At 38.9% G+C, this 144,179-nt stretch overlaps 1 non-coding gene across 1 annotated transcript; it reads right to left on the bottom strand.

Annotated features, from left to right (window-relative positions):
* Positions 1-102,715: 102,715 nt before the first annotated feature.
* LOC142425057 (small nucleolar RNA U3) lies at positions 102,716-102,931 on the bottom strand. Its single transcript, XR_012779438.1, has one exon. It is a non-coding gene; the product is annotated as a small nucleolar RNA U3 (small nucleolar RNA).
* Between the last annotated feature and the right edge of the window lie 41,248 nt (positions 102,932-144,179).

Here is a 144,179-nt window from a genome sequence, read left to right as displayed (position 1 = left end):
ATTATGGACAAGATTGCAAAGTTGAGAATTCCAGAGCACTTATTCTGTTTGCCTGAACACAAACCTCAACTCAATGCCAGTGAATTCAGTCTGTGTGGTTTTTGTACTTAGAACAAGAGGAATATTAGGTGGTTTAAAATCAAGAAAAGTGTGTGTCAATATTGCATTCTAAAAGTATATTGCATTCTATTATTATTTTTAAGGTTCCCATTCTTCTCAAAGCTATAAACAGTTTATTATCATCCGAATGCCTTTTCATAGCCAGTGAGGTGCAAGTAAACATCTTTCTGATATTCTCTGCTTTCAGATGTCAAGTTCCGTCTGACATCAGCAATGATACCTTTTATGCGACATCTTTTTCTGAATGTGGCCTGAGCTTCTGGCAGCGCCCTGTCAATGTCCTGCTGCAATCCTGGTTGCATGATCGTCAGCAATGTTACTTGCATGTGATACAATGTTACTTTCTATAATTTCAGGATTCTGTTGGATCACCTTTCTTTGGAATAGGCACAAATATGGCTCTCTCCCAGTGAGCTGGCGAAGTTAACATCTTCCAAATTTCTTGGTATAAAGGAGTGAGTGCTTCTAGTACTTCATTCGGTGGTTTAAACTTTTTAATAGGTATTCCATCACTTTCTGTAGTCTTGTTCTTGACTAATGTTTTCAGAACAACTTGAATTTCTTCCTTCAGGACCATTAGTTCTTACTATATGCTGCCTCATAAAAGGGGCTTGTGGGCTACTCTTATTTAAACAGAGTCAGTGGGAAGACCTCTCGCTTTGATTGTCTATATTTGCCTTTTGCTCCTAGACTTGCCATACTGCTTACTCACTCTGGAAGTTATCAGTGGCCTTCCAACATCAGACTAATTTGACTTAACAGACACAGCTTGACTTTTTGCCTGATTAATTCTTCCTGGTTCCTGGTCCATCAGCAGGGAAACGATACGAGTCAGGAAATGCCAAGAGCATGACTTGCTAACCTGGCTTCCTTCACTTTAGCCTCTATTGGGAAACGAACTTCCTGACCATCGCAATATAAAATTATAACAATATATAATTGATCAAGGATACATGGGAGTGGGAGGATGGAGGGAGGAGGGGGAAAAGAGGACCTTATATGGAGTGCTCAAGTAGAAAATGTTTTGGAAATGAAAATGGCAACATATGTACAAATATTCTTGATACAATTGATGTATGGAATGTTATAAGAGCTGTAAGAGCCCCCAATAAAATGATTTAAAATCATAATAATTTTGTATCAAGATGGTGGCTCACATGGTTATAGATGTCTATTCTGGTTCACGTCTGTGGATCAGATGCCAAAATTGAAGCTTTTCCTCACTCACCTCACTTCTTGGGTTGTCTATCATTATTCGTATTCCATCAGCATGATCAGCTAATTATCTGAGCTACTGGAAAGTAGAACGCGGCATGCACAAAGATTAAAGGAAGATTCATTAGCAGATGACACAACCTTGCTTGCTGAGGGTCAGTGAACAAGAAGTCGAGTCAATGTGATGATGGAGGACTCAGTGACCACAAAGAGTTTAAATAATAGCCACAATCGTGAGCATGGCGCAGGACCATGCAGCGTTTCATTTGATTGCACGAAGGGTCTCTATGGATCAGAACTGACTCAATGGCACCGAACCACAACAATGGTAATGTGATGATGGAGGCAATGGGAGTATGTACAGTACTGTGTATGAACAGCATCTCACTGGCGGGGAAACACCTTGTCTACAATTTGGAAGGGGTGCAGGTAGGAGTAATTTATCTGAGAAAGTGGCAGCTCCTCACTGCCATCGAGTCAATTCCTACTAAGAGTTCAACCTACAGAACAGAGCAACTTGCTTGTGCGGGTTTCTAAGACTGTACAATTTATGGGAGTAGAAAGTCTCATATTTCTCCCATGGAGCGGCTGGTGATTTCAAACTGCTGAACTTGAGGTTACCAATCCACTATGCTACTCAGACTCCAGCGAAATCTACAGGCAAAAATATCCAGATGTTCTTACTAGTGGTTTGAGTGGCTGTTTAAAAAGTGCAGGAAAAGTAAAATTAAAATAGGCTTAGTAACAAACAAGTTATTCAGAATAAGTAAAATTAATAACATATTCAAAGGTTCACAGAAGGAAGATAGCGTAGTATGTACAAACAGAGCTATGCTGCAGGGGAGTCTGGATGAGACGGTGGGCGGGAGGTGTGGTGGAAAGCAGGCACCAAATGACAAAGGGCCTGCAAAGGAGACTCTTAGTCTGTATCCTGGGAGTAGGCCTGTGGAAGCGGTTAGGACCCCAGAGAGGGCTGTGTGATTAGCATATGCTGCAGGAAGCCTAAAGAGTGCATTAAAAAAAGTCCAAGTGAAAAAAGAGGACCTGATGCCAAGGGCTTAAGTGGAGAGCAAATGCCTTGAAAATAATGAGGGCAAAGAATGTACAGATGTGCTTTACACAATTGATGTATGCATCTGTATGGATTGTGATAAGAGTTGTATGAGCCCCTAATAAAATGTTTTTTTTAAAATGTCCAAGTGAAAAAATGTGATAGCATATACTAAAAGGTGATTAATGAGGTTTAGAGTGTCGTCTCACTGATTTTATGTGATGGATTGAGTACAATTTGGGAAGTATGTGAGAGAGTGTTGTCAGCTCTATTTCCTGTGAGTTGAGGGAAGGTTTGCAGAGCACATCACCAGTTCAACCTTCAGCCACTCATGCACATTTTGCTTCAACTCACGCATCACAGTCCCCTCGATGACCCTTCCTTTATCCCGCTGCCTTCCTGTGCTTCCCATTCCCATTCTTCCTTCTTTCCCAACCCGCTGACTTTTGTCTTTGGGTAAATGCTGCCCTTTTGATTTTAAGTGATTGGTTATTCTAACACAGAGGTGATTTCATAAAAAGTGATGCTGAGTCTTGGGGGTCTCACCAGTCTCCATTTGACAAGGAAGTTTCTTCTTTGATGTTGATATCTATCCCATATTGGTCTCCCCTTCTGCTAAAGCGCTTCTGTCCACCGCAGTTGGTAGTGATAGCTGGGTACCCTCTAGGTCTTCTGATCTTAGCTTGTGGAGGCTGATGTGTTTGTCGTCTATTATTGCACGACCCATTATTTCCTTATGCGTTCCATCACTCTTCTTTCCTTTGGACAGAGAGAAACTGAGTGACCCACAGTTGTACCTTAGATGGTTGCTTTTAGAACCTCAGTCACTATCCACTGAAGGGGGATGTCTTTGTGAATTATGTCATACCAACTGACCATGGCATCTCCTGAGACTGGGGCCCTGACTTCCCGGGCCACTGACTCATTCCCTCCTGTTAAGAAATTTCCATAACTATATCCTCTATATATTCCACCACAATCATGGATATGTTTGTAGCAAAGGTAAATACACATATCCCAATATTCTCTGTCAAATATATATGTGTATATAAACATATATATGTGTATATATAAACATATATGTGAGTGTACACCAACTCTTCCTCCAACACCTGTTTAGTCCATGATTCTATACTATTCATCTGTTCACAGATCACCACTATTACAAGATTATAATATAACAATAATTTCTTCAGCTGCCTTTCTCCCTGCCTTGATTTTTCTCCCCACGCTTCCTCTGCTGGTATATTGCCTTCCCCTTTAACTAGGTGGACACTGTCTACACTCTAGCTCAAATTAGTGCACACTGTCTACCCTCTAACCCATGACTTTTCCTCATACCTCTGATAACCATCAAAGAAGATTTCTTTTTGTCTGAAAACTTTTTCTGGACTTTTTATTACAGAAGTCTCACTTAGATTGTATGAAACCAACTTTAGATAAGACACAGATTCTGGAGATCAATGCAGGTCAAATCCAATAGCTGTGGAAAGCAAATGCAAACGAAACAGTGAGGGTGGCGATGCATTTCGGACACATACCCGCAGTTAGAGACAAGGGAGAGAGATTGGGACGCAGATGGAAAATGCCATCAGAGAAAGGGAAGAAAGGGGACCAGGCTGAGGGATCCAGTAGAATACAAGAATACGCGCAGCAGAAGAACATTCAGAAAATTAAAAGGACAGAGTTTGTGGACACGGAAGCTTTCCTGAGCCTGAAATATTAGTGAATCAACATCAAGTCATGAGAATTCCAGGTGTGCAGCTGCAAGACTGCGTTTCTAGAGTGAGGTGAGATTGTAAATCCTGCAGAGCAAGCTGTCCGTGATCCGGAAACCAGGGCATTGGGAGGCCATCCTTCGATCGTTGAATCGTTCACCACCATGGCAGCCATGGGCGAAGAAAGACAACGCAAGCAGAGTTGGACGTCTGGGGAAAAGGGGAATATGAATGTTCATCATTAGAGATTCCCACAAAGTAAAACAGTAGAATGTGGTTGATAGAAAGTGTTTTATGCTTATTTAACTTCTCATGGTAACTTTTTTTCTCAAGATATTAAGTCTTTTTTAAAAATCAACTGAGCAATACACAAAACTGTTTAGAACGGAGTTACAGGCACCCTGGTACGCAGGAGTTCTGAGTGGGCCTGATGGCCACAGGTCTCCAGTTAGAAACCTCCAGCTGGCCCGAGGGAGCAGGGCAGGCTCTTTCCTCCCACAAGCAACCGCCTTCTCGGGCACTCATGTGGGCAGTTCCACCCTGCCTTCTAGGGTCGCTGTGAGTTGGCATCCACTTGATGGCAGTGAGTTTGAGTTTTTTATAAGTGATTTTACTTTATCGATATACTGTTATCCTTCCCCCGTCCCCCACCTCCCTTCTTTGCTTTCTCGTTGCTATTCCTGCTCCAAGGGGAAGAACACAGGATTCCTCTCATCCTGGGCTAGGCTGTCCCAGGCACCTCTGATGTCATACTGTTTAGATTGCATTATTGGCAGTGCAAGTTCTAGTACAGAGTTTAGAGGACAGAGTTTTTATCAGAGGGTGTACTGAGATCAACACCTTTGGCAAGGAGAGAAAGAAACTACCGTATATACTCGAATATAAGCCGACCCGAGTATAAGCTGAGGTACCTAATTATGACCTGGAAAACCAGAAAAACTGATTGACTCGAGTATAAGCCTAGGATGGAAAATGCAGAAGTTATTGGTGAGTTTCAATAATCAAAATAAATGAAAATAAAATTACTAAAAATTGAGACATCAGTGGGATAGTGTATTTAAATATTTATTTTAAATAAAAACATAAATAAAAGGACAACAAGTCATTTAACATTAGTAAACCAGCACAGTAAGTGGAAAATAGGTTCAACAAAAACAATAAGGTATCAACAGTGATACCTTAAGAGTACTATTCCCTGAGCTCAATCAGCAACCAAGCTAAAATGTAAAGAGTTAAAATCCTTCAAACCTGGATTCCTCATCATCATCCGTATCCCAATGCAGAGCTTCAGCTGCTGTGAGGTCATCATAGACGCTGTCCTCACTGAGATCGCCGTCATCACCATCACTGCTGTCATTTTCATACAAAGCACAGTCTTCATTGCCATCCATAGCATTACTAATACACATTTCTGGACGGCACGTCACACCATGTCTTCTGGAATGTCTTCCCATGCATCTCTAACCCACTTTGCTATTAACTCTATGTCAGGCTTCATGAGATTTCCTCCTTTCATTAGTCAGGCTTGACCAGATGACATCCATTCATGCCACATCCTTTGCACACGGTCTTTAAAAGGCTTATTCAAAGATACACGTCATAGGACGGCTCTGCTTGGTTAGATGTGAGTAAACAAACATCCAAAGCCCTGCAGTGTCAGTGGGGCTTTGAATGAACCGCGGAGAAACGGCAGTCACCCGCGAAATAATGGGCGCTCGTCCCGTTACCTCAGGGGGCCCCAGCGAGATGTTACACCTTACTGGGTACCACTGACCTGTGTATAAGCCGAACCTCAGTTTTTCAGCACATTTTTTGTGCTGAAAAACTCGGCTTATACATGAATATATACGGTAGATTTGGTGGGAGGATAGTGAGTGATAGACGCAAGGTGACCTCAGTTGACTCCACAGCCAGCTCTGAGCGAACATGGCCTGACAACATGATCCTGACATGCACCTCCTCACCTTTGTTGAGTTCACTCCATTATTTTGTCTGTGATGATGGAATGATGAGTTAAATTAATCATGATACTATATACAATTATTTTGTGTTAATAAAAATTATAGATACTCCTCTATCTCCTTACAAATGTGTCTGATAAAAACATTTTACTATTGGTAATGTTAGAGACTATTTCTAACACAAGTGACTCAGACTGAACACATTGGAAATGCATTAACACTCAGTATGCTGTGCCAAAGAAACTTTGAAATAAGGATGATATCTTCCAACACAAATTATTCATACAAACAAGATAGGACTGGATACTGATACTGGAAAATAAAGGTGTCCCGGCTTGTGTTTTATCTCCTGGTTTTAAATTACTTAGTACAGCCAAATAGTTTCAGAGTCATTCTTTTAAAATTGTTTTGCTGTAAAGATTTTAACTCTTTGTTTTCATCATCCCTTCCACCACAAGAGTTATTTGTGGGTGTGAGGTAAATAGAAACCCAAAATTAGCTTTCTAACATAAAAGAAAGCCTCAAGTGGGTATTGAACATACCTCCCTAATTTGAGTTTTCCTGTTTCATGCTCAACCTTGAAGTTCACAATTAAAAGAAAATAGGACAGAGACAAAATTATCTTTATTTTTTGATAACAAACACAGAATAACTAATTGAATCTTGGGAGAGACGCAATGGACAAAAAAATAACTTGAAAGTGGCCCGTCTGGAGTTTAGGACACTCAGGGGTAGGGGAGCTGTTGTCCAGTGAAAGGGAATGACATTTCCAGTTGCTCAAAAGGCTTGTACTCATTTCAGTCTGTGAACTTATCTTTCCACACATGCATTCACCTGATATAGTTACAATATCTAGAATGCTGACCTAGCTTACTATTTTCTGAAGCTACACTTTCCAGAAGAGTAGTCACGAGTTTTTAAAATATATTTTCGTGGAGAATTAAGTAAGTAATTTAGACACGCTAGTCTTATTTGAAGTGGTAAATAGGCACACATGGCTGGTGGCTGTGATATTACTCTTCCCATCCTTGTAGGAGTTTTAAGGGGCAGTTGTGCAAAAGTTGAACTCCCTGCTCACAATTAGAAGAAAACAGGGCAGAAATGATGTCTTCGTGGCTAACAAAGACAGGACAACTAAATGAATCTGGAAAGAGTAGCAAAATACAAAATAGAATACACTAGGTTTGCCTTGGATTCAGCATGATAAGGAGTGGAGGGGATGTCATTACAACCAGAGGGAATAACATGTGCAACTGCCCAGGAATAGCACAGCAAGTGTACTGCTTGAAAAGACTAAAGTGTAGAATGATCTTGGGTGAGGTTTCACAAACAGGTCTCGGTTTGTTTTGATTTGTTTTGGTTTGGTTTTTGCTATCTATAAAATGGGCACAACAGTATTGGCCAGTTCATAGGGTTGGTTTTAAATTTTGTATATATGAAGAAATTAGAAGAGTTCCTAACATGAACAAGAATTCACATATATCAACAGTCAGAATTGTGAGCATTATTATTCTGGTGGTCATTCTCATACATTTGGAAAAACAATCAGCTACTTCCCACAGAGGTGGAAGCAGTGACACCGGATTGGAACATGACACTCGGTGATCACTGGGGAAACTATTATATTTAAGATATCGGTTTAAATTCTGTTCCTTTTTGTTGGATCTAAGTGGTAGAAGAAGAAGAGTATGGCTTCTAAAAGTGCTGGCTGGGGGAAAACATCACAAACAATAAAGGTGAAATAAGAATACGCAAAGTCAGAATGTCTCCTGATTTTTACAAATGAGTATATGATTTTATTATTGCTTCTTTCTTTTAAAAAAAACATTGGATGTGGAAAGAAAAAACATATTAGAATTAATTAAGCCAAAATAAAATTGTCCTCATACTGTTTTGGGGGGTTTGGGTGGTTTTTTTTTTTTTTGCTGACTTAAAAGAATCAATGTTAAAAAACTGCCAAGAATATCCAAAGACAGACTGTTCTTGTAAGAATTGTAGTTGACTTTTGCACTTCAAAGTTGGAGGGGGTTTGGCTAAGAATCAAGCATCTTAAAGTTTATTCAGGCTGAACTTTTGAACCATTTCACGTTGTTCCTTTATTTCTATGCATTACAGTGGCCAATTATTTTGCTATAAGGAAAGTATCTGCACTAATTTCTTAACTGATTTCTTACTCATCGTAAGCTCTTAGAGCATTGTGATTATGAACTCATCTAGCACTCGTTTTAAAGTGACTTTTTAAAGTATGTAAGCTATTTTTCTCAGTGATGCATCAATATCACCAATGTAGAAAGCTGAGGTTCCTCCCTCTCTCGAAGAGGGCAAGGGAGTGTGTTAGTTAAAGTCAATGGTACTGTCTTACACAGAGGCTGTACTGTGATGCGGAAATTGTGAAAACCAAGTCAGAACTACATGGGTAGCCTTCTTCTGGTTGTTTTCTTTGTTGCTCCTGCTGCAGTGCTAGAGCTGTAGGCAGAAACTAGAGAAGCAGGGGTGCAGCCATACGACTGGATGGGCAGAAGCTCTTCTGCCCGCCTGAACAGCATGGTCCTCACAGGCCTTACTGCAGCTGAGAGAGCTTGCCCACATCCATGTCCATCGCTTCTTCTCGCTGCATCTCATTAGTTGTCTACTGCTGACAAATCAAGGTTAATGGTAAATATGAAGCAAAAAAAGATCTGCTTTCCTTAAAAAAAAAAAAAAAAAAAGTTGAGCCCATTATTCCTCAGAAGGGCACCCGTGTGGAGACCCCTGCTGGTGCTGAGATGCTTACACACTCGCTGATTTGGCTTTCCTCCTGCAATTGGCATCATTGTGTGTGTTTTGTAAGATGTAGGAGGACTTTGTGGATTGGTGTCGGACATATGGGTTAATGTTGGGCTTGTGGGTTTAGGCAGCACTGGATTGGGATGTTTTCTTGTTATGGACTAAACCTTTATATAAAACTCTTACACATATAAGTTTCTGTGGATTTGTTTCTTTAAAGTATCTAAACTAACACATACTTGCACATTTTTAAGTTGTAATTTAACTTTAGTCATTTTATTTGTGATGGGTTGAAACTCTGGTGTTACATGAAAACCAATTTGAAGGATCTAAAATACAGCTTTGGATTGTTTCACTTAAATCATTGACAGTGATTTTGCATATCACATCATAGCTGTCGCTGTTGTAATTTCCATGTCATTTACCAGATGACCCTGTGTGTACAGATGAGAATTTTTCAAAGGTGTAACCTTGGAGAGACAGACCTGGTGATCCCACCCACTCCTGACTTAGAGTAGAACTGCTCCCTATAGTTTCCAAGGATGTAAACGTTATGGGATCAGACTGCCCCATCTTTCCCCTGTGAATAGCTGGTGGATTTGAACAACCAACCCTTCTCTTAGTAGCCCAGCATAATCCCCAGCAACACCAAGGATCCTCAACATCAATACCCTAAAGATTCAACCTCCTTGCCATTGAGTCTATGCCAGACCATAGCAGCCCTGTATAGATAAATTTTCTTTTAGGTTGGTGAAATACTGTATATACTTGAGTATAAGCTGACCCAAATATCCGCCAAGGCACCTAATTTTACCACAAAAACCGCAGAACAAATGTGCTGAAAAACTTGGCTTATATATGAGTATATATGGTAAACATTTAAAACAATTTGTAATTTAAAACATAATGCAAAAATACGTATGCCCTTTCGTAAGGCAATTTATATAATCTGTGGCAATCTTTCATGAGATATGTATTTTAATTAGTCATGTTTTCATTTATTCTTAATGTATATGTCTGGATTTAAGATAGTATTCAACTGAATAATATTGACAATGTTTTAAATTTATACCAGAAAGAGATGTGAAGTACATATTAAAATACAGACTAATTGGAGTTGTTTTTATGAGTGATTCTGCTATGCAGATAAGCATTGGTTCCACAGAAATACTTGGACAAAACTGTGTCACTGAGTGAAGTTCAAATGAAATTAAGAGCAATTACTCTCAAGCACGCTTGGTAGAAAATGAAAAACCAAACTCACTGCCATCTAATAATTCTGACTCACAGCGGCCCTGTAGGCACAGAGTAGACTGTCCCGGTGGGGCTTGGGGACTGGAGCTCCACAGGAAGAGCTGCCCCATCTTTCTCCCTCAGAGCAGCTGGTCGCCCACCTGGTGCTTAGCAGCCCGACTCTACACACAACGACACCATCAAGGCTCCCTAGTGATTCCTGGATTCCCTGTGTTTCCAGTTCCCACATGTACCAGTGTACATGCTCCGGTCCAGCCGGATATGTAAGGTAAAATTGGGATCATGATAGTGGAGGGGAGGAAGCATTCAAGAACTAAAAGAAAATTGTGTTTCATTGTTGCTACACTGCAACCTGACTGGCTCATCTCCTCCCTGCGGCCCTTCTTCAAGGGAGTGTCCAATTGCACACAGATGAGCCCTGGGTCCCCACTATGAACTCCCCCTCATTCACAAAGCTATGATTTTTTTGGTCTTTGATGTCTGAGATCTGATCCCTATAACGCCTCGTGATCTCACAGGCTGGTGTGCTTTTCCCATGTGGACTTTGTTGTTTCTCAGTTAGATGGCTGCTTGTTTATCTTCAAGTCTTTAGGACCCCAGACTCTATATCTTTTGATAGCTGGGCACCATCAGCTTTCTTCACCGTATTTGCTTATGCACCTGCTTTGTCTTCAGCAAACATGTCGGGATAGGCTGGTGTGCCTCTTCCATGTGGGCTTTGTTGATTCTCAGCTAAATGGCCTCTTGTTTATCTTCAGGCCTTTAAGACCCCAGATGCTATATATTTTGATATCCGGGCACCAGTGGTGAAAGTGGTGATACCAGGAGGGTGGAGGGAAGGTGAGGGAGAAAGGGGGAAGAGAGTATAAGGATCTACATATAACCTCCTCCCTGGAGGACATACAGTGGTGAAGTGGGTGAAGGAGATGTCAGGCAGTGTAAGATATGATAAAATAATAATAATTTATAAATTATCAAGGGTTCATAGGGGAGGGGGAGGGGGGAAGTAGAGAAAAAATGAGGATGATACCAAGGACTCAAGTAGAAAGTAAATGTTGTGAGAATGATGAGGGAAACAAATGTATAAAAATGTTTGACACAATGGATGTATGTGTGGATTGTGATAAGAGTTGTACAAGTCCCAATAAAATGATTTAATTATTAAATATAAAAGAAGAAGAAAAGCCTCACCTGATACCAGGTCTCCTGGATGAATCTCTCCCTTCTCCCACTGCTTGGAGCATGCAGTACGAGTCCCATCACAGCTCAAGTGGGAAAGTACAGCTCCTACCATGAAAGGACGTGTAGGCACCAAATGACATATAACCCTTACTTAAATGACCAAACATCTATAGCATGCGCTAGAGACTTGATCTTGAGGCTGCTGGGGAAAGTTTGTTGATTTAGAGAGGAAAGTACTCGTGACTCAGAACTTTGTACAGTAGAACCCCGGCACGCAATATAATTGGATTTCGACTTGAAACATCAAGAAAATTTTGCATTGGAGCTCGAAGAACACATCGGAATCCGACTCCACACACGTGATTTTTGTAAACAAAAGCAGTCCCTGTTTCCGTCACTCCACGTTCATTGACGTTATTATGCATTGTTTAAACCTTTTGCCGGTGCATTTCAAGTGTTTTGCTATAATATTCTTAGCTTTGTGGCATTTTGTAAAATACATGGGTCCTAAGAAAGAGTTTTTTGAAATGAGTCATCCTGAGAAGGAGCTGGTTAACCGTGTTATCAATATTGGTGATGATAATTTAGTAAACCCTTTTAGAACACAGCTAAGGAAACACCAACAGCAGACCACATTAGACAGATTTGTTTTTAGAGAAAGCCAGCCAGGTCCTAGTGAAAAAGGCAAAAGAGGGGGGAAAAAAACTCCTGAAAAGCAGCTACCGGTTGATTTTATGGACAGGGATTGCCCATCCAGATCCTCATCAGTTTCAAGGTATGGGCCATACGGTAGATGTCAAAAACTTTTCTAATGTTGTGTTCCTTATTTAAATTATATTCTTCAAACCTGAACTTACTTTGAAATTTCTTCATAACGTTTTGTATAAAAAGGCAAGAGTAGGGTAAAAAGTTGGTGGTCGGGAATGGATTAACCTGTTTTCAGTTACTTCTTGTGGGAAAAATTGATTCACATCTCAACGCTCCTTCTAGAAAGGATTAGAATTGTAATTGCTCTTGAAAATTTGGAAACGCCAAGTAAATTAGGTAGAGAAATCAGAACCACTTAAGCAGAATATTGAGGAAAACGGCCTGTTAAAATGAAAATATGATTATGAAACTGGACAATCCACCAGCTGGCAATGGACCAGTGAGTGCAAGGAGCAGTCTTCCATAAGCAAATCGGGTGTAATCCTTGAGGAACTTCATAGAGAAAGTCAGTGACATCTGTTCTCTGCTTCCTTTTAAAAGATATCTTTTTGGAAATGAAATTATTTGTTGAAGAAAATTGGATAGACATTAATAAAGAGGTGGTTATTACTAAATTTAAAATATCAACATATTATTGAAACATCTCAAATTTTAAAATGTGTAGTTGTTGATTCCAAATAGGAAAATTAAGTGTGGGAATGAATATTCAGTTACCATAAATTAAAATTTTTAAGTCATGTCAGCTAAATAAAAATATGTCTAAGGGTATATTTTCAGGAAAACTAAAGAGTTCAAGGATTTACTACTTTGAGTGGGAATCTACTCTAAGCAACTAACAAAGAGCAAACATATTAGTTAAGGGGGTTGGAGCAGAGACCCCAAACCATCTATAGACAATAGGACATCCCTGCACAGAAGGGTAACAAGGAAGGGATGAGTCAACCAGGACTCAGTATAGCACCAATGAAACACACAACATTCCTCTGGTTCTTTGAGGCTTCCTCTGGTCCCACTATTATGACCCCTGTCCTGCCTTTCAGTACTGGCTAGATGGGAGCATGTGCACTAGTACAGATAAAAACTCACAACTCACAGAATCCAGGTCAGATAAACTCCTTAGGAATAGAAATGAGAGCAGCAATTCCAAGAGGGTAGGGGAAAGGTGGGAGGAAGAGAGAAGAAAGGGGGAATCAACCAATAACAATCATCGACGCATGCCACCACCCAAGACAGTGGTCAATGTAAGATATGAAAATAATAATAATTTATAATTTATCAAGCGTTCACAAGGGTGGTAGGGCAGGGAGAGAGGGAAAAAAGGGGAGCTAGTTCAAGGGCTTAAATAGAAAGTAAATGTTTAGAAAATGATGATGGCAACATATGTACAAATTTGCTAGCTACAATTGGTGTATGGAATGTTATAAGAACTGTAAGAGCCCCCCATAAAATGATTTAAAATATATATTAGTTATAGTTAATATAAAATTTAGATTTCATAAATTCCCATATACTTAAATAATATTTACCACATTCATATTATGTCAATATTTTAAATTTATTTTATATGAAGTATTTGATAACTTTTCTCAAAGATCCATTCATAATTTATGGATTATTGCTTAATCTTTGATTATTCTATTTAATTTAATAATAATAATTTTACATTTGTTGAGTGTTTATTGTATGTCAGAAACCTTTTAAAATTTTACTTAGAAACTACTTGTTCCAAGACAGATTATTCTACGGTACTTTCAATATTCTTGCCCAACACATCTTTTCACTTGAATTTCTGTATTTTATCATCATACGAGCCCACTGAGATCTGTATGATTTTTGTTGTTAGGGACAATCCAGTCAGTTCCCCTCCTGATGAGCCCATGGACAGCAGAAGGAAGCACTGCCTTTCCGGTGCCGTCTTCGTAACGCTTGTTATGTTTGAGCTCATTGATGTGTCCCTGTGTCCATCCACCTCAAGGAGGGTCTTCATTCTTTTCACTGACTCTCTACTTCTCCAAGCATGGTGTCCTTCTCCAGGGTCTGGTCTCTCCTGATACCATGTCTAAAGTAAGTGAGGTGAACACAGCTTCACTGCCTAGGAGATTCTAGCTGTATTTGTCCGTTCTTCTGACTATCGTACATTTGATATTCTTCACCAACATGGCCATTCTTTTTCAGTCTTCCTTATTCAGTACCCAACTCTCAAATGTATGTAATGCTTGCCATACATTGCCTGACCTCTTGACTGCTGCTTGCATGCGCATTGATTGTAGATCCAGGTAAGATGAAATCCTTGACAACTTCAGTTTTTGCCTGTTTATCATGATGTTGTCTTTTGGTTCAGTTGTAATGATTTTGGTTTGCTTTACACGGAGTTATAATTCAGACTGAAGGCTTCGGTCATTTATTTTCATTAGCAAGGGCTTTGAGTGTCCCAGGCTTTCAGCAAGCAGGGTTGTCTCCTCTGCATATCACAGGTTGTTAATAAGCCTTTCTCCAATCCAGATGAAACGTTCCTTTTCGTGCAATCCAGCTTCTCTAATTATTTGCTCAGTGTACAGAATGCATAAGCAGAGTGAACAATCATGACACATAGCTTTCCCGTTGACACCATGTACTATTCCCTTTTTCTAGTTGATAGCAAAACGCTGCCTTTAGGGCAGCAAAAAGCTGCCTGTTTGTCTGCAGAGAGGTGTCCCTGGAACACAATTACCGGTAAGTGTTCTGAAATTCTCATGCTTCACAATATTATCCATAGTTTGCTATGATTCACACAGTTCATTGCCTTTACATAGTCAAGAAAACAGAAGTAAGCATCTTTCTGGTATCCTCTGCTTTTAACCACGATCCATCTAACATCAGAAAAGATATCCCACCTTTCATGTTCTCGAGTAAATCTGGATTGAATTTCTGATAACTTGCTTCTGATGTCCTAATACATTCACTTTTACCTATTTTCAAATTTCTACTTACATGTAATACTAATAATCTTGTTAGATAATATTGTTAAATAATTGTCAATATTGTTAGATAACCAGTTGGATGGTTGGAGGAGCTGGAAGGGATCTGTAATTTTGATAATAATTCCAAATTTTTGTCATATGTGAATCAGTGCTTCCAGTGGTGCCACATTGTTGTTTTTATAAAACGCCATAAGTTGGTTCTGACTCATAGCAACATTATGAGCAACAGAGCGAACACTGCCCGCCCGGGCCTTTTTCCATCCCCACAATTTTCTCTCCATTTATGATACGCTGGTGGCTTGTATGAGTTTTTTGTGATGCTGGACGCTGTTTCACTGGGTTTTCAAAAGCCAGCAGTGTCATTCAAAGAGAACCAGTTTCAGAGGAGCTTCCAAACTGAGAACATACTAAAAAGAAGAATTAAAAATGTGCTAAAAAGAAGACTGTCCACTTCAAAGGAATTAACCAATGAAGAAGGAATGCATAGTGTTGCTATAGGCTACTGAAGCATCAGTTGACAGGTCGTCACCTCCTCAAACCTTGTGTTCTGCTGATGCCCTCAGTGCTGCTTGGGCTGCGTCTAAACCCAATGGTCCTCGACCATTAGCCAGCCCTTACCATGGCTGCAGATCCCCTCATTCTTTCTGACACGATGATCGTGTCTATCTCCTGCCTCCGATTGATGCTGCCTCGTTCTTTGCCCCTGGGAATCTTGCAAGTCAAGGACTGCGTTGCTTTTTTCTTCATTTCTTTTCACTTTCGATCTGTTCTAGAGAATGGTCCTTCGTTAGCTTTTGAACCCCAGGTCTTTGGAAATCTCATTTTAAGATTTTGTCTCCTGGAGCCGTCCTTTGAAATTTTTGTTCAACAACTTTACTTCATTGGCTTTAGCTATTGTCTATTCAAAAACAATTTCAGAATCTCTACTGATGTCCACTTTAGTCTTTTCTATCTTTCCTGTCTTTTGGACGAACTTATTCATTCTTCACGTATTATGTGCTTGATGTCATCCAGCAGCTTGTCAAGCTTTCTATCATTAGTGTCCAATGTGTCAACGCTGTTCTTGAGATGTTCCCCAAAGCCACAGAGGATATTGTCAGCGTCATTTGTCTGAATTTATTTAACTTCAACCTGATCTTACGTATCACCAGATGGTGGTCTGTTCCACAGTCAGCCCCTGCCTGACATGTTTTCTGACTGCTGATATTGAGCTTCTCCATTGCCTTTTTGCACAATTGTAGTCCATTGGAACCCAGTGTATTCCCTCCAAGTTCCACGTGTGCAGTCACCGTTTATGTTACTGAAAGTTGTATTTGCAGTGAAGAAGTCCTTAATCTTGTAAAATTCAATTATGCAATCTCCAGTTTCATTTCTATCACCAAGGCCATACTTTTCAACTATTATTCCTCACTTCCTCTTTGTCTCCGAGTTGTTCATTCTAATCACCAGTGCTTATCAATGCATCTTGATTGCATGTTTGATCAATTACGCATGGAGGAAACTGTTAACTTCTTCAATTTCATTATTCCTAGTATAACCCAACATACTTAACACAGTTGGCCTAAGTTCCTTACTTCAGCTTCTCTGGAATTTTTATAACTTACCACACGACTCAGAGGCAAACAGGTTAGATTCAGATATCTCCTGGGAGGGCCAGAGAATCTCCTTTTATGTTCCTGATTGCTAGTGACCAAAAGGCTAATTCCTGCTTTCTCATTAGTGAACTGAGACCTCCTGAGACAGACCTAACACTTAAAAGAACCTTATCATCCTGTCTGCTAACTCATGGTCAACAGTGGTTTCTTGTTATTCCTAAAACCTGAGTTAATATAAAAACTTTGTATGTGACTCTGCAGAGCCTGTGAATTACAAAGTAAAAAGTATATAATCTCTATATATTCTGATTTAAAGCTAGACACCTTCAAGGCAACCTGCACTGTGCCCCCTCCCGCCATGGTGTCATCTTCTAATAGAATTTCTTTTTTTATCTCTAACTTGCAATTAGTGAATTTGGCTTTCCTGCTCCAGGGCACACAACCTTATTAAATGAAACACTGGATTTAGTGGTTGGTCCACAAACTTGAATAAATAGTTTTGTTAACGAGACAGGATTTAAACTGATAACTATTTATTATGTTGAAAGCATAATAGTTCTATCCTCTTTTCTTCTTTCCTCCTATAGTTTTAGAATTCAATATCCCCAAACCAACTCATTACCTTATAGTTGATTCCACCAATCAAAACAGCCAAAAGCATACAAACTCATGGCCACAAGGCAATTCCAACTCATAGCAATCCTATAGGACAGAACAGAACTGTCCCCATGGGTTTCCAACACTAAGACGCCTGACGGGAGTAGAAAATCTGCCATAGAGCAGGTGGAGGTCTCAAACTGCTGATCTGAGGCTTAGTAGCTGAAGGCGGAATCAACTGTACTACTAGTTGTTGTTATGTGCCTTACACTCAGGTTCAACTCACAGCAACTGTATGAGCAGACCCCTCCCAATCCTCCCCAATCTTCACAGTTGTCCTAATGTTTGAGTCTGTTGTAGCAGCCACGTGTCCATCCATCTTGTCAATCGCCTTCGTCTTTTGTGCTGCCCCTGTACTTTACCAAGCATGTTGTCCTTCTCCAGTGACTGGTCTCTCCTGACACCATGTTCAAAGGTCTTGATGGATCTCGCCCCCCTACCCTCTAAGGAGCATTCTGCTGGGCTTCTCCCAAGACACAGTGGCTCGCTTTTGTGGCAGTTTAAGTCTGCAGTCCTTGATCTTCAGCAGCAAGTTTTTCAAGTCTTCCCCACTCTCTGCAAGTAAGGTTGTGTCATCTGCATATTGCAAGTGGTTAATAAGAAGCCTTCCTCCAATCCTGATCATTGCCCCTGTCTGTTTCCGAGACAGTCACTGTTTACAGGATTATAAAACCCCATCTTCCTCCTGAGGATTGCCTAGTGGTTTTGAATTAGCGACTTTGCAGACCACAGGCCAGTTTGTAACCAGTACATCACTAGGTTGCAAAAAATATTGTTAAAGAATATAACACTGGCACGCTTTCCTGATTTTAAACTATTCAGCATTGCCCTGTTCTGTTCACAGAGTTTCTTTCATGTACAGGTTCAGCATGTGTACAGTTTAATGTTCTTGAATTCTGGAAGTCAAATTGATAGGATAGTCTTTGTGATAGTTAAAGTTTGCAGTCAGCCTACCTGGGCCAGGATCTTCAGAGATTTAAAAATTAATACCTAGTTATTCCCCATATTCATCCTTGGTATATTTCCAAGGATGTAGACCATTTCCAATATAAGTGGATGCCTAGGAAAAACATGCTTGCCTTTGTTGGTTTAGACACTACATCTGACTCAGAGCTCAGGTTCTTTGTGCTTGAGCCAGCAGCCTGCCACTGTGCTTGCCAATACTGGGACTTCAGTCCTAATTGCTAACCTTGATTTATTTATCTCTGTAGCCATCATTTGTAGGCTCATTTGGGTTCATCAGACCCTAACGCTATTCAAATCAGTAGAAACCTTCAGTCTGACTTCTGACTCATGAACTTGACCTTTCTCACCTCTACCACTATGTGAGTCATTTCCTTGATATAAATTCTTTCTATACACATACCGTATATACTCGTGTATAATCCAAGTTTTTCAGCATATTTTTATGCAGTTTTGTGTTAAAATTAGGTGTGTCAGCTGATATTCAGGTCAGGTGCTACTTGATTATACATGGTATATCTTCCACTGTCTTTACTGCCCTGTAAAGCACAGCTTAATGACATCTCGCCTCTCGTGTTAGACTGGGTAGACTAGAGAAACAAATTCATAGACACTCATAGATGTATAGGAAAGAGCTTTATATAAAGAGTAATTTTACGTTAAGAAAACATGTCAGCCCGGTCCAGATCAAGTCTATAAGTCCTATCTTAGCCCCTATATCCAGTACCAGTCTGTAAATTCCTCTTCAAATGCATGCAACACGTGCAATGATGCTGAGTGCAGACCAGTGGGTGGAAAGTCTTGTGGATCCAGTGGTGGTGGAAGCGTCTTAGGCATGTGTCTCCACATGGCTCCTCCAGCCCCAAGGATCTCCTGCCATCAGCATAGCTCCACATGGCTTGTCAACAGGAATGTCTCACAGGGAGTGAATGTATCTGGCCTACAGTGAGCTATTTATCTCCATTGCGCCTCTAAATGAGGTCATCAAGTTGCAACCTGATTGATAGGCTAGACTCCACCACTTCACTATTCCTCCCATGGAACTCTGCTGAGTTGAATAATCTATTGTAAGGGCAACACAGAACTCAGACAATACTCAAAATTATAGGGTCTCGTTAGGGAAGTTAACAGGTTAGCACAAGTCAGATCAAAAACAATTAAGGATGTGGTCATTGGTCCACAGCAGCATCTCTGCTCAGGCAGCAGCTGAGTCTCTCTCTCCCTGGGGCTCAGTCTCTCTGTCATGTGGTGCCATGGCTTCTGCCATCCTGAACCAGGAAGCACACCATTTAGTCGCTAACATTCTCAAATGTAGTAAAAGCATATATCATCCTCTTAGACATCTGAGCACTACATATGCCATGAAATTAAACCATTGCAGAAGGAAAGGACTTGGCCTAACCTCCCATAGACAATTTGGGTTACATGCTCATGTATTACTTTTCGTGTTGTGTGCTGGCAAATTATCATAAACATGGAGACCTACAACAATACAGCCTTCTGATCTTACAATTCCCCAAGTCAGAAATCCAAAATCAGCCTTATTATTATAAAGTCAGCAGGGTAGTTCCTTTCTGAGGTTCTAGGGGATCCTTCATTTTCTAATCTTTGCCACCTAAGTTCTCTAACCTTGATCTCCTACATGCATTGGTTCTTGGCCTCTTCCTCCACTGTCATTGCCATAATCATAACTTCTTTCAATCTCTCTCCTCTCCCAATACTTTCATCACCTGCTTTTCTACCCTTCTACAGACAAATCTTTATTTCCCCCCTTCTTATAAGGATACTGTAACCCAAGATCCATCCAGAAAGTTCAGGATAATATTTTTATCTCAAGATCCCGAATTCTATGTGAAAGTCTATTTTCTTGATCAAGTAGCAATTTATAAGTCCTGGAAAGTTTGTTGCTGTTGGGTGCCATCGATGCAGGTCTGACTCATAGTGACTCATAGTGACTCATAGCAAGACACCTCCCAGTGCTGTGCCAGCCTGACAACCACGGCTATGTTTGAGCCCATTACTACTGCCACCATGCTACTCTGTCTGGCTGTGTGCGGGTCCTTTTCTTTTTCACGTACAATCTACTTTATCAAGTATGATGTCCTGCTCCTTAGATTGGTCACTTGATAGCACATTCAAAGTATGTGCAGTCTCGCCATTCTAGATTCTAAGGAATATTCTGATTGTAGCTCTCCCAACACAGAACTGTTCATTCTCTGCTAGAAGATAGCATATTCAATATTTTCATAAACATCATGACTCAAAGGCATAAATTCTTCTTTAGTCTTTATTAATTGTCCAACTTTCAGATGCACATGAAAAAATTGGAAAATACCAAGCCTTGGGTCAGGGTGGGTTTGGGAATTGTGATGTAAATCAATGATGTGGCCATTAGTCAGCTTACCGCCACTGATTACTAGTAAGAGTGCCCAATGGGCACTTTCATTTATCTCTTGTTTCCGTGAACAATATTACACAGCCTCTTTACCTCTTCATAATATAAGATATACACTCTAGACACGGAGAGAGAGAATCCAAGCAAAGAAAAGCTGTTCAATGTTTCTTTCTGCAGAAGAAAGAAGGCTTTGTGAAAGGTTTTAATCCTCTGTGTTCTTCCTAATTCATTGACTTTGAGAGTGTGGTGTGAAGAACAGTAACACAGCAAATAGCATTGACTTTGAGAGTGTGGTGTTAAGAATGGTAACACAGTGAATAACATTGACTTTGAGAATGTGGTGTTAAGAATGGTAACACAGTGAATAACATTGACTTTGAGAGTGTGGTATGAAGAATGGCAACACAGTGAATAACGTTGACTTTGAGAGTGTGGTATGAAGAATGGCAACACAGTGAATAACATTGACTTTGAGAGTGTGGTATGAAGAATAGCAACACAGTGAATAATGTTGACTTTGAGAGTGTGGTGTGAAGAATGGTAACACAGTGAATAACGTTGACTTTGAGAGTGTGTTGTGAAGAGCGGTAACACAGTGAATAACATAGGAAGTCGGTTTCCTTCAGCCATGAAATAAATTTCTGTTATTAGGAGCATCTTCATCAGTTACTTAAAATTAAAATGCTCGTTTTCTCTTTATACTCTGCTTAGTAATTAATTTTCTGATATATTCAAAATTTTATTTAAGTTTCATAATGATATCTCATGTTACCTGGAATTATGTAATATGATGCTAAAGACAAAGACATCTCATATAAAATATATATGACTGGCAATTTATTAGATGGTAACATTAACATACTTGATTCCTTTTAAACTGAAACTTCATTAAATTTATAACCAACGTATTGGTGAAGTGATCTCTAAGGAGTAGTGAGCCTAAATAAATTTTTCTAAAAATTATGTATCCGTTTAATTCATATTTGGCAAGGAGTTTTCTGCTAACAGCTCTATAGATAATTCATTAGTTGCTTTTAACCCTGGTTGTACATGGACACATTCTGAAGCAGTAATTGAAATGGAGGCAAACCAAACCAACAAGAACAGAGATGAAAATATCCCATTACAAAAGAAGATGGATTTTGTATCTTAAATATTCAGACCTATAATAATTACTTAAGATTTCAGAAGAGTTAACTCCTGTTGCATTTTTAAAAATAAGACAAATAAAACAACTTTTTAAAACAAGACAAATATGAAAACAGTATCCGGTTGTGTACTGAATCAGTAGGTGATGTGTACATATCAATTATTTGATGATTTGTTTTTCACCCTCAAATCAACATAAGGAACCATTGGCACAGAGTTGATTCTAACTCAGCACAGCCCTCTCTGTAGTTTCTGAGACTGCGCGTCTTTCCACGAGCAGAAAACCTCCTCTTGCTCCTGTGCAGTGACTGGTGGGTTTCAACTGCCAAATTTGTGCTTAGCAGTCCCATGTCTAACCCACAGCACCACCAGAGCTCCTTCAACATAGGGCAAGGTTTTATCTTTTCTTCATAGATAACATAATAGCTAAAGGAATTAAGAAACAATAGTTTCATCACACAGGAAAATATAAGTCTTAATAAATTTTCATAGCATACATTTCATAAATAGTAGCTTAATATTATTCTATAATCTATTATAAAGACTGATAGATCACATGATCCATTTACCAGATCCATTCCCCCTTCCTTTTATCAGCAAAGCTCCGTTTCCTTTCACAGCCCGCCTTTGGTTAGCTGGAGTCAATCCCAGGACTTGGTGAAAACATCTATACCACTGCCAAGCTTCTGCATGTGGTCCTCTGTGCAATGTCTTTTTAGAAGTCATATATTGATATGTACTGGCAAGATAGAAGGTGACATGCATCTGCAAGTCAGACACTGGGGATGAGAAACCCACTGATAAGGATTTTTTTAAGCAAGATATAAACTTCTAATATTTCTAAATTGAATAAGTTGAAAATGTCTGCTTGAAATTAAAACATATGTACACATAACTAAAATAAGTATGGCTCTTATCTTAAATATTTTAGATGCCTTATAATCATGCATCTCACTTGAATATAAATTCCATTTTCTTTTATTGAAATAGGTTCAGCCAAACAGATATTAATAATTTTATATTAAAAAAAGCTAAAATAATTTGGAACATAAAATGAATTGACAAGAGAACTGCTGAAGAGGAACAAAATAATATGAACTAAAGAGTGTTTTAGAAGCTGCCAGATGTTTGTAATATTTTATGAAAACAATAAACCTCAATAGTATTTCGGACTACTTACACACAGAGCACTGCTATTGCAAGAAAGCCTGGGGTTATTACTTTATAAAACCCACCATTCGGATATCACTCTATCTCTTCCCAAATAAATAACCCCCGATTGCTCCCGGCAGACTAATACTTTTCCAATATATACATAGACATAGTCTATTTTAAGTCAATATAAACTACTGAAATTTTAGTAAGTTTTTAAAGCATGTTACAAGGATTCTAAAACCAAACTCACTACCATCCAGTCCGACACTGTAAATGTCGACAGGAGTAGAAAGTCCAGTCGTTCTGCCGCAGAGCTGCTGGTGGTTTCAAACTGCTGACCATGCGGATCACAGCCCCATTCATATCCTCTGCACCACCAATGCCCTCTGTGAGTTATGAGAAGGCATTAAAAAGCATTTTCAAGAAAAACATATCTTGTGTACCTCGTGCTGTAAATAAATTTCAAAGACCACGGGTAAGACCTGGTGGAGAATATTGAAAGCACTGCATGTTGTAAACACACAAACCCAGAGAAGGCAAGCACAGCGTATCCTCCTACTCTGCAATAATTCTGATTTGTGAAAAACAAAAGCCTGTGCTTTATAACCACCCTATTTCTTGTGTTATAGCTAAGAGGGATACAAACAATGTGGTATTACTTTCAATGGCTGAATTAGAAAAAAGAAGTTCTAATTTCTGCTTCTGCCATTTACCATTTAATACGTTCTACAAAGGACTCCAGGTGACACCATGGCTTAGGCAGGGGGGTGCAAGGCTGGCCTTTCAAACTCAATGGCCACTCTAGATGACTGACAAGCATGGAACTGTCTTCCTGTAAAGATACGCAGTGCCCAAAACTCGTCCAGGGTTGTTTTCAGTTGGAATTGAGTTGGTATCCATGGAATTTTTACATCAAAATTGTTTTTTTGGTTTTGTTTTAAAAAAAGGAGTCTTAGTTATGCTTGGCTGCAAAGGGAAAGTTAGCAATTTTAGCTAGAGCTTCCAACTGGTCGATTCCAATTCAACCCCCAATGAGAAATTGTATTTCCACCCAAATTGACTAAGTCAGCATCTACAGTTAAGTAAGATCTACTGATTATTATAGATCCGAAAGTGATACATAAAATGTGTACATAAAAATCACCTGAAGAACTTGTTAAAATGTATATTTGGATTCAGTGTATGTAACAAAAATGAAAATCCTCAGCAAGGGGTTGAACCAGAATGTACTGCCTCAGAGCTCTGGTTTCAACTCACCAGTCCCTCCATGAGAAAGAAATGGCAGTATGGTTCACTGAAGATTTACAGCTTTGGAAAGAGCATGGGGTCATTTAAATCTGTCTTATGGTGTCTCTCTGAGTCAACACCAACTCAACAGCAATAGTGGCTTTTTGTGCTTATTTGTTTTGTTTTTCTGAAAATAATTTTGTTGGAAAAATAATGTGTACATTCAAAATGAGTAATTTGTTTTTAGAAAAATAATTAAGGAAAAAGAAAAAGAGGCTAATCTAGTATATATTTAAAGAAAGAAGCTAATGTAGTCTTCAAAATGATTTTCTAAAGATTATACAAATACGAATTTAGTCTTTTGAAAGTTGCCATTATCAACTTCACTAGGGATATGCTAATCCCACTGTCAGGCAGATGGAATGCTAATGATTTGGCAACTGGCAGGAAGGATCCTCAACAAATTTCTTGTTACCTCATTGTGATTTTGAAACATGCTCTGGAGAATAAGTGTCATTATACTCCATAACGTTACACTATAACTCACAGATTCTGACAATGTTGTTTAGCTGAAGCAGCGGGTTATTAGCCAAACTGCTGTGCATGTTTTATCTCTTGGATAATTCCAAGAAAGCAAATTGATTAAGCAAATAACCTACATCGTGAGAAAAGATCTTAGCTCTGTATTGGTGATTGCTTTTCATATACAAACCGAAGTATTTTTTTTAAAGTTTAAATTATCTTACATTGCTAGAGTTGCTATGATTTACAATTTACTTGAAGCAGTGAGTTTTTGGTATATGTACATCCAAAAGCAAATCAAACTCACTGCCATTGGGTCAATTCCAATTCATAGGAAAAATCTTATCCAAAGGTTGGCAACAAGACACTTCTTTTAAGTTCACATCTTGGCAAAGTATCAATAAACAGCAAGCTGATTATTTAGTATAAGCAGCTATGTAAATAGAAAAGCAGCTTTAATTAGTTGATATGTGACTGCTGGCTTCATACGGCATGAGCATATCCAGCTGCTCAATAACTATTAAAATCAATTATGAATAGGAGGAATAGTTAACTAAAGAGGACATTATGTGGTGGCTGGTGGTTTGAGGAGTTTTGCTTGGCAAATTCCAAGGTCATTACAATGTGCACATAGGAAGCTAGGAACAAAGTGATGCGGAAGCTTCCATGATGGAGATGGTAGTGATACGCTGGTGCCAGCTCCTTCCAGCTTGTGAGAGGTGATTGTTAATTTTTCATGACTTTCTTTGGTGCTTGTTAAAAGACAAGCATTATTAAAATTAAATCAAATAAATGTGTAGTTAATTATATTAAAAGTTTAATAGCATTCAAAATTCATCACTTGAGTTATTTTACTACATTTTAATAGTATCTAAGTGTTTGCAGTTATTTATGCCTTTTGTATGTGTAAAATGGAAATACTTTGTAAGGATGGCTAGCTCTGAATCTCTAGCCATCTACAATCAGAAGTGATTCATTGATACCTTGAAATTTATTCTAATGGGTGCGTTTATATCACAGAAATAAGCAAATGTTAACTATTATATTAAAAGTTTGAAGGTAGGTGTTACTTTGTCGAAAGCCTTAAGGCCTGTTCTAAATACAGACTTTAAATTCTGTGTTGTGAATTCACTGATACACTTATGTATCACAATAATATAACGATCAGTAATTGTATCAATTAATTAATTTACTATTCCCTAGAGTATTCAGATGAATGCATGTCTACTTAGACGTAAACCCTAGAAATGTTCAGCAAGGTAGATTTTTATCTAATAAATATTTCAAAATCAATGCAATTCTACTAAAAGGGAAAAACTGCTTGCAAGATGGAACACATGAATTTTAACAAATGTTGACAGCATCGATTTTATAATGAAAAAATATTTGTGAAACTGTAGCGGGAAAACTTAAATAATTAAATTGTTAATATAGAAATACCATGTGGAATAATAGAGGTAAAAATTCTTCAATTCTCACTCTTAATCTTATGTTTTTTCAATAAACTTAAATACAATTTAAATTCGATTAATTATTGTTTAAAAATATAAGTGTCCTTGACAATCTGCTTGAATATTCTAGATAGTTTGATTTATATTGGTGCAATTATGAGTCATCATTTCTCCATATACATTCTGGGACAGAGAGAATAATATTTGTGACTTGCTGGTAAGATTGGTTAGAAACCTGCTATGCAAAATTGTACTCACTGCTTATTCTTGACAAATGTAAATGTACTTGGTCAGGGAAGCCTACAAACCTTCTAAAAGATGTTACTACTTCCAAATTTCCTTCATTACTAAAAAAGAATTTTTGAATTCTCTCTTAGTTTGATTTAGCTTGAATTAGTTTGATTTTTCCCTTGAATTTCAAAATTAATTTTCAATTAATAATGTTCATTCCCTTCAAATTGGTTTTTACCTCATTACAGGGTAATCGGTTAGATACTTTATTGGCATAAGCAGTGCTGTTCTCTTAACCTTTCTCTGCAGTCACCAACAAAGGGTTACATATTTCGCATTCTCCATAAGCTTTCATTTTCCACAAGATTCGTTTTCAGAAGTAAATGATGAGGCCTGGTGGTGCAGGGGTTCACACACAACATCAGTTGCTGGAAACACCAGTTGCTCTGTGGGAGAAAAGCGAAAAGATGGACAGTCCTGGAAACTCAAAGAGACACTCTACTTTTTCGTCTAGGAATACTGCGAGTCAGAAATGGCTGGATGGCAGTGTGTGTGTGTGTGTGTGTGTGTGTGCATGTATATATTTTTTAAGTCTATTTTTAAGAATTTTGAAAGACCAGACATTTTAACCATATAAAACTAATACATAATAACCAGTTTTCAAACATTAAAAAAATAGCTTTGACTTTCAGAAAGCCTTTAGGAACAACTTAAAATTATATATAACTATAAATACATGTTTTATATAATCCTGATAATTATGCTTATATTATTAACAAATTGAATTTCCTTTGGATAATTGACAGTGAAATCTATTTTATTCATTCTTCTGTTTTGTTTTTGTTTGTTTTATTTTACTTTGGGGGTGTTGTTTCTCTAACTTCAGACACAACATTAAGAGACTACATTGTTTCAGTACAGTGTTATTTTGAAACCAGAGATTGGAATGCAAAACAAGTCTATTTAGGATGGATTGTCAAAACAACATCTGGTTTTGACAGATTTTGCTTAAGTTGCATTTTTCAGCATCTGAAAATACTTTCCTCTTAGTACATTTTTGGCAAACATGAACTTTGCTGCTGAGATATGTCATTTAAAAAAGTGAAAGAAATCAATTCTATTCTGGCCTTTTGACCTTTATTAATGTTAATTTAACTTAAAAATGCTTAGGCAGAAGGGAAATAACGCTAAACAATATATCCATTGAGTGAGGCTAAAATACTTTGAGTTTCAATACACATAAATATATACAGCCCTGGGGGGGCAATGGTTAAACGCTAAGCTACTAACGGAAAGAGCACTGGTTCAAACCCACTCAGGGGATCAGTGGAACAAAAGACTTAGCAAGATGCTCCTGTAAAAGTTGTTGCTATTGTAGGTGTCATTGGCTGAGGTCCCATCATAAAAGCGCTATGTACAACAGAACACTGTGATACCCCGTCCTCCATCATCTCCTAATCTTTGACATTGAGCCCAATGTTACAACCACTGTGCCAATCCATCTAGTTGAGGGTTGCCTTCTTTTTGTTGAATCTCTATTTTATCAAGCATGATGTCCTTCTCCAGTGACTATAGTTGTACACTATTATACAGGGTTCCTATGAGTCATAAACCCCTCAAACTCCTCAAAGGAACAAAGCAACATATAGACTTGTAGAGACTACATTAATTTACGGAGACAGACTTTTTATCTTGTGGTGTGGCTACTAGGTTTGAAGCACAGACTTTGAGGTTTTCTAAGCTTAATACCTAATGTACATAACCAGGATGGTTTATTATATGTATATATGGTTATTTTATATTATTGCTGTTAGATGCCAAGCGACCCATAGCAACCTTACATATAACAGAAGCAAACACTTCCATGTCTTGTGCCATCCTCACAATTGTGCCTGTGCTGGAGCCCATTATTGCAGCCACAATATCCATCTATCTCATTGAGAGCCTCCTCTTTGCTTCTGTCCCTCTACTCTACCAAGCATGATGTCCTTCACCAGAGACTGGTCTCTCTTGACAGAATCTCCAAACTACAGGAGACAAAGTTGGTCGTCCTTGATTCTAAGGAACACTCTGACTGTACTTCTTCCAAGACAAATTTCTGTGTCCTTTAACAGTCTTTGGTATTTTCAATTCTTTGCCAGCATCACAATTCAAAGGCATCAATTCTTCTTCAGTTTTCCATATTAAATTTCAATGTTCACATGCATATGAGGCGATTGAAAATACCACGGTTTGGGTCAGGTGAACCTTAGTCCTCAAAGTAACACTCTTACTTTTCAACACTCTAAAGAAGGCTGATGCAGCAATTTTACTTAATGTAGCCAGTCTTTGGATATATTAACTGCTGCTTCCATAAGCTTTGTTGTGGATCCAAGCAAGGCAAAATCCTTGACAACTTCAATGTGTTTCCACTTATCATGATATTATATATTGGTTCCTTTAAGGGTATTTTAGTGTTCATTACAATGAGTTACAATTTTTATTGGAGACTGCAGTTCTTCATCTTCATCAACAAGTGCTTCAAGTCCTCTTTAATTTCTGCAAGCAAGGCTGTATCAGCATAATACCAGTTGTTAATAAGCCTTGCTCCAATCCTGATGCTGCATTCTTCTTTATATCATCGAGCTTCTCTGATTATTTGTTCCACACACAGATTGAATAAGTATGGTGAGAAGATAGAATTCTGATCAACACCATTCCTGGTTTTAAACCACATAATATCCCCTTGTTCTGTTTACAAAACTGGTTCTTTGTCTTTGTACAGGTTCCTCATGAGCACAATGAAATGTTCTGGAATTTCCATTCTTTTCCAGAATATCTATAGTTTTTTGTAACTCACATGGTTGAATGCCTTGGCATAATCAATAAAACACACATACAAGTGTTTTCTAGTGTTCTGTGCTAGAACACTTCTTTAGAGTGCTCTGTGCTCTCATCCATGAATCATCTGACATCAGAAAGAATATCCCTTGTTCCAAGTCCTCTTTTGAATCTGGTCTGAATTTTTGGCAGCTTCCTATCAATGTACTGCAATCATTGCTAGATGATCTTCAGAAAAATTCTACTTGCATGTGATATCAGTGATATTGTTCTATAATTGGAGCATTCTGTTGGGTCACCTTTCTTTGGAATGGGTACAAGTATGGATCTCCTTCAGTCAGTTGTGGTAGTAGCTGTATCTCAAATTTCCTGACATAGACAAGGAAGTGCTTCCAGCTTGTCTCACATTTGAATTGATATTTCATCTATTCCTAGAACATTATTTTTTCCCAATACTTATAGTGCAGCTTGAATTTTTTCCTTCAGTAGCATTGGTTCTTGTTCATATGCTGCTTCCTGAAATGGTAGAATGTTGCGTAGTACAATAACTTTGTATATTCTTTCCATCTTCTTTTGATACTTTCTGTAACATTCAATGTTTTACCAATAGAAATTTTCAATTTGATAACTCGAAGCTAATTCAGTTTGAGATATGCTGAGTGAGTTCTTCCATTTTGTTTTTCTAGCCCTAGGTCTTTGTACATTTCATTATAATATTTGTCTTTGTATTATCAACATGCCCTTTGATATTTTCTGTTCAGCTCTTTGATGTCATCATTTCATTTTGCCTTTGTTACTCTATAACTAAAAACAAGTTTCAGAGTCTCTTCCGACAATCTCTTTTATCTTTTCTTCCTTTTCTGTCTTTTTAATGACTTTTCCTTTCTTCATGAAAGTAATGTGCTTGATCCTTCCCATAGCTCATCAGGTCTTCTGTCATTAGTATTCAATACAAGAAATCTATTCTTAAAATCTTAAAATTCAGGTGCGATAGACTTCAGGGCATATTTTGACTCTCATTGATTTGTTTCAGTTTCAAGCAGAACTTACATGTGAGAAATTGGTGGTCTGTTCCAGGGAGCCCATGGCCTGCTTTAGCTGCTGATATTTAGCTTCTCCATCATCTCTTCCCACAGGTGTAGTCAATATGAATTTTTTGTATTTAATTTGGAAAAGTTCCTGTGTATAATTGCTGTTGAAAACAGGTATTTGCTTAATAGCAACAAGTTGTTAGTCTTTCTTTTGCATCTTTTGTCATGCAATATTCAGTTTTGGTTCTATCAATAAGACCATAGTTTCCAACTATGATGCCCTCCTTTTTGTTTCCAACTTTTGCATTCCAATAGCCCACATATCTTTGTATTGATCAATAGATCAATGCATCATTGTTTAATAGATATATTAATTTGATTTATTAGAATGAATCTGATAGTGTGCTTTGGTGTCCTATTCAGTTGACCACATAGCTCACTGACAATAAAGTATGGCTCTTTAGTAAACATTTTATAGTTTTTGAAATCTTTGAAAACACAAATGCATGAAATAAAGCAGCGCTGTTTTGTTTTCTATTTTTCTGCATAAAAAATAAAATCAATAAGGTTAATGTCATGGTACAATGTGCTAACTTTCCTTACACCTGGAATGAGATTATTCATGGACTTATTTTCTTTTTTAAAAAACTACTATGTTTTTAATGAATGTGTACAGTTTCAGACACAAATGTAGCCAATTTATGTTCTCAAGGTACATAAGTTCTTAGATGTGAATCTAGAGTTCACTAATATTAAGGTACTGAAGTTAAGGAGAACAGTTAAACTCATATTAAAAACAAACAAATGAACAACACCCAAAGTCACAGCTACTGAATTGATACTGACTCATAACAGTCTATAATACAGATTGAAACTTCCCCTTTAGAAAATAATGCAAACCAAAGAATATTTTACCTGGCCAAATTATCCATTAAGATAGATGGAGAAGTAAGGGTCTTCTCAGACAAGGACAACCTCAAAGATTACATGAAAAGAAACCCAGCCCTATAGAAGATCCTTGCTAATGAAGAATATCAACACTCACCAAGAGCAAATAAGAGACCATCACATAGAACAACTCCTCCCATAGGGCGATGAGAAAACAGGCCCCAGGATAGCATTGGCTCAATAGTGGAAAGAAGGCAAAAATAAACCACAAACACAACACAAGCAGATAAGATAGGTAGGCAGGAAAATATCCAACACAAAAGGTACAAGATAGCATCAGAATCCACAGATGCGTGTAATAACATTGAATATCAATGGCCAGAACTCAGGCATTAAAAAGCAGAGGCTAACAGACTGGCTCAGAAAACATAAGCCATTGATCTGCTGCCTACAGGAGACACATTTCAAGCTTGCAGACAAAAACAGGTTGAGAATCAAGGCTGGAGAAAAATATACCAAGCAAATAGCAATGCAAAAAAAAAGCAGGGGTAGTGATCTTAATATCTGACAAAACTGATTTCAAGATACAGGCCATAACAAGAGACAAGAGGGGGCAATATATAATGCTCAAGAGAACAGTAGACCAAGAACCAGTGAGCATAATAAATATATATGCACCCAACAAGAGACCCACGAAATTTGTAAATCAAATACTCCAAAAGATGAAAAAAGAAATCACAGGCTCACAATTATAGTTGGTGACTTTCATACACCACTCTCTGTAAAGGACAGCTCACTGGGAAAGAAACTCAACAAAGAGGCTGGCTACAGAACTAAACAGCACAATTGGATGACTTGACTTGATAGATATTTTCAAAGCTTTCCACCCAAATGTAAAAAAATCATTCTTTTAAATACCACATGGCACATATTTGAAAATAGACCACATGCTGGGACACATGTCGAACTTGAGTAAATTCAAGGCACACAGGGATTATACAGACATCTCTCTCTGATCACTATGCCATAAGGCTGCAAATTAACAGAAGGACGGTGAAGAAAACAAGGGCAAACAATTGGAGGATGAACAATTCTCTATTGTAAAAGGAGTTGGTATTGACTCAGATCAGAGATGAAATCAGGAAGTTTCTAGAAACCAATGACAATGAAAATATGACATACCAAACCCTTTAGAATACAGCAAAGGCATTTATCAGAGGAAGGCTGATAGCAATAAATGCACACATGAAAAAAGAAGAGAGACTCATGGATGATATGATGACACAAAGCTTACAGCAATTAGAGCAGAGTCAACAGAACAATCTGACTAATAGCAAGAGGATAGATATAATAAAAATCAGAGCTGAGATACAGGAGAGGAAAAACAAGAAAACTATGGGAAAAAATTAATTCAGCAAAAAGTTGGTTCTTTGAAAGAATTAATAGAATTTATAGACTGCTGGCAAACCTAACCAAAGAAAGGAAGGAACAAATGAAAATTGCAAGGATGAGGGATGAAACAGGGGACGACATTACAATGGAGCCTAATAAAATTAAAAGGATTATACAGTACTATGAAGGTCTATATTCTAACGGATTCAACAACTTGGAAGACATGGACAAATAATTGGAAACACAATTCCTCCCTAGATTATCCCAAGTGTATGTCAAGAACCTCAACAGACCCATAGCAATGGAAGAATTAGAAACGGTTATTAAGTGATTACCAACCAAAATTCCCCTGAGCTAGATGGCTTCACAGGAGAATTCTGCCAAGCATTCAGGGAAGAACTGACACCAATCCAACACAAACTCTTCCAGAACATAGAAAACTCCAAAACTCTTTCTATAAAGCTAGTATAACTCTGATACCTAAAGCAGAAAAAGATCCCACAAGAATTGAGAACTACAGACCAATATCCATAATGAACTTCAATGCAAAATCTTTAACAAAATACTGGCCAATATAATACAAAAGCATATTAAAAAATAATTCACCATGGCCAAGTGGGATTCATACCTGGATTGCAGGGATGGTCCAACATATGAAACACTATTAATATTATTCACCACATTGACATGAAAAATTATAAGAACCACATGATAATATTGATAGATGTGGGAAAAGCATTTGATAATATCCAACACCTACTCCTGTTTAAGACACTGAAGAAGATAGGAATAGAAGGAAAATTCTTCAATATTATACAAGTTGTATATGAAAAACCAACAGCCAACATGGTAGTTAATGGAGAAAAGACAAAAAATTCCACTGAAAAAAGGGACCAGATGAGGAATTCCCTTGTCTCCACTCCTATTTAACATCATATTGGAGGTCCTAGCTAACAACATAAGACAAAGAAAAGATATCAAAAGTATTTCATCCGGGGGAGGAAGAGGCAAAATTTTCATTATTTGCAGATGATATGATTCTATACATACAAAATTCCCTAAACTCCACAAGTGGAGTGTTGGAAGCAATAAAGGAATATGGCAGAGTGGCAGGATACAAGATCAACAAGAAGTTTATCAGTCTGCTATACATAACAGACAAGATCACAAAAGAGACAATTAAAAAGGTAGTACCCTTTACAATATCGAAACACAAATTGAAATATATAGGCACTTACCTGACCAAAAAACAAATATTTGTATGAGGAAAATTATAGAACACTACTACAAGAAACCAAGAGTGACCTCAACAAATGGAAGAACATCCTGTGCTCATGGATTAGAAGACTAAATATAGTAAAGATATCAGTTCTGCTCAAGGCACTATGTAAGTTCGATGCTATCCTAATACGAATACAACCATCCTTTAACAAAGAATTGGAAAAACTGATTAACAACTTCATATGGAAGAGGCAGAAGCCCAGAATTAGCAGAGAACTCCTCAAGAACAAGGACAAAGTAGGAGGGCTTGCTCTATCTGACTTTAGCATGTATTGTACAGCCACAGTAGTCAACAGAGTGTGGTACTGGTATGGTACTGGTATAACTACAGATATTCAGACTAATGGAAAAGAGCTGAGGACCCAGAAATAAAAATATCCGCATACAGACAATTGATCTTTGATAAGGGCCCAAAAAATATCAAATGGGAAGCAGATGCCCTCTTCAATAAATGGTGCAGAAAAATGAAACAAGACCCTTACCTCGCTCCATGCACAAGAATAAACTCAAGGTGGATCAGAAACCTCGAGTTAAAACCCCAAACTATTAGGGTCATCAATGAGGGAATTGGGACTAACCTGAAAACTTCAGCACAGGGAATACATAGGCTATCCGAAATAGGGAAGGATACAAATACAGAGGAGTCACAAATAGACAAGTGGGATATACTGAAGACAAGTCACCTGTGTACATTGAAAGAATTCACCAAGAGAGTATTAAGAGAGCCCACCAACTGGGAAAACATCTTTAGCAATGACACATCAGACAAGGTCTTATTACTAAAATCTAAAATTACTTTGAAAGCTTACAATAAGAGAACAACTAACTGCCCACTGAGGAGGTGAGCAAAGGACCTGAACAGAACTTTCAGAGTCTGAAATCCGAATGACCAATAAACATATGAGAAAATGATCCTGATCATTAGCCATAGAGGAATGCAAATTTAAACAACCATGAGATAACACCAACCTCCCTCAAAAATAGCCCAATTCAAAAAATCAGAAAGCAACAAGTGTTGGAGGGGCTGTGGTGAGATAGAAATTCTTGTCCACTGCTGGTGAACTTGTAAGTATGGACAGCCACTATGGAAATAGATTTGGCGATTTCTAAAACAGATGGAAATTGAGCTGCCATATGACCCAGCAATCCCCCTACTGGGCATATACCCAGAAGAGGCAAGAAAGAAGCCACGGCCAGACAACTGTGCTCCAGTGTTCATTGCGGCACAGTTCACAATTTCAAGGAGATGGAAACAATCCAAATTTCCATCAACAGACAAATGGATAAAAAAACCGTGGTACATACATACAATGGAGTACTATGCATTGCTAAAGAGCAGCGATGAATTCATGAAGCACATCGCTGCATGGGAAGAACTGGAGGAAATTATGCTAAGTGAAGTAAGCCAAGCACAAAAGGACAAGTACAACATGAGTCCGCTGAGATAAGTTTATAAAAAAGAAAGAAATGCAAAAGGGGCACAGGGAAAAAGTTACTGTATACAAACATTCCAGGGGTAGGTCTAGGTAGAATGGCAGGGGCCAGACCAAATCCAGGGGTACATATGGTAGCCAACTAAAAAGGGTGGGGGTGAGAAGGAAAGGAAAGAAAAAAGATAGAAATGTGTAGCAGGGGAATAGGGTACTAACCCACCTAAGAGGAAGGTATTGCTTATATCTCCACAGGGAAAGAGGGACCAGACTTAAATCCAATGTTCCAGGATGCGAATGCAGCGTGCCGGCACGGGGAGAGGAGCCAATGGAGGGGTCTGAGGACTCAGCCCCAATCCCAGCTACTTGGACAATCGACCCTCCCCCCAGAAGAATTTACTTTAGAGGATGGCACTGAAGCTACAGCTCAGGGAGAGGGACATGTCTGATCAGAGCACATGGGAGCAAATGAATGGGGAGGAAGAGAGAGTGGATCACATCCTGTCCCACCAAGCCTGGAGCACAATATCCCCACTCTGAACAGCCAATGCACAGAATGGATCATATGGCTGATCCCACGATGAGACACATGGACCATATGGCTGATCCCACTATGGATCTTGCTGACCCATGGCCCTACTGGGGACAACACTGGAGACTCAGTGTCGGTATTGGCCCTGTCTAACCCCACCACATGGAGGCAAAATACTAAGGGTATGAGGCAGCACAATGGGGGAGGGGGAGGAACAGAGCAGGGAGCTCCCAAGGGAGTGCAAAGGAGCTAGATCATGGCACCCCATCAGATTCGACTGGAGGACACACATAGAGGTTAAAAAACAGACCTAGATCTATTATAGGTTTTTCTTTTGTTTTTTTAAAATTAATTAATTAATTTTGGGGGTGTCATTGCATTTCCTTGTTGTCATAGTTGTGTTCTCTTTGTCGCTTTGTCTTGCTATGACTTATTTTCTTGTGTATATTACTATCTCTGCAGGCCTATCTAGATAAGATAGGCTAGATGAAGAGTCTGTAGGAAAAAACAACAGGATCGATGGTTCCAGAGTTCCAGAGACACATGGGAGAGTGGGAGGTGGTGTTGATCAACCCAGGGACAAGGGAACAAGTGATCCAAAATTAGTGGCAAGGAGGGTGTGAGAGACCTGGTAGGGATTCAGCAAGGGCAATATAACCAAGAGAAAGTACTGAAACCCAAATGAAGGCTGAGTATGGTAGTGGGACAAGAAGCAAGTAAAAGAAATTAGAGGAAAGAACTAGAAGGCAAGGGGCATTTATAGAAGTCTAAATACAGGTATGTACTTTTGTAAATGTATTTATATAGGATGATGGGGAAAGAGATCTATGTGCATATATTTATAGATTTAGTGTTAAGGCAGCAGGTGGACATTGGACCTCTACTCAAGTACTTACCCAATGCAAAAACACTTTGTTCTATGAAATTGGCATTCCATGATGCACACCTTCCTAACATGATAGCTGAAGACAAATGGATACATAAGAAAATGTGGTGAAGAAAGCTAATGGTGCCTAGCTGTCAAAAGATATAGCATCTGGGTCTTAAAGGCTTGAAGATAAACAAGCGGCCATCTAGCTCAGAGGCAACAAAGCCCACATGGAAGAAGCACACTAGCCTGTGTGTCCAGGAGGTGTCAAAGGGATCAGGTATCAGGCATCAAAGAACAAAAACTCATATCATTGTAAATGAGGGGGAGTGCAGAGTGGAGACCCAAAACCCATCTGTAGGTAACAGGACATCCCCTTACAGAAGGGTCACAGAGGGAGATGCACCACTCAGTGTGCAGTGTAGCAACAATGAAGCATACAACTTTCCTCCAATTCTTAAATATTTCCTCCCCTCCAATATCATGATACCAATTCTACTTTACAAATCTGGCTGGACCAGAGAATATACACTGGTATAGATAGGAACCGGAAACACAATGAGTGAATCCAGGACAGATGATACCTCAGGACCAGTGATGAGAGTGGCAATAGCAGAGGGTGGAGGGAAGGTGGGGTAGAGAGGGGGAACTGATTTTAAGGATCTACATATAACCTCCTCTCTGGGAGATGGACAACAGAAAAACGGGCGAAGGGAGACATCGAATAGTGTAAGACATGACAAAATAATAATAATTTTTAAATTATCAAGGGTTCATGAGGGAGGGGAGAGGGGAGTGGGGAAATGAGGACCTGATAACAAGGGCTTAAGTGGAGAGCAAATATTCTGAGCATGATGAGGGCAATTGATGTATGTATGGAATGTGATGAGTTTTATGAGCCCCCAATAAAATGATTAAAAACTTCCCCTTTGGGTTTCAAAGGCAGTAATCTGTGTGTGTGTGTGTGTGTGTGTGTGTGTGTTTGCTTTAAATAATTTTATTGGGGTTTTATATAGCTCTTATCACAATCCATACATACACCATTTTCAAAACTTTGTCTCTCTACTTCAGACCTTGCTAACAGCTCCTCATATATTCCCTCCATCCTCCACCTTCCCTCCCTCATGAGCCCTTGATATTTTATAAATTATTATTATTTTGTCATGTCTTACACTGTCTGATGTCTCCCTTCACCCACTTTTCTGTTGTCCATCCCCCAGGGAGGGGATTATTTGTTGATCATTGTGATTGGTTCCCCTTTTCTCCCCCCTCCCTCCCCTTACTCTCCTGGTATCACTAATGTCATTATTGGTCCTGAGGGATTTATGTGTCCTGGATTCCCTGTGTTTCCAGTTCCTATCTGTACCAGTGTGTATTCTCTGGTCTAGTCAGGTTTGTAAGGTAGAATTGGGGTCATGATAGTAGAGGAGATGAAGCATTAAAATACTAGAGGAAAGCTGTGTGTTTCATCAGTGCTATACTGCACCCTGGCTGGCTCTTATCTTATTCGTGACCCTTCTGTAAGGGGATGTCAAATTGTCTACAGATAGGCTTTGGGTCTCCATGCCAACCCCCACCTCATTCCCACTGATATGATTTTTTTGCTCTGGGTCTTTGATGCCTGCTACCTGATCCCATTGACACCTCATGATCACAGAGGCTGGTGTGCTTCTTCCATGTGCACTTTTCTGCTTCTCAGCTAGAAGGCCGCTTGTTTATCTTCAAGCCTTTAAGACCACAGATGCTATACTTTTGAGCCGGGCACAATCAGCTTTCTTTAGCACATTTGCTTATACACCTATTTTGCCTTCAGTGATCGTGCCGGGAAGGTGAGCATCGTGGAATGCTAGGTTATTAGAATAAAGTGTTCTTGCACTGAGGGAGTACTTGAGTAGGGGCTCAATGTAACACCTGCTGCCTTAATACTTAACCAATAAATATATGTACATAGACCTATTTCCCTATTATATATAAGTACATTTACATATGTACATACCTGTATTTAGATCTCTATCAATGTCCTTTGCCTCCTAGTTCTTTCTTCTATTTCCTTTTACTTTCCTCTTGTCCCACTATCATGCTTGGCCTTCTTTTGGGTTTCAGTGATTCCTGTAGGTTACATTGACTTTGATCAAGCCCTATCAGCCATCCTACGCTCTCCTCACCAAGGCTGTAAATCTCAATTGCAGAAGAAACCTCATCATTTTCTCATGGAGCATTTGTGTAAGGGTTCGTGGGTTTCTGCTGCTGGTCCACTTTGTTACCATGACTCCTTAAACTCATGTGCAGCTCAAAAATTGACTTCATTCTCAGTAATGAAGGTATTTATGGATAGTATTTTCTCAACACATAGAAAAAATCCTTGCATAAATTTGTTCAATTTACATGTGGCTAATTACCGAAGAAGGAACCAGGCTAGCATAGTGGATTGTTAACTGCTATGAGTTATGAATGGAGCATGCCATTAAGTTGTTTTGAATTTCTGAAAGCCATTGATTTAGTATACTATTATTGGGTGCATAAATATCTTCTAAACTGTTTAATTTACTTTATGGTTTAAATAATGAGCTTAAATGGTTATTAGTAAAATTTAGGCCAAATATTATAAGCTTAAAAGAATCACCTCTTAGAACATGTTTAAAATTATGTCAAAGAAGAAATTTGTACTCTATCGAAGGTGAAAGTAAAATAGTTTAATTGAGCAATAATACAACTGGAACTGAGCAGTCAAAGTGAGAAAGAGAGAAAGAGAGAGAGAGAGAGAGAGAGAAAGCCCACTGTCATAGAGTCATTTCTGATTTATAATAAACTGAGCTGCACTAAGCAAAAATATGGACCATTCCACCATTCAAGTATCAAGAGAGACCTAGATAGAGAACAAAGGGAAGGGAAGGGATCAGGGAAGGGATAAATAGAGTCAGCTTTATCTAGAATGCTTTCAAATATACAGATGGCCGCTGGATGGAGAGAAAGAATTACTGCATAGGTGAGTGGCACCAGCCAGTTCGGGAACGTATGATGGTGGATACGAACACATTTTGGAATAAATTATTTACATATTGACTCATTCTTTCCAAGAACAAAAAGTTAACAATTTGACCTTTACTTCCTGAGAATACACTGTAAGCCTTGGCATGCATGTCATTCTTACATGTGACAGGAATGCTGCTAGTTTGAACATTTTCAATTTCTAACTATGGGTAAATTATATTTTGCCTAGATAAATAAATATTTCAAGATTTTTCTCTCAATAGAATGAATTTAAATATATTAAGGTACAAAATATATTCAGCGTTCAAAAAATTGCACATTTATCAGTGATTGTCTCTTCTTAAAATTATATCTCTAAGAAGGACACATGTTGTATGTCACTTGTTTGGGTAACTTACACAGAGTTGATTTAGGGAATGCTTCAGGCATCTCATTATTTCAAATCTTTAAAATCTGGTTTTGAAAGTGTCTATGTATCTATCCACCCATCCATTGCTCCATCCATAATCTATCTATTCATTCCTCTGTGAATGAGTTGGATAACATTTGAAGAGATATCTAATACAAGCAATAAGATATAATTTTAAGGCTTACAGTATACATTTCAATGTACAACGGCTGGCATCCTAATATTCAGTCGTAACGGTCATTGAAAAAAAACTAGCAGAACTTTCACTTTTGACCCTGTGTGCAACCAATGTCATGAAACAAATTTTTTGCAATTTTCAATGGGAAACTAATTTACTCTGTACTTTCACTTAAACCGCAATAAAATGTTAAAATAAAACAACATGAAACTTTTAGTTTTCTTTAACACCTGCAAAAAACATCTCATTTTACACTTAAGCATTCAAGAATTACTAGACATTATCAACTCCATCAGCCACCCAATTACTAAGCAGGTGTGAAGTATAATTGAAAAATATTTCTTCCAAATTATACTTCTGCCATCCTTGCTATTAATTTATATTTTAAGTAATAACTATTTGTACTTTATGACAGCAAGTATTTCACATGTATTTGCTGAGGTTCTAGAAAGATGGAAAAAGTTATCAAGCAATAATTTCCATTGTACCCTTTAGGGTACTGATAGAAATATGACCTGCAACTTGAGTGTGTTTCTAGTACAGATACAGGTGCTGTTTTATTTCTTATCGTCAGTCACTCAGGACAGGCGCCTGTCATATTCTATTAGTTCTTTCCTACACTTGCATCTGACATCATCTTAAGATTCAGTGGAGAATATTCCAAGAACAGGTTTATTTTTGGCAGACATCTGAAAAAAGAGACAAAGGTTTGATCCAGCTTCTGAAAAAAAAATTGATTTCCAGACACCCAACCGCTTATCAAATAAAGAAAATTGTGTGCTAATATAGGATTAGAAACTATCTCCCAGTCACCTTACAAGTTCTAAAATATTACCCTAAAAATTAAATAATAATATACCTTCTGAAAGTGATGTTCCATGAGCATTAATGACATCTACTTAAATGTCAAGTTTCAAATCCTCTTTTGTGTGTGTGTGAAATAGGGCATAAATCTTAGATGTAGGTCTGTGTCTTAGCACAGACCTGTAACTTGAAATATGCCTCCACATATGAAGGGAGCATACCAATGACCATGAGACTGAAGAAAGAAACCAGCGGCTCCAGAGTTTTTGCGTTAATGTATATATAGGGAGACCTAGAGATGAGGTGAGTCTTGGGTGACAGCAAAGCTTGTCTGAGTCTCTACACACCCCAGTAGGAGGCAGGGTGAACAAAGGTGGCTCTATGCCAGAAGTTCAAACCGCTAAGACAGGGGTTCTCAACCTGTGGGTCGCGACCCCTTTGGTGGTCAAATGATCCTTTCACAGGAGTCGCCTAAGACCATCAGAAAACACATATTTCTGATGGTCTTAGGAACCAACACACCGCTCCTCTATCCATCTCCAGGCGTGTCTGCCCACATGCAGATATCCCACATAAGAGTACCTGGTGTGAAGCCTGCTACACCATGCTTCAAGACAAAAGTTCGTTTATTTGTAATTAGAAATAAATATTTTCCAATATATAATGACATATGGTTTTGTGATTAATCACTATGCTTTAATCTGCATATCAGATATTCATATTACGATTCATAACAGTAACAAAATTAAAGTTATGAAGTAGCATTGAAAATAATTTTATGGTTGGGGGTCCCCACAACATGAGGAACTATGTTAAAGGGTCACGGCATTAGGAAGGTTGAGAACCACTGACCTAAAGCATCTATGGCTTGTCCCACTGGTAGCCATCTGGCCCACTAAGCTTATCATGTGTACAAATCTGCCATCCCAGAAATACAGGGTTGCCTTGCAGGTCTTTGTTTTCATCCAGGTACCAAGTCCTCTACTGTCAGGCCCTTTGCGCTTCTCAGGGTAAATGATGTGGCCCGTGACCGGCTACGATATCAGTTCTGTAACTTCCCTAATGACCCCTTTCTTCGGCCACACATTCCTGCAATCCTTGAGGGTCTGTGTCCCTTCTTTGTTCCAAGAAGCATGAAAACTCTGCGAAAGGGCAGGGAGAGGAGTAATGCGGTTCGTTTTTTCTCGGTCTCAGATTGAGTTAAAGAGACATGTTGTTCCCTATGTCCCAGAGCCTTTGTGGCAGAACGCCAGGGGCATTTTACCTTTCTCCTGGGATTTCCTACATAGCGCTTATCGACTGCATGGGCCTCGATTTCTGCATTGACATAGAATCAGCACGCAAAATCTCCTACCTGATGTCATCTGGCTTATGGGTAATTAACAACCACACTCAGGGAGGTGTTGTGCAAAGCCAGGTGCTTCAACAATCACCTTCACATCTAAGTCACTTTCAGTTTGACTTTCCCAAGGATTCCACATTTTTGTATCCCAATCGTTTTGTGTCCAGGGAAGCCCTGGTGATGCAGTGGCTCTGCATTGGGATGTGATCCTCAAGGCCAACAGTAAAAACCACTCGCTGCTACTCATAAGGAAGCTGAAGCTTTCTACTCCCATGAGGAGTTCGTCAACGTCTCTGAAACTCACAGGGGCAGTGCTGTCCTGTCGTATGAGGTCCCTTTTAGATGGGGCACAACACGAGGGCAGTGAGTGAGAGCAAGTGCCTAGCCTGTGCCTTTGGTACTTTCTTGTCACTTCCACCCCGCGACACATTCATATTTGAAAACCGGCAGGCAACCCTCTCTAGCAGTTGTCATGTTCTTTGAGATAGCTATTTAGAACATCAGCTACAGCTATGGAGCTGTACATATCACATGGCATTTGCCAGTTGGAACTCTGCTTGCACTGTTCTAGCATGCCTTTCTCTGGGAAAGCTGGGCTGTGTCCAGCTGAGCCACGCGTGGGGGTAGCCATGCCATGGCAGCCGGCGCTCGAGCAGGCTCTTTTCTACCCTTCTAAAGGGACGCACTTTCCTTCATTGTGCTGTGCTGTTCGATATTTTCAGGACATCCTTGTATCCATATGGCAGTCATATTTATCAATCACGTAGGCTGGATCTCTACATTAAGAGGTCACTGTTCTCTTGCGGATGCTTCAACCATGCTAGTCATATCTGCAGTCTCCTGGTTGACTTCCCAATTGTTTTGGCATGAACCAGTAGCTAGCTCTCTCTCTCTTTCTCTCTCTCTCTCTCTCTCTCTCTCTCTCTCTCTCTCTCTCTCTCTCTCTCTCTCTCTCACACACACACACACACACACACAGCTGCTATCTGCAAGGTCCATAGTTTGAAGCACCCGTCCTTCTATAGGAGAAAGATGAAGTTTTTGCCCCATAAATAGTGCCAGCCTTAGAAACTCACAGGGGGCTGTTCCACCCTGTTCTATCGAGTTGCTATGAATTCACATTGACTCAATGGCAGTGAGTTTCGTTTTTGTTTGTTTGTTTTTACACACATCCTTTTTATATCTATATTCTAAGATCATAACTGAATTTATGTGATAAAATATATTGATGGTACTGGTAAAGGAAATAGATACATACACCAATTTTTACTGTCTAAGTGTTTTCTACAAGCCACACTTGGGGCAATGTTACCTTCAGATAATTTAAATTAGACTCTATCATAAAGATATAGGACTTCATCTGTATTTGAAGTCTATCCTATGTGTTTCCATAACAATCTCTGTTCTTGTCTGATTTATCACTAGAGGGTTGTATTGCCTTGTTCTGTTACATCTCCCTACAATAAAATATGAACCTCAAGATAGCATCAGCCTGTTAACCCAATAGTTTATCTCCAACATCTGGCACAATAGGTGACTTAGAATCACGTCTCAATGAAAGGTTTGGTGAAATTGGAGTGGAGCAGATGTTTAACTTCAGAGTTAAACATGAGTCTTTCTTTCACAGAGTTATAGGGTATCTTTTTTATATGCATCAATTCTTTCCCACTATATCTTTGCCTCATTACCACCAAGAGATATATCAGTTGACTTTGAAATGTCCATGCTGTTTACCTTTTATTATTAGATACAGCTGTTCAAGTGTCCTTGAAGGATTATTTATTTTCAAAACAGATTGATAATACTACATAAAATGTTAATTAGTTATTGTCCGTTTCTTTAAAATACTCATGTAGATGTATAACTTTAATGTATGATGAGAAAAAAGAACTGAATATAAATGGACACTCTCTGTAGTCTATTGATAAATGCACAGATTAGAACCTACACAGGAAGAAAGACATCTCAAGTGCATCTGAAAGAAAACCACATGTGTTGCTATTATCCACACAATTATGAACTATGGTATAGAATGTTGTGATGGAAGCAGAAATTCACCCCAAAACAAGCAATTTTATTAGAAGACAAGCAGAACTTCTATATGTGGCAAAGATCTTTAGAATACATTCATAAATATAAGAGACCGTACTAGACAGGGTTCTCTAGAGAAACAAAACCAGGACACATTATTTTAAATATAGAGAGATAGACAACATAAAAAATAAACAGTTAATTAGTCCACAGAGCAGTACAAATGGATCAGTTCAATTCACTTCCATGAGACAGTTAATACACTGCCAGTCCTTCAACTCAGGAGGCCTGCTGGGTGCAAGACAAGGAAGCAGACAACTGAGTCTTCTGTAGAACAATACAGGCAATCCGGCCACAGGCAGAAAACAGCAGGTCACCAACAGTCAGCCAGATGACAGGGTCCGACAGTCCCCAGCTCAAGTGATGTATATATATACCAGCAATGTGGGGAAGCAGCCCTCAAAGGAACCTCAGACTATAGTGACACGGTCCATGGGTTGGGTATCCCACAGGTAGTGTAGCTTGCAAATTGAGGCAGAGAAACACTGATCTGATCATCAGAGAACAAGAGACAGAAAGGTGAGGCTCACTGAGCTATTTATCTCTTTGCCCTTCAATTAAACTGCAACCTCATTAACCCCACATGTGTTTATTGGCAAGGTTGGCACAAAAATGCCACCTATCACAGAGACTTTTGTGTAATTCCCCCCCACTGGCCTGCTAGGTTGTCATACCGTGGTAACTTACATGTTGCACTGATGCTACAAGTGATGCTTTATGCCAGGCATTTCAAATGCCAGCAGGGTAACTCATGGTGAACCAGTTTCAGCAGGATTTCAGACTAAAACAGATTCATTAGAAGGACATTGATATCTGTTTCTGAAATACAGCCAGTGCACACTGTATGGTTGCCAGTGGAACATTGTCTAATATGATGTTGGAAGATGACTCCCTTGGTTGAAGGCACTGCAAATATTACTAGGGGAAAAATGCCTCCTTATAGTTGAGTGGATGCACACATGTACCACCCTAAATGGAATACAGAGGAATCAAATTAAATACATCGGTGAAAAGAAATAGTAGAGAAGTTCAATATCATAAGTCAAAACTAGGCCAGTGGCTGACTGTAAAAGAGGCCATCAGTTGCCGGTATGGACGTTCAAGTTGGAAATGAAAAAAGCAAGTTCAAGAGAGCCAAATTATTGTGTTGAGTATGAATTTAGAAAGAATAGCAAGAATTTATTTGATGTATTGAACACCAGTGATCAAAGAGCAGATGAGTTGTGATAAGACATCAAGAACATCCTAAGTGAAAAAGAAAAAGATCACTAAAGAGTGTAGCATAGCAATGATCAAAAATACAACTTTCCTCTAGTTCCTAAAGGCTTCCTTCCTGCCCCTGCCCCCGCCCACTGTCATGATCCAAATCCTACCTTGCAAGCCTGACTAGATCAGAGGAGGTACACTGGTACATATGGGAACTGGAAACACAGGGAAGCCAGGGCAGATGATCCCCTCAGGACCAGTGGTGTGAGTGGCGATACTAGGAGGGCATAGGGAGGGTGGGTTGGAAAGGGGGAGCCTATTTCAAGGTATCTGCATGTGACATCCTCCCTGGGGGACATACAACAGTAAAGTTGGGGAAGGGAGATGTGGGACAGAGCAAGATATGACAAAATAATAATTTATAAATTATCAGAGGTTCATGAGGGAGGGGGGAGGGAGGAGGGAGGGGGAAAATGAGGACCTGATGCCAGGGACTTGAGTGGAGAGCAAATGTTTTGAGAATGCTGAGGGCAACGAATGTACAAATGTGCTTTACAAAATTGATGTATGTGTGGATTGTGATGGGAGGTTTATAAGTCACTAATAAAATGATTTTTTTTAAAAGAACAAGCCAAATAGATGTCAAAAGAAACTCTAACACTTACTCTGGTGTGCAGAGTAGCTGAAGTAAATGAAAGTTATGTGAAGTAAAAGAGCTGAACAAGAATCCAAAGGGTGCTCAGGAAGACAGTATTCTAGTGAAAGGTGTAAACATTCCAGTGATAGAAAACCTAAAAACAACAATATTTTTGGCATATCTCAAAGTTTAAGAACTGAAGAGAAATTTCAAGGCTTGATTGTAATCTTTTAGGATTATTTGGACAAAAGATTAAACGGTGCAGGAAGCATCAAAGACAAGTGGAGAGGAATATATGGAGTAACCATACAAAAATAATCAACTGCTTCAATTGTATAATTAGAAAAGGCTGTGTTTCCTAGGGAAAAAATCCAGGCTTCAATGAAGGCACTGATGAAAAACAAAGGCCAGCAGTTGAGGAAACACCAATTCAGATGTTCAACATACGATCACCACGCTGGAAACCCTCCCCGTTTAGTCCCGGTAATTTGGAGGACACCTACTGCACAACCTACTGGAAGAGAGCCATCACTGTATTTATACAAAACATGTGTGCATCCAACAGTATGTGACAATTAGTGAACAAAATTATTAAGATCGCTTGCATGTGAAGTTTGCTTCAGAATGTTCAAAAAGATGACGGCTGTGTGTCAACATTCTACTGGTAAAAATCAAAGTCAGAGTCAGAAGACCACATAGGATGAGAGCTATCCTTCCTAATGGTACATGGATCTTGGTTGAAAATTGAGATTAGCAGAAAGGTAGAGACCTGTTTTATGGAGTATGCAATGCATTGGACTGTGAGCCACAAAAATTAGAAATGAATTTCAAATCATGCTAACTTCAGAATACTTAATTTTTTAAGTGGGACTTGTACATAGAACAAGAAGGAGTTTTCAAACAGAACAAGTGCTCTAAAGACGGTTTAAAATGAGGCCAGGTATGTGTTCAGGCTTCATCCTTCATCATATGTAGTCAAGAATGCTAAGGACCCAAGCCAAGAAGTTAGAGCAGATCAAGAGGATCAAGGCACTAGGATTAAAGAAAGGCCTTTTTTTAACAATCTACAATATTCATATGATATGTCCTTGCTTGATGAAAATGGAGAGAATTTGAAGCACTTACTAGTGAAAAACAAAACTATCAATTTCTTCATATATTATACCTCAACATAAAAAGTCCTCAAAGCTGGCGTAATAAACAATATTATGAAGAATAACTAAAAGACTGAAAGTGTGAAGGATTTCATTTGACTTGGATCTACAATCAATATGCTTGGAAGCAACAATCAAGCAGTCAAATAATATACCACAGAGCATATCTGCTGAAAGTGTTCCAAAACAGTGATGTCCCTGTGTGACCAACTCAAGCTGTGGTACTTTCTACTGTCTTATTGTTGTTGTTACGTACCATCAAATCTGTTCTGTCCCATAGCAACCCTATGCACACCAGAAGGAGATAATAATTGGTACTACACCACCTTCACAATTGTTCCTATGCTTGAGACCATTGTTGAGGCCACTGTGCCAATCCATCTCTTTAAGGCCTTCCCCTTTTTCCCTTCTCCTCTTCTTTACCAAGCATGATATCTTTCTCGAGGGCCTGGTCTCTCCTGACAACATGTCCAAAGAATGTAAGATGAAATCTCAACACCCTTGCCTCTAAAGAGTCTCCTAGTCACACTTCTTGCAGGACAGACTGCTTTGTTCTTTGGGAAGTTCGTGGTACTTTATTCTTCACCAGTACAACAATTGCAACACATGGATTTTTCTCTGGTCTTCCTTATTCAATGTCCAACTTTCACATGGTCAATTGCCTTATATACATGCAAAATGTAGGCAATGAATAAGGATAACCAAGATTTGATGTATTTGAATTATGGTGTTGGTAAGAATAATAAATATACCATAGATGCCAGAAAAATGAACAAGTCTGTGTCAAAAAAAATACACCTAGCTGCTGTGCAAGGTGGCTGATGAGACTCACATACTTTTGACATGGTATCCGAAAGGGAGACTCTCTGGAGAAGGGTGTCATGCTAGGTAAATTAAATGGCCAAGAAAGAAAAGCCAAACCCATAGATAGATGATTCACCCAATGGCTGCAACAATGGTTTCAAATATAGAAAATATTGTGCCGATGACCCAATTTGGGCAGTATTTTGTTCTGTTGTAACAATTTGACTTCATCTGATAACAGTATACTTCTAACATAAGAGATGATTGGAAACAGAAGTCAATATTCCATTGACGGAAAACACTTTGCTTTATTAGCATGAAGATCCTTCTAAATAAATAGGGTTTTCTGGGACAGTACCTGAACGTCATCATGCTATTTCTTCTAGATTTGTAAAATATTTACTGTTTTTTATATAAAACTTGAATGTCAAATAAATCACTTTCAGCTTCTCAAGTGAGTAAATTTTTTGGTGTAAAATTTGATCAAACTGTTAAACAATGTAGTCTATCAGGATGACATATCATGTTGTTGATTGTTTGATAGCCTACCAGATTTCTGGGCTTACTTCAAGAAAAGTTCTGTTGCAGAACTAGAAATTGAAGCAGCTTGAAGAATCTGCAACTCCACACACGATTGATTGTCTATAAGCTGTATATAGCTTTGCAATAACTAATTTTAATTTTTAAATGTGCTATATTGTGTTGCTAGCCTTTCAGTGCTCTCGCTTTTTAACTGCCAGTGAAGCCTTCCATGTTGTGCGATGCTAAGCAGGTCTCAGTGGAACTTCCAGACTAGTACACATAGGATCAAGCAGTACTTCCTTCATTGCAGATGGGTTGTTTGAGTTGGAGATAACGACAACAAGAAACACAAGAAGCATTTAAATAAAAGGAGGCATCACAAGAGAAAATCTGGATTTGGAATTCTCTTTGAAACTCAGAAAACCCCTAACTTGATGTTCGTATTCCAGGTTACAGCTGCTTGAGGCAATCTTAGCAGTTCCCTGAGGTGAGGAATCGGGATTGACTGCAGTCCTGCGAAGAAGCCCTCGGGGTGCCGTGGGGGAAGCCTGCGACTGCTAACCTGAAGCTCGGTGGTGCCAACTCAGCAAGTCCGCTGCAGGAGAAAGATGAGGCTGGCCACGACGGTAGAGTTTGGGTCCTGGAAACGCACTGGGGCAGTTCTACTCTGTCCCACAGGGTATTTATGAGTCAGAATTGACTTGATGGCAATGAATTTGGTGGGGTGTTTGTTTGTTTTTGTATTATCATAAATATTTTCAGTCTCAGAAACCCGATACAGGGTGGCTGTGATCTGGAATTGACTTGGTGAGAGTGAGCACACTTCCCACTGGGCCTTCCTCCTCCTAACAAAGGCTGGCCTCGGATGATGCAAGAAGAGTATTTGTTTGTCTGTTTCAGAAGGACATGCTTACTGGAACCAGTAGTTAGGAGTATTTCATAATTGCTAGATGCCAGGAGTGACGTCATGTGACAACGAAGAAGGAACTGCCTCATGGGGGTTTGAAGGCTGTAATCTCTGAGCTAGATTTTCAGGCCTTTCCATGCCAAACTGCTGGTGGGTTCTCAGTGAAAACCCTTCAGCTAGCTCTCCCTTGCTTAATCTTTGTGCCCCAGACTTCCTTGAAAAGAGATTCAGAGTAGTATTTTTCCAAAAGTAAATCTAACAAAAAAGATAGTTTGTAATTTCTGAGCATAGTGGAAGCATATACGCCTCGTGAATTAATTCACAATTAAATCTCTATAAATGGACTCTCAGATATAAACAAAGTGTGTACCTATGAATGAAAGAGGTGCATTTCTGTAACTTTCAAAATGGGTTATGACTGAGTTCAGTTCCTAGGATATAGATGACTGGTACCATCAGCTACACTCTGTGCAACAGATATATTTCTGGGCTAAATAATGGAAATGGATGTATGCTTGCGATGAAGTAAAAATACTTGGAATGGTTCACCTGTTCGTGTCTTTAAACTCTCATGCAGTGAGTGATTGCATGGAAGAAACCTTACAAATGGGGTGTGTGGAGCACGATTAGTGGGTATTGGTCAGTCTTGCCATCTTGCAGAGTATGTAAGTGAGCCATTAAGAAACGGAGAACCTGTGACCATCAAGAAAGATAAGCCACTAGCAGAGCACGTGCAAGATCCCCATCTGAATTGCCAAAACCCTAGAGCTCATCGTACTGAAAAAATCAAGAGATAGAGCAGAAGTGTTGAGCCAAGACCATGAGGCAGAATAAATGCACCCACCGAAATCAAGAGACAGAATGGCAGACACGCTGCTCCACGGTACGAGGCAGAGGCCCAGGAACCATATGCCCAAGAGCCAAGGACCAGAAAATGACATGTCTGCAAGTATGGCTGAGAAGAGGAATTGTAGATGAAACAACTTCAACTTAACATTGTGTGACACTCTTAGATGTCCTAATACACCATAGTCATGGGCATTGTTTTGAATTCTGTGTGGCCATTGCAGTATGGTATCAAATTCAGCACAGAAGTAGAGAGGCAGTGAAGCACGCATGGGTAGTGTCAGAATAGGGTAAAGGATGGAAGGTGGAATCATGTTTAACTTCTGCCTTGTGGTGATTGGTCTTTTTCCAGTAGGGGTTGGGTTGTCCTTGTATAGCCAGAGGCCAGACATGACTCCACTGCCATTCCCTCAGTATCTGTCAATGCAGCATTCTAAATGGAAACTCCCCGCATACGTATTCACACACACACACACACACACACAGCATTTAAATATTGAAACGTGCTTGTAGTGTGCTTTTTCTGAGCCCTACTAGTGGCTTAGACATTGGGTTACTAACCACAAGATCCGTGGTTCAAACACACCAACAGCTCCTTGGGGTAAAAAATGAGGCTGCCTGCAACCACTGAAAATATATACACCATCTGAAAAACTTTATACAGAGTTAATGTGAATCCACTTGATGGCAGTGTGCTTGGTTTTGTAATGCTTTTTATTTGAGTTACTGAATAATACATAATACTAATACTACTAATAATACAAAAGTTTAATGTTCCCTGAAAGGCTGGAGGTTTAAATTCAATCAGAGACAGAAGAAAGATCTGGTATTTACTTCTGAAAAATCAATGATTGAAAATTATCCAGAACATAGCTCTACTCTGATACTCATGGGGTCAGACTCAGCTCTACAGCAACTAACTTTATTTAAAAATTAATCATTAAAAAAGCAATAATTATCAAGTTACTAAATTATAATTACTAAGATTCTCAGTATGTTATCTTCTCAACTCTAAATTTCACAGCCCTGCTGCTTTCAGCATCAGGAGGGGCTTAGTGCTGGGTGTGTTCCAGTTAGTACTTCCTTGCCCTTCGAGAAGCTTTTTATTAAATTTACTATGTGATTACCTTTATAAATACTAATTATTGTGGCAAGGAATTTATATTTCCCTAAACTATTTGTGCTTAATGAAATAATTACATTATTTGTCATCTGTTAAAGTTTATTGATCTCTACATGCCTGATTAATTTAAAGTCTTTACATTATTTTCCTCTTTTAAATCAGGCCCAATTTAACAAAAATTCCTGTATGAGAAATAAATTTTTCTTTAAGTGAGTTTTTAAAGAATCAAAATATGAATATGGTGTCCAGATCTCAAGAATAGTACACAAACCTAAAGCTGAGATCAAATAAGTTTTAGTGGAAAATATGGTCTAAATTCTTATTCTATTTTTAACAACTGTTCCTTTTTCTCACCCAGAGTGACCAAGTTGTTATCTACTGTTATATACATAACCTAGCTAGAAACTGCTAGGAATAGCTCATCCAATATGAATGATGAAATTTCTAAAATTATCTGAAACTAAGGTCTTGAAAAAAATTTTTAGTCTTATAGTACAGCTTCTATCATTCTATTTACAACTGTAGCCATAGAGAACTAGTTTCTCTTGGAATTTTCCACAATAACCCAACTACATTTAGTTATAAAACATTTCTTAGACATATTTCTGGAAATACTTTTTAGTATCAAAACTCTCCACATACTTGTACTATAGATGTCATAATTGATCTTGAGATTGTAAAATATCCATCAAGTACCATCTCAAAGCCTCAAACAGAAAACAGAATTGTAGTCAACCAAAAATAAAGCACATTTTTAAAATGTGATGGATCAAAACTCAACAAGGAAGAGGGGGTAGTTTGGGGATCGGAGAGCCCTGGCACTTTGGGCAGATACCCTCGGTGTCGTTAGGAGGCTCCAACCTCGAGCAGTTCAATGCAATGTTCTCTATATTCTCTCTATGGAAATCTACGAGAAATTGAAGCTACGCTGGAATGAACATTAACTAACGTGCTTTGTTGCACTTTGTATAGAGATAGTTCACATTGTAGATCAGCTTCATAGAACCACTAGCCACTTCTTTGCGAATTAAAAAAGAACTATCCTTTATCTACTAACATTTAAAAAGAGGAAGAAAACACGTGATCTTCTAAAGTGCGATTAGTCTTGTGATATTCCTTTTACAACGTGTCCTTAGGAAATGAAGGGTGAAAGCTGTCACACTCCATTGACCCAATTGGTAACCATTTGAAATTCATTTCCGAGCTAATTGAATTGGCCCCTAGCACCAAGTAAATTCACAACTGTGAAATCCCTCTCCTAATTTACATCCTTTAAAACTGTACAACTCAAATTAAGTTTTAAAAAGTTAAAACGAAAGTATGAAACAATTGGAAGAACCGGTATGTCACATTGGGATATATTTAAATAATACAAGGGATTGAAACAAAAACAGGAGACTCACTTTCTAGATATAAAACTTCCACAACTCAGAGATCTTGAGAAAGTCTCTGTGCATCTATAATAGGTAAGTTTATTGTGCCAACCTGGCCAATTGAATTGAAGGGCAAAGAGATGAATGGCTGGGTGAGGTCTCTTGCTCTCTGATGATCAGACCAGTGTGCAGTAGTTCTCTGCCTCAACTTGCAAGCTACACTACCTATGGGACACCCAACCTGTGGACCGTGTGATTATAGTTTGAGGCTTTTTCAAGACCTGCTTCCCCACACTGCTGGTGTACACATCACTTGAGCTGAAGATTGTAGGACCCTGTCATGTTGCTGACTGTTGCTGTTTGCTGCCCTGCTGTTTGCTGCCTGTGGCCAGACTGCCTGTATTGTTCTACAGAAGACTCAACTGTCTGCTTCCTTGACTTGCACCCAGCAGCCCTTGTGAGTTGAAGGACTGCCAGTGTCTTAACTGTCTCATGGAAGTGAGTTGAACTGAGCTATTTGTACTCCTCTGTGGGCTAATTAGCTGTTTATTTCTTCGTGTTGTATATATCTATATCTGTAAACTTATATACCTATTGATCTATAAAACCATAAGTGTCCTAGTTTTGTTCTCTAGAGAACACTGTCTAACATGAATTGGTACCAGGAGTAGTTCTAGAGAAACAAGATCATAAATACGGGCAGTTGGACGTGCACAGCAACACTCCATTGTTAAATGGAAGTGGTATATACGAGATCGGGCCAAGCAGGACCTGAAGGTACAAGTAAGCTGCATGAAGAAGTGGCCCAAATGTCCACAGTCTCCACTCCTGTCACAGTGCCTTCCTTCTCCCAGTCTGCACCTATGGCCTCCTGGGGAGTTCCTTATAATAATTTAACTGAAGAACAGAAAAGTTATGCTTGGTTTACAGATGGCTCTGCACGATATGCAGGTGCCACTCGTAAGTGGACAGCAGCAGCACTGCAGCCCCTTTCTGGCATCTCCCTAAAGGACAGTGGTGAAGGAAAAGTCTCTCCCAATGGGCCAAGAAAGTAAAAATAACCGGGCCTTGGATTAGTAAAAGTGGCAGATTTATCCAGTATCTAAATGACAATTTCCACAAGATAATTCCACAGAGGAGTATTCTCTCCAATATTTTTCCAGGGGGGGAAACTGCATGATCAAAATATCTTGGATATTTCTGTCCAAACTTTCTACCTTGCAGCAGTAAAATATGTTAATTATGGTTATGTTTCACTACCCTTCTCTAAATATTTAAAATACATAATTCTAAGAACTAAAGGACTTCCTATGTCCTCCTTCTTGAAAATATATATTACCTTATTATTGGTGACATAATACTTTATGGTTTACATCCTCTCACAGTAGCACATTTCTTTTTTTTAGTCTCATTTGTGGGATTTTTCACTTCTTCCTTAATTGTAAACTTGGACCAATTCTCATCTCCATTTACACTTAGTAATAAGGTGATTTAATGAGTTTTATATTTTAAAGGTATTTATTAAAAAGATGTTAGAGTAAAAAAATAAGGATGGGGTCTGACCTCTGATGTCAACAAGAGGAAGTAAAATACAATTCAGCTCAATATGAGCTCAAGGTTAATTCCTAAGAGGCTAAATAACTTATGCCTACAATTACCAAACGTCTTGCCAATTCTGACACCAGCCTTTTCTCCCACAGCTGTTTTGCACCTTAGCTCATTTTGAGAATTCACTGCCATGGCCACACAGAACGTTAAATCATATTCATGATTCTGGAGTTTATTAGGGAAGTTCATGGGAAAAAGAGGAGGCTTTCTACGCCCATAAAGAGTTGGGTTTGGAAACATACAGGGGCAGTTCTGCCCTGTCCTAAGGGTCCGTGGGAGTTAGAATTGACTTTATGGTGGTGAGTTTGGGTGTTTGTAGGAAAGTTGCCAGGTTACAATTCATTATCAAATACACAGGATAATGTTGTTCCAGTCAGGGCGGCCTCTTTTCAGGTACATCCATAGAGATGCCGCTCTCTGTTCCTTGGAATTTTGTCCTCTGTCCTGCTTGGGCAATGTAGAATCACCCATTTAATGCTGTCAACAAATGTTGGAAGGGCGTGCTACTCCGCAGAAAGTCTTAGCTGCAAGGCACTCTAGCTCCATGGCTCAAAAGATCTGTCAATGGGTTTCAACTCAGAATGACCCCATGCACACAACAAAAACCCTGCCCAGTCTTATGACATCCTCATAAATATTGTTATGCTCATCTATCCATTTGTTGAGGGTCTACTTCTTTTTAATATATCTTCTGTTTGACCTAACATGATATTCTTTTCCAGGGTCTGATCTCTCCTGACAGCATATCCAAAGCATGGGAGATGAAGTTTTGCCACCCTTCCCCAGAAAGAGCATTGACTGTACTTACGCTAACATAGATTTGTTTTGCTTGTTCAGTCCATGGCACTTTCAATGTCCTTCACCAACACTGTAATCCAAATGAATCCTTTATTGTCCAGTGTGGCAGTTACATAGTCTACTGTCAATTTGAGAAAGGAGTGGAGTTTAGCCTGTCAATCAAGTCACAGCTTGATGACCTCATTCGGAGGCATGACAGAGATAAATAGCTCACTGGAGGCCAGATACACTCTCTCCTTGCAAGGCATTACTGTTGACAAACCACATGGAGCTACACTGATAGAGCCAGAGCCCTGGAGCTGGAAGAGCCACGTGGAGACACACGCCAGCGCTGAGATGCTGCCACCGCCACTGCATCCACAATACTTTCCACCCACTGGCCCGTGACCTTCCTGCATTCGGTGTCACTGCATGTGTTGCATGAGTCTGAAGAGGAATTTACAGTTTTGTATCAGAACATATGGGCCAATATTGGACTTTAGACTTGATCTAAACTGGGCTAGGATGCCTTTTTAATATATAATTACTCTTTAAATAAAGCTCTTACTTATACACATATGAGTGTCACCGGATTTGTTTCTCGAGTCAACCGAGACTCATACATCCAGTCTTTCTTGCTCTTTGTGCAGCTCTTATGTACAGGTGAGGTGACGGAAAATACAATGTCTTGGTTCAGGCACACCTTAGACCTCAAAGTGAGATATTCGTTTTTTAAACACTTTTTTTTAAAGGTTCTATGCAGCACTGCCCAGTACAAAGACATCGGGTAATTTCTTGACTGCTGTTTCCATGAATATTGATTATGCATCCAAATAAAATAAGATCCTTGACAATTTCAATCTTTTCCCATTTATAATAACTTTGTCTATTCACTTAGTTGGTTTTCTTTACAATGAGTTGCAACCAGTTCTGGAGTTGCAGTCTGATTTTCATGAGCAAGTGCTTCAAGTCTGCTTGCATTTTATCAAGCAACGTTGTGACATCTGCATATTGCAGATTGCTTATAAGCCTTCCTCGAGTCCTGATGCTGTAATTTCTCCATAAAGCCCAGATTCTTTTGCGTGTAAGTACAGTAAAAGCACACAGCCCTGCTACACGTCTTTTCCAGATTTAAACCATGACGTCGTACTCCCTCCTTCTTCATCTACGCACTGGGTCTGCATGAGATACGCGCTCTAGAACTCCCATTATTCACAATATTATCCATCATTTGCTTTGATTCACAGTCAAATGCCCAACTCCCCAATTAATTGAATGGAGGCACCCTACTCTGCACGTGAAACACTTCCCCAGGCACTTGGCTTGATTGGCTTGTTGGGCCAGAAAGCCACTGCTTTGTCTTGTGGTTGTGTTCTCCATTCTGCTGCCGTTTTTCCCTCCGCCATTCCTCCGCTGTTTCTCTGGTGTCTCAGCTTTCAGACCCTACATTTCAGAGGTTTGATGCACAAGGATGCTGGGGTCCAAAGAACTCATTATATTCTTAGCTCTTGGTTTTTGAAGGAAGAAGTGGTTGGAGGAGTGAAATCCCACACGTTCATTTTTAAAGTGGCTAATTTTATAGCCAGCATGTTGGCAATATTGAAGAATTTCCTAGCTAGATATATAAGATTTTGTAATCACAATTAGATTTTTAAAACTATCTCTTACAATTAAATCATGGAACCTTATAGTTGTTAGGCATTGGGCTGCTAACTACAAAGTCAGCAGTTCGAAACCATCAGCTACTTCATGGGAGAAAGAAGTTTTCTATCTCTGTGGAGATTTATAGTCCTAGAAACATACAGTTCCATTATATATTGTTGCTATAAATTGGAATTGATTCAAGGAAATTGAGTTCGAAAGTTCATTATGTAGTTTTGGCTTTCTCTTGCCCAGACCAAGCAGGAAAAAGCCATTTGGCTGGAGTTTCAAAGCCTACAGGTAGACTAGTCAGAATCTGAAATTCACTGTGTCATATTCATACATGCGCTACATTGGTGGTTGGAGTTTGTTTCATAAATGGATTATTTCTATAATCTCAAAGAATTTCCCCCAAAATGGTTGATTTGATTTTAAAGGAAAAGGTTGTAACTCTGCATTTCAACTGATCAAAGATAGCACCTGTAATTTGGAAGCAACACCAAATCCGTGCTTTCTGATAAACTAAGAGGATGCATCACTTTTGCTGTGTGTATATCCTTGCCAAGAATGTATTACATGAGTCTAAGCAACAATCAGAGAAATCAAATTTGGAGATCTTTCATAAAATAATTGATTTTTATTGTCTTTAAATTGACAAAGAAAGAGATCTAACAAGTACATGTAATGCATGATCATGAATTAGAGCTGACATTGGGGAAAATGTCATAAAGGTCATTTGTGACAATTTTAAAAATTGGAATATGAGCCATGGATTAGACAATAATATCACATCAACATGAAATTTCCTGATCATAATTTTGAGTAAGTAAAAGATTATTATCACTTGTCAGTGATATACAAATGAATCTGTCTTTGATAGAGTATAACCAGAATGCAATAATAAATGTAATAATAAAAATAATGAGGTATTCAAAGAGAAGCAGAGCAGTGGAACAGAACAGCCACACATGCAGACATGTCCATGGGATTTAACATATAATGCAGTTCAGAAAAAGCAGTGAGAAAAGGTGCTGCTGATGCAAGCCTAGATGTTTTCCATTGCCTCTTTTGCAATGTGAAAGTGGGACATGGAATAAAGGGGACGAAAGAAGAATCGGCGATTCGACTTATTGTTCTAACGGGGAATATTGAAAGAACCATGGACTGCCAAAAGAAGAGACAGATCTATTTGGAAAGTACAGCTAAAATGCTTCTTTTAAAGGTTAGGATGACAAGACTTTGTCTCACGTACTTTGGACACATTGTCAGAGGGCCCTTCTGGAGAAGGGCATCACACTTGGTAAAATGGAGAAGAGTCCAGAGAGAGAAGACTATTGACGAGATGATTGACACAGAGGCTGCAATGATGGGCTCCAACGTGACAACCGTTGGGAGGATGGTGCAGGACCAGGTGGTTTCTCATTACGTCCTACACGGGCCCAGTGTGAGTTGGAGCCAACTCGACAGTCCCTAACAACAAAGTATGTGGAGGACATCTGATGGCACGGGGTCAAAGGTTCTAGAAATCTGTCTGACGCCACCACCGGTTCTGCAGGAGAACTGCAACCATCTGCTTTTGGAGAGATCGTGTCCTCGGAACTCCGATGGGCAGCTCTGCTCTGTCCTGCAGTGTAGCTACAAGTCAGAATCAACTCAACAGAACCCAGCAGCAGCAGCAGCAGCAGCAGAACCATGGTCTGTGTCCTTGGAAAACAATAGTCCCTTTGGACCTTTATGTGGCCGATTGGAAAAAATATGCTAATCTCTTTTTTAATAGTTTTATTGGCAACATTTCATATATCATCCCATTTAATCAGTTGATCAGATTGATAGGATTTGTGCAATCATTAACACAGTCAATTCCAGAACATTATCTTTTCATATCCATTGTGATGCTCCCCGGTTCCCTGAGCCTTCTCTGCTGTGTCCCTTTCTGGTTACTGGCTCCAAAAAGCTACCTATCCCGGATTGCTTTTGTTCTTATGCTGGATTTCATAAAGAGAAAATCATAGCAAGCACAAACAAGAAGCTAACCAACAAAACCGCAAAAACCATGACTAGACATGGCATAGAAAACCTGAATCCAAGAGAAAGCAGAAACTGTTAAAAATTGAAACAACTTTAAAACAGGTCCAAAGGGAAATCAAATGTTAAGATGTTATATTTTAACTTAACTACATCTGCCATAATCAACTTTGCAATGATTTCTGCCTAGCAGGAAGGCTATTCATATCACTTGACAGTGGCCAGAGGAGATTAATCAGAGATTTAATTCATATCGGGACCTGTAAATGAATTTTTGGCTTCTACTGTCTTCCATAACCTTCTGAAAATGAGGTGTTTGCAATTTAAGTTCTGACTCTATTCCCTCATTAGGATTTGGTTTTTATTATTTACAATTCTTGGATCTTGCTGGTTGGTGTGTTTCTTTTGTGTGTAATTAGTTGACACCTCACTTAGATGCATACTTATTTTAAGGCAAGCCTTTAAGACCCGAAATGCTGTTGTTTCTGATAAGGTAACTATCTAGCATGGTACTTTGTAATACCTGGTTTTTCTTTCATTTCTTCCTCATCACTATATATCTATATCTATATATCTATATATATATAGAGAGAGAGAGGGAGAGAGATTGCTATATCAGTGTTTCTCTATATAAAAATAGTTCATGCTTCTGAGTGTCGCATCTATGCCTTCCCCACATTTTACATCTCATTTCCACAGACATGGAGAGAAATAAATGAAGCATCCATTTATTCGTGTTTCCATATTGGCCTGAATTACAGTGTTGTGTGTGCATGAAGAATGTTTCTGCTAAAACATAAAGCACATTGACACTTGGTTTCAACAGTGGTGCTAGATTACTCTCAGGAATGACTGTTGTGATTTATCTTCTCTCAGCAGGGCAAGCCAGAACTTTGTATGATTAAGGTGTTTTTGCCTTTGGGGCAAATGGTAACGTAAGTGTTATTTGAAATGCATTTGTTAGTTGATTTATGGCAAGATTCAAATTTATTTTACTCCATGTAGTGAGCCCTATCCCCAACATGGCTTTCCCATTGATTTGTCTGAACAACTTTACTACGTGTTAAGCTTCCAGAGAATGCCTGTATGTGGGATTGTCTTTGGGCTCTTCTTTTCCACTGTTCCCAGTGTTTCTGTTGGAATGAATATATCATTGTGTTTATTGCTGCATGTCATTGTATCCTTTTACAATTACCTCTTAAGCATATAGTTGGAATAAATTTGCAACATTTTCCAAGTGTTATGTTCGGGAAATATGATATAGTGTGAAATTTTAGTGTGTCAAAAACATCAAGTAATCCAGAAACATGTTATTTCTCTTTACATTTTCACATAGTTACTTAATGGTTTTGGAGGGAGCAAGAATGCAGTAGTAGAAGCTTTCTTAAGCTTATCTCTTATGGATGAGATAATTACTATAAAAGTTGATTCTTCAAGTAACCAGAAAACAGATAAATCTTCCAGTTATCTTAATAATGCTTTTTATTCTGTACATCTTAAATATCTTTTTGGTTGTTGTTTCTTTTAGTTTTCTTACTTTTTGTCTTTGTCTTCTGCTTTCTTTTTTAGGTTCCTAGAAAATATGTATATTAACAAAGATCTGTTCGTCTCACTTAAGGTACTGTCATTTTCTAATTACATAATACTTGTGATTCTGATATGTTATAAATAACATGGCTAGTTGCCAAAGATGAAGAATAACTGTGTGTATACATGTATTTGTATGTCTTACAACAAATAAACAAGAAAAGATATCACAAATATTTGCAAACCCCTCAGGGAATCTCTCTATGGCACAGAAATTAAGCTCTATAACCATCTTACATATACCGGGATATGTAAAAAAAAAATTCCTTGTAGGGGTCTGGTTCATACCTTCACTGTATATTCAAAATTACATATGTTTCAGTAAGTCTCTGTGGCCAGCTGCTAGCTGAAGGCAAGGGCTTCAATTTCTTTGGAATGGGTGTAAATATACATCTCTTTGAGTCAGTGAGCCAGCCTAGCTTCCATATTTCTTGGCATACAGTGAGTGCATGTTTTCAGTGCTTCATCAGCTGTTGAAACATTTCAGTTGTCACTCCATCACTTTCTGAGGCCTTCTTTCGCACCAATGCCTTTGTTGTAGCTTGGACTTCTCCCTTCAGTACCATTGGTTCTGGTCAGGTTTTCTCTCAAAAGGGTTGAATGTTGACCACTTCTTTTTGATACCAGGACTCTGCATATCTGTCCATTTGCTTTTGATGTTTCTTGTATCTTTAAATATTTTTACCCAAAGAATCTTTCAGTATTGCAATGTGATTCTTGAAATTTTTTCTTCAGTTCTTTCGGGTTGATATATGCTGAGTTTTGTAGTTCCTTTGGGGGTTTCTAACTTTAAGTCATTGTTACTTTGTGTTCTTGAGCTGCTCTTTGAGATTTTCTGTTTCAACTGTCTTTCATTATCATCTTTCCATTTGATCGAGTTTATCGATGATCAAAAGCAATTTTCTGAGTGTCACTTTGATCTTTTTCAGTCCTGTCTGTGCAATGACCTTTTGCTTTCTGCATGTGTGATGTGCTTGGTGCCCTCCCAGAGCTTGTTAGGCTTCCTGTCATTGGTGTTCATGGAATCAAATCTTTTTCTTTCTTTTTTTTTTTTTTTAGATATTCTTAAAATCCAGGTGGGATATATACGAAGTCATACTTTGGCTCTCTTGAACTTGTTTTCATTTTTTTCAGCTGAACTTAACGTGATCCTGAACTTAACGTGTGAGCAAAGGATGCCCCATTCCTCCATCAGCTGACGACTGATTGGGTTGCTGGTATGGCGCTTCTCCATCATTTCTCACAGAAGATGTAGTAAATTTAATATTTATGTCTTCCTTATGGAGACGTCCACATTTATAGTCACCATTTGTGTTATTCAGAAAAAGTTCTTTGCTACAAAGAAGTTGTTGGTCTTTCAAATTTCCATCATGTGATTTCCATCTTCGTTTATATCGCCGACACACCAACATCTTCAAACCACTGTTCCTTCCTCTTTGTTTCCAACTTTTGTATTGTAATCACCAATCATTACGCACTTTAAACAGAAGAAATGGATAGAATTCTTCCATTTCTTCCACATTATCGATAGTGGTGCATAAATTAGGCTAATATTTTATTGGATTTCCTTGAGATTAGAAAGAAAACATCATATCACAAAGAGCATTTAACTTCCAGATAGTTCTTAAAGTTTCCTTTATGAGGATGGAATAAAGCCAAACCTTTCATCTGTCACTCCGGCATAGTAAACCATAACGGTTTCCTGTTTCCACATGGCCAGTTCCAGTCCATTTCCATTCACCAAACCCTAGAATACAAATATTTATAAATTCCATGCATTTTAAACAAATTCCAACTTTCCTTGACTCATACTTCTTAAATTCCAAATTACAATTATTAATAGATATATCGAGCTGCTTTTATTTTATTTGACTTGCGCCCCATTGGTCAATGAAGGTCCCAAGAGCTTTACACCCTCAGTCTTCACTCTGTGCACGTCGTCGCTGTGGTCCACTCTGCTTTGAAAAGGGAGCTCTTCCTCAGTTGTGCTTTGAGTGCCTTCTCACCTGAGTGTCTCATCTTTTGTCACTATCTCGGACAATGTCCTGGTGCTATTCATTAGATTTTCAGTATCCGACAATGTTTTGATATCCATAAGGTTTTCATTGGCTAATCTCTCAGACGTAGACCATCTATTTCTCCTTCTTCATAGTCTGTTCTTAATCTGGAAGCTCTGATGAAACTCGTGTGACCCTGCTACCAATGTTTGAAATACCAGTGACAGATTCCAGCATCAGAGTAACACACAAGCTATCACGGTACAACACACTGTCAGACAAGTTGAGGTAGTTAGTTTATTCTGCCAACCTGGCCGATAAACACATGTGGGGTTAATTGAAGGGCGGAGGGATAAATGACTCAGTGAGCCTCCTTTAGAGGTCTCAGGTCTCTTGCTTTGTGATGGTCGCACCAGGGTGCAACTTCCTTAGCCAGTTCTCTGCTTCAGCTGGCAAGGCTCACTTCCTGCAAAACATCCCCAAGGAGAAGCCACATGAACCTACTACCCTAATGCAGCCCTGGGTGCTGGAGCAGCCATGTGGAGACCCCTGCCAGCGCTGTGATGCTTACACATTCACTGATTCAGCTTTCCTCCTGCAGTCGGCATCATAGTGTATGATTTGTGAGACAGAGGAGGACTTTATGGATTGGTGGATTAATGTTGGCCTTGTGGGTTTGACCAGCACTCAGTTACGATGTTTTCTTGATGCTCACTTAATCTTTATATAAACTCTCTCTTATACATGAGTTTCTGTGGATTTTTTCGCTAGAGTACCCAGAGTAAAACACATGATGGCTGATACATGCACTCACACACGTGCACACACGCATTATATATATATATGTATGTATATATATGTATATATATATATAGTAATGACTGTGAAGGTGATGCTTTGTTATTTTTTGTATGTAGGGTCTCAATGAGTAGGAAACAAATTGACAGTGCCTTACAAGTGTGTGTGTGTGTGTGTGTGTGTTGCCTTCAAAAGGTCATGGGAAAATGCCATCTTTTGAAGCCCTTTCATATGGAGCTATATATTTAGAAAATATGTGATATATATATATCAGCCACCACTTGTCATTTTGTCATGTGTGTATATATGCATGTATGTGTGTGTGTGGGTATTGAGCTTACTGTTGGAGGCCCTGTTTTAATCCATGTTTTTTAGAGCCTTCTCCTTTTTCACTGACCCTCAAATTTACTAATTTTGTCCTTCCCTGGGGACTAGTGCTTCTGTTGACATGCTCAAAGTACATGAGTAAAAGTCTCCATATCCTCTCTTTTAAGAAACGCTCTGAATTTTTCCTTCTTCTGGTATTCCATGGAATATTTAATATAATTTGCCTACATCATCATTCAAAGCCTTTAATTCTTCTTTTATCTTCCTTAGTCGTTTCTTAGCTTTTGAAGTGCACTGAGCCCATGCACTGCATAGTTTACATTCCTGCCTGCTGCTTCCATGGGCCTTTTGGATTGATGATGGATCCAAGTAATATGAAATCCTAGACAATTTCACTCTTTAATTTGTTTACGGTAATGTTGCTTGTTGGACCAGATGTGAAGTTTTTTTTCCCTTTATTTTGAGGTAGAAACCCAGTGAAGGTAGAATCCATATCTAATCTGTAGTCTTTGTGCTTCACTAGTAAGTGCTCCAAGACCTCTTCACCTTCAACCAACAGGGCTAAGTCATCTGCATGTTACAGGCTGTCAGACAGTCTTCAGTGCTGTTGCCGCACTCCTTTTTTGGGAGCTGTCACTTTTTGGATTATATGTTCAACACACGAGTTGAGAAACTCAAAGAGAATACAATTCTGAGACACACCTGTCTTGATTGAAAATCACAGTGTCCCCTTGTTTTCCTAGAACCACTGCTTCTTGGTCTATCTGCAATTCTTATGAACACAGTGAGTCACAGAGTTAGATGTATTTGCATATCAGTAAAACTCTTTCTGGTATTCTCTGTTTTCAGGCAAGCTCCATCTGAGATCAGGAATGATAACCTTCATTCCACCTCCTTTTCTAAATCCAACTGACATTTCTGGGAGTTCGCTGATAATGTACTCCTTCAACTATGTAAATGATCTTCAGCAGAAGTTTACTTGCATGCCCTGTTAATGACATAGTTCAATCATCTCTACATTCTGTTGGATTACCTTTTATGGATCTCATCCAGGCTGTTTGGCAGATAGCTCTCTTCCACATTTCTTGGCAAGGCCAGTGAGCACGTCCCGCTCTGGGTCTGTTGCTACATTTGTATTGATACGCTGTGCATTTTTGAAGGCTTGCTTTCACGCAGGCTTTCAGCGCAGCTCGGATTCTTCCTTCTGTGCTTGATCACATGACACCTCCTGAAATCTGTTGGACACTGACTAACTTTTTCTATGATACAGTGATGCTGTTTATTTCTTTCACAGTTTGTTGATGCTGCCTCATTGTTCCATATTTTACTCATGCATTATGCAACATTGCAACCCAAGGATGGTCTCTTTTCTTTATGCTTGAGAAATAAAGAGGATTTTGTGTTGATTGTTTTTCATGTTTGGTTTTAAAACTCTAAGTCTTTGCACATTTCATTGTAATATTTTATTCTGTCTTCTGGGACAGCATTTTGGCTTCAGTGTTTCTTCAGTTTGCTTTAGTTATTGTGCATTGAAGAGCAAGTCAAGTCTCTTCTATCATTTATTCTGACTCTGATTTTCTTTCCTGCCTCCTTGGTGACCTCGCTTCTTCACATGGGATGAAGATTTGTTTCTCAACATGTAAGTGTGGTAAGGTGTTCAGAAGTGGTTAGTTAATTGGACTCTGTTGTGTGGGTTACTAAAACTTTCATTTTATTGGTATTAAAATATTCATTCTCTCAATTCTTCAAAATTTTTGTGATAAAGAATTTTTGAAGGAATTTTTTAATATGTTAGCATTTTAGAAAGTTCTCATTTTTGAGGAATAAAGAAGTCAGTCAGAACATTCTTGTGAAGCTTCACTACACTGGGAGCTAGTGATTACTAGAATCTTTACCCTATAGACATCATAATGAGAAATACAAATTTGGGCTTTTCTTTTTATTTTATTTTTCACTGGGGAAAATAAAGCTCCTTTTAAACCTTCTACTTTGGAAAATTAGAGATTTTCTTTAGCACCTCAAATCAAAGATTTCCATGTCTATTTGAACAATAAAGGCGATCTGAGTTTCTGTTTGTTTATTCTAACACATGGTGAACTTGTATGCATGAGAGTAGAGCTACAGTACATGGAATTTTCATTGGCTGATTTATTTTTTAAGTTAATTGTTGGACCTCTCGTCCAAGACCTTTCTAGGTAAACTTAGACCAATCTTTAGGTTAAAAAAATACACACACACACACACACACAAACCAACTCACCGCCATCGTGGATTCCCTCTGGGCGTGATCCACTGGACAGGGTAGAACTGCCCTAGCGTTTCTGAGACGGCCACTCTCGAAGGGAGCGGGACCGCTGTCTTTCTCCCCCGGAGCGGCTGCTCATCACAAACTGCTGACTGTGGGTCACAGCCGGACAGTAACCACGACGCGACCAGGCCTCCACAAATGAGCTCCCAGTTCTTATCATAAGAACGCGTTGTGAAAACTGGATGTCTACTGTTTGAGTTGACCCAGCTTTCAAGCTCACAACCGTTAGCATTGTTTCTTTCCTACTGTCTACCTTCTATAATACAATCTGGTTGCTGCCACTGTAAGTATAAAATTTGAAGAAAAGGATGAATAATTTTGTTACTATTACCATACACTACTGATTCTTTTACCTCTCCCCATTTCATTAGACTTCGTTTATTTTACACGAGTTTTGTTACAGTAAAGTACATTGAGAAATGTGCTATCACTAGTACACTCTGTGCTCTCCCATACCCAAAATTATCTTTATTCACTCACACAATTTTATGTTCATTTGATTGCATGCAAATTCCCAAGTTTAACATAATTTTACCTTCAGAATTTTGAAGTCATGGCTTAATTACCTTTAAATATTCCTTAACTTAACCTAAAGTTTGATATCCACTAGATCCTTTCCTTTATCAATAACCTAGTCTGCTGCCCAAACCACTAACGATTCTATCTCCTTGGGCATTTTTGACATAAACATCATGAGGGCCTATCTTAATTTGAGTAAAATGTTATTCATCTTGTTTAGGTCTTACTTGTTTGTTTCAAATTTTAGACTAAGGTATTTGATTATTTCTTTCATTGCTTTCTGTTCTTTTTAGCGTAACTTCTGTTGTGTGTATAAATCATAAATGTGAGATATATGTGTATATTTTTCCAGAGTTATTACTTGTTGCATTCACCTGTGTCCATTTGTTTTTCAAAACAAACACACGTGTAAATGTATTTTCATGTGCAATAAGAATTTTGATTTTTAAATGCATATTTCTCTAAATGGATTATCTTTTCAAATATCTATACTAGCTATAGTTACAATCTTACATATACAGGTTTTCCTCCGTTAACTATTTCCTCATAATTTAGTTTGATGCATTCATTTGGCGTGTTAGGCTGTGTTTAACAGAGAAACAAAACCAGTGACACTCATATAGGTATTGGAACAAAATTTATGTTGAGGAAAGGGAGACTGTAGCAGGACAAGCCCAGTCCAACACAAGTCCTTGGGTCAGAAGCTAAACAGGAGATCCTTCGTGACTCACAAAACTACACAGTCTATGAACAAGAAAACAGGGTAACAAACCAGGAGGAAGGCTGGTGGAGGCTGCATCAAATGAATCCAAGGTTATCAGAATACGTGGAAGGTCGCTGATAGGTCTAAGGGTTAGCCAGCCATGTGGCAGGCTACCAGCCCAAGTCTTACCTAGCCAGAGACAGGATCCAGCCAGCAGAAAGAAGACAAGGAAGAGAACATAGTTCTCCACAGTGTCATTTATATATGATGTGGTCCACACACCCAGGGACACCATCAGGCTGTGGCTTCAGGAAGGGGTTGCATTGCTTACATTATGTTAAGTATATTACAGGGGAAGCCTTAATGCCAAACTTCTGAGGATCCTGACCCAGCCAAGTTGACACAAAACCAAACAATCTCACCTAGATTGAGCACAAATATCTGTTAATTCCCAGTTGTCTGCTTATCTTCCTTACAGAGGTCCCAGATGTAACAGATCCCATTCCAAGTAAGATTCATATTCCCCTGTTGGTTAAAATCTATTTTAGTGGTAGAGGACTAGCTCGGACATGTACAGAGAAAAGGTGAGGTATGTGGTTGTATGGGATACAAGCTTGTGTTATGGACATTCCACATCTCACAGTCCTCAGACCCACTTTGACTATCTTCTGGGTACGACTCTCCTTTCCACAAAGTTGCAAGTGAGGTTTTATCCTGGATAGTCACATACACCACTATTTCATGTTCTTTCCTTCAATTTCTCCTCTACTCTGTTCGTGAAGGTACGGCCTGCCATGGCCTTTACTCTACTCCTCTTCTAGGTCTAGTGTCCAGGGGAAGTGTCTTATATAGATGCATCTGCTACACTTTTTAGAAAATCGTGTTCAAGGTTTCGTCCAGAAGAAAATTCTGTGGTAACCACTTACCACTTACTCTTGATGGGCAGTGGGACCAGCCCCTGATCTATTATTGTGAAGGTGATATTTGTTTTCATCGGACTATGCCTCACTCTTCACCCAACTTTGCTGACTTTCCACCTCCGTTTCTCACTAGATGAGAAAGGTAGAATAATACAGTGAGAGATGTTCTTGCTTGGCTGGACTTTCTCCTTCGTATTGTTTCGGCTGAAGTTTTGTCTGTGGTTTTTTCTATGAGTTCAATTTTATCGGCTTTGTCATTGTTCTTATGTTTTGTTTGTTTTGCTTTCTCTTAAGTATTCCATAATTTCTGTCTGTTGAATGGTAGAGGAAGAGGGTGTGCGCATCATCCACCAATGTGATTCTCTTGGCTTGAGAGAGGATTTCTTACCCAGCACTTTTGCTTGCCATCGTTAAACTCAACTTCAGAAAATGTCCTCTTCTGTTTTTGAACCACTTCAATCATTAGGAATTACCATGTGAAGAATCATGATTCTAGACTACCAAAAGGCTAGATCACAGCTCCACTGGTAACTCCGACCACTATGTCTCGACCGTTTCATTGTGTAGCACTCCCTTTGATCCTTGATAGGCTTGGACACTTTGAAGGATCTTGCCTTTTCTCTGTAGATCAGAGGAACGCACTTGGTCTTGAAAGAGACTGTAAAGAAAATCTAGCCTGTCTTTATTTTTCTAAAACATTATATTTAAAGCAGGACAATGTGCAATAAAAATTAAGTAGTTTAAAGAAGAATGGAAAATTGAGCACGATTCCCTTCTGAGCGGATATACGTTTGAAACCAGATGGCTTCCCAAGTTCATAATTTCCAGCAATAAATTTACATAAAATTATGTAATGTTGAGACAAAGCCCCACATCTGCCTTCAATGAATAAATAGCTTTCAGATGTCTATTAGTGTAATACAATAATAGGCCCCCACAAGATAACATGTATATATCATACTATGCGTATCCATCCAGTGCCATGAACCCCAAATTTCTTATGTGGTTGTTGCTGTTAGGTGTTTGCTGTTAGAGTCAAATCTGACTCTAAACAAACACATGTTTTCCAGAACAGAGCTGCTCTGTCAGGTATCTTGGTAACGGTGCATCACCAGACCTTTCTTATATAGTACTTCCAGGTGAGTTCAAACCACCAACCTTTGCATTGGCAATTGTGTGCAAACCATTTGTGACATAGAAGCAAGCATATTAAGTTACTCACAAAGTGAATGTAGGAAAGAATGGGCTAGAGAGCACAGAAACCCTGGCTTTCAGCCCACATCCATCTTTCCTGTGCATGTGAGCAGGACAGCACAAAGCACACAGGAGTCAACTATCAAGTAATCTCGTCTGCTCCACATGAGGAGTTGGACCTGCTGGTCTCCATGACCTATTCTCGATTGCTGTCAAGTTCAGAAAGTGGTCAGCCAGATTTCTGTTTTCTTCTTCAAAATGTGGACATGTTTAAAGACAACTTCCTTCTTGCCGATATAACCTGGTTTAAATAATGAGTGTGTGACCCAAAGAGAATTAGCGATTTCCATCCACCTGCTGAATTTTGAGTAAAGTGCTGCACATTAATGCTGTCAGCAGGCTTTCTCAGAGCGCATGCGAGTGAAATGCCCAAACCCGGCTTCTTTAATCTCTTGCTGTTGGGCTTGGAGGTGAGGCATTACAATGAGATGTCATATCTTAGCACTTTGCATCAAAGACAGAAGAAAGAAGAGCACGTTCAAGAGAACTACAAAGCCTGGGACTGAGATAGTAAAGCTCTTGGCAGCAGGGTTGTCTAGTTCATTCTTAGTCTAAAGAAATGTCGGAGCAAAGATACTCTTTGAATAGCAATTTACTCCGCGGGGTCTTCCCTGTCTGATAGTCCTTTGTGCATGCAAGCACTCTCTTAAGGAAACTGCAGACACAAAGTCTATATGCTGCTAGCTCTGAAAATATGAATTTAAAAATGCCTTAAGAAAATATCGAGAATGACATTCTATAGAATAATTAACTAAAGCAGACTTACATGCATTCGTAATCTTAATGGTACTTTTGCCTGTATTTTTTCATTTTACTGACTGAAAGATCACATGATTGTAAGTTAATGAAATATTCATTTATTATTTAGCTTTTAAAAATACATAACTAACCTTGGCAGGTAAGAGTGCCATGCTACTTTACAAAAACCGTTTAAGAGAATTAACTAAACTCTGTTTTTATTTACTACAACTGTTAAACATTTCTTTTTAATCTCTTTTTAGATGAAAAAACAAAGATTGTTTCATCTTATGCTAATCAAAGAATGAAGTGGGGTATGATTGGGTCATGCTACATGATTGTGTAGATGTTGTTGTTGTTGTTAGGTACCACCGGGCAGCCTTTACAATAGAATGAAGCACTGCCTTACACTCTGCTGTTCTCACCATTGTTGTGTTTGAAGGTATTGTCATCTGCATAAATTCAATGTTTCAAATATTGATAGATGTTTTCAGGTGTTTCTCCTCATTTTGAGTCATTTCCATAATCAAATGAAGATTCCAAAGACTTTATTCCATCTACGTCATTATTACTGACCCTACTTTGAGAAGGCAGCTCTTTGTCAATCATATTTTTAGTACCTTCTGACCCGAGGGGCTCATTTTGGGACCCGCCATCTGACACTTTTGTGCTGCTATTCTTAAGGTTTTAGTATATCTGACAGTGTTCCACTGCTACTCAGTGGCTAATCATGCAGAAATAGACAGCCGATTCCTTCTTCATGATCTGTTCTTAGTCTGGAGGTTCCACTGAAACCCGCTCCCCTTCAGGGACCCTGCTGGTATTTGAAATACTGGCCACTTCTGGCATCTTAACAACATGCAAGTCACCACCATATGACAAACCAATGCATAGATATTGGGCACAAAATACAGAAAACTACATTGCTTAGCAAAGTTGCATTGCATGAGATAAGTATTTCAGATGTAGGGTAGGTTTAACCTTGAACATTAAATTGTGTAGATAGTTTTTCAGTTGTATTACAAGTATCCTGGCTATTTATTGTGTTAGGTCCTGTTGAGTGGATTTTTGACTCAGAGAGACCACACATGATAGAGTAAATCTGCCCCACAGGCTTTTCTTAGTCGTGATGTCCATGGAGACACTTCACAAGGACTTTCCCCTGTGCAGTCCCGTGGTTGCTAATCGGCAAGCTTTCAGTCAGCAGCCAAGACCGTGGCTGTTGCACCACCAGGACGTGCATTCTGATAACTCCTCATCAAGTACTGTATTCTGCCAGATACTATTTTTTAATCAAATGACTCAGAACAATTGAGGTCATGTTTTATAATGACTGTTAATACATATTTATTAGGCACCTGCTTCTTAACTAGTTCTATATATAACATGAAAAGCATACTAATTGCCTTATTTTTTAATCTTGTCTATTTTTGTCAAAGAAAAGGGCATTACTTGTTAAGAATAATTTTAAATAAAACCAATGAATCAGTATTGACACTGCGTATTTGAAGTGGTTTGCTTCATGTCTAGTCATCTACATCATAAGAAAAATATAATCAAGTAACGTAAACTAAACAAGTTAATCAAACTAGCTTTGCCTGATATGTGGAAAATGTCAAATGCAACATGGCTCCTATTTTCTTCAGGTATACACATGCATACAAGTAGATGTGCACATACCATGATTGAATAAAACAGTATGGCAACATAGTGTGTGTAAATAAAATCATTTACTATATCAATAGTAAAATTATATCCACTTAAAGAAAGGTAGGATACGAAATAAACACACAGCACATCAGTCGTTTTTAAATATTTGCTTCTACTTCTAAAGTACTCTGGCCTTAGGTCCCGGTGTCATGGCAGCAACAGACTGGCTTGGACCAACGCTGGCTGACTTGAGACAGCCTCTCCTGAGTCCTCCACCTAATACCCAGAGGGAGCACAGAAACAGCAAGAATGTCTTGCATTTAAGGTTGTAACTGATGCACAGAGGCCCAGTCTCAATAGCGCAGACACTGGTTATGCAAGTGCTAATCTCAGGCAGGCTTTGCTCAAGTCACCAATGGTTACAGTCTCCCCAGAGTTCTTATGCCAGGAGGGGTGGAGTCCAGTATCAAAGGGTATACTTGACCTCGCTAACACCTAACAAATGCCAAAGACACAGAGTGTATGCTGTGAATGCAGGTATGTGCCCATGAGCATTCTTAGGATATGAAAAATAGAGAGAATAATAAAACTGAAAACCTTCGTGGGATCTCATAAGGATCTGAAATTTGTAATTTGATGTGACTGCCTTAGCCATCTGATCCATGCAGCAGACTAATAGCCTGCATCATTGTCTTTCCTACCAGACAGTGGTGACTTACAGGGGTAACTAAGTCTGTTTCGTATGCCTACTACCAGTGTTTCATTATGCACAATAAGGGGCATTCCTGGTTTTAAAGAGTAGATTTTGAGTAGTTTAAAGACCTAGGAAGGGAAGGGCTTCAAGAACAGAGTCCAAATGTATGAATCCCTCTAGATTAATACAAGTTGGTTCGGTGAGAGCTAGACTTGAAGAGAACATTCTGTGTCTACTACTCAATAACAAGTCACTCCAAAACTTAGTGAGTTGAACAACAATGATTTTAATAAATGGTTATATGAGTTGTCATTGTGCTCTAGGTTCGGTTAATAGCTCTTCTGCCAGCATGTTCTGGACTCTGTCATGAAGCTTCGGTCCCATGACCGGTGGGGGGGGGGTTAATTCTTTCTAGATCTCCCCTATATGTCTGGTCACTGGGACAAAAGGATAATTCACGCATCTTCCTTCACATTCTCTTAGCTCTAGAAGTGGTTTCTTTAAGAACAAATGAATTCCAAATCAATGAGTGTGCCACCACTTCTCAAATAGCTACCACATTGGACACAATTATGTGCTTTCCATGTGTGTTTGCCAAGTACTCCCTCCTCTCAGGAGCTAATTTCCTAAACACAGTCATGCCATTAAAAATCAATATGTTGCTGTCAAAAAACAATCGTGTGATGTTGCTTACAAAATGCATCCTGGAAGAAGAGGACAGTTGACAAACAAATGCAGAAGTGCATTATTTGCCTAAATATATGGTACTTGCCCTGTGCAAATAGACTACAACTCTTACTAGAAGTGACTATACATTTTATGACAAAATTTTCAATCTATGGAAAAATATTGAATATTTAAAGCTCTTTAGAAATGGAAGTATTCTGTTTAAAACAAAACCACGCATGTGTGCCGTGCTGTTTGAGGGAAGAAGTTAATGCCTTTTGTCTAAATAGCCATAATATGTTGAAGAAATGCTCAACCGAGAAACTCTCCAGTCCAACTTCCATGTCGCTTGCTATCCTTTCAACTGTGACCGTGCCATTCGCCCCAGACATTCTACATTTCAGTAACTACGCTCGTTTAGATGGCACGGGAAACACTCCTGTCTTGCTGGGTGTTCTACTTTAGGAGAGATTCTGTTTGAAAAAGGAATCCCTTTACAGCATCAAACCCTCATTAATGGTATGAAATGTGACTTCTGAGCTTTCCCCCACAGTTTTTCCTCCAAGGCCATCCGTTTGCCTATAAAAGTACCCAACTCAAGTCATTGTGATTCATCATAATGACTGTGTATAATGTAAATTGTTTCAACCAGAAAAAAACAATCACTAAGTAGATGTACACCTGGTAAATTGAAAGACATTAGTTATGTATCTTTCTGCCCTATGTTAATAAAGAAAAATGTTACATTTAGGGCACATACCAAGTTTCACCTTTTTAAAGATATTTGCTTGAAATTTCAAGAAACAATACTACATATCTGCATATTATTTAACAGATCCTATGAACTCTTATTACCATGACCTATTGCCTTCATCTCTATTCACAACATCTGGATGGACCTGTAATGCCACTGGGCAGTCTGCAGTAAGGAGGCAGGACTGTATTTGCAAAAAAATAGCATCAATAAACTATTTTTATTTTAAAATTAATCTGTTACATTCTTTTGTTAAAAACGTTCTGTATACCTGCAATAATTTCACTTTGAGATTTAATTATAATTGACAGAATGAGAATATGTAATAGGCTATTGATGGGAATAAGACCAATGTTTCAATGTTGAGAACATTCCATACGATCTGTGTTTCTTCATGTTTAATGCATGTGGACCCCAGCAGAAAACATCTGTGAATCTCCTGCAATCCCCAAATTCTGGGTTTCTGAGGTTCTGCCATAGCTCTGTATTCACAAATGATAAAGCCATGAGTAATCCCACTATTCATTGAGACAATAAGTACATATCTCTTTTTGCAAGGACTCATACCTCAGGCTCAGGAAGCAATGAGTTAGAGATCTTCAATTTAAATCCCAGCGTCATTTAGAAACAGTTTATGGTGACTTTAAATGGACCTAAGGGCTTGCTCGATTGTGGCAGAAACGGGTCTCCTTTAAGCACTGCTCACTAAGGAAGACTTCTTACTGGGAGACTCCTTACTGATCAGCTCAGACTGAGAACCAAGATGATGATTAAAATGGAAGTGATGTCCTCCTGGTGTAGTTATTAACCTTTATGACCCTGTATGATTACTGCTTACCAAAGTCAAGCATGGTCTTTCTAAGACTTCTTTAGAAAGAATCAATGACAGAGCAAATTTACATAATTTAAATAATAAATAATATACTATTGAACTAAAATATGAATTTAAACATGCAAATATCATTTTTTTATTGTGGTACATCTTTAGGCTCTTGTCCTTGAGGCCATCCTGAGGTTGAGGGAATAGATAGGTCTCCTTCATGGACTTGACCTTCATGGCCTTGACCAGATGACCCAGCTCGGTGACAGGAAGCCCACTCCTTGTCTTTGTCTTTGCCTCCACGAGCTCTGACACCATGTCCACGTCCTCACAGGCTGCTGCCCCAGCCTCCGGGGAAGCCACAGTGAGCTCCTGCCCCCGGCCCGGGGGCCTCCAGCCCTCCCGCTGCTGTGCTGCTCATCCGCCATTTGGTGTTTTCTCTGAACAGAAGCGGTAGCATGACACTCTAATGGTGGAGGGAGATTGGATTTTATTTCATATTGCTCCCTGGCCACAACTCACTTTCTGTGTTTAGTACCCCTGAGGCTTAGTTCTTAGTGGAAAGAAAGAAACTGAAAAATATTATGCTGATGCGTAAAAGGACAAATATTGTATGATTCCACTTAAATGGGGTAATATAGAATAGGCAAATTTTTATGCACAAAAGTCTGTCAGTGGTTGCCAGGATTGGGAGGGAAGGGAAATGGGAGGTGGTGGATAGAAAAATCTGAAATAGTGGTCATGGTTCTACAATATGATAAACAGAATTCTATTTGATTTATTTATTTTTAGCTATTAAAGGGTCAGTTTAACTCATAATGACCCAACGGATAACAGAAGAAAATATTGTCCCATCCTGTCACATCCACACAATTGTTGTTGCATTTTGATGCATAGTTGCAGCCCCTGTTCCACTTCATCCTATTGTGGGCCTTTCTCTTCTGAATATCAGTGAGATATACATAACAAGATGCTAATGTTTTCTTATGCACTCATTTACAGGCATGTACACACACTAACACAAAAAATACAAAGAAAACCAATGTTGCTCCATGAAACGTAATCGCAATCGAGAATAGTGATTCTGGGCCTACAATGAGTGACATATGTAATTTAGAAAGAGAAAAATAGATTAGATATACTGGGGCATGTGACTATCAATCGGCAGTGCCCTTTCTCTTTCAATTATACTACATTGACTTCTTGATTCCCCTAGGTCCCCCACTCTTCATCCTTTACAACACTGCAGATTCAACCCCCTTAATTAATGATGAGTATCAGTGTCCTAGGGGATGTGATTCCACTGTCTCCTATCTCTGGTTTAAATGTGTCCCCTTTACAGTATTCATACTCCAGGGTTACAGATTTTACCATGCAGTCATCAATTTTCCCAATGCTTCTGGAGAAATTTAACTTGATGAACAGCATGGTTGTATCATTAACACATTCTTTCCAAGAGAATTTTTATCCATACTCTATGTGGAAAATAGTAGTGATATAAAAGTATTTTATTGCTGTTGTCATGTGCCATTGAAGATGCATGCAACTCAGCAAAACACCGCCTGATTCTGTGCCATTTTCACACTTGTTCTTGTGTCTAGCCAATCATTGCAGCTTTGTGTCAATTCTTCTCTTAGAGGGCTTACCTCTGTTTCGAAGCCACTGCACTGTGTCAAGAATGATGTTCTTCTCCGGGGACTGGTCTCTCCTGATAAAAAGTACATGAGATCAAGTCTCGTCATCCTTGCCTTGGCCACACTTCTTCCAAGCCTGATCTCTTTGTTCATTTGGCAGTCCATGGAACCTTAGATACTCAAATGCATCTATTTTTCTTTGGTCTGACTTATTCAATATCCAACTTCCACATGCATAGGAGGGAATTGAAAACACCATGGCTTGGGTCAGCACGACTTAAATCCTTAAAGGAACATTCTTGTTTTCAACACTTTAAAGAGGTCTTGTGCCCAAGGTTTACCTAACGCAATACTTCCTTTGCCCTCTTGACAGTTGCTTCCATGAGCATTGATTGTGAATCCAGCAAGATGAAAACTTTGACAGCTTTCATCTTTTCTCCATTTATCAGGATGTTAACAATGGGTCCAGTTGTGAGGATTTGAGTCTTCTTTCCACTGAGGTGTGATCCCTACTGAAGACTGCAATCCTGGTCTTCATCAGCAAGGGCTTCAATCCTCCTCACTTCAGCAAGCAAGTTTGTGCCATATGTAGATTGCAGGTTTTTAAAGCACATCCCTTGAATTCTGACACTGAATACTTCAAATAATTCACTTTCTCTAATTATTTGTTTAGCGTGCAGATTAAATAACTATGGGAAGAGAATACAACCTTGAAGCACATATCCCCTGATATTCAACCCTGCGGGTTTCCCTTGTTAAGTAATGTCACCATAAAAATAATGTGATGAGGTACCTCAGAGTTCAGAGGGAAAAACACCAATTTCAACAACCTAGAGACCTCCTATAAGGGGGAGGTCAGGCATGCCTCCCCCGTCCAACCGTTTGCCTAATTTTCACACCAGCCACACCTCAGACAGCATTCTCTGCTGCGATAATTCTCTGCAATGGCTACACTTAACTCTCAGACAATAGTCAAAATTATGGAGGTATTAGGAAAGTAACAGATTCCACAGGGGCTCTCTTGGTGTAATGGCTGACGGACCATTCAACTATTATGGGTTTCTAAGCACAAGTTCAGCAGTTTGACTTCACCCATGGCTCTTTGTAATGGGGGGACAGTCCCTCTAAAGGCTGTCCTATGGGTAAAAATCGGCTTCATGGCAGTTGGTTTTTATTTTTAACAAACTTCAATATAGAATCAGAAATGACTCGGGATACAATTCTTCCATCAGCCCACACAGACCTCCTCATAAAGCGGTCTCTCTCTGTCCCTCCAGCCTGACCGCTGCTCTGCTTGAGCAAGGTTCACAAAGCGATTTTAGTGCTAATCCAGAGCCCTGGTGGTACTATGTGATACACATTTAACTATTAACCCCAAGGTAAGTGGTTCAAACCCGCCAGGAACGCCACAGGGAAAAGATGAGGGTGTTTACTCCAATAAGCATTGACGGTATTTGAAATCCTATGTCAGAAATGACTTGATGGCAGTGAGTTGGCTGTTTGGGATCTCTGCTAGAAGGTACTCAGCTTTCTGGCTCTGTGTGTCAAAAGTCCCACAGCACCGCCTCCTGCTGGTTTCCTGCCAGCCTTCTGTTTCTGCTGCTACCATTTGTCTACTATATACTTCCCTGGAAAACCAGAGCTATCCCTTCTCCTAACCCTTTCCCCAACAGATTATTCATTCTACAAAGTAAGGGAACAATTATAATGACAAAATTGAATAGATGGAATATGTGCCCAAAGGATGTCACTAGCAATAATGCTTGCTTGGGAAGCAGAGGGAAGTCAGTACAAACAATATTTCTGTATTGGGAATACATTTAGAAACATTTAGCTTCAACCAGCGAGCATGATAGAGAGATGAGAAAATCACAAAAACAGCATGATTGTAGAAGATAGAGTTAGGCAGCACTGGGAGTTTATTATTTTCATTCTGGAATATGTCTGATTTTCCAATGCTTCCTTGCAGATAAATACCCTCACTTGCCAAATGTGTTACACTTCCTTGCGTAGCTTTGTAACCTGACAGGGGAGCATCCGTCGAGAAACCAGCAGGAAGGCTCGCCATATCCTGCTGCCCCACCCAAAGGAAAAGCAACCTCTAAGCATGACATGTCGCCTACACACAGCTGCCAGAAAAGGAATGAATGCTCCTTCTTCAGCTTTCTCTCTTTTTCCCACCTCAACAGGATTCCTGTGAGAATAATCAATAAGCTTAAAGAGAATTAGAGGGAAGACAAAGGAATACAGTAAAATAAATAGAGCTACACTGAACTGTGAAAAAGAAAAACTACTCTTGACGACGATTTCCCCCAACCAATAGGAAAACGAGGTCCATTTTCAGGAGCTTCTCCAAGTTGTAATATCCTTTCTTCTTCAAGATATAAAGTACATTTCCCAATGATAATAAATATAGATTCAGACAATATCAGTGCAATATTGAAGGAGCTGACGGAAATAGATGAGAGCCGGAGATTACATCCACCCTTCAACATGTTGTCACTGGGTTTCCTTCAGGAAGTTACTTAATCCCTTCCTAGGCAACAGTGACACCATTTTATTAAGATAAGTTGATCTTTTGGCTAGCAGCCAAGTACGCTGAAGATTTGCCCAACCCAGAAACTCCAGAGGTTTTCTTAGAAAGACTCTAAACAGCTAGTGTTGGATAGGGTTGTGATGTATTTTCTTTTCAAAGCTATATATTTAATTATTTTTACAAAACAACCTTATCATGTTCAAAGTACTCCTATTACACTTAGTTCATTGTCAAATCTGTGATTCCCTTCTTGGAAACACTTTTCAAACTCATCTGTTAGGATGGCTAACAGCACCTCTCTCATTTTTTTCTTCACCTCTTCAAATAACTGTCTTTCATGTCTCTGCATTTGCAGAAACAAAAAGAAGTCACGCAGCGTGAGGTCAGGTGAGTAAGGTGCCTGGGCAAAGAGAAGCATACTGTTTTCTGCCCCAGACTGGTGCACTGAGATGGCTGTGTGAGCAGCTGCATTGCGGTGACACATCCAGTCCCCTGTCTCCCACAGATCAGGCTTTTTTGGTCACGCACTGCTATGCAATATTTTCAGAACTTCTTTATAGAAAGCTTGGTAAAAGTCTGACCTGGTGGAATGAAGTTCAAATGCACAAATTGACATTTTCATCCTTGTGGGAAGTTGACAGACTTCCAGAATGAGGTTTGTCATAAACTGACATTTCACCTTTTTTGAAATGAGAAAACCAGTTGTTTACTTGAGTTTTTCCCATAATGCTCTCCTTGTAAGTTGTGTTCAACATCACAACAATTTCTGCGGCATTTTTCTTGAGTAGGAAACAAAATTTCACAGCCACACACTCTTAAATTGGCCGTCACGAAAATAAAGCAAAAAGCAAAGTTCTAGTGAAATTGCTTTTACAAAAAAATTCACTGTGACCAGCAAGAACCTTCCTAGGCAACCCACTGGATGCACTAACTCAGAGCAAGTTGCTGGGGTGGGATATGCAGGCATGCCCTTGTAGTGTGGGGGACATTGTGCATACTGCAGTGAGCAGGTAGAATTGCCCATCCATTTCACAGAATCCTGTCCTATGGCACAGGCTAGGTGGTAGTGCTTAACTGTAAAAGGAAAAGCCGATTTAATTATTCTAATGCACAATGAAGTCAGGGTAAAAATCAGAATATCTTGACCCTTAGAGATCTCTGTAGATAATGGCTAAGTTGTGGTGTTCTAATAACAACTGATAGGGTGTTATCTAACTTTCATAACTGAAAGATAACAACAGCAAGTGGTACACAAAAGACTACTGTCAAACCCCATGATGGAAAATCATAGTTTTTTATCCTGGTTCCAGAGATGAGACTTTTTACAGATGTAGTATTCATCAATTGAAAGAAATACAAACCTCCTCAAGGAGGTTTAGGGTATGACATTCCACTATATTTATATAAATAAACATCTCCCTAGTTTTTCTATTTCCTCTTAAATGAGGAAAGAAGAAGATCCCAAACTTTGAGAGCTATAGAATACAGCAGGGTGACATGAAAAATAGAGAAACTACAATTCTTAGAACACTGTTTCAGTGAGGGTTATAGCAGCCAGCTGAAAAAAGTCCAAATCCAAGATCAAGTCTCAATAGGTATCATTGGTTCTCAGACTTGCCTAATTAACACTGACTTGTTATTTTAATTCACACATCATAACAGACAGCAGAACCTTCACATTGATATACTCATCTGTGGAGTAAAACCATTAATATTATAAAAGTCCCCATAACTTCTCCCATAGCTCCTAGAGACCAATATATTCAATATGAAGCAATATTATACCCCAAAGAGAATGACAAATATGAGTACCACTCAAAGTTTTAAAGAATGCAGAAGTCGTGGTGTCAAGTTCCCATTAATTGATTCTTATTACATTCAGCAACATCTAAATGGACAGTGAAGAATGATGATAGATTCCACAATTTAGCAAAGTGGTAGCCTTAGATCAGCTGCCAAGTCATTTGTAATTATCTACCAAAAGGTATCAGTGTAGACCTGACATGTGTTTTGCATCTATAAATATGGAGAACTCTCCATCAATAAAAAGATCAAAAGTAGTACACTCTTTTTCATATGAAGGACAAAAGTATATACTGTACTCAGCTTCCCCAAGATAAGATTCTTTTACTCTCTGGAAAATTACAGTGTACAAAGGGCTTGAAAATCTTCATACTTTGCACAATTTAGCAGCTGTTCTCCACTACATGTGGTTGCATATTGGATATAATAATTTTAAAACATAGACCAGTACCAAAGGTGAATAGGGATTTTTCAGAACAATAATGTAATCAATACATCAAACAAAACATAAGATACATAACAACAAATATATTTGTACCTGATAATAAAGTTCAAAATATGTGCAGAAACAGAATTACAGAGTGAAAAAGACAATATTACGTTAATACTTGGAAATTTTAGGAAGCGTACTAGTATAAAAATCAACAAGGGCCTAGTTACAAAATACAACACTATCAAGCACCTGGACCTAACAGACACTTCTAGAACATTAAGAACGTTTAAAATTTTTCACGTGATCAAAATCATGTACAATACACTTTAAGAGCGATGACAAATTTAAAGGAGATTTAGATAACAATAAAGCAAATACTCTAAAGAGGTCCTTGCAGCAAGTTTACAAAGCAAGATGCGGTTTTATCTCTTGACTGGCGCTTCAGAAAGCCTTGAGTGTGTGTTCAAGCAAGACAAATTCCTTGACATCAGTCTTCCTCCTGTTATCATGGTGGTGCCTGCTGGTCCCCTTGTGAAGAGAAGGGTCTTCTTGGCACTCAGGTCCATCCCTGTTGAAGCATGACGGGTCATCATCAGCCAGGGCTTTCAGTCCTCCTCCCTCCCATTGGCAGAGTTGTGTGAGCCACACAGCTCAGGTTGTTAAGCCTTCCATCAATTCTGATGTCGTGATCTTCTTCATATAATCTAGCTTCTCTGAATATTGGCTCAGCATACAGATTGAATTAGTACGGAGAGAGGATATGACTTTGATGCACACCTTTCCTGATTTTAAACCACGCAGTATTCCATGGTTCTGTTTGTACAACTGCCTCTTGGTCCATGTACAGTTATAATATTGTAAACCCACAAGAGCAGTTCAACTATGATCTACAGGGTCACTATGAGACCAACCATGGATAGTAGAAAATACTAGTAATAGAAATGCATATAATTAAAAAGAAATTGACATGAAAGGAATATCAAGAACTCCTGCAATTGATAATAAAAGCAAAGCTGATGGATTACAATAATATTACAAAAGAATTTACATGCTATATGAACTTTCAATTTGCACATTAAATTAAAAATACATTATTAGGTATTAGAGATATGCATCTAAATTAAAATGTAGCACCACTACACAACCAATTGACTAGGAGGTAAGTTTTTTTGAGAAATATTATATATAATTTCATCCTTTGGCTCTAGTTTATTTTTTAAATCTTTTGTTTTTTTCATTGAAATTTGTCTCCTCACACAAAACTGAGCATTGTATGAAAATATGTTGTCAGAACTACTTGACTGTTATCCCTCCACCACTCCTAGATTAGATATATTAATATTCAGATAAGTAAACAGCTTTTAGAATACCTGGCCCCCCAAAAAGGAATCAATTGTTTATGATTTACATTCATTATCTTCTCTAGAGTCTATAATATTCTGTTACTTTTAATTATTTTTAAAATATTGATTTGTATAACCTAAAAATCAGTTCAATAATTTCTATGCCTACATCTCATTTAGCCCTCACTACATTACTGCTTAAGGAGCCCTGGTGGCATAGTAGGATATGCTAATCACAAGGTCAAGTGTTCCAAACCACCAGCAACTCCTCCATGGAAAAAAGATACGTCTCTCTTCTCCTGCAAAGAGAAGGTCCACAGGGGCAGTTCTACTTGGTCCTACAGGAGTGTATGAGTTGGAAGGGGCTCACTTACAATGAGTCTGGTTTTGACTTTGATAATATGGATTAGCGTCATTTTCTGAATATTCAAAAGCAAGAAAACAGAGGTTTTATTTAAGGTTAGGTATCTAATGAATGGCAAAAGTAGACTGCAAACTAGTCACTTTACTTACATCCCAGAAAACCCACTACCATCAAATCAATTTGACTCATAGTGGTCCTGTAAGACAGGGTATAAATGCCCCTTTAGGTTTGCTGGCTGCAAATCTGTACAGGAGCAAACAGCCTCTTATTTTTCCCATGGAAAAGCTGGAGGGTTTAAACTGCTGACCATGCAGTTAATAGTTCAAATGCATGATCTACTATAATGCCAAGACATTTTTAAGCTGTTGAGAGTAATTATTAGAAATAGATCCAATGTAAATATGTATAGAGGACAGGTTAAATAAATTATGGCACTGCATTAACAAAAATCTATTAAAATAAAAGATTTCTAAGAAACCAAAAAGCAACAAAAATAAATAGAAATAATATCAGAAGTTAATAACAATAATTTCTTTTAGGAAGGGGATTGCTTCAACCTGGAATGTCATGAAAGTGGAACAATATACAGATCTATAGATATAGATAGATAGATAGATAGATAGATAGATGGATAGATAGAACATACGTACTTTGATATACAAGACTTAGCTCAGAACATTTATGTATTCATTTATTTTATGATAATAAATTAATTTTCAAATAACATATCACTTTTATAGTTCAGTAGGGAAAGAAGGAAAGAAAAATCTTATACCCTCAAAGCAGGTATGCTGGCTCCACAATCTTTCCTGTTTTCATTGAAGCACAGTGCATCCAAATGCACTTATAAAGCTATAAACAGTTCATCCAAGGAAAGAAAAATGGTTCTCTTAATGTAGCCTGACACGTCGCCCTCAGTATGACAGCAGCCAGGCTGGTCAGTGGGCCTTCCTGACAACACATTAACAAATGGAAATTGGTTCTTTACCCGTACAGGGACTCATTTCTTTAACTTGGCCTAGTGTCACTTGTGACTGAACCACCCTAATAAAAGAAACATGCTTTCTTCCTAGTTTGTGTTAGTTATTCCAAATAATTGAAATTTGAAGATTGATGATTTGATTTCAGGAAGATGATATGCTTGCCTTCTCTTGTTAATTGCGGTGGTGACGATAAGTAGTCTGTTATCTCCAATATGGAGATTTGAATTGTTAAGCCTATTTGCCTCTCTTTAAACCCCTCTGTTACATTACCAAGAGCAGGCTATAGTGCATCCTGTTCCCAGTTCCAAGTAAATACTCAGTGTTGTGACAGTAAGCGTGTCAGCCATTCAATTTGCTTTGAGGTTGACCTGGTATTGGATTTAGAGAAGGCCAATTCACACACACGGTCTGGAAATATTTCTAGCTGCAAAATAACAAATGAAGTTGAGTAAAACCAGAGAAAGAACACACATTTAACGTGAGCCAATTAGATCATAGGAGTATATCGCAGGTAACTGCATAGTACTGCTGAGTATTTTACAAAATATCTTTATTATAATAATACAAAGTCAAAGTGATACATACAGGTATAATTTAGATCTAGGACATCAGTATTTAAAATAACAGCTTATAAATGGTATTGTGCCTGCTGTGATCAGACCAGGAATTGGGTTTCCTGCTGGTTTGCCACCTAGATTTCCATCCTGTCTCAAGCAACCTGCTTGTAGCTCCTCAGAAGAGGACAGACTTAATGCCCCAGATATGTTTTTGGTTTTTTTTCCCGTAGGACTTCTCTGAATCCTATATGTACTCCTCTACCTAGTGGGACAAGGACTACAAACGAATACAAAAGGCCACATTTTCCCTAACACTTTTTAACACAGTAGATGGAGAAAATGTTTTCCCCCTCCCCACATTGTAGAAAATCGTGGTGCATTATGCCACTGACTTGACTAGAGAGGAATAAATGTGGAGAGGCAGAGAAAGACAGGTTTTGCTTATTACTTCTCTAACCTCTTTAGCCAGGAAACTCAGCTCGTTGTTTGCTGTTGCTATTAAATCTTATTATTGGGGGCCCTCACGGCTCTTACAACATTGTATATACCGATTATATCAAGCAACATATGTTGCCATCATCATTTCCAAAATATTTTCTACTTGAGCCCTTGGTATAAACTCCTCTTTTTTCCCCTCCATCCCCCACCCTCTCACCGGCGCAAATCCTCGATCAATTATATAGTTATTATTATTTCCTATCTTACCCTGTCCATTGTCTCCCTTGGCCAACATGTCTGTTTTCATCTCCATGGGTGAGGGGTGGGGGTAGTGCTCTATATCCACCCCTGTGATGGGTTGTCCCTTTCTCCCCCTTCCTCCTCCCCATCCTCCTCCTCCCCTCATGACATCGCTCTTCCAGTACTCTTCCTGAGGGGTTTATCAGGCCTGAATTCCATGTGTCAAGAGTTCATATCTGTATGAATGTGTGTCTCCAGTCTAGCCAGATTTGTTAGGTAGAACCGGGTCGTGGTAGTGGCGGGGAGAGAGCAGTCGGAACTAGAAGCACGATGTGTGCGTTGGTGGTGCTATCCCGCATCTTTAAGAGAAATGCAAACCTTTGCTTCTACAGTAATCACTGTCAAGTATACTATGTTGGACCACTTTTCTCGGTTTTCTTAACAACCCAAATTCCACTGCCATTAGAGGAGATGGGACAGTCAGGGTGCGAGGTAGTACCGATGAAGAACACAGCTTTCCCCCAGATCCTGGATGCTTCCTTCCCCCAACTACCATGATCCGAATTCTACCTTGCAGGGCTGGATAGGGCAGAGGCTGTACACTGGTACATATGAGGGCTAGAGGTACAGGGAATCCAGGGTGGATGATACCTTCAGGACCAGGGGTGTGAGGGGCGATGCTGGGAGAGTGGAGGGTGAGTGGGTTGGAAAGGGGGAACTGATTACAACGATGCACATGTGACCTCCTCCCTGGGAGAGGGACGGCAGAGAAGGGGGGAGGGGAGACTCCGGATAGGGCAAGATATGACAAAATAACGATGTATAAATTACCAAGGGCACATGAGGGAGGGGGGAGCAGGGAGGGAAGGGGAAAAAAAAGAGGACCTGATGCAAAGGGCATAAGTGGAGAGCAAATGCTTTGAGAATGATTGGGGCAGGGAATGTATGGATGTTCTTTATACAATTGATGTATGTATATGTATGGATTGTGATAAGAGTTGTATGAGTCCCTAATAAAATGTAAAAAAAGAAAAGAAAATGATTAGGGCAAAGAATGTACAGATGTGCTTTATACAATTGATGTATGTATATGTATGGACTGTGATAAGAGTTGTATGAGCCCCTAATAAAACGTTAAAAAAATTCCACTGCCATTTAATTTATTGGCCACCCTGGAGGACGCAGCTTCGTAGGGTCTCAAAGAAAGGGGAATGCCATCTTTGTTTTCCTTCTCCCTCAGAGAAGTTTGTGGGTTTTGTTTAGAAGCCTGAAATATAACCCAAAGTGCTACCAGCAGACAGCAGCCCACGAAGCCCTGCCCTCCTTTCAACCACAGTCCCGTCCAATTCCATGCGTTTCCAGTCACATTTGGCATCCGTTTAATATTAACTGAAACTATTGCTCATTTTAACATGAATTTCATTCCATCAACTGCCTTCACAATTCAGAGAAAGCTAAACTGGTGGCTGGTGCAGGGAGAGGAGAGAGCTACAGGGTTTGCTTTCTTGGGCCCTCTATCCCGTTATTTATCCCCCACGTGTTGGAGGAAAAAAGAGAAAGAAAAATGAGTGTTGATTTTGGTCATAGGCTATAACTGGTTTCCTTTCCTTTCCTTTTAGCCACCAATGGTGCCAACTGATGTCATCTGCAGTCTTGATGAGAGAGCAGCTGCTCACTCTCCACAGACAGTGTTAAAGAATCCCTATTCTTGACTAGCCATTGGGAACTTTGATGGCATTCATTTGGCAACTCAAGTTTGAACTCACATCTCATTCATTGGCTGTAATGGGCTTTCTTTCCCAAATGAAAAGATTTCTATCCAACCAATATTTTTCAATATTCTTTGTCATCATTGTCCCCAGATCTGTAGACTGGAGCATAAGAGAAAGTCCCATATCTTAAATCTTCCTTGCACCTTGTAAGTTACAAGTGGACCTTGTTATTTTGTTTCATGATTTTCTCTAAGCCATCTGTCAGGGCTGAAATAACCCAAATTTCTGGTTAAGAAATTATTTGGTTCAGCAATAACATATAGTCTCTTTCTTTTTTTTTTAAGTTTCTTATCACCACATTTAAATCTTTTTGAGTCATTTTCTTGGTATCCACTTTTCTTAGAATAGAAAAATAGTGAAGAGAGATCTAAATACAGTCATGTACATATGTAAATATATTTATATATGAGGATGGGGGAAATGGATCTATGTGCATATTAATAGGTTTAGTATTAAGGTAGCAGATGGACATTGGGCCTCGACTCAAGTACTCCCTCAATGCAAGAATACTTTGCTCTATTAAACTGGCATTCCATGATGCTCACCTCCTGACACGACTGCTGAAGACAAAGCAGGTGCATTATCAAATGTAGTGAAGAAAGCTAATAGTGTCTGGCTATTAAAAGATATAGCATCTGGGTCTTAAAGGGCAAGTAGCCCTATAGCTGATAAGCAACGAATTCCACATGGAAGAAACACACCAACCTGTGTGATCACAGGTGTCAACGGGGATCAGGTATCAGGCAACAAAGACCCAGAACAAAATATGTCAATGTGAATGGGGTGGGGGTGGGGAGTGTGTAGTGGAGGCCCAAAGCCAATCTGTAGGCAATTGGACATCCCCTTACAGAAGAGTGATGGGAGAAGACAGGCCATTCAGGGTGCAGTATAGCACCAATGAAACATACACCTTCTGGTGTCTGCTTTCTGTGTGGTGTATGGTGCAGTATAGCACCAATGATACTTACACCTTTCTGTTTCTTTAATGCTTCCTCGCCCCCCACTATCATGACCTCAATTCTACTTTACAAATCTGGCCAGACAGAGCATGTACATGGGAACATATAAGAGTTGGAAACACAGGGAATACAGGACAGATAAACTCTTTGGGACCAATATTGAGAGTAGCCATACCAGGAAGGGGAGGGGAAGATGGGGGTAGAAAGGGGGAACCAATCACAATGACCTATCTAGAACCCCCTCCCAGGGGGATGGACAACAGATAAGGGTCCTCACACTTTTTAAACAGGGGGCCAGTTCACTGTCCCTCAGACCCATTGGAGGACCAGACTATAGTTTGAAAAGAAAAAAAGCTATGGACAAATTCCTATGCACACTGCACATATCTTATTTTGAAGTAAAAAACAAAACAGAGCAAAAACACCCGGCAGGCCGGATAAATGTCCTCGGTGGCCGCATGTGGCCCAGGGGCAGTTTGAGGATGTCTGGTCACTGTAAAAGGAGACATCAGACAGTGCAAGACATTGAAAAATAAAAAAAAATTATCCAGGGTTCATGAGGGAGGCATGGTGGGAAGGAGTTGGAAAATGAGGAACTGATACCAAGGGCTCAAGTAAGAAGAAAATGTTTTGAGAATGATGATGGCAACAAATGTACAAATGTGCTTGACACAATGGATGGATGTATGGATTATGATAAGAGTTGTATGAGCCCCCAAGAAAATGATTTTTTTTAAAATAAACTAGTGGCTATATTGTCATTTTTATGAACAATGCCTGCTCCCATTGTCAACTACTTTCTTCATAATCTCATTAAGATAAAGTCACCAAACAAATCCTATACATTTTTCTTGTCTTATAAGGGGTTGTAATAACATAATTAAAATGTTCCTCTTTTGTTTTCAAAATATAACTGGTCCATATTTCTTTTACTTCAAGAAGCTTTGGGAACATGTAAACAAAATGTAACTCTGAGTTTAGAATCCTCTCTCACACATAGCATACTTTCTGAAGTTAAGAATTTGGTGCCAAATTAAAGTCTGACCCTATGTGATTTATGTCCTCCTTCAATGAGCAGGTGTCATGCTGTACTTCCAAAACACATGAAGACCTAATGACTTCATGGCTTTCTTAAAATGCCAAGGGACAAGATATCCTGATTATCAGCAAGATATTTCAAGTACAGAATGAAAGTATTTTTAGATCTCGGTTTATTTCAGGTGTTAAGTTTAGACAAATTTTTCTCTATTCTATAAAAGTTTAAAACACTATCCAAATAACTGCTGTGAAATAAATATTTCTTAAACATAAATCTCATTAGTGGGTTACATACCCTTAATGGATTACTACTCATTTTAGAAGATATCTCCATCACTCACTCATTAAATATATTTAAATAAATTTTAAGATTGGTTAGTTTCAGAAATTATTAATCATACCATTGCAGAAAGCACCATTCATAATGCGCAATAGGCATGGAATAAATGATTGTTGTGGTTCTATTTAAAATTTAAAATTCAGGTATATCAATGGTAATAAGGGTTTAAAGACCATGAATAAATATGAGAAAATAAAATATGCAGTATCAGCTTTATATGGAAATATTTGTGTGATATTAATTCACAAATAATTGCATACTTTAAGTAATATTAACATCAGCCCCAATCTTAAATAACATTGTTAATTTCAGCCCCTTTTAAGTGTTAACTCTATGCCAACAAGTGAGTTCTTTTACACAATTACATGTTTTATTCTTCAACCAAATCTAGAAAGTAGGAACTACTTATCATTTTTAGAGATGATCAGGTAAGGAAACCAGTTCAAGGTTGCAAAGCAAGGGTGCAGGAATACAACTGGAAATTGTTCAGAAATCAATTGTGGGTGATTATTGCAGTCTTCTTAATATGATTGAACAATTAAGCTGTATTATATGTGATTTAATGCTAATAAAACTATTTTTAAAAATTTTAACAAAAATATTTTATTTAAAATAAAAATATTTTATTTAAAAACTGATTTTAGATAAAACTATTTTTAAAACATCCATTTACATTTTTATCAGAAAAATTTTAGAAAATGCTCATATTGAAATAGATACCCATAGTGATAAGACATATTCTTGTCATACCTTATAAGATGTTTAAAATAATTAAATCTTTCAAAGACTCATAATAGAAAGAAAGTTTATATCCTAATTTTTATTCTGCATTACTAGGCATTCCTCATTCTATGTACCATAAATTTAAACAGCTAATTCAGACTCATTTATGTAAATAATAACAAAAACAGTCATGTCAATCATATTCCCAAAACCACACTCTTATTGTGCTCTAAGCATAACTTACTTTGAGTTACGGAGTCTTTCTGTTGTTTAATTCTGAGTGACAGCAAATTAATAATTTCTTTATAAAAATTCAGCAGGGAGTCTTCAAATGAAAACCCAAGAAGCCCAAACTCATGGCCATTGAGTCCACTGCAACTTGTGTCTATCGAGGAGAAGATGGAACCACTGCCCCTGGATTTTGAGGCTGTGAAGTTTGACAGAAACAGAGAGCTTCATCTTTCTCCATGAGCCATGGACGTGCTCAAACTACTAACCTTGTGGTCAGCAGTGCACCATGGAACCCACGATGCCACCAGGACTTCTTTTTGCATATATACATTTGTAGTCATTTGTGCCATGTACAGGGGCCATCTATTCTCCGTATTGTTCCCATTTTAGTATAAGTGCTGCTGAATTGAGCACCTTCAAATAAACGTGGGGTAAAGTCAGAATCTCCTTGGTACATTTCATATGCAATGTTGAGGTGGAGGGTCTTGATTACTGGACTTACAGGAAAATTCTTTTATATACTTGTAATAATTAAAAAGACAAAACTAACTAATCTCATAATATTCAGAGATTCAAATGTTAATCCTGGAGCTTTTTATCTTCCAGAGATGTGCTTATTTTAAGCTTTCATTGATATCCAAATTATATTTTTATATTATCACTTTTATATCAGTTTAATTTGAAAATCCTATGCGACCACTGCAATATGTGTACATTTTCTTAGTAAAGAAATAGACATTTCATAACAAACATTGTAAGCTAATATTATATTATATAGTCATATATTGTGTTTTGCTATGTTATGCTATTTCATGTTGTGTTTTGTTATTCTATAATACATAAATCCACATTTCTGATCAAAGCCTAGAAAAAATATCTTATAAAACACAAATATTCACTTGAAAAAAATTTTTAATTTAATTGAGACAAAATTATGAATTTGACATGACTCTGATTATTATAGTTTAATAGTTTCCTAATTGTTTCTACAAGCTTTAGTAGATCATTTGTTTCTAAATTTGCCTTAAGCCCTATGTTAATTTTATTGCCTTTATAAATTACCTCAGATTTCTGTCAAATTCAGAAGGAAAAGCTTTATGATTGCTTATCTTAATAGCCATGGCTTATCTTTTTCAACAATGATTTAATTGTGTAGACATATAATAAATTAAAAGTATAGTTTTGTCCTTTTTTATTACAGGTCATATATACTGTATGTTCTTGCTACTTCCATAGTTGATTCTTTTTCTTGGCAGCACAGCCATCTCTAAGTCAACATAAGGCTACTGCTACAGCGGAGCATCCAATAGGCAGGAGGATAGACGCCAGGCAGAGGCAAAGTGACATAAATAAAATATCAGAGTGCTCCAAGAATCTTAATAAGATACAGACTTACAAATTGTTCAATTATTTAGTGACAAGAAAATTTGGTAAATCTGCTGTATGGGAGTGGTCAAGTGAGAAGATGCTCTGGTGGGTCAGTGGCCATGCACTCAGCTGCTAATTAAAAGGTCATTCGTTTGAACCCACCAGTTGCACCATGTTAGCAAGATGTGACTGTGTGCTTCCGTAAGATTTGCAGCAGTGGAAATGTACAGGGAAGTTCTACCAGAACTTGTAGGATTGTTATCAGTTGGAATTGACTCAACATGGCTTTTTGATTTATCAAAACAGAAGCTAGATAATAATAACATATGAAAGTAGTTGTACAAAGAGTTAACATTGCAAAGATACATACATACTTCAATAAGTGAAGTAATTTGCCCTTTAATGGAAGAAACAGCTAAGTGTCTACCTGGAGAAAATAGGGGGAAACCCGAAGAAAAAAGGAAATTGAAGCTCCAGGAGAGAGAGGAGATTACTGAGAGTGGAGTTTCTGGTAAAGCAGCGAATGATCGACACACAGAGCTATCATGAAACGTTCTTTTTGACCACTATGTGACTCCATTCCTCTTGTTTGTACCATTCTTGGAATAGTAAAACATAGGCTTTTCTAATTCAAAATGACCAATACCAGCCCATTTCACCTCACGAACACCTGAAACATCCATCTTTGTGCCTTCAATTTCATTTTTAATGATGTCCAGTTTTCCTAGAGTCATACTTTGTATATTCCGCATTCCAATGAATATTGCTGTTTCTTCTCATTTTGAGTCATGCTTCATCAGCAAATGAACATCTCAAAGGCTTTACTCCATCCAGGTCATTGTTGTGCACTCTACTTTGATCAAGCAGCAATTCCCTCGGGTATATTCCAATGACTTCTGACCAGAAGGGATCGCCTTTCGGCACTAGCCCTGACAACACTGTTTCTCAGTCAAGTCTTCAGTAACCAAGGGTTTCAGTGCTTTCCATGGGGCTCCAGTGGCTAATGCCTCTGAAGTGGACAGCCTATTCCTGCTTTGTCATCTGTTCTTAGTCTGGAAGTTCCTCTAAAACCTATTCATTTTGGTGACCCTGCTCGTATATGAAATACCAGCCATCCAGGTTTCAGCATGACAGCAACACAGGATCCACCACAGTATGACACACTGACAGACAAGTGGCAGACTCTCAGCACCCCTATAAACAAGAGACAGAAGAAAGTAAGGGGGGTTCTGAAGTGGAATTTCTGATGACAATAAAAAGTAAAATGGAACTGTAAATATAAGAAACCTTATCTGGACATTTTAATGTTTAGGAGGTGGGATGAAGAAAATCAAAACTTCACAAGCAAAGTAGTTAAGACAGCTCAAATTTGTGTTCTTGTTGCTCTGGCCCTTAGCATTTGTTTGTTGTTGTTGTTTTCTTCCAAGTTTATTATCATGAATTCATTTATTAGACCTATTTTTATAAATAAATACATTTAAAATGCTTTAGAGAAAACAGTCAGTGGCTTTAAGATGCTTACGCCTTTCCAGTACTATCATATTCAGACCTCCATTTGAAGGCTACTCACAAGGCTCAGTTACACTCATAAGCTCAAACCATGAACACGCGCTATTCATATTTTAATTCTTCATATTCTAGTACTTATCATTACTTTTTCAAGAGAAACTGAATTATTATTATATAAAAATGTTATAAAAGATAAACTATGTGCTTATCATTAATATGAGTACAGGAACTAGCTTAAGATGATTAAATATATAGTAAAGATACTTTTCCATATGTTTTTAAGATTTAAGAAAAATTATAGCTTTAGCATTTTTCAATAAATGTAAATTTGTTACAACTAAGCAGAATGACCTTCTTGGCATAGCATTTCAGTGCATGGTACTCTAATTAGGAATACTAGTTAATTAGTATTAATACTCAGATAATACCTACCACTACTGCTGCCAGCGTTTTCACTTCTTGGGTGGCAAGATCAAGCTACTGTTTGCAACAAGGTGAAAAGCATGTTTCATTTAAGCCACCGTTGTATAGATTTACATCAGCCAGATGGCCTTTCAAAATAAGGGAGACTGGAACATAATTAACATGACTTATTGCTCACTTTTCACTTACCCTTCTTCTGAGAGTTAATTTAAGTAATCAGTTCATTAATCAGTGACATCTATTTAATCCTTTACTCAAAACTTTTACTGATAAGTTTTGCATGCCTCTTTATGTTTGTGTGTGTGAATCTCAGAGAGATAAGAAAAGGCTTGGTGGAAATTTTCCTATTTTTGTTGGCACTGTATATACATTTTTTCCTACAAGGTGGTACAGTTGTTAAAGCATTTCATCTGCTAATCTGAAGACTTCTTCAACCACCAGTCACTCCGTTGGAAACACTGGCAGTTGGCTTTCATGAGGATCACAGAAACCCTATGGGCTAGTTCTACTCGGTCTTCAGAGGGTTGCTGTGAGTCTGAATCAATTCAACAGCAATGATGGATATCTCAAACAATGTATATAAGAACATAAAAAGTCCGAAGAATTTTACGAAAGAAAAATTATTATAGTAAATTAAATTTTATTGAAATGCAGAATATTTAAAAATTTCTCTTGTAAACTTCTTGGATTCAAAGTTTGAGATTCATAATCCATCTTCCATTTTTTCAAAAGGTTATATAAGAAATATATAACCTTTGGTTCCACATTCCTGGAACCAAACAATGATTGTATAGTTTTCCTGGAACCAAACAGTACATGAATTATATGTGTAGAAATTATTGGATTTCCATATGTCTCACTGTGGATATTCTCAACAACAAAATAAGCACATAATAAAAATAAATATTTTCTATGAATGAATGCTGTATGAAGTAATTTCTACTATATTTTAGAAGAGAGTAGACATAAAGAAATTTTGCCCAACACATATTCAATGAATGTTATTTAATAATCTATTGACTTTTGGGAAATTTTTCTTAATTATCCTTGTCACTGGAAAGAGTATTATTCTTATATTCTGGTATGCTCCAGATATGCAAATTCCATTGTGTTCATTTATAATCTAAATTTATTTTCCTTGTCCTTCCTTGGTTTCACAGATGAAATCTCAGAATCCTAGAGATGGAATGAAAAGTCCAATCGCAGACTTTTTAACCTCTCCCTTGCTTCTTCTGATCATTCCCTTTCATAGTTTCCACAGACTCCAAAGTTCTTTTCCTTCCTTTTTATTTTGAAGTCCAGTAAGCGTTTTCAAATGTCATAGCCTTGGTACACAAATGCTCCTACCCCAACCTTGTCCAGCTGTTGAACTGTTAAATCTCTTCCAAGGTCCAATTTCAAGTCATTTTTTTTCTGTGAAAACATTCCTGACTTACCAAAGCTAGGCTCATCATTTATTTTTCCAGATGTGTTGCCGTTTCCCACTAGTTTCCTCTCTTGTTGTCTGCCATCCATCTTTCTCATTTGGTGCTGCATCACAGGGCAGTCAGATCTTGTTGTTAGGTGCCGTTGACTTGGTTCTGACCAGAAGCAACTCTCTGTATGACAGAAAAAAGCACTGCCCTGGCTTGCTTCATCTTCACAACCATTCTTATGCTTGAGCCCATTGTTGTAGCTCTTGTATCAATCCATCTCATCCAGTGCCTTCCTCTTCTTCACTGCCCTTCTACCAAGCTTGATATCCTTCTCCAGGGACTGGCCTCTCCTGATAACAAGTCCAAAGTATATAAGATAAAGTCTCACTATCCCTGCTTCTAAGGAACGCTGGTTGTACATCCCTTAAGACAGATTTGCTGATCATTTTTAGCATTTCATGGCACTTTCAATGTTCTTCTCCAATACTGCAATTGAAATGCATTGATATGTCTTCAGGATTCCTTATTCAATATGCAACTTTCACATGCATGTGAGGCGATTGAAAATACCATGCCTTGGGTCAGCACACCTTAGTCCTGAAAACAATCTCCATGCTTTTCAACACATTAAAGAGGTCCTATGAGGGAGATTTTCCCCAGGCAATACATCACTTATCTCTTGCCTGCTGCTTCCATGAACATTGATAATGTCTTAGACATATTTAAGCCTAAATGATGCTTATAGAACATGATCTGGGGGTACAATTTAAACCTACTTTCTAATTCTATACTCTCACACACAAGAAAAAGCAATTAGCATCTCTAGCAATATAAATGTATTAAGTCTCTTAATGTTCAATAAAATGAAGTAACTGCTCAGTATTTGACTCCTTTTACAGCAGATTGCATTGGAATTACTCCCTATCATTGTGCATGGAATGTGGTAGAAGGGCCAGATTGGTAATGAAATTTAATCCTAATCACACTTAATCAACTGAGTGCAGAAACAGCAGTACTAACGTTGAATAGCGTTAGGTGACTCACTAGTGGAAGTTAAGAAAACTGAAACTTTTTGTCTTGAATTATCAAACAGAATTTTGCTGCGTTTGATATGGGTCAGAAAGAATATCCAAGAAATTGATGATCTATAATAGGATTATTTATATTCATGAGTATATTTTGATGGTAGGAGCTCTTGCAAAATATATAGTATTTGTTATTTAAAAACAATACAGCTAAAACAGTAAAATGAAAGCTGCATGATATTATATAGATATAGGTTTCAATTTATTCCTAAGTATACCTAATAAATCCTAAGTGAATTGATATAATTTACCAACAGTCACACAGGCACTGGAAAGCTGGGCTAAAAGCCAATCTTTTGAGATGTAATTAAATATCATATTTTTAGTGCCATGATGCTTCCTTGTAACTTTGTATTCATTTTTATTTATGTTTGTGACTCCAGTTTTTGTGGGATTTTCTATTTTGTTTTAACATAGTCCTGATAGGTGCTGAAATTTAAGGGTTTAGCAAATGCCCTATATAAATCTGACCATTACAGATAATAAAATTCTAATTTTAATATTTAAATAAGAAGAATGTGTAGAATAATGTTATCCATTGAAATTAATATATATGATTTATTTTTAATATTTTAGAAGTTTAGTAATGCACTGCCAGACACAATGTTTTTATACAGTATTTCAATCTACAGATTCCCCCCCCCCAGATATCTATATTCATTTTATGTACACTTGCGGTTTTCAAAGGAAACATTTGGTCACTTTATAACACTGCATTGGTTCAGTTTGCTAATATGAAGCACCATGTGAAATTTAATTTTTGACATTTATTCAGGTCCAAAATTTGAGGGGAAAAAGGTATAAAAGCTCAAAAAACATGAAGCAGTTAAAATGACACCTTTTTCTGAATCCAGTCTGGATTTAGTGTCAACATTTTCCGCATCTCTATGTTAGGTAGTACTATGGAATCATTACAAGAATTTCAAGGAGTCCTTTTCCAGCCCAAACTAAAATCACCATGAAAAATTAATACAGCCCTTCACTGTATTAATAAGACAGCCCTTCACTTCCTAATATACACAGTTTCTCTCAACCAGCCTCTCTACTCTATCAGAAAACCATTATTAGTTAGCTAGATTACTTTCTCAAAAAATATTTTCATTTCTGGAGTTTGAATTACTTTTCTTTTTATGTTGTTATTGGTGTCTGCCCTCAAGTGAAATCCAAATCATAACAGCCCTATAGTGCAGACAGAACTGCCTAATCGAGTTTTCTAGGCAAAAATGTTAAGCACAGGTCATCAGGCCCTTTTTAACCAAAGGAGCAGTTGGTAGGTGTGAACTGCCACCTTCTCAATTAGCAGTCAAGTTCTAACCATCGTACCAGCAAGGCTTCTTGGAATTTGAGTAGATGATTCCTTTCTTCTAATTTTTTTCTCAGTTAATTCTTATTTACAATCAAGAATGACATATTTTACATTATAAAAAAGCAGCAAGTGGAAATATTTAGTTAAAGCAAAATAAGCGAAATAGTTTAATTTCTCCCCAACTGATCTGACTAAAAATTAAAATGTCAAATAAATCAAAGGACCGTATAATTTAGATGAACATATAATTATATAAGTGTTCAGTATTTTGATAAAATTGTTTCTGAAAATGTCCCTATGTTGAGCTCTCTTAGCATACAAATCTGTGTTCCAATAGTTGTTTTATCATCAATTAATAAAGGAAAAGAAGTTGAATATGCAAACATAAAACAAAAACATATAAAACTAAATTTCATGGTCTTCTACTAAGTTGAAGCATTAAAAATGAATAAGAAGAGGTAAAAGTTTAAGTCCATAAAAGTGTAAGTATTCTCTTCCACAAAACAAACTCCCAGTTACATGTCATCATTTTCCCTTGGTGCCAAATCATATAGAGCCTCTCTACATCAGAACATGCAGAGTTATGGCCATCTTTGTTATTGTTGGGATGTTTGAGATTGTTGTTGGAGCTACTGTGCCTGGACATCTTGTTGATAGTCTTCTTTTTCACCATATAATTAACTCATCAATTCAAAATGGTCAATACTAGTCCAATTCAGTTCACTAATGCCTACTAGATTGATCTTTATGTGTTTGTTTTCATTGTTGATGACCTCAAATTTTCTTAAACTCATACTTTTTACATTCTACATTCTGACTATTAATGCATATTTCTGTTGTTTATTCTTCTTTTGAGTCAAGCCTCATCAACAATTGAAAGTCTGCAAAGCTTTGCTCCATCCATGTCATTAAGTTAGACTTTCCTTTGAGATAGCAGCTCCTCCTCAGCCACATTGAGTGCTTTCCAACATGAGAGGCTCAGTGTGCTTTTACTCCTCACGAGGTATTCAGTGGCTAATCTTTCAGATTTGGATCACCTCCTCCTTCTCCTGAGTCTATTCTTAGTTTGAATGTTCTCTTAAAACCTGTTCATGATGGGTTAGCCTTCTGGTATAGGAAATATTGATAGCATAGCTTCTAGAGTTATAATAACACACACACACACACCATTATATGACAAATTGACAGACAAGAGTGGAACATGACATCATTGAACCATATACTTTGGAATGTCAATATACTATATAGTGGGATTAATGACCACCACTGAAGTAAGTTTTGCTCCTAGGTAAAATAATGTCAAAGGAAATATTTGGCAAACCTTGATATAGTGGTTACTTCGATGGAAATCTTCTCAATTGGCATGCTATTCTATTAGAAAGAGTTTTGTTGCAGAAATAAAAATTCTAATCAGTTTAAACAGTGAGAAAATCTATTGTCTCTTTCAATAAGAAAACTATGGAGAGAAGTGGCTCCAGGGATGGTTACCTTAGTGATACCCAGACAGCCTCAGATGCCAGCATGTGCAAAGTCGGTATATTATTTCCCAGAGTTGTAGCTGCATGACACAGAACCCTGGTCAAGGTATATCACAGAGTGATTAATAGTATAAGAAACCCCAAATGAGACTCTATTTTGGCAACCCCACTTTTCAGATATTTAAAGGAATTCTGGGTCATTTCTGAGCTACTAAAAAAGCATTTACAATAATTTACAGAACTGGACACTGAGTTGTGAGGCAGCCTTTGGCTTTGATGCATATCCTTAATTTAAAGATATCATTTTCTTGCAGTGAAGTAGAGATTTGTAAGCATTGTCATTGTGAGTCATGAGTCCACATCCAGATTAGCATGAAGTGAGGAAGGCACCTAAGAAACAATACATTATTTTTTGAATTCCAATATTTTGGCACATATCCCCTTAATCACCAGGAGAATGCCAGGTGCTGGTTACATTACTTAGGAAGACTTTATAGAGATGGTATTAGGGTGACTATCTGAAAAGAAAGAAAAAGATGAAAGAAAGGAAAAGAGAGAGGGAAGAAAGAATAAAAATTAATTCTTCTGAGAAGCAAGAGAGGGGAAATTTATCATAACTTAGCAACCAAAAGAGTTCATAACACCTTCTTCTTGAATTGTAGCTCATGAATAAAATGACAAATAATTTTAACTAAAATTAATATTCTTCTACTTTTCATTTTGGTGATTTAATTTATTCTCTTAAGTAACTAGTGTTTCTACTTTTTCTTTAAAAATCTCGAAAATGGGGCTTCCAGGAAGAGAGCATCTCAGTAACACATACAGAGGGTCTCCCCAGAAATCAGCTCAGGAGAGTTACTAAGAGGGAATTCAACACTGCCAGATCACAGGAGCGTCATCATAAAGATAAGTAGACACCGATATACAAGGTTTTGAGGGGCTGGGGGCTTTTGATTTACCACAGTGGAGGCTGGCTAGGGTTTGACCTTATCCCTGCCACTGTGTCGGCTGTAGCCAGGGTCATTTCAAGCTGGAACAGGGACTTTATCTCAACACAACTGAGATCTCTGCTTCCTCGGGGCAGGGATTAAACCCTTGCAGCCCCACGGGCAGGGATCAGGGCTCAGATATATTTTCACGTTTGTTTCCCTCTCTTCTCTCTATCTCCCACACTCTCAACACGCTTAGATTTTTGTATTTTGTTTTTTCCTTTTTTTCTTCTTTGTCTCTTCCATTTTCTCTCATACACCACTGCAGACCACTCTCCTTAGTCAAGGGCATTTATGCCTGAACTCCATCCTACTGGGAGAGCTACACCCTGTGCAGCATAGCCTGAGGCTGGGGAAAGATTGCCCACCCTCCACCAGGGGATATTCTGCCCAACTTCTTCCTGGGAATTCCTGCCTGTGTAACTGGGGGAGCTCCTATCTGTCCTCTTTGGTCCCATGGGACCGAGAAAACATGCTTCTGCCTGCCTTAGTTCATCACATGGGCTAAGGCAGCTAGGCCAACACTTGCCAACATTCCATGCTGTTGCAGGAACCTCTGCCTAACGTCCACAGTGAGCTATCTTTCCAGAGCAATTCTGCCCGCCATTAGAGGTGTTCTGCAACAAAACAGACAACCTACCATCCTTCTGCGGCACTCCCCTTGCAGTGGGAACCCCCGCATGCCCTCTGTGGCACCCCAAGCTGCTGAGGACCACACCATCACAGCTTCTTGTGAGATCACTCAGTACAGCACCATTCTCATGGGTCCACAATAACCCAAACAGTGTCCCCTGACAGGACCATCCAAATTGCCCTCCAAGTAACAGAATACTGGTTGACTAGGGAAAGAGTGAAGCCACAGGAGGATAAAGTGGTAGGTCATTTCTATAGTGAAATTAGCTGCAGAGAGTTCGAAGAAGAATTCCTATAGTCTTCCAGAGAGAACCAGTGCTCTTAGACTCCATGGAAAATGGCACATGGCTCCTCAAAAACAATGCAATGAAAACAGCAATCAGCCACAACGGCCTCAATAAAAAAACCAGGAGAAACAAAAGTCAATGGCAGAAGATTCCCTGAACCTAATGACAGGCATAGAAAAGGCAGGCATTGATCTGCCACAGAAAGAAATTTTTGGAATGCTGCTTGGAGTCATACAAGATATGAGGGAAATAATAGGAAAAAGGAGGAACTGATAGAGGAGCTAAAGTCCATACACCAAAGGGAAATAAAAGAACTTAGGGTGGAGACAACAAAAACCAGTATCAGATCACAGACCTCGAAAATTGACTGGAGGGAGCCAAGCACTGTAACAGTGACCTAAAGGACAGCTAAGCAGACATTAGCAAACGTGAATAAAAATTAATAAGATCATCAGAGAAGGTGAAGAAAACCTAAGAGCTATATCTGACACTATGAAGTGGAGCTTCTGAAGAGTTGGATTACCAGAGGTAGACATAACAAAGAAGTCATCTGCAACAATAGTGAGAGAATTCTGGCAGGAAAACTTCCACATCTCAATGAATGGAAATCAGGCATCCATTCTGGAGTCTGAAAGAACACCCGCTAGACTGAATCCCAAGGGGAAGTCACCAAAACACATCGTAGTTAACTATCCAACTTTGACGAAAAGGAGAAAATCATGAGAGCAACTAGGGAAAAACAAGCAATCACATATAAAGGTTTCCAAATAAGAATATGCTCAGACCTATCAGCAAACACTATGAAGAAGAGGAGAGAGTTGAATAACATTCCAAAAATTGAAGGAAAATAACACAAATCCAAGAATACTCTATCCAGCCAAATTATCTATCAAGATAGATGGAGAAGTAAGAGTCTTCCCAGACAAGGAAAAACTCAAAGAATACATTAGATGAAACCCATTCCTACAAAAGATCCTTTCTGACTCAGTATGGGCAAACGAACAGCACTCACTAATCATTAATAAGAGACTTCCATATAGAACAACCTCACCCAGAGGGTAACAAAGAGAAAATAGACCCCAAGATAGCATTGGCTTAAGAATGGAAAGAAGTCAAGAATGACATACACACACACACGCACACACACACGCGCACACATTACACACTAATAAGAAAGGGAAGAGGGGAAACAACCACCCAACACAAAAGGTATAAGATGACATCACAGAGTCTGCAGATGGAGATAATAAACCTGAATATCAATGGCCTGAACTCCAGCATTAAAAGACTGATGCTAGGAGACTGGTTTAGAAAACACACCCCATCAAACTGCTGCCTACAGGAGACACATTTCAAGGCTACACACAAAAATAGGTTGAGAATCAAAGGCTGGAGAAAAGTGCACCAAGCAAACAGTAATTTTAAAAAAAGGGGGTTTCAATCCTATTCTCAGATAAAATTGACCTCAAAGTGCAAACCATAAAAAGAGTTAAGGAGGGACACAATATAATGCTCAAGGAAACGGTAGACAAAGAACCACTAAGCATTTTAAACATATATTCCCTGAATGAGAGACTTGCTGAATACATCAACCAAACACTCCAAAAGATGAAAAAATAAATCACAGCCTCAACAATTATAGTGGATGACTTCAATACACCATTCTCTGAGAAAGATAGATCAGAGGGAGAAAAAAACTCAAAAAGAGGGTACAGAGCTAAACACTGCAATTAGACAATTTGACCTGATAGATATGTGCAGAGGTTTTCATCCAAATACAAAAAAAAATCGCATTCTTTTCAAGCCCACGAGGCACATATATGAGGATACACTAGATGAGGGGGCATAAGGTGAATCTACATAAATTTAGGCACATTGATATCACACGGGCCTCTCTTTCTGACCACTGTGCCATTCGGCTGGAATTCAACAAAAGGAAGATGAATAAAATAAGAGCAAACAATTGGAGGATGAATAAATCTCTATTGCAAAAGCAGTGCATATGGGCCCAGATCACAAATGAAATCAGGAAATTTCTAGAAACCAATGAAAATGAGAACATGACATACCAAAACTTATGAGACACAGCAAAACCAGTTATCAAAGGAAGTTTCTTTTTTTTTTTTTTTAATAACCACTCAGACTGCATTCTCTCCCTCTCTCTCCACACAAATGCGGATAAGAACGATCATCAATAGCAATTGGCAGCTGCACTAAAGCAGCACCAGAAGCCAGCTTCACGTTCAGGAGAGAACACTGCACTTCCTCCCCGTGGTTTTCGGTGCTCTACACAATCAGAGAAACTTCTCTAGTAACAACTATAGAAATGATCCCTGAAAGCATAGTCTTCAGAGGAAGTTTCATAGCAATACATGCACATCTGAAAAAGGCAGAGAGACTCATGATTGATGTGCTGCCACAAAATTTACAATTAAAGCAGAGTTAGTAGGATTACCCTACTAATAGCAAAATAAAAGAAATAATGAAAATCAGGGCTGAGATTCAGAGGAGGGAATATAAGAAAACTATGGAAAAAATTAATGCTCCTTAAAGTTGGTTATTTGAAAGGATAAACAGAATCGACAAATCGCTGATAAACCTAACCGAAGAAAGGAGAGAACAAATTTCAGTAGCAAGAATGAGAGTTGAAAGAGGGGACATTAAAACAGACCCTAATGAAATCAAAAGGATGATTACACAGTACTACACAGGATTGTACTCCAATTAATTCAACAACTTGGAAGACATGGACAGATTCTTGGGGGAAAAAATTCCTCTCTAGACTATCCCTAACGGACATCAAGAATCTCAACAGACCCATAGCAATAGAAGAAATGGACAAGGTTATCAAGGGATTACCAAAAAAGAAAAAAATCCCATAGACCAGATGGCTTCACAGGAGAATTCTGCTAAGCATTCAGGGAAGAACTGACACCGATCCAACACAAATTATTCCAGAACATAGAAAAGGAAGGCAAACTCATTCTATGAGGCTAATATAACTCTAATACCAAAACAGGGAAAGCATCCCACAAGAATAGAGAACTACAAACCAATTTCCATAATGAGTGTCAATGCAAAAATCCTTAACAAAATACTGGCCAATAGAATACAAAAGTATATAAAACAAATAATTTGCCATTACCAAGTGGGATTCATAACTGGGATGCCGGGAAGGTTGAACATATGAAAGACCGTTAGTATCATTCACCACATTGACATGAAAAACTATAAGAACCATATGATAATATCAATAGATGCGGAAAAAGCATTAGGAATGGAAGGAAAATTCCTCTAGACAATACAAGTCAAATATGAAAAATCCACGGCCAACGTGGTAGTCAATGGAGAAAAGACTAACACAATCCCACTGAAAAGGGGGACCAGAAAAGGATGCCCCTTGTCCCCACTCTTATTTAATATCATGCTGGAGGTTTTAGCTAACAGAATAAGGCAAAGAAAGACATCAGGGTATTCACCTGGAGAAGGAAGAGGTGAAACTATCGTTATTTGCAGATGCTATGATTTTAGATATGGGAAATCCCAAAAGTTCCACAAGGGAAATACTGAAAGTAACAGAGGAGTATAGCAGAGTGGTAGGATATAAGATCAGCAAACAGAAGTCTATCAGGCTGTTATACAGATTGGATAAGACCACAGAAGAGGAGATCAAAAGTACAAATTGAAATATCTAAGGATATACCTGACTAAAAGAACAAAAGATCTATATGGGAAAAAACACAGAGCACTATTACAAGAAACCAAGAGTGACCTCAACAAATGGAATAATATCCCATGTTCATGATTACAAGACTCAATATAGTAAAGATGTCAGTTCTCCCCAAGACACTATATATGTTTAATGCAATCCAGATACAAGTATCCTCATCTTTCATCAAAGAAATGCAAAAACTGATAATCAACTTCATATGGAGAGGGAAGAAGCCCAAAATTAGCAGAGAACTCTTCAAGAGGAAGCACACAGTGGGATGGCTTGCTCTACCTGACTTTAGCACATATCATACAGTCACAGTGGTCAAAACCACATGGTATTGGTATATTGACAGAAACTCAGACTAATGGAAAAGAACTGAAAACCCAGAAATAAAATCATCAGCATACAGACAACTGATCTTTGAAAAGGGCTCAAAAAATATCCAATGGGAAGCAGATGCCTTCTTTGACAAGTAATCCTGGAAAAAATGGATATCTACCTGCAGAAAAATTAAGCAAGACCCTAACTCACTCCATGCACAAGATTAAACTCAAGGTGGATCAGAAACCTCGAGTTAAAACCCCAAACTATTAGGGCCATCAATGAGGGAATTGGGACTAACCTGAAAACGTCAGCACAGGGAATACATAGGCTATCCGAAATAGGGAAGGATACAAATACAGAGGAGTCACAAATAGACAAGTGGGATATACTGAAGACAAGTCACCTGTGTACATTGAAAGAATTCACCACGAGCGTAAAAATAGAGACCATGGACTGGGAAAACATCTTTAGCAATGCCACATCAGACAAAGACCTTATTACTAAAATCTACCATGCTCTGCTAGCTTCCAAAAAGAAAAAAATCTAATTGCCCACTAAGGAGGTGGGTAAAGGACCTGAGGAGAATTTTCGCAGTACCAAAAATCCGAATGGCCAATAAACATAGAGAAAATGTTCCCTATCATTAGTCATAAGAGAAATGCAAATTAAAACAACTATGAGATACGACCTAACACCCTCAAAATCAGCCCAATTCAAAAAATCAGAAAGCAACAAGTGTTGGAGGGGATGTGGGGAGATAGGAACTCTCATCCACTGCTGGTGGACCTGTAGGTATGTACAGCCACTATGGAAATCAATCTGGAAATATCTAAAACAGATGGAAATTGAGCTACCATATGACCAGCAATCTCCCTACTGGGCATATGCCCAGAAGACTCAAAAAAACAAACCAAGGCCAGACATCTGTGCTCCAACGTTCATTGCGGCACAGTTCACAATTTCAAGGAGTTGGAAACAAGCCAAATTTCCATCAACTGACAAATGGATTAAAAAACTGTGGTACCTACATAGCAATAGAGTACTATGCATCATGAAAAAGAAGTGATGAATGTATGAAGCACATTGCCACACGGGAAGAACTGGAGGAAATTATGCTAAGTGAAGTAAGCCAAACACAAGTACAACATGAGTATGCTGAGGTAAGCTTTAAAAAATGCAAAAGGGGCACAGGGAAAAAGCTACTGTATACAAACATTCCTAGGGTGAAGTCCAGGTAGTATGGCAGGGGCCAGATCAAATCCTAAGAAGGAGGCGGAGTGGGGGGGTGGCAAAAAAGAAATGGGTAACAGGGGAACAGGGCACTAATCCACCCAAGAGGAGGATATTGTTTATATTTCCACAGGGAAAGAGGGACCAGACTTCAACCCGGTGCTCCAAGACGTGAATGCACCATACTGACATGGAGTAGGGAACCAGTGGAGAGGCCTGTGGGGCTGGCCCCAATCCCAACTACATGAACGCCTACTCCTCCCCCATAAGAATTTACTTCAGAGGACAGCACTGAAACTGCAGCTCAGGGAGAGGAACATGTTTGATCAGAGCTCAGGGAGCAAATGACAGGGAAGGAAGAGAGAGTGGAGCCAACCTGGCCCACCAAGCCTTGAGGATGATATCCCCAAAAATAGACTTTGGGGCCAGGGTGTGGCATCCCATCAACTCCACCGGAAAACACTCCTAAAGGCCAACAACAATATTTGGACTATCTACCTGCTTTTCTTTTCTTTTTCTTTTTTGTTTTTGTTTTGGTCATTGGTTTCTTTGTTGTTGTTGTTTTGTTTTCTCTGTCTTGTTTTTGTGCATGTTATTATTTTCACAGGTTTTTCTAAATAAGATAGGCTGGATGAACAATCTGGAGGAGAAAACAACTGGACTGACAGTTCCGGGGCGACATGGAAATGGGAAGGTGGGGGAAAATGTGTTACCAAACCCACCGACAAGGGAACAACAAGTGATCCAAAATTGGTGATGAGGAGGGTATTGGAGGCCTGATAGGGCTTGATCAAGGGTAATGTAACTGAGAGGAATTACTGAAACCCAACTGAAGACTGAACATGATAGTGGGACAAGAGGAAAATACAAGGAAATCGAGGAAAGAACTAGGAGGCAAAGGGCATTTATAGAGTTCTAAACAAGGGCATGCACATGAGTACGAGTATGGGAAAATACGTCTATGTGCATATATTTATAGTTTTATTATTAAGGTAGCAGATGCACATTGGGCCTCCACTCAAGAACTCCCTCACTGCAAGGATAATTTGCTCTATTAAACTGATATTCCATGATGCTCACCTTCCCGACACAATAGCTGAAGACAAAGGAGGTACATAATACAAATGGGTGCATAAGCAGATGTGGCAAAGAAATCTGATGGTGCCCGGCTATCAAAATATACAGCACCTGGTGCCTTAAAGGCTTGAAGGTTAAAAAGTGGCCATCTAGATCTGAAGCAACAAAGCCCACATGGAAGAAGCACACCAGCCTGTGTAATCACAAGGTGTCGAAGGGATAAGGTATCAGGCATCAAAGAATAAAAAATCAAATCATTGTGAATGAGGGGGAGTACAGATTGGGGACCCAAGACCCATCTGTAGGCAACTGGACATCCCCTTACAGAAGGGGCAGGGAGACAAGCCAGTCAGGATGCAGTGTAACAACGATGAAATATAAAACTTTCCTCTAGTTCCTAAATGCTTCCTGCTTCCCCACCCCACATTCTCATGATCCCAATTCTACCTTACAACTCTGGCTAGACCAGAGGATGTGCACTGGTACAGATAGGAGCTGGAAGCACAGGGAATCAAGAACAGATGGGAAAAGAAAAAAAGAACAGATGATCCCTTCAGGACCAGTGCTGAGAGTGGCGATACCAGGAGGGTGGTGTGAAAAGGGAGAACCCACTACAAGGACATACCTATAACCTCCTCCCTGGGGGATGGACAAGAGAAAAGGGGGTGAAAGGAGTTGTCGGACAGTGTAAGATGTGACAAAATAATAAATTATAACTTATAAATTATCAAGGGTTCAAGAGGGAGGGAATGTTACTTTAAAAAGAGAGGTGGGCCTGACCTAAGCAGTTGCATCATATGTATGTGAAAGTTGGACATTGAATAAGGAATCCTGAGGAAGAAGCGATGCACTTCAATTATGGTTCTGGAGAAGAATACGGGAAGTACCAGGAACTGCTAAAAGGACAAACAAATCTGTCCTGGAGGAAGTATGTCCAGAATGCTACTTAAAGGCAAGGATGGGTAGACTTAGTCTCACTTACTTTGCACATGTTGTCAGGAGAGGCCATCTCTGGAGGAAGACAGTGTGCTTGGTAAAACAGAGGGACAGCAAAAAGAGAAATGCCTTAATGAAGTGGGCTGGCACAGTGGCTACGACAATGGGCTCAAGCACGGGAATGGTCATGAGGACGGAGCCGCCACAGCCATTTTGTCCTTTTATGCCGAGAGTTGTTATGGGCCGGAGCCAACTCAATGGCTCCTAACAACAACAAACCAGAGTGAAGTTAATCGGTAGTTGTCATCTTGTGAAAATATAAGAATAGCTATAAACTGACAGAGGTAAAAGAGAACGATTCCAAGGGTTATAGAGTGAAGACTTGGTTAAACTATTTAACGATGACATATATCCTAATGGAGAAATTAAAATTAACTTGCTTCTCTTAATTTCAATTAAAGGTACCTCGTTAGGGATTTGGCACACATTGTAGGCTGTACTAAATAGAAATTCAGGATGAAATAGAAGCAGTCTGAAATTGAACCCTGAGGTATATATAGACCCTAGGAGAACTCCATGTTGGCTTAATTTCCAGTATCTTTCTACAACACCTGGCTTAAACAATTACTATTATTCATTCCTATCATAAACACTAAAAATATTCCTGAAGAAGCAAAATTTAGGAACTAAGATGAACTTTAGAAAAACAACTTACATAAAGCAAACTTCAAAATAAATAACATTTCAAAACCATACTCCCTCTCATTCATTTTAAATCTACAATTGCCTGAAATTCTTATAGACTGCCTTTAGCATATATATTTAGATTTTTTACATTTTTAAACTGAAGATAAACTGAAATAATATATATAATAATATATATTTTTAAATATTTTTATTTATACAATTTATACAATTCTTATCATAATCGATACATACACATTTGTACATTCATTGCCCTCATCATTCACAAAACATTTGCTGTCCACTTAAACCCTTGTTATCAGTTCCTCATTTTTCTCCCTCCCTCCCCACTCTCCCGTCCCTCTCAAACCCTTGATAATTTATAAATTATTATCATATTTTCTTGTCTTACACTGTTCAATGTCTCCCTTCACCCACTTTTCTGTTGTCCATTCCCCAGAGAGGAGGTTATATGTTGATCCTTATAATCAGTTCCGTCTCTCTACTCCACCTTCTCTCCACGCTCCAGTATCGCCACTCTCACCACTGATCCTGAAGGGATCATCTGTCCTGGATTCCCTGTAAATTATTAATGAATTAGAAGAACTATTGATCATATGTCCATGAAAAAATTCTCATGCAATTGAAATTGTTAAGCAATTAATATATCTCTTCTTGCAAAAAGAACAACTTCCATATTGTGATTTAATAATTTATGACTATTTTTAGAAGGTATCTGCAAGAAGAACATTCAAACTGCCAAATCATTCAGATATGTTGGTTCCAGAAGTCTAGGTTGCCAAAACCTTGTAAATTTTATAACAATTTTAGCCTTTGTAGCAATATATCTTTTTAAAAACAGAGCAAAGGCTATATAGCCTTCATAATATTTCATCTCCACAAGACCCGAAACAGTCTGTGGCAAAATTCTATAGACGGTTGTCTTGTTATTATAAACCATTGGATTGATTCTGATTCATCATGACCACATGTAACGGGTAAACAAAACCAAACCAAACATGATGCCTTAAAACGAATTCTAATTTCTGAGTAGAACTATCCCACTAGAATTTTCAAGGCTGCAAATCCTTATAAAAATAGACTGCTATATATTTCTCCTACTGAGCCACTGGGGGGTTCAAACTGCCAACCTTGCACTTAGCAACCAAGCTCCTAATCACTGAGCCACAAGGGCTCCTATGGAAAAGAGTGAAATTAACCAATTATGACTTTCTTGCCTGTAAACTATATGGAAGGAGGTCATCATACAAGTTTTTTAAAATGCATTTGACTATCAAAATCAAAGTATGAGAATAAACAAAAATTAAAGGATTACATGGTACTGTGAAAGTGCTGTTAGTCTATATGATAAAGCTTGTTTTGATTACCATTAACTCATTGGAATATTCTCATGCCAAACCAAATCCACTGCAGAGTTGATTTGGGCTCATAGTGAAGCAATAGAATAGTAGAATTGCTATGGAATTATGAATCTTTATGAAAACAGATGTCCTCATCTTTTTCTAGTGGAGCAGATGGTGAGTTTGAACCACCAGTTTAACCTGCTGGGCCGCCAGACCTACTACAACAGTATTGTTGTTGTTGGGTTCCCTGAATTCACTTTCTCTATGCTTCCAGCTTGTGCATTTCATTCAGGATAATTATTAATTCACACTTGGATTGCTTGTATGATCAACTTCACAATGAAGAATGTAGTAGAATTCTTCGATTTCTTCAACACTAACTTGTTGAGGTTTTGAGAGCAAAAGGGTCAATGAGCATGAAGGTTGTACCTGCTTGAAGCGTATAGTATTTAATCACCTTGTATGCATGCAATAGCTCTACAATGAATAAGGAAGACTCAAGAAGGATTGATGCCTTATCGTCATGGTGTTGGGAACAAATATTGAAAAGACCATGAATGGCCAGAAGAACAAGTTAATCTGTCTTAGAATAGATACAGCTGTAATTCTTCTGAAAGGATACACTGGTGAGACCTTGGCTCACATATTTAGCCCGGTGAACCACTCCACTGAGAAGGACATCATGCTTAGTAAAGTTGGAGGTGGGGGTGGCGAGGAAAATCCTCAATGGGAGGGATCATCACAGTGGCTGCAACAAAGCTCAAACAGGAAAGATTATACAGATCCACATCCATGTTCACAAACACAGTCAAGATATCAAATGATGTATTGCACTGATCAAATCAGCTGCACCAGCCTTCTCCAAAATGTTGAAGAGTAAGAATGCAAGGGGGTATCAAAAAGGAACAAAAAAATGGAAAGAAGATCTGCTGGGTGGAACTTCCATAACTTTCGTTTTTCCCACTGGGTAAGTATCCAACAACTCGCTCTGAGTTAGTGCACCTAGTGGCGTCATCTGGGAAAGTTCTCTCTGGTCACAGTGAATGTTTTCAGGAAAGCCGTTTTGCTCAAACCTCATTGTGTGTGTGTGTGTGTGTGTGTGTGTGTGTGTGTGTGTGTGTGTGTGTGTGTGTGTGTGAGATGGCAAATTTAGGAGAATAGTGTGCGGCTGTGAAATTTCTTTTCCTCCTTGGGAAAAACGTCGCACTGTTGTGATGGTGAACAAAGCTTACCAGGACAGCACTAAAGGAAAAACTCAAGTGTACGAGTGGTTTCCTGGTTTCCTAAAAGGTAAAACTTTGATAAGAAACCTCATTCTGAACATCTGTCAACTTCCTGAATGTATGAAAACGTCAACTCATAGTGCATTTGGAGTTTTTCCTCCAGGTCAGACTGTTAATCAAGCTTTCTGTTTAGAGGTTCTGAAAAGGTAATGTAACAGTGTGCAACAAAAAAGGCCTGATTCGTGGCAGGCAGGGGACTGGTTTCACCACGGTGACAATGCACCTGCGCACACAGCCATCTCAGTGCACCAGTTTTGGGCCCCAAACAGCATGCTTTTCTTGCCCCATGCCCCTTACTCACATGACCTCACTCCATGCAACTTCTTTTTGTTTCCATGAATGCAGAGGGACATGAAAGGACGTAGAAGAGGTAAAGAAACAAATGAGGGAGGAGCTGACAGCAATCCAAACAGATGTTTTTGAAAAATGTTTCCAAGAATGGAATCGCAGATTTGAGGAATGTATTAAGTGTAATGGATAGTAATTTGAAGGTGATAATATTGTTGTTTTTTAATTTAAACACATAGCTTTGGGAAATAAAATTCCAGGTTTTTTGGGAGGCATCCCCTCATATTACTGTGAGAACTATGGCCTCCCTGCCCCAGAGCATGATATTTTCAATCACCTCATATGCATGTTAAAGTTGAACATTGAACAAGGCAGACTGAAGAAGAATCCACAAAATTGAATTCTGGTCCTGGGGAAGCATATTGAAAGTACCGTGGACTGCCAGAGAACAAAGAAACCTTTCCTTGGAAGATGTACCACCAGAATGCTAACTTGACTCTAGGATGGAGAGACTCCCTTGGACAAGCTAGCCAGGGAGTCTCTGGAAAAAAAGCCATCATGCTTGGTAAAATAGATGATCAGTGAAAAAAAGGGAGACCCTTCGGAGAAGGATTGACCTAGTTTGCTCAAACAGCAATGGTGAGGTGCAAGACTGGGCAGTGCTTATGGCCCACAGTGTCACTGAGAGTCGGCGGCATTTAACAGCAGCAGATCGAATAAACGTAGTGACATGATACAACCTTTATGCACACATTTTCAAATTTTAAACCACTCAGTAGCCTTCAGATCCATTCCAAAAACTACCTATATACAGGTCTGGGTCTATCTACAAGTTCCACATGAGCACAATTAAGTGTTGTATAATTTCAGTCTTCATAAATATTTCCCATAGTTTTTTATGATCCATATAGATTAACATTTTTCTAGTATTCCTGGCTTTCAACCAATATATTTCTGTGGTCAGCAATGATATTAATCATTTACATTTTATTCTGAAACTAGCTTGAATTTCTAGCATCTCCCTGTTGGTGTACTGCTACAATTTCTTAAATGATTGATCTTCTTTTACTTGAATATGATATTAATGAGATCATTCAATAACTTATGCATCCTATTGGATTGCCTTTCTTTGGTCTGCTGAAAATTATCAACCTTAGGGTAATCCATTAGTGTTTGAAATATCAATGGCATAACTTTTACTGTAACAGCCATGTCCACCCACCACAGTTTGACAAACTGACAGATAAGTGGTGGAATGAATATCCTCCAGCATGGGCAAAACTCAATACATCTCCTTCATAGCTGAGAAATGATAGTCTATTGGAGAACGTCTGCTCCATTTCCAAAAGTAAGATGAATTTATATTAGAACCAATATTAATTTGTATGATATGTGAGTATTTAGGGCAAGTGAAATAAGTTAAATTTTCAGAGTATTATCTCTTGTGCTTTGTCGGATGCAACCAAAAATTAAAAAGCTAGAAATTACTTTCTCAGATTTTCACTATTTGAAATCAAGTGTTTTAAAATTTTTATTAGGCACGATGAGTAGTTCTTATATTTTTAAATGGTAGGTATTCAATCAATTTATCAGAACCGTATTTGTGTCCTAAGTCTCTTTTTTAAAGATCATTTTATTGGAGACTTTTACAGCTCTTATCCGTACATCAGTTGTATCAAGCATGTGTGTAGATATGTTGCCATCATTATTTTTCAAACATTTACTTTCTATTTGAATCCTTGATATTAGCTACTCTTTTTCCCTCCCTTCCTAGCTTCCATCCTTATCAATCCTTAATAAAGTATAAATTATTATTTTCATATCTTACATCTACCATGTCTCCCTTTCACCCACAGTTTCTTCTGTTTGTCCCCCTGGCGGAGGGGAGATTTTGCATTGATTATTATGCTTAGTTCCTCTTCATCCTCTCCCAGCCCCGCCACCTTCCCCCTATCCTCCTGGTTGTGTCTTAAATCTTGACCCAACAGAAAGGATTTTTACCTGGCAAAATCATCCTTTATCCTCCCACACTTAGAATATTAATTGTTCATACCACAATGTTCCTCTCCTTTTGAGATTTGCATTCAACAAGTGCCCAATCTATCACATTGAAGTTTTAAGGACAAGAGAACCCCTATTCTTCAAAAAGAATCAAAAAATAATCTTAAGTGATTTTTTTTGCTGTGTTTTTAAATCATTTTATTAGGGGCTCATACAGCTCTTATCACAATCCATACATACTTCAATTGTGTAAAGCACATTTGTACATTCATTTCCCTGACCATTCTCAAAATATTTGCTCTCCACTTAAGCCCCTGGCATCAGGTCCTCATTTTCCCCTCCCTCCCCGCTCCCCTCTCCCTCATGAACCCTTGATAATTTATAAATTATATTTTTGTCATATCTTGCCTTGTCCGACATCTCCCTTCACCCACTTTTCTGTTGTCCGTCCCTCAGGGAGGAAGTCACATGTAGATCCTTGTTATCAGTTCCCCCTTTCCAACCCACCCTCCCTCTACGTTCCCAGTATCGCAACTCACACCATTGGTCTGCCCTGGACTCCCTGTGTTTCTGGTTCCTATCTGCATCCTCTGGTCTAGCCAGACTTGCAAGATAGAATTTGGGTCATGGGGGGGTGGGGGGAGGGGAAGCATTTAGAAACTAGAGGAAAGTTGTATTTTTCATCATTGCACCCTGTCTAGCTCGTCTCCTCCCCGAGACTCCTCTGTCAGGGGGTCTCCAGTGACCTACAAATAGACTTTGCGTCTCCACTCCACATTCCCACCCCTCATTAACTATGATAAGATTTTTGTTCTGATGCTGAAGTGATTTTTAAAATTACAAAAATACCCCCCAAAATGGTTTAAGTATCTAGACTTTAGTATTCTGTTTTCTAAAATACATTTTTGGAAGGAGAAAATGGTTTCAACATTCTTTTAATTGCTGCAAGAAGACTCAAAAAGCTCTGTAATAAATGCATGTAACCAACTGACAGATTATTGTCGATCTTACTCATAGCCATCTCCCCAACAGTTTCAATTAGTTTTACTCTATCCAATTTATTTTCCCTCTTAAAATGTGAAGAATGCACACAAAAGTGCATTGCCATATATATATTTTTTCATTTGATAAAACTACTAATAAAATTGTGTGTATTATTTTTCATCTGAGTTAAAAAATAAAATATTGCCATCCATCAAAATCCCCTCTTTCATCATAGCTGATCTCACCCTGTGCAATCTCTAAATTTTCTAGTGCTCCTTTATTCATTTATTTAGCTTTATTTAAATGTGTGCATATCTTAAAATGTATTGTTTTGCTTGTTTTTACTCTGAATTCAAGTCGTATCCTTAAATATATATATTATTCACTGTGACTTGTTTTGTGGTGGTGGTGGTTGTTAAGATGTCTGGGATTCTCGACATGATCACTGAAGACAAAGCAGGTGCATAAGCAAATGTGGTGAAGAAAGCTGATGGTGCCTGGCTATCAAAATATATAGTGGCTGGGATCTTAAAGGCTTGAAGATAAACAGGCAGTCATCTAGCTGAGAAACAACAAAGCCCACATGGAAGAAGCACACTAGCCTATCTCAACATGATTGCTGAAGACAAAGTGACTACATAAGCAAATATGGTGAAGAAAGCTGCTAGTGCCCTGCTATCAAAAGATATAGGGGTCCTATAGGCTTGAAGATAAGCAAGGGGCCATCCAACTGAGAAGCACATGGAAGAAGCACACCAGCCTGTGTGATCACAAGCTGTAGGTGGGATCAGGTATCAGGCATCAAAGGGAAAAAAAACACATATCATTGTGAAGGAGGGGGAGTGCAGAGTGGAAACCCAAAGCCAATCTGTAGGTAACTGAACATCCCCTTACAGAAGGGCTGCGGGGAGGAGACAAGCCAGTCAGGTTTCATTGTAGCAACAATGAAACATAAAACTTGCCTCTAGTTATTTAATGCTTCCTCTCCCACCCCCCACACCCACTATCATGATCCCAATTCTACTTTACAAATCTGGCTAGACTAGAGGATGTACACTGGTTGAGATAAGAATTGGAAGCACGGGGAATCCAGGACTGATGAACCCTTCAGGATCAGTGGTGAGAGTGGCAATACCGGGAGGATGGAGAGAAGGCAGTGTAAAAAAGGAGGAACTGATCACAAGGATCGACATATAACCCCCTCCATGGGGGGACAGACAATAGGAAAAAACTGTGAAGAGAGACATTAGACAGTGTAAGTAAGACATGGCAAAATAATAATTTATAAATTATCAAGGGGGAGGGACATAGGAAGTGGGGCAGGGAGTGGGGAAAATCAGCTGATACCAAGGGCTCAAGTAGAAAGTAAATATTTTGAGAATGATGGTGGAAACAAATGTACAAATGTGCTTGACACAAAGGATGTGATAAGAGTTGTACGAGCCCCCCAAAAAATGATTTTAAAAAAAGATGTCTGGGATTCAACCTGTTGATATACTAAGCAGCAATATATTTTTTATAATTCTACTATATATAATATATATTACATATATAATCTCATTTACGGTATTTATTATGTTGATGAACATTTAAGGTTTTCTATATATTTTTCTCTTAAATGTTCCCATATAGATATTCTTAAACATACTGCTGATGACCGAGAGTCAAAAGGAGGGTGAAGACTGGAGGAATCTGAGATTGTGCAGGTCAGCAGCCAATAGTTATGAATGAAAATAGAAATCAGATATGTACTACTGTGAAATGATTTTCTTGTGTAGTGAGGCCATTTGTTAAATTACTAAAAATAACTAAAGATAATCTTCCCTAAGCATTTTGTTAATAGTTTTTCTCAAAAATTCAGGGTATATTAAAACTATGGGAAAAAAATAATTTGTCTATATGTTAAATTAATTTCATTTAAAAATTAAAAATAGTAACATAGTTTTAATTTATGTAATTATTACTCAGTTTGAAACTTATGGAGTGATAGGTAGTTAAAAGCTCAGGAATAGTCCGCCTGTTGTGACATTTCTAAGGTGCTGTTAAGAAAATGGTAGAGGTTAACAGAACCAAGTAATGTTCATTAGAGATGCATAGTGAGGAGTCACAGAATGTTTCTGGGATGTTACTATAAAATAAAATTGCTTGCTCCAGCTCTTATATCCATAGTATTTGTAACTTCCACCCACTCAGGAGGGGGAGAAGGATGCACCTTAGGATTGGTCAGTGCTATTATTTCCTTATATATAACAGTGAACCATTTCAGGCACAGGAACAGAGGGACTCCATGACCATCAAGAGAGCTGAACCACCAACGAAGTGTGTCTGAGAGCCCTGTCCGAAGTGGCAGAGGCTCAGTGGTACCAGTGACTCTGGCTACAGGCCTATAAGAAAGGGCTGAGAGGTGGTGCTGGAAGCAGGAGACCAAACAGGGATTTTGCAAGAGAAAAGCTGAGCACCTTCGGGCAAGAGTCTGTCTCGAAGAACAGGATACCTTTGGGACATTTGCCAGCCCTCTAGGAGCTTTGTACACTTGTCAGAGCAGGCTAGAGGGCACGGGACCACAGAGTAAGAGGCTGAGAACCAGAGAGAGAGAGAAGTCTGGCAGCAAGACTGAAAAGTGGAGGTAAGGCCAACAGAACTGTATACTTACTATTTGCAAACCTCCAGAATCCTAAGTATCATCGGTAAGGTCTATGTGACCAAAGCACTGGGTTATCAAACACGGCAGAGAAGTAGAATGCCATGGGAGGGACAGGCGGTGTCGGAATAGGTCCAAGAAAGACAGACAGCGAAGGCATGACTGATCCTGCCCTGCGCCATATTTGCAGATAGATAAATGGATAGAGAAAAACTAGTTCTACTTATATTCTCGTCTCTTTTTATAATGCTTTCAGGAACTTGTTTGCACTGTCTTTTTCTCAAGCGAATCCAAGGTTTTAAACATTTGAGGATTGCAAAACGTCGCTAATGATGTATAAAATAGAATTCAGATAGAAAATTCTCCTGACGATCTGAACTTAAATAGGCAGCATAGTTACAATCAGACTCAATTAGCAAGTCAGCAACAAAATTGGTGAAGCATGCAATTTTTGAGTCTCTGTATTTAAGTTATAGAAAATGGACATGAATTTAATTGTTTGTTTTCTTCCATAAGGTAATGTGTCATTAAAATGATATTATACAAGGATAATTACACCTGGCAATTTTAGTTTGCTTATGTAAGCCTGGTCTAAAATCTTTCAAATGTTCACATACAGTTTCCATTCTATTTAAATGCTAAGATTTAAATAAACTTCTTTTCAACCTCAACACAGGTATCTTGTTTCTCATTTCTATCAGCAAAATTCAGCAATGGCTTCTAAAAGTTTCCTTGGAGATGTATTGAGCCATCTGTTCCCTTTTCTCCTTGAACTTGAGGATAAGCAGCCTCTGGCACCAGAGACAGGACCACAGCTGCGATTTTGCTTGTAGGCGGCTAGGCATCCTCTCAAGACTGCAGAATCCTAGGGTCACAACATCTTCCAAGGCCAAGTCCCCTTAAACCAAGGTCAGTAGGTTGTCCTCAGAGGATAAGCAAGAATAATAGTTTAAGATCTGATTATCAAGTTACAAATACACCACCTAACATTGTGACTTCTAAATATTGAAAATGTATTTTACACTTAAAGTCATAAACCTAAAATTGAGGAATGTAGGCACACAATTTAATTTAATAAATGTGGATAATCAAAATATAACAGTTTTGGACAAAAATCTCTCCTACATTTCGTAATGGGTATATCAAAATTCAAAAACTGTCGAGTCAAGGCAACCAAGATTGTAACTGTTTATGGGAGTCAAAAGCCCTGGCTTTCTCCTGCAGAGTTCTGGTGGTTTTGAACTGCCCACCTTGCACATCACAGCCTGATCTGTAACCACTATGCCATCTGGGATTCACCAATGGGTATATAGGAAACATGAATTCAATTTCCTATAGTAATTTCATTCTCTAAATCACAACATCTGCGTCATCTCACAGCCCATTCAATTTTGGTATATTCAGTAAAAACAGTATCTATGGGGTCTTTTTGAGTTTTAAGTAATATAGAACACTTGGTCTTTAAGTTTATATCAAACACCATTTGTCCAAGTTAATATGGCTTTGTAAATCTTGGCCTTTTTGTTGCTCTTGTGCCAACCTTGAGCATAGGTCTTCTCTTTTGTGACTTTTAATTGTTGTGCTGTTCTGCCCACCCCTACTTGTCCACCTGAACCCCCATTTTCCAGCCACATAGTAAAATGTCCTACCGCCTTAGAGATCACAGGAGCAGGGCACTGTCACGGGGGAACAGCTTCACGAAATTGTACCTCTTTCTCTCTAAATTTATTTCTAACTTGTGTGAGCAGAGTACATCTTCTTAAACCTTGGACCTATTCTTTTCCAAGATAGATATAATTGGAATCTCTCTTTTGGAGGTAGTGAAACAGGTTGTTGGCTTGATTTATTTTTTTTTTAATATCAAATTAAAATGACAAAATAACCTCTAGTGACAGATAAGTGTGCCCATCATTTTGTTGCTGTTGTTGTTTTCTTATAACAACTCAAATGCAAGCTAAGCTACCTCATTTGCAAATGCACTCACAATGCAGGTGAAAGATACCTGTGTACTTAAGACTTTTTTATTTCAAAACGTGCCACTTACAAGAGGAATAATTTCATATATTACATCCACTTGAGTGGGCTATTTATGAGTAGGGTTTGAATAATAAATAAATGGTTTATTTTCTTACCTACCAATCGCCCCCTCCCCCCTTTTTTAATAAATCCTTTTATTGGTGGCTCTTATAGCTCTTATAACAATCCATACATTAATTGCATCAAGCACATTTGTACATATGTTGCCATCATCATTTTCAAATATTTTCTTTCTACTTGAACCCTTAATATCAGCTCCTCTTTATTCCTTCCCTTCCCAGCCCTCCTACCCTGGTGGGCCCTTGATAAATTATAAATTATTTTTATGTTCATATCTTACAACATCTGCTGTCTCCCTTCACCCACATTTCTGCTGTTCATCCCCTCGCAGTGGGGGGGGGGTACTATACATCCAATTATTCCTCCTTTTCTCCCCCTTCTTCTCCCACTTTCCCCCTACCCTCATGGTATCACTACTCCCATTATTGTTTCTGAGGGGTTTATCTTTCCTGGATTCCATACATCAAGAGTTCTTATCTGTACCAGTGTACATACTCCGGTCTAGTCAGATTTGTAAGGTAGAACTAGAGGCATGATACTCATGGAGTGGGGGGGAAGCATTAAAGAACTAGAGGGGTGTTGTATGTTTTGTTGATGTTATATTGCACCCTGGCTGTCTCATCCCTTCCTTGTGACACTTCTGTGAGGAGATGTTGAATTGTCTATAGATAGACTTAGGGTCTCCACTCCAACCCCCTTGTTCACAACGACATGATTGTTTGCTTTGGGTCTTCTAATGCTTAATACCTGATCCTGTGGACACCTTGTGATCACACAGGCTGGGTGTATCTTTCATGTGGGCTTTGTTGCTTCCCTGCTAGATGGCCACTTGTTTAACTTCATACCTTTAAGATCCTATATCTTCTAATAGCCAAGCACCAACAACTTTCTTCATTACATTTGCTTATGCACCCCCTCCCTTGTGTGAATTATTTAATCATGAAACTGGTGGCTTTAAGAATCACAAATACTTTTTATGAAACCCAGAAATAAAGTTTATATGTTCTTGTTCTACTTTAATAGCTTGGTGAAAGTGTGACTGCAGTGTGCTTTATATTTCATTAAATAAAACTCAGAGAATCTTACTAAGCATGGTCCACAATACTGTAAGAATATCTCATATAAAGAGGAAGAAGACATGATTGTTATATTACATGTATTTTTTAAAGAAGAAAATTCATGGGGAAAGAATATTCCTTTCTCGTCATTTTGCTCTTGCTCTATTATTTAAAGTCAGGAGCAGAAATGGGAACGGACAACACATTAGCTCTCAAGTCAGCCTTCTAGAAAGTCTGAAAAATCTCTTTAGCAGCTGTTGCCAAGGAAGTCATTCCCCTGTTGTCGAGGATTAGCTACAGTTCTGCAGAATGCATAAAAAGGAGTTGCTGGCACTGGAGATTTGTATGAGAAGTGCCTAGTATGTACCTAGTGGACTGCATTAGAACAAATCAATCCTAGTAATTCGAGTTCACTAAAATTTGTTTGATCTCACACTACCTGATTCCCTAGGCTCTCACTCAGAGCAAATGCTATTTGCTCCCGAATGCTGTTCACATAGAAGTGTTCTGAGTGACCTTGTTCCTCTGAGCCATGAAGCAATAGTTACTTAACTTTAAGGAAACTTAGATAACTCAAAATTATGTCACTTATCTATATATAAGAGCTGCAGGGGAGGAGAGCATTGTTTTAAATGATGTTGGAAATCTAGTCTGCTACTCTACCTACCAAGATTTCAATAAAAAATAATGGCCATTTATTTCAGATTTCCCCCCCAAAAAAAACACAAAACCCAAAAGCCCTGAAAAGGTCATAGAAGTATTACTGAAAAAGAATACAACTGGGAAATTGGTTTCTATATTAATAGGCCTTTATATTAGGCATATATATGATTATGTGTGTATGCTCATATTACTCTTTTGATCTAATGAAACTGTTTGTTAATATGAGCATGTGTGTGTATGGATGAGTGGGTTACATGGTAGGTTGCAAACCATGAGGTCAGCAGTTCAAAACCACCAACTGCTCCCGGGGAGAAAGATGAGGCTATCTTCTTCCAAAAAACTATTATAGTCACAGAAACCCCAAGAGAGAGTTCTACTCTGTCCTACCGACTCAATGACTCGATTTGTCTTCTTTTGGGTGGTTATGTGTGTATGTTGTTGTCAACTCAGTTCTGACTTCCAAATGCCGTCTGTATAAAAACGTCAATACTGCCTGGTCCTCAGCAATCAACACAATCCCTGCCATGTTTCAGCTCTCTAGAGTCGCTGTGCTAAGCTTGCTGAGGGTCTTCTCTCTCAGTGACCTCTATTTTATCAAGCATCGTGACCTTCTCCAGGTATCTCTTTATACCACATCTGCCCAAGGTACATGAGGGGAAGCTTCCACTGTCCTCGCTGCAGAGGGGCATTCTGACCGTACATCATCAAAGGCAACCTTTTTTTATGTCCGCCCTTTTATGTTTTGTCCAGGTCCAATATATTCAATATTATTCACTAAGACCATAACCCAAAGGCATCAATCCTGTGTTAGTAGTTCCTTGTGGAGGAAAGGCCAGCCCCTCACAACTAATCATGGGTTCCATAGGCCCAATCGTGTGGTCAAAATGTATATAAAGATTATAATGAAGTCATAGAGATAAAAGGGAGATTGAAATAATGGAGTCTGACACATTTCATGGTACCATGCTCCCTTGGTGGTCCATGTGGAGATGGGAGACTGGAGGGCAGCAGCGAGGGGGAGGGGAAGGAGGACAAGAGGAACGGAAACAGGGGCGCAGGGACAGGGGAGAGAGAATGGGAAGAGCAGAGAGAGACCAAGGAGAATCTTTATTGCTAGCTAAGGCTTATATATCTTTGGGGGTGTACAAGGCCACTAATTACAGGTAAAGACATACATCACAGGAAGGGGTTGCACTTTAAATTATACAGAAATGAGAGGGGGACAATCTAGGGATATACACGCAATAGGAAGGGGAGGGGTTGGAGTACCCATATGACAAGAAGGGTGGATCCTAATTCAGGATGGCAGCCTAACTTTGGACATCGCTAAGCAAGTTTGACCTGTTCTCTGGCTCTCTATAGAAACCATTATCAGTAGGGTGGAAACCCCACCTACAGGGACCAGACTGATGGCTGCAAGCCTTTAGGGAGAAATAGCCCATTGTCCTTCACAGCAGGGAGTGGGCCCTACCTGTGGTGGGACCAGAGAGTAGTCTGGCAACTGATGGCCTTCAGGGAGGATGTCTCTAAGCATCTGACCTCCCACCATGTGCTGACAAATGGCCTCTGACGTTTGGCATGTCTTTGGGGGAGACAGAGCTGGGGGAAAGTCTCTTTATACTCTCACAGTTCCTAGTTTGTGGTGCAGGTGATTGAAAGGACATGAGAAGTGATTGAAAGGACCATTACCTTGGTCAGTCCTGCCTTAGTCCTCAAAGTGACATCGCTATTTTTCTAACACTTCAAAGGGACTTTTTTTTAGCAGATTTATCCACTGCAAAAACTTGTTTGACTTCTTGACTGCTGTTTCTAGAGATGTGGATTATTTGGCAACTCTAGGGAAACTTTTGTCACAAAGCAATGAGGAGCAACTACCTGTCTCTTCTATCCTGTTCACTCACCAAGGTCTCCGCCTGTGGAAATTGGCATTTGTGGCAGAACATTGAAAATGAAGGGTGCACACCAAGATTTATTCCTTATATGCTGAAAGGGGGTCCTTCTCTCTTGCTTACTCCATCCTAGAAATGTTATATACAATTGGTTGCATATATTTATAATATATATAATGTAACTTACAATTTTTTGTATTAAAATTTTGCTGGGGTTTCGAGCCAGAGGCCACTTCAGATAATTGCTTAAGAGTGAAATGGTTTCTCAATGCAGATTCTTGGCTTTTTCTGGCAAGTTGGCGATGGTAAATTCAGAAATTCTTTGAGAAGCAAGAAGTGATATCCGAAAAATACTTGAATGAGATAAAAATCAGTTTATTTTTATTTTGACTATTTATGAAATAGTCAACATGTAGTAAGTGGGATGCAAGCAACCAGAGAGAAGTTTGGCTGTTCGTGCTGGAGAGATGCTGTGTCCTTGAGATTTCTGGTCCCCTTAATGTATTCTGGTCCTGGCTTGTATGATCCTATTACCTTCTCTAATAGCCCAAACTCATTGCCATTTGTGTTGATTCTGATTCAAAGTGACCCTTTAGACCAGAATAGAACTGTCACTCTGGATTTCTAAGACTTTAAATTTTTACAGGCCTATACAGCCTCTTCTTTCTCCCCCAGAGCCACTGGTGGGTTCAAGTCACGGACCTGGTGGTTAACAGGTAAGTGTGTAACCCACAATTCCCCCAGGGCTTCAAATTTCCTGTTTATGAAGATTGTCTGTGAGTTTTATGTGGCATCAGGTTATCAAATCAGGAGAAAAGTAGAATGGTGTGCCAGGAATTTTGGGTGTCAGGTAGGATAAAGAAGGAGGGAGGAAGGGGAATATTTGACCTCAGTCTCATGTCAATAGGCCAGGTGGAGCTGGGTTATCCTTCACCTCTGTGTAACCAGCAGGGATCAGACATGCCCATGCCCTCCCCCCTCCCCCGCCATTTGTTTATTTACCTGACTAGAAGGAAGGCAACTTGAACCAGCCACCTTCTCTGTAGGAGGAAGATGAGGCAGTCTGCTTTTGTAAAGATTACAGCTTTGGAGACTTTATGGGACAATTCTGTCCTGCTGTATAGTCCAAACCAAGCACACCACTATTGAACTAGAAGGTTACTATATATCACATTCCACTTGGCAGGAATAAGTTTGGTTTGGGGGTTTGCTAAAACAACTCAAAAGAAATTTGACCTAAGATTTCTCCAAGGTCTTCTTGTCATTCTGCCTATTAGAGCTCAGATTTGCAGTTCATTCTATAATGGATTTCATCCATAACTCCCCTGCCTATTTGACTTTCCAGAATTGCTAATAGGTCTAAATATAGAAGATAATCACTTTTTTTCAGGGCCATGCATGTCACTTCCATTTTAACATTACTTAATGTAAGTATTGTCTTACTAGTTTATCCTCCTCACACTCAACTGTGAACTACCATTCCTGTTTGTCCATATATTTTTTCCACATATATTTATATATTTGTCCACATATATGTTAAATAACTTCACTATAATGTTAAGTGGCTTTATGGTTCTGAAGCATCAATTTTTCAAAACTTTAAATAAGTTTTAAAATGACAGGGCAGGAAAAATGAACTGAGACACTACTGTCAGATTATAATTTTTCATTTGATTTTTCAAACCAAGATCTGGAGGAATCCCTAGACACAATATTAATGGACACAGATCATCTCCCACAGCACTCGCAACGTCTATTGCTCTGTCTTCCACAGCACTCTTTACCGTTGGGTTTGATACGTCATTTTAATGGCCACACAGATGATACTCATGATAATGCAGCTTACTGTGGAAGTTAACAGGTTACATTCAGGTGAGAGATGCTCAGGGCACAGTTATTCACGTGGTACAGTTTCTTTTCTGCTGTGCCCACAGGCAGGCCTTTCTCCACCTCTTGGCCTGTTCTCTGCTCTGTGCTGCTATTACGATGTTCCAGAGTCTTTTGGGGAGGCCAGTAACTGCCCAAATGGCATGACACCGAGCTACAAGTCTCATTCTAAAGGTACTCGGCTCAATATCGATAGGTCAGTAAATTTTGCTCCTCCAATTTAGGTGTCCAGAGGCAGCCTACTCCTCAAGGCAGCCCCCAGCGCACAGCATTCAGCATTACTTGTTCTGTGAACTGAAAAGTCCAGTGCTCTGTCTCTTGCTCTGGCTGCTGATTCTGTTACTGCTGCTTCTCTCTTGCTTCTCTGGTGTCCCAGTTACTATCTCTTGGATCAAGGAAGTTCAGTGCACAGGAATCTTGGGTCCAAAGGACAAACTCTCCTCCTTACTCTTCCCTCTTGCTGGTGGTGAAATTATCCCACTTCCTCTTTCTGAGATGGGTCAGCATGATGGCAATCACAACTAACCCTTTAGCAATCATTCAGAGCTGGATCATAATACAAGCAGTATCTTGCTCCCTTCTTACACAGACCCGTCTGAAAAATAAAGGTGCTTTGGTAGAAATAGAAAGGGCTGTAGCTTATTGTTATTAGCTGACTCATAGCAAACCCATATATAGTAGAAAGAGCCACGCCAGGTCCTGAGTCATCCTCAAAATTATAGGTATTTTTTGCTCCCATGGCTATAGCCACTGTGTCAATCCATCTCATCCAAGGTCTCCACTTATTCACAGAATCTTCAACTTACTAAGCATGATGTCCTTCTCTAGGGTCAGGTCTCTTCTGATAACATATCCAGAAAACATCATATGAAGCATCTCCTGCCTTGCTTTCAAAGGGCTTTCTGGTTGTATCTTTTGCAAGAAAGGTTTATTTGTTCTTCTAGCACTCCATGATACTGTCAGTATTCTTTGCCAGAACCATAATTCAAATGTGTCGATTCTTCTTTCTTTCTCATTCGGTGTCCAACATTGACATATGTATGAGGTGGCAAAGTAGCCTTGATCGGCATCCGTTTAAAGAGGTCTTGTGCGCAGCACTTCTCAATGCAACGCATCCTTTCACTTCTTGACTTCTCTTTCCATGAGCATTGATTACGGCTCCAAGAAAGATGAAATCTGTGGTCACTGCCAACGTTTGGCTTATCATGATGTTATTTATTGGTCCAGTTATGAGGACACTTGCTTTCTTTACATCGAATTGCAATTCGTATCGAAGGCTATAATCCTTGACTTTCATCAACAAGTGCTTCAAGTTTTCCTTGCTTTCAAGCATGATAGTTTGATCTGCATATCATAGGTTGTTAATTAGCCTCCTTCTAGTTACCATGCTGCATTTTCATAAAGACTAATATCTCAGATATTTTGTTCTGCATACAGATTGAAAATATGGTAAAAAGATATAATCGTGAACCGCGCTTTTCTAGATCATAAACCACTTAACATGCCCTGGTTTTGCCTGAACAGCGGCCTGTTGGTCCAGGGACAGGTTTTCCATGAAGACAATGAAGAGTTCTGGAATCCCCACTCTTCTCAATCAATATTCTCCATGTATTGTTGTGATCCACACAGCCAGGTGCCTTTGTGTGATGAATGAAACATAAGTAAACATCTTCCTGGTAGTCTGCTTTTGGCCAAGATCCATCTGATCAAATATATCCTTTGTCCCACATGCTCTTCTGAATCCTGCTAGAGTTCCTGGCAGCAACCTGTCAATGGATTATTATGAAACAGTCCTCAGCAAAACTTGATCTGCATGTGATATTACATTGTTTGCTAATTTCTACATTCTACTGGGTCATCTTTCTTTGGAATGACTACCAATACGCATCTTTTCTATTTGGTTGGCCAGGTAACTTTCAGATTTCTTGGCACGATAAAGGAGTGTTTACGGTGTTTCATTAGCTTTTAAAACATCTCAATCAACTTTTGGTCAGTTCCGGAATCTTGTTTTCCGCTACTTCCTTCACTGTGGCTTGGGGTCCCTCTTTCTGTACCATCAGTGCTTGACCATATGCTACCTCTTGGAATGGGTGAATGTTGAATAATTCTTTTCGGTGCAGTGACTGTATTTTTATAGCTTCCTTGGTGCTTTTTGCATTTTTAATATTTCCTTTTAGAATCTTTTAATATAACAAGTTGAAGATTGATTTCCCCCCTTAATTTCTTTTAGCTTGAGATGTGCGGAATATGTCCTTCCTTTTTGGTTTCTAACCCCAGGTGTTTGCACCTTCCATCATCATCCTTTGCTATGTCTTTCAAGGTGCCTTTTGAAACTTCATGTTCAGCTCTTTTCCTTCATCATATGCTTTAGCTATTCTCTGCTCAGGAGCAAGTTTCCAAGTCTCCCCTGATAACCACTTTTATCTGTATTTTGTTCTGGTCTTTTTAAGGATCATTTTCTTTCTTCATGTTTGATGGTCTTGATGTCCTCCCACAGCTCATCTGGTCTTCTGTCCTTAGGGTTTGACAGGCCATACTTATTTATGAGTTGATCTCAAAATTTATGTGCAATATAAACACATTTTAATTTTTGTTGTTGTGGACTTGTTTTGGTTTTCTTTAACTTCAATCTGAACTTACATATAAACAATTGCTGATCAGGTCCACAGTCAGCGTCTGACCTCATTTTAGCTGCTGGTATGGAGCTTCTTCATGGTCTCCTCCACAGACATGGTAGTTTTGATTACTGTGTACTCCATCTCTATAGTTGCTGTTTTTTTAGTTGAAAGAGATATTTGCAATGAAGAAGTCATTGGTCTTGTAAAACACTATCCTGAGCATTTCAGTTTCATTTCTATCATTAAAACCATATTTTCCAACTACTCTTCTCATTGTTTCAATGTTTGAATTCCAACCACTAACAATTGTCAGTGCATCTTGATCGCATATTTGATCAATTTCATACCGAAGCAATTGGCAGACTCCTTCAATTTCTTCAACAATAGCTTTAGTGGTAGGTGCATAAATTGGGATAATAATTGTATTAACTAGATTTCCTTTTATACATATACACATTATCCTATCACAGACTACATTATACATCAAGATAGATCTCTAATTATTCTTTTTGAAGATGAATGCAACAGTATTCCTTTTTAATTTCTCATTCCCGATGTAGTAAGCCATAGCATTGTCTGATTCAAAATGGCCAATACCAGTCCATGTCAGTGCAATAAAGCTGAGGATATCAATCTTTAAGCATTCCATTTCTTTTTGACAACTTCCCATTTTTCTTCATTCATACTTTGAACAATATTATTGATCGATATTTGCAGTAATTTATTCTCATGGTGTGGTGTGCTCCATCAGCAGATGAAGTTCTCTCTGTGTCAGCCCTACTTTGAGAAGGCGGTTCTTCCTCAGACGTATTTTGAAGCCTGCGACCTGGTCTTGCAGCACCATCACTAGCAACGTTCTGCTGACAGTCCTAAGGTTTCCCAGTATGCCTAGCAAGGTGCCACCGCTACGCATGATGCTCTCAGCAGTTGTCACTGAGAAGCGGACAGTTTACTCCTTCTTCACAGGCTGTTTTTATTCTGGAAGCTCCACTGAAACCGTCCACCTCGGGCGACTCTGCTGCTATTCGGAATACGGGTGTCATATCTTCCAGCACCACAGCAACAGGCAAATCACCACAGAGCAACCAACTGACAGACCGGTGGTGGAAGCTACGGCTAGACGCGCCGTCTTAGAGTTCACAGCACTACAACCTTATACACCGAATAAGACTTCCTAGACTGAAATGCATATGATTTCTTGTGCGTTACTCTCATTAATGGTATCATCAAAAAAATCTGTGAATTTATAAATTTATTCCTTGTGGCTTCAATAATACTAGTACAAATGTAGCAACTTAATAAAATAACATGAGCATTTTTTTTAGATTTCATCGGGCTCATTTGGTCATTCCACAAGTAGGTTCTAAAGAATTACTCTCTCTGCAATGCAGCATTTCTGTAGAAACACTGATGAAAGGGTCCTGACTTCTGTCATACCAGGATGTGCAGCCTACCGGGAAGGACGGGGAAGGGACAGAAAGGAAAGAGCAGTAAGAGTCATCGTGGAGGGAGGGAGGCACAGCAGGAAGGAAGCTCGTGCCACACTATTATTGTTGTCAATATTATACCTTTCTTTGCTGCAGTAGGAGCATTGGATGCAAATGTCCTTCTCTAGTCCCTGAAAAGATTCAAGAGTAAGTCCTAGACCACGCCAAAACGGCATCAGACTTCAACAGATACTGACTCAAGCTTTACTGAGAGATTAAAGCATTTTGTGGAAACAAGTACAGACAAAGGATAGAGAGGAACATGCTCAAAAGAAAAAGAGCCTTGTCATAAAAGTAGAAGGTAAAGGAGATCTCTATTTCAGCCAGCATGAACAACTGCTCCAGTTTGCTTAGAATTGGTTTTGGTACTGATAGTCTGCTGTTCCAGGAATTCCTCAAGTCTTGGACAAACCATGACAGTTGCTTACCGAATTTTAGGAAATTTCTAAGAAATACTATAAATTAAAAGCACTTTCACTTCTTCCCAGGATGGGCTCAGATAATTGTTCTGACTAGACCTCTCATTTTTTATCCTTGATCACCACTCTTTTCAAAATAAAAATTCATCGCTGCCTGATGCTAACATCCCCTTCCCCTGAGATCTTTTTTCTGAAGCAAGTTAAATAAGTGTATCCTATATGTTTTTAAGGTACCGACTTGGTGCTACTTCCATGATGCACACAGATACATGAATTAGCATGAATTACATATTCCTATAAATATCTTTTCTCCCCAATTAGCTTATAAGGTTATAGCCAGTAGCCATGTATCATGTTGTTGTTCTTCTTCCAACATCCCACACTGTGCTTGCCACTTAAATCATGCATTGGCATATATGTTACAAGTGGATGGGTAAGTAGAAATATAGACATACCCCAAAATAGCTGCAATTGAAGCTTTACATTGAAGAAGCAAAAGCCATTTTCTTCTTGGAAGTCATACCTTCTCTCACCTCACTAGAGAATTCTCACTAGAGAATTCATTTTTTTAATTAATCCATCATTCTCTAACAGTGTGAGCTGAAATAAATCCAAATGACGCAAGATAATATCTGTGGGGGACCATTTGGGAGATTGAGAGCACATAGATGTTTTTTGTTTAAATAGCCTTTATCAATTTTATTTGATCTTTGTGAGAATGAAGTAGAATTGATTCCTCTACTCTCATAGATTCTATGTAAATTATATCATTCCAGTAAAATAATATAGGAGACTAGCATTGTTGTTAGTTAAATAGAGTGATAAATAAGGGAGATGTGAACAAATGAAATTTAGTGAGCAAGATAATGGTGCTTTTAGCTTTAGAATTGGGGTCTGATGGGCTCAAAGGAGATAGAGTACTTTCACTATAAGTCTATACGTTATCTTTAAAAAATACTATATCTTTGTGTGAGATTGCAAGAAAGGGCTACCTCATCTGATTTCTTAGTAAGGGAGACTCAGACTCCACAGTATCCAAAGCCTAATTCCTATGAGACAGTGATCAGTTATGCCTCCACCCTCCAAACTTCTTACCAATTCTGACACAAACCATCCCTCATCCAGCACTTTTTATTTCTTTGCTGAGCTTGACAATTCATTGCAATGGCCACACAGATCTCACAGATCATGATCACCCTTATGGACTTTATTAGGGAAGTTCACAGGCCATAATTTAGGATCAGAAATGGTGAGGATATACTTCTTCCAGCCAAGGCAGCTGCTTCTCAGCAATAACTCAGGCAGGCTTCTCTCTGCTTCTGTCTCTCACCAAAGAGATTCCTTGACCTCTGGCACTGAGTCAATTCTGACTCATATCAAGTCTCTACTGCAGAGTAGAACTGACTCTTTGGGTTTCTGAGACTTTAAATCTTTACAGGAGTAACCTGCCTTTTCCTTTTCCTAAAAAGGTGGATGGTGGGTGTGAACTACGGAAAGGCCCAAGCTCCATTTTTGCCCTCTAAGCCCCTAGTGCTCCTTCCCTGCCCTGGGCCGCACATAAAAAGCTGTGTTAGCACCAATACTAAGTGCCCAGAGGGCACAACTCTATACCGACTCTATGCTCATCCCCAAGGCGCTCATCTCTAGGTGTGTAGGTCAGCAAACATGCCCTGCTTTTAATAGCTAGCGCCATCCCACTCCACAAGGAAGTGCCTGCCCAAGACCTTTATTAACTTGCACCATGGGCCAAGAGGTTCTGTGGTCTGTCTTCTGCACTAGTTCTTGGTTCTGCTACAACCATGTCTCTGCCACTCTTTGGGTGTCACCGCTTACTGTTCATAGACTCAATACCCAAGGAACTCGGGCTCTCATTAACACAATCCACTTCTGACACGACGTTCTCAATAATAGGAAGAGCCCTTCTTCCTGCTCGTAAGATGGCTAATGTCATACCCATTACTACAGCAAAAGGTATTTTCGATGATGAAGTTATTGGTATTGCAAAATTTTGTCATTTGATCATCAGCTTCTATCACTTAGGCTGCATTTTCCATTATCGTTCCTTCCTCTTTGCTCCCAACTTTTGCATTCCAATGGCTAGTAATTTCCATGCATCTCAGTTGTATGCTTGTTTTAGATGTGAGACGTTGATAGCATGCTTCAGTTTCTGCACTAGTGGCTTCAATGGCCGGTGCACATATTTGAAGACAGTTGCGTTGACCGTCAATATGATGAGAATGTGAAACAAGAAAGGGAACCTCAGAGCATTTCATTGTGCGTTTGCTTTGATGCCAACTGCAAGGTCTGTAGTTTGAAAGCGGAAGGCCTACTGAGGAAGCAAGACGGTGTTTTCTACTCCTGTCAAGAGGCACAGTCCTGGAAACTCACCGGGGCAGCTATGACTTGTCCTACAGGACCATTGGGAGTTGGCACGGCTCAATGGCAGTGAGTGTGGTGGTGGTGGTTTCCTATGGAAATTGTACATAGATCAAGAGACAGTTGTGCAAACAGAACCAGAGACTAATGAATGAGTGAAAATCAGGAAAGGTATGAACCTTTAACCATACTTTTTAAATCTATATGCCGAGCAAATGATCAGAGAAGCTGAATTGTTTGGAGAAGAATGCAGTATCAGGATTAGAGGAAGACTCGTTAACAACCTGCCATATGCAGACGACACCACCTTATTGTGCAAAGTGAGGAGGGCTTGAAGAGCTTGCTGATGAAGCTCAGGGATTGTAGCCTTCAAGATGGATGGCAACCCAATGTAAAGAGGACCAGCATCCTCATCAGCAAACCAATAGCTAACATGATAACTGAAGAGAAGATTGAAGTTGCCAAGGATTTTGTTTGCTTGGAGACACAATAAATTCTCATGGAAACAGTCAAGAGATTAAAATGCACATTAAATTAGGTAAATTTGTTACACAACAATAAATAAAAGAATTGTAGAATATTGGAAAGTGAGGATGTTACTTTGAGGACTAAAGGGTGTCTGACCCAAACCATGATATTGTCAGTTGTCTCATATGCACATGCAAGCTCGATATTGTATAAGGAGGGTGGGGGAGAAAAGCAACGCGTCTGAGTGGTGGTGACGAGGAAGAACAGGAAAGGTACCATGGACTGCTACAGGAGCAAGTGTATGTGTCTTTGAAAAAGTACAGACGGAGTCATGCTTGGAGGGGAGAATGGCAAGATTTAATCTTACATTCTTTGGACATCTGTCAGGAGAGATCAATCCCGGGAGGAGGATATCATGCTTGGTAAAGTAGAGAGACAGCGAAAAAGAGGAAGACCCCCAACAAGATGGCTTGATGCAGTGGCAACAACAATGGGCACGAGAACCATTGTGAGGATGGTGCAGGACTGGGTGGCGGTTCTTTCTGTTGTACATAAGGTTGCTTTTAGTTGGAACCAACTCAATGGTACCTAACAACAACAAAAACAACAATATGGCAAAACTGACCAATCCCCATGTTAGAGTTCCAAGTTTTCACAATCACAATGAACCATGTTAACTGTCACACACAACTGAATCATATAATCCTATCAGCATCTTCCCCTACCTTCTTTTACCCAGATCCATAAGGCAAAGATGAAATATACATAATCCGCAAGGTTTCATTCAGTACTCTGTGGAATTTATAAAGACTGTGGCAAGGAAATCAAATAATTCACTGCATCATAAAGACTGAGAAAAAAGCTTTTAGCTTCTTTAAATAGACTTTAGCTTCTAAAATAGCCTCTTTAGCTTCTTAAATAGCCTTTAGCTTCTAAAATAGTCTTTAGCTTCTTTAAAACCCCATTTTAATATACAATGGGGTACCCCCAAAATGGAAAATATTTTCAAACTCTGTATTTAAATTTTTTATGAAACAACCTTATCACCTTCAAAGTATTCTCTACTATACTTAATGCACTTGTCAAATCTGCTATTCCATTTCAAGCTCAAGTCTTTGGATTGTTGATAGTGCCTCCCATTTTTGGGGGGTTTTTTTGTTTGTTTGTTTGTTTGTTTTTGCTTCACCTCTTCACTATGTCAAATCGCTTCCTTTCATGTCCGTTCTCATTCATGGAAACAAAAAGAATGGAGCTAGATCAGGTGAGTAAAGAGGTTTGGATGTGAGAGGAATGCTGGGTTTTAGGGGTTTTTTTTTAACCAAAATCTGGCACACTGAGATTGTTTTATGAGCAGATGCATTGCCATGGTGGCAAAACCAGTCCCGTATCTGCCACAAATCAGACCTTTTTTGGTCACACATTGTTCCATAATATTTTCAGAATCTCTAAACAAAAAGCATGATTGACGATCTGACCTGGTGGAACAAACTCCAAAAGCACTACCCCCCTCAATATATACAAATAAAAAACGAGCATTTTCTTGGTCTTTGATTTTACTTGATGAGCTTTTCTTGGTGATTATGGTATCTTCCATTGGCGTGATGGACGTTTGCTTTTAGGATCATAATAGCACCATGTCTCATCACCAGTGATGACTTTGGGGGGAGAGGGGGAGTCTGGGTCAGTTCGGAGCTGTTGTTTCAAAGCAGGGAATGATTCCACTTGATGCTCTTTTTACTGGTCAGTCAGAACCCAAGGCACTAATTTTGCGGTGACCCTTCTCATTCCAAAATATTATGTTCAAATTTGCTTGACCGGGCTCAAGATGGTCCAGATAACTTCCCCATCGCTCCAATGGTCTGTCATCAGTCTTTGAAGACAAGTGCCCGATTGTTGTTAATTTCATCTGTTCAGGAAGTTGACAGATGTCCAGAATGAGGTTTGTCGTCAATGTCATCATTTGTAGACCTGTGGGTATATATCCATTTGCCTTACCACAGCTCTTCAGCTAGTTATTCATGATCATGAATAGAACCAACGGTCCAATATAAATGTTGAAGGTACCTCTGACTTGGGCTAGGAAGGAAATTTGGAATATATCATTAAAAATGAAAGCAGCAATCCTTGTTTTATAGTAGAAGTAAGCATGATTGCCCTACCCTTATGGGGATAACTGTGCTTGTAAAAATACTATAAGTACTGTTTATAAAAAGCAGTATCATGTAAAAGATAAGTTTAGAATATCTCAGCGTGTCCAAATTACAAAAGACATTAAAATTAGATTCTCTAGTAGGAAAGAGAGCTCTGAATAGAAGGCCTTGCTTATGGCTGGACAATCCTTTGCTGCCGATATTCAGCAACTGTGATTTATACAGTTATTCAATCATCTCATTAGAAGCCAAAAAAAGATATAGTGAACTCCCCTAACTGATGACATAATTCTCCTTGACAAACCTGTGAGAACCATATAAGTTCTCAGAGTGCTGTATTCATTGAAGAACTGCCTGCTTGCAAGCAACTAAAAAGGAAAGAGATGGGGAAAAAAAACAAGAGATCGCTGTCAAGCTTCTAAACCTGTACAGGTAGGAAACAGTGGAGAGAGGTACTCAATAGTAAACATGTGTTATTGTTGTTATATATCATTCCGTTGAGTCTGGCTCATAGTGACCCTGCATGACAGAACACAACTGCCCTTTACGGTTGACTATGCTTTAATGTTTATGGGACAGAATACCAAGTCTTTTACCATATTAAAAAATAATGAGTTTGAACCTACTACCTTTACATTAGTAGCTAAGGGAGTAACCATTTCACTGTTATGACTCCTTAAACATGTGTTGCTTTTCAAGGAAAGTAAAGAATTACCAAAATAAGAGAGTTAATTGTCCAGAGGTGTAAAGTGTGAGCTTAGAAAAGTAAGCTGTGTACAGTGAGGAAGGAACAGTAGGTACAGTGGCATATGGAGCACAGAGACTGAGGCTGGAGGCACAGAATCAGAATCCCAGGGCTGGGCACATGAGCAGCATGTGCCCGAGAGTCAGCAAAGGGTCTAGAGCCCCTGGAACTCTTTCCAATGCAAAGGCAAACAAAGTGTCTGCACGCATCGGTAGCTGAGCCTCGGACCAGAAGTCTTTGCCGCGAGGAACAAGGGATTACATGCAAGCCATGCACTTTCATGAATGTGCCCTACTCGGTTTTTTGTTGTTGTTGTTGTTTTTAAACTTGTTTGGGACTAGTTTAGTCTTATATTTCCTCTCTCCTGGTATGAAAATATCTATAACTACTATTCAAATTCCTGTACCAAATTGTATCTTAGAAGCATATGTCCACAGAATAAGAAGAAGGTGACCCTAAGATAGTACCCGAAAATTCAAAACCCAAATTCCCTGCCATCGAGTCAATTCATAGTGACCCTATAGGACAGGGTAGAACTGCCCCTGTGGGTTTCTGAGGCCGTGAGGCTATACAGGAGTACAAAACCTCACCTTCCTCCGGTGGAAAGGCTGGTGGTTTTGACCTTATGATCAACTGTAGCTCACTACTGCACTCCAAACCAAATGCCTTGCCATCAGGGCAATGCTGACATAGTGCCCCTGGTGGTTTCTGAAAAGGTCACTGTTTCCGAGGTAGGAAGCCTACTGGGCATTTCGAACTCCAACCACGTCCACTGCAGGCCCACCCATAGCCACTCTGCCACCAGGGCTCCGGGGCAGATTGCATTCGGAAAGGTCACATTTATGACAATTCTATGGAGTACAGTTTTATTCCTTTAAATCTGAGGTCACCGTGACCTGGTCACCTGTTATCAGCTAAACAATTAACATGTTTTTATAACAAATTGTAACTTTGGGAGATACTGGAATGGGGTGAATGTATGTTCGAATTCTTGGAGGGCAAGGAGAGACTACTGTGGACTAAATCATGCCCCTCCCCACAAAAAAAAGCTATGCCCATATTTTAATTATCAGAACTTATTACTTTAATTGCAAAAAGGGGGTTTTGCAGATTGCAATTCAATTAAAAATTTTGAGATAAAGAACACATCCTTGATTTTTCACCCAAAAAATGCCAAAAAACCTAAATCTACTGCCATCAAGTTGATTGTGACTCATCTCAGACCTATAGAGATTTTCCAAGACTGTGAATCTTAACAGGAGCAAGTAACCTCACCTTTTCTGTGGAGCACATAGTAGGTTTGCACCATAACCTGTGGTCAGCAGCTCCCAGCGTTTAACCCACTGTGCCACCACACAGATCCTAACCATGAAATACGTGTCCTTATAAGACAAAAGAAGCGCTGGTGGTGCTGTGGATTAGGCGTTGATCTGTGTGGCTCAACACCCCCTCACCCACACCCCCACCCCCACTGATCCCAACCTTGGCAGAAAGAGTCACAATCTCAGAAGCCCTTTGCTGGGTCTCTATGAGTTACATTAACCTCTCTATGGCAATTGGTATCGGGGTCTAGTGTAAGATACAAAGAGGAGAGCCAGAGACATGAAGAGCAATAGCTGTGATCATAAGGACATAGATGGGATTGAGGCAGCCAAGAACCCAGAAATACCTAGAAGCCTTGATCCAGGAAGCCCCCTCCGCCCCCACCCCCAACACACACCTGCTCAGCCAACACCTTGATTCTGACGCTTAGCTTCAAAACTGCGAAAGGATAAATAAATTATGCTAGTTTAAGCCAAGATGTTGTAACTGACTATGGCAACCATATGAAATAATTAATATATCACAGTCTCTATCTAGGAGCTCAGAGAAAGGATCATTTTTTGGTCATCCCCTCCTAAAGTGGAACTTTCATCATGCAGGGCTAGGATTGAGGAGTGAAGGAGATCATGGGGTCTGCACTTCAGACTCTTTATTATTATGAAATTTAAGATTTTCTTAAGTATTTATTTATTTGCTGCACACCCCTAGGCATTTTTTTAGGTGTTTTATATGATACTGGTTTTTCTGCAACCTCTCCCCACCCCCACCCACACGAAATATTTCCGAGGTGAGGCTGTCTTGTTTTGTTTTAAAGAGTGGGTCTGCTCTTCCCTGGGAGAGGGACAGCAGAGAAGGGGGGGAGGGGAGACTCTGGATAGGGCAAGATATGACAAAATAACGATGTATAAATTACCAAGGGCACATGAGGGAGGGGGAGAGGGGAGGGAGGGGAAAAAAAATAGAGGACCTGATGCAAAGGGCTTAAGTGGAGAGCAAATGCTTTGAGAATGATTGGGGCAGGGAATGTGCGGATGTGCTTTATACAATTGATGTATGTATATGTATGGATTGTGATAAGAGTTGTATGAGTCCCTAATAAAATGTAAAAAAAAGAAAAGAGAAAAAAATGATTAGGGCAAAGAATGTACAGATGTGCTTTATACAATTGATGTATGTATATGTAAGGACTGTGATAAGAGTTGTATGAGCCCCTAATAAATTGTTAAAAAAAAAAAAGAGTGGGTCTGCATAGCGCCTTGCACTGCCTTTCTAGATGTGGGCTTTTATGTCAGGAAAAATCATGCACACACAAGTAATTAAAGTAGAGACGTTCAGTTAAAATCGCCATGTCTTTGGCAGCGTAAGTTCTTAGTTACCCACATATATTTTTTAAATATTCAAATGCTATGCTAATCTATTTAGTTAAAAATATACACTACTGTTTTATAAATTCACCCTGTAGGAACATAGAAACAAAGAGCTCAAAAAGACACACTCTTCAGAAGCCTCAGCAAGGTTTGCTGATGTTAATTTGTCTAATGACATATTCAGGCAGTGGGTTATTCTTGCTCTCACAGTCTTCCAAGGAAAGGCCCTCGTATTATCCGAGAATATGCAAAATTGCTCTCACGGGGAGAAAAAAAATAGCTCTGCCATTTTGTAGTTTTTATAAGCACAGAAAGTTGAAAATCATCTACTAAGGCTGAAATATGTCAGGCTTTATGATTTTTTTGTAACCACAGCCAAAAATATTATATATATGCATACATAAAGACATGCATATATGTATATGCTCATATATACATATCTATATCCATCTGTTTGCTTTTCATCTGAAAATTCACATAAATTTTTCAATCAACCACCCAGAATTCTTACACTTTAGGTGCTCTTAGGAATGTTAGTATTTCATTGTTTTTTCTAATTCCTATACAGAGCTCTATAAAAAATTTAAAAAGTTAATATTCCAGAGGACTATGCTGAGAGATAAGCTAGATCCTCATTCATATAATTTCTCATCTTCCAATTCTTTCTCAAATCAATTCAAACCTTGAAACATGATATGCATAAAATCCATGCTACTCAAAAGTGTTAAGCATATGCTTTCACTAAAGACACTGATAAGAAAAAGACACCTGGCAAATGCCTTTGCATTTTCTGTAACATGCATTAGATGAAATAATTCAGTTCAATGTTTTCTTTTTACTGCTAGAACATATAACTTCATCTCCCTGGGATAGTATTTCTGGCAAATTCCCAATACCTAGGTGGTTTATAAGCCTTCTTAATCATACTCCTTAATATTTCATTGCATCTTAGGGCTGTTAACATTTATTAATAGTTGATCATCATTTGGAATTTGAAGAGTGTCACAACAGTGTAATCATTATTAATTTAGATGGAGACATGTAAGACACTCTGAGAGAAATCTGAACTCTTTTCAAGATCAGGTGAATTTAAAACTTTTAAAATGTATTTGTGGTTATAAAATCTACTTTCCTCTATAAAAAACTTGTATTCCTTTCAATAAAAGGGTTATGTAATTGTTTTTTAAAATGAAATTATTTAAAATATATTAAAATGAAATTATAATAACTAGAATGTTTATTTTTGTTTAAAATAAGGAAGTTTCACAAAATTTTGATATTCTTACATTTTTGTGGTTTACAAATTTTATTGCATCTTTCAAATTTTCACTATTTATCCACTTATTACAATAACTATGATAGGGGATAAGAATACCTTTCTTAAATTCTTTTTGTTGTTATTTTTAATAAACATAAGAGCTTCCACATTCTAATTAACAAAATAACATAATCAATTCCAAGGTCAGCAAGGCTAAACTGAGAAGAGAATACTGGAGGCAAAGCATGTAAGCTATCTATCTTAAAAAAGCTTTCTGCTGTTTTTCTGAAGTGTTATTCCAAAATAATGATATATACATTTTTAGCTCTTCTTCGTTTTATGGCATGGTTAAAATGTAAACATTTCTTGAAGGTGGAAGAAATGTAAACTCAATGTTTCATTGAAATTGTCATGAAGAAATTATGCTGATATATCAAGAGAACCTGAGGCAAATAGAAGCCTGGGTCACTTCTTTTAAAGAAAACACATATATACTGAAAAAAATGAAGATTCAGGAAACATGGTTTAATTTTTTTAACATTCAATTATAACACTTATAAAAAATCTATGGACAAATGTGACAATTTGGTTACATTTTTTAATTGCAATTTTAATATTTTAATACATTTTTGTTGTTATATGTATTTATAACTATGAAAGTAAAGAATAAAAACAATTTTTTTCCTGAAATAAAAAATTCAGGCGTTATAGGGTTAATTCCTAAACAATGTCTTTTTTTTTCATTTTATTAGGGACTCATACAACTCTTATCATAATCCATGCATACATCAATTATATAAAGCACATCTGTACATTCTTTGCCCTAATCACTTTCAAAGCATTTGCTCTCCACTTAAGCCCTTTGCATCAAGTCCTCTTTTTTCCCCCTCCCTCCCCGCTCCCCCTTCACTCATGAGCCCTTGATAATTTATACATTATTATTTTGCCATATCTTTCCCTGTCCGGCATCTCCCTTCACCCCCTTTGCTGTTGTCCATCCCCCAGGGAGGAGGTCACATGTAGATCCATGTAATCAGTTCCCCTAGAGCCCTCTGTGAGGGGATCTCCAGCAGCCGACGAATGGGCTTTGGATCTCCACGCTGCACTTCCCCCTTCATTCACTATGGTAAGATTTTTTTTTTCTGATGATGCCTTATACCTGATCCCTTCGACACCTCGTGATCGCACAGGCTGATGTGCTTCTTCCATGTGGGTTTTGTTGCTTCTGAGCTAGATGGTCGCTTGTTTACCTTCAAGCCTTTAAGACCCCAGATACTTATCTCTTTTGATACCAGGCACCATCAGCTTTCTTCGCCACATTTACTTATGCACCCGTTTGTCCTCGGCGATCATATCATGGAGATGTGCAGCCAATGATATAATTTTTTGTTCTTTGATGCCTGATAACTGAGCCCTTCGGAACCATGTGATCACACAGGCTGGTATGTTCTTCCATGTAGGCTTTGTTGCTTCTGAGCTAGATGGCCGCTTGTTTATCTTCAAGCCTTTAAGACCCCAGACACTATCTCTTTTAATAGCCGGGTACCATCAGGTTTCTTCACCATATTTGCTTGTTCAACCGCTTTGGCTTCAGTGGTTGTGTCAGGAGGGTGAGCATCATAGAATGCCAATTTAATAGAAGAAAATATTCATGCATTGAGGAAGTGTTTGAGTAGAGGCCCAAGGTCCTTCCGCCACCTTAATACTAAACCTATAAATATAGGCACATAGATCTATTTCCCCATCCTCATATCTATATATTTGCATATGTACATGTCTTTGTCTAGACCTCTATAAATGCCCTTTGCCTCCTAGCTCTTTCTTCTATTTTCCTTGACTTTCCTCCTGCCCCACTATCATGCTCCGTCCCCACCTGGGTTACAGCTATACCTCCTCGATACTTTACTTTAACCCTTGATGATTCCCTACCAGGCTTGCCACTCCCCCCTCACCACCAATTTGGATCCCATGTTGTTCCTTTGTCCCTGGGTTTGTTAACACCACTTCCTTACCCCTCGCCTCCCCCTATCCCAAGTCCCCTGGAACTGTCGGTCCTGTTGTTTTTCCTACAGATAGTTCATCCAGCCTTTCTTATTTAGACAGACCTGTGGAGATAATAACATGCACAGAAACAAGACAGAGGAAAACAAAGCAACAGTATACAACAAAACAACAACAAACCACTGAAAAAGAACAAAACAACGCACATCAAGAAAGAAAAGCTTGTAGTTAGTTCAAGGATCATTTGTTGTCCTTTAGGAGTGTTTTCCAGTCCAGTCTGTTGGGGCACCACGCCTTGGCCCCAACGTCTACTTTCAGCATTCCCTGGGGACCTTGCCGCTCCATTCCCTTGCTGTTCCACTGTGCTTTGCCTCCGTGTGGTGGGATCAGGTCAGGCGCAATTCCCACACTGTGTCTCCGGTGCTGTCCCCTATAGCGCCATGGGTCAGTGAGGGGCATCATGTCTCATAGTGGGACCAGCCATGTTGTCCTTTCTGTGGACTGGAAACATGGTTAAATTTTAAATATATTTTAAATGTAAATAACAAATGAACTCTTCTAGCACATATGCACAAACAAACAGTTATACAAATACAGTTATTAAGAGAGATTTCACACACTCTAAATTTGAGGCTCTCTATAAAGGTAAGAAGATACCCTTGTAGCTCAAAGGATTAATTGTCAGAGGGCACATCAGCAGTTCCTCTGGAGAGAGATGAGGCAGTCAGCATCCATGAAGATTTATAGCCTTGGGAGCATGTCTACTATGTCATCCAGAGTCACTATGAGTCAGAATTCCCTGGACAACAGTAGGTTTGGTTTAGAGTGGATAACGGTAAGTCCAGTCCAAATAATTCTCTATAAAACACTCTCCTGGGCTAAGAAATGTCAGTGTCGAATTTGTGAAGTCTCTGGGCTATAAACAAAAGTACAATGAAGAAAAAAACTTGAAGTTGAGTATAAGACAATGAAAGATTGTCTACTCTATAGATTTGATCATTATCAAGAGAAATAACTTATTATTACTCAGGGGTGTTTCTTCTTCTCAATGTTCATAAACAAAGATTGGGGGAAATCTCTTGCTAATATTTTCATTATTTGTAATTTGTTGCAATTTTTTCCTATAAAAAGGCAATTTTACAAATCTGTGTATAGCCTTCTGTACATAGAATTAATGCAGATTTAAGAGTAAGTAAGCTAACTGGAACATTTTACTACTCCAATTTACTTTGTAAATGACATGTAAAAGAACCAGGAAATTTAGAAGGACAAAAGTATTTCTATGGCATAATCTAAAAAGTTAATTACTGACTTCAGTTTTTTCTACAAATATCTGCTGTTTTGCTCTTCTGAAAATTTTTTCATATCATTTATTGTGAATTTTCAATTCCTTTCATTACAGTGTTCACTTCTCTATGGAGATTCCCTACTTGTTAACTCACTAGCAGGATATTTAAATTTTATCATTTGAACGAATTTATATGCGAGCATGTTGTTAAGTGCCATCCAGTGGCATCTGACTCATGGCAACCCTATCAACAACTGCCCAGTGAAACCCCACCCAGTCCTATGCCAGCCTCACAATTGTTCCTATGTTTGAGCCCATTGCTGCAGCCACTGTGTTATTCCGTCTTGTCCAGTGACTTCCTCTTTTTCACTGCCCCTCTCTTTACCGAGCACGGAGTCCTCTCCAAGGAGTGGTCTCCCTGAAACTTGCCCATGAGAGGTAGTCTTGCCATTTGTGCTTCAATGGAGCATTCTGGCTTTACTTCTTCAAGACAGATTTGTTGCTTCTCTCGGCAGTGCATGGTATTTCAATATTTTTCACCAGCACCCAAATTCAAATGCATCAATTCTTCTTTGGTCTTCCTTATTCAATATTCACCTCGCACATGCATATGAGAGAGGCCATTGAAAATACCATGGCTTGGGACAGGGACCAAATTTACTTGCTTGCTTTTGAACTCTTTAAAGAGGTTTTCTGCAGCAGACTAACCCAATTCAATGCATTCTTTGATGTCTCCACTGCTACTTCCATGAGCACTGGGGATCTAAACAACATGAAATCCTTCACCACTTCAATTTTCTCTGTTTATCCACATGTTACCTTTTGGTCTCGTTGTGAGGATTTTGGTTTTCTTTACATCAAATTGCAATCTTTACTGAAGGCTGCCGTCCTAGGTCTTCATCCGAAAGGGCTTCAGGTGTTCCTCTTTTTCAACAAGCAAGGTTGTTTCATTTGCATATCGCAGGTTTTTCATAGACCTTCCTCCAGTTCTGACGCAGTGTTCTTCCTACCAATTGAATGAGAATGTTGAGGTGGGACAACCCTAATGCACATCTTTCCTGATTTTAGATCATTTAGTATTCCCTTGTTCTCTTCACCCAACTGCCTATTGGTTCATGTGCAATTTCCACAATGGCACAATTAAGTGTTCTGGAAATCTCACTCTTATCAAAGGCTATTCATTGTTTCATAAGATTACAGTTGAATACCTGAAGTAGCCAATAAAAGTAATAAAAAAGTAAATATCTTTCTGGTATTCTCTGCTTTCATCGATGATCTAACTGATATCATCAGTGATAGCCTTTGTTCCATTTCCTCCTCTGAATCCAGCCTGAATTTCTGGCAGCTCCCCATCAATGTGCTTATTTGCATAATTGTAGTATATACTTATCTGCATAGTCATAGAAAAGTATATGTGCATAGTATTTACTATGTACTTATAGTAAATTGTCTTATCCTTTCAAGGGCTTTAAGCATCTTTTCTGGATAGTCTCAGCCAATCCTTTTGTGGGGGTACATTATCATACTAAATATAAAACAATTCACTGTGATCCACCAAACATAGTGTGATGTAATTGATTACTTGCTTTGGCTCTTCTGGTTATCATCCTTACAGCTCCCCCTAAAAGATTAGAGGAAACAATTAATAGGGTGTATGGGACTCTAATAAAAGGATTGATGGGTTTTGCTATGCTATTAGGTATGAAACAAGCCATCTCACACAAGGAATTGGTGATTACCACCATGGAGAAGTGAGAGCAGAACTCTGGAGTGTGACCTAGGATGAGCCAGGAGACAGCTGTGATGCAAGAGGAGCAGTAGCAACCAAACCAATAAATGGAATGTGGTTGGCAGCGGGCTTTCCAGTTCCCTGAGCTGATAAATCTGAATGTCTTTCTTTGAAACTTCTATTGGCTGCACCAAAAGGGCTTTGTAACACTTGACTGAGCAGAGTAAGGCAAAATGGCTACATAACG

Source organism: Tenrec ecaudatus, chromosome 13 (genome assembly GCF_050624435.1).
Source record: "Tenrec ecaudatus isolate mTenEca1 chromosome 13, mTenEca1.hap1, whole genome shotgun sequence".
NCBI classification, from domain to species: domain Eukaryota; kingdom Metazoa; phylum Chordata; class Mammalia; order Afrosoricida; family Tenrecidae; genus Tenrec; species Tenrec ecaudatus.
The sequence above is the reverse complement of the archived record's forward strand: the minus strand, read 5'-3'. Positions and strand labels throughout refer to the sequence as shown.